The following is a 144,179-nucleotide window of genomic DNA, read 5'->3' as shown; positions in this document are numbered from 1 at the left end:
TAGGTTAGATAAGATAATTGAACGAAAGGGGGATATGGGGACAGGGTGGGCACAGGGGATTAGGACTACTGCTTGTGTGGAAGATAACGTGGATTGTTTGGGCTGAACGGCAATGTAATGTAATTCTATGTAAGATTACAGCAGCAGACTGGGGGAGCAGCGGGTCATTAATTAAATGATTTTAATTTTTAATAATCCATTGGCACTTTGCAACACTGAGGTAATTGTCAGGTATCTGTAATAGATGGCTCGTATGAAATTTAGCAGCACTTTTAAAGCTCGGCTTTTTAAAACTCCTCGACCTGCAATTTCTATCCCATTCCCCCTGCACAGTACTCCTGCATCACACAGGAGTTGTGCTGAGCCAATGCCAGTGGGTATGCAAATAAGATGAACCTGCAATGTACAGAGGGGTTAATCCTGGAGATGACCATTCAGTGGATGTGTTACCTCCAGGGTGCAACTCCAACACACATAGTCCCATGGATTTTCAAGGCCAATTCATAATAGGCTAGAAATTACTGTTAACAGCATTGGCAAGCATACACTTAAATGAGTTCATATGACATTACTCTGTTTGTTATTTTAACTGAGGCATTGACCCCAATATTGCCATGATACTTTATAGCTTATAATTCTATTAAAGCAAAATATCATTTGATATTCCAACAGGTGTCCTGCACTCCAGGCTGGTTGCAACTGTTACTCTTTTCCCATGCCTATTTTCAGAATACAGTGACACTCCACGAAAATATGAAATGCCGTGAAATGCAACTCCTGGCTGGAGAGTCTAGAATTAGGGTCATAGTCCCAGGATAAGGGGTCGGCCATTTAGCACCGAGATGAGGAAAAATGTCTTCACTCAGATGGTTGTGAATCTTTGGAATTCTCTACCCCAGAGGGCTGTGGATGCTCAGTTGTTGAGTATATTCAAAATTGAGATCAAGGGATATGGGGATAAGGCAGGTAAGTGGAGTTGAGGTAGAAGATCAGCCATGATCTTATTGAATGATGGAGCAGGCTCGAGGGGCCGTATGGCCTACTCTTGCTCCTATTTCTTATATTCTTATGTTCTCATAGACCCCGAGGAAAGGCCACAAGCACAGAACAGTGGATATGTGGAATAGACATCACAAAGCAATTAATTTTGGGTCAACAAACTCCTTTAAAACGCATTTCTAAAGAGACGGCACAGGCATGATGCGCCAAATGGCTTCCTTCTTGCTGTAAGATTCTATGATTGTATGAAAAACAGCTGGCTAAACACTGGAATAAACCCTTAAATGGTCACAGGTGATGAAATACTCTATATGGCACAATAGTTCATGTACTGTTAGGAGCAGTGATGATGTGTTACCTATGGGATGCAAGAGATCACAGCTGCAAGTGTGGTTTATAATGGATGGATTAATATTCTGGAATTTTGCTTGGGTACCTTGGAGAGTGGGAGGAAATCTCCTAGAGTTTCATCTGATTGGTCATTTACCTGTGGCTGGTTGCTTTTACCAGAAGATTGAGTTGTTTGGACTGAGTTCATGAAAGGACAAATTGTACATAGACTGGAGAAGCTCGTGTTTTCCTTAGAGCAGAGAAGATTGAGAGGAGATTTGATAGAGGTATTCAAAATCATGAAGGGTCTAGACAGAGTAGATAGAGAGAAACTGTTCCCATTGGTGCAAGAGTCAAGAACCAGAGGACACATATTTAAGGTAATTGGCAAAAGAACCAAAGGCGACATGAGGAAAAACTTTTTTTTACACAGTGAGTGGTTATGATCTGGAATGCACTGCCGAAGGGGATGGTGGAAGCAGATTCAATCGTGGCTTTCAAAAAGGGAATTGGATAAATACTTGAAGGAAAAAAATTGCAAGGCTACGGGAAAAGGGCGGGGAAGTGGGACTAGCTGGATTGCTCTTGCAGCGAGCTGGCATGGGCTCGATGGACCGAATGTCCTCATTCTGTGCTGTAACAATTCTATGATTCTATAGCATATGGAGGGAGCAGGCATTGTGCACAAAATGGACTTTTCTCAATCCGTATTTTGTTATGTACTTTTTGTAATAAGAGGTCCAATATAGGGGGCCAACCTCCCGCACCTGAACAGCGTCATTGACATGTCCAACGCCATATTGGTCCGGACGGGTTAGAGGCGTCCCTGGCGGCCGCCTAAAACAGGTGTCAGATCTTGAATATGCTAATAACCGCCCTAATGCCTGTTTTAGCATCCAAACTTGAAATTAGTTTGCCCTGAACGCAGCAGATGTCAGGCCTGTTGTATTCAGGATCACCTAGTCTACAGGCGGCCTAACCACAGGTCCTTAAAGGTAAGGTAAGCTTTTTAAAAGATAGTTACCTTAATGTGGAGTCAGGAGGAGCCGGCAGTGGCCGGCAGAGGCCCGGCTCTACATTAAAACCGTGGGCCTCTGCCGGCCACTGCTCGCCCTCTTCCCGATTGCTTCCTCCCCTTCCTGGATTCACCTTGGGTCCTCAGCTGACGTCCCAGCCTTGCTAGTGCTGTACTATTGAGGCTATTGAACCAAATTGCTGTGATCTTATCGCTGGCCTATGTTAGGCGCGTGCAGCCTTTGCTGCTCAGGGATCTTGCCCACTTTGGGCGAGATCGAATTTCTAGGCCTGTGTCTTTTTTTCATTTTATTTGAACACGTTTCATAGAATCATTCATGGAATCCGTAGAATCATACAGCACAGAAGGGGGTCATTCGGCCCATCGTGCCTGTGCTGGCTCTTTGAAAGAGCTATCCAATAAGTCCCACTCCCCTGCTCTTTCCCCGTAGCCCTGCAAATTTTTTCCCCTTCAAATGTGTTTGTTTATTAGTTGTAAAAATATTGGAGATGGGAAAAAAAGCTGTTTGACTGGGTGAGGCGGTTGGAGGCAGGAGGTCATGTGGTGAAACCTCCAGGAGTACATCCATCCAGAGCTGGCAACCCTAAAGCCCAGATAAAGCACTAGCAGAAATCTACTGAGGGGTAATTGAAACTACTCTCTGCTACTGTTCTCCCCACCCCACCTCCAGCTAATACTGAATGTAATAAATTAAGCTACCACTGACAAGTTAGTCAAAGCAAAGAAGCAATAAAGGGCAAAGTGCAGACCTGAAGAAAGGGAACGTGACTGTTTATAAAGCTCCAAAGGAGGCTGAGGACTGTAATGTGCTAGTCTGAGTCACAGCTGTGACGCATGGATCCTGGTGGACTCTTGACCCCTCCAGTGTTGTGTGAATATTTACAGCTTTAGAAATACATGCTCTTTCTTTCATTTTAAAATAAGTTTCAGTGGGTTCCTAATGCTGAGTGTCGTAAATATAATTGAAGAAATGTACCAAGTTCATTCCTCAACTCATTGTATTAGTATTAATAAAATAATTATGTTCTTGCTCCGTTTGATTTTGGTGCTGAAATGCTACTGCAGTGCTCAAAGGGTTAAAGAGTCAATTAACCAATGAACCTCAAAATTCCTGAGTGTGTGTTATAATGAACAGCTTCTGCATGACAAGTAAATGCAGAGCCTGCCGGCCTTACTATATATTAATGCGCGTGAGATTTTTTTTTAACTTCACACAGTAATTCTGACGTCCATGGCAATTACACTATATTTGCAGTTTCTATTGCAATATTTTTATTGAATTTTATAATAACAAAGCACGCAGAGATTTCACAAAGGTACCCTTAAAGAGGTCAAATTCACTTTGCTTCAAATGCATTAACGCAGTTCTACTTTCTCTTTCTGATGCTTCACTGGTTCCGCATCAGGTCAGACACACAGGAATAAATTTAATGAGTTAGTGCTCTCAGCGCAGAGCTTCGCATGATGGGAGTGGAATGAAAATCATGTGGGCTGTGAATTGGATGTGTGAAGTTCTGTGCCAGGTGGGATGGAATGGAGACAAAATAGTGAGAATCTTACATTTCTGTCACATGTACCAATGCTATTTACACACTTGGGTAAGTTTTACAATTTAGTGCTCCTGGAGCAGAGCTCTGTGCAATGGGAATGCAATATCGTGAATCAGGTACCCTTACCTCTGCATCCAAGTTCCTGATAAGTACCTGCTTCATGTGTACCAATGCACTGAGAGCAATAAATCGTACAATTTATCCCACTGAGTATATCGGTCAAATATATCAGACTCAAATCAGTGGTAAATTGAATGTACAGATAAGAGGTGAACAGGGTGACCAGGCTCAAGAGGAAACAGGCGATCAATACTAATTTGTTAAGTGCTCATATGGTAATAGCTCACCTCAGAATTTTTAGGCTCATTTCAGATACTGAGAATATTAAAGGGGTGTTAAATAATACAGCTAAATTTAAAGCAAAAAAAAATAAGATATGTAAGAATGGAAGGAATGCATGCTTGGTGAGATAAAACAACTGATAAAAGGATGCCTTGCAATCAAAAAGCCACACTGGACTGGATATTTTCAAGTGCTCATGGAAAATGAAAAGAAATGGCATTAAATAGCTTCATGACAAATTGTTTGACCAACCTCATTTTTTAGGAGGGAGACTGTTTCTATCATTGCATTGTATAAGTAATAACGAAAGGTTTTACCACACTTTGTTATATGAAAATGGTACACTTTAAAAAGGAAACAGAGAACAAATACAAAAATGAATACAAAAAGGAGGCGAAATTGTTGAGAAAGGGAGAGACATAAACTGAAGGAACAAAGTCAAGTCTGCAGAAAACTCCTTAAAATGTTTTATTGCTTGTAGAACAGAAAGAAATTTGTATTTATCTAAAAGTCTGAAATATGCTGTTCAACTAACTGAAAAGCAACTGAACCCCTCTCCCAAAGAAAAACAGACTTAATAAGAGAAATTCCTAATAAGATTAAGATGTTTTAGGAAAATGGACATAATACGATTGAAGCAACCAGGACAAGCTATTGGGAGACACTTCCTCCAGACTGTTCTCAGGGAAGACAGCAAATGTTTTAGACTGAGATATATTGATGGTATTGCTGTTTATGAAAGACAGAATTATCTGTAGGCTAACTAACAAGTTCACTAAAGTAATATGTACTATATTTATGTATGTTATATTGTTGTTAGGGTTTCTAATTATTCAAAATTGAATGATAAAGGGATAGCAAATATATATTTATTGTCATTTTAAACAAGTTAATATTTAATACCTCACTGCTAGGCTGCAAACTCCATTTTACAAACTGATTGTCTTCTCCAGTCTGGCTCCAACTGGTTGCTTAATTGAAACAAGAGTTGAGGGAACATTTTTAAATGCTGATACTCAAACTAATATATCATTGCAACTAAAAGAATGACATCCACATTTGTTAAAAATCAACGGTTAGACAAAATAATTGACCCACATATGTAGTTTTGCTTTGGAATCCATAGTGAATGAACATTGTCAAGCTGCCTGGGTACTTGAATGTTGCAAAAGATCAATGAATTCCAGTCACTGTGTAACTGGAAACAGCTACTACCCAAAACATACAATCGTGTAACTTGAAATATCTATCACCCTTCAGGTAATAGGAAATAGTTATGACTCGAACACACCACCAAGTAACTAGAAACAGTTCCATTCTCCAAACACTGAATCATGCAATTAGAAACAGCCCCATCACTAAAACACAGCAATGTCTAACTGGAAACAGCCCCATCACTAAAACATAGCTTTGAGCAACTAGGAAGAGCTCCATCACCCAAGGACAGAATCACGTTACTTGTAACATCCCCATTATCCAAACAACAGAAGATAACAGGAATCAGATATCACCAAACACAACATCCTGCAATAACCATTGCCTAAGCACAGCACCATGTAACTAAAAAAAGCTCCATTATTCAAATGCAATGCTGTGTAACTATAATCACCTGAACAATGCATCATGCTGGATAGTTCTCTTGACACATTTGCCTCCTTGTATGAAATAGTTGAACTTTTGGGCCAACCCCACTTGGCCAAATCCCGATTGACTTCAATGCAAATAAAAATTGTGAGAGATGTAAAACAGGCTGCCGATCCTCTATCACCCATTTTACACTATCGCACAAAGTCAAAATCATTCTTATACAAACCTTGACTGCAGTTTGTGTGCACGCATGGATCTCTTTTGGGTTTACATGAGTTTCCTGGGTCTGCTCTTTGCATTCCTATTGGTGTAGTTATTGGTGTAAAACTGGAGTAAAATGGGTGTAAGCAGCTGAACTGCCTGGAAATTTCTGTGCAGCCTTTAGAAAGAATTCAGCCTCCACTCTTCAGCAGTGGACTGTGGGGTGAAGGGGGAGCAAACAAATAAGAGGAACAGTGCTTGTGTTCACTTTACTACTAAATAACTTCACTGCATGCCTTAGCAACATTTTAATTATACTTGTACAGAATCATGAACACTCAAGGACCATCTGGACCCAGGGTCTGGCACCAAGCCAGTGAAGAAGAATGCAGAACTTCAATCAAGCCTTCCTGGAATGGACTGAAGGCAGGACAAACAGACTCCAGGGTTTGGTGCCCAGAAATATCACTTGTGCTACCTGGAGGGAGGTGGCACTGGGAGATGGTGAGATCGGTGGCATCTTGCCAATGCCAAGTTACTGATCGAGCATCTACACTGTTGCTCTGGCGTCCCTTTGAAGCACCACATAGACAAAACCTCTTACCCCTTCCTTAATACCAATGCTCACCCATTCTTAGCTTCTACCCTCCTTTCCTGCAGATCCACCAGAGCTGACTTGGTGCTTTGTTGTACAGTCATACATACTTTTGGTGGTGAATTGTTCACTCAGTTAATGATTACTGGTCATGCCAGGGCAAAGAGGGCTGATATATTGTCATGTGGTGGGACAGGTAGTGGGTTGAAGGAATGTCTCTTTATTTGCAAGTGGGGAAGAAGGAGGTCAGTCAGTGGTGTCCAGGGTAGATTGATAAAGGAGACTTCTGAGAGGATCTCTTCTCTGATGAGCTTTGCAACAGTCAGTGAGGACTCCTCTGGATGTCAGACAAGCAGTGTGACAAATGAGAGACAGTGGAGGGATCGAGGGAGGTGGTGGTGAGGTAGAGCTGGGTGTCATCAGCGTACATGTGGAACCTGACGTCGTGTTTTTGGATGATGTCGCTGAGGGGCAGCATGTAGATGGGAAATAGGAGAGGGCCAAGGATAAATGCTTGGGGGACTCCAGAGGTAAAGGTGCGGGAGCAGGAAGAAAAGCCATTGCAGGTGATTCTCTGGCTATGACTGGATAGATAGGAATAGAACCAGGCGAATGCAGTCCCGCCCAGCTGGACAACAAAGGAGAGGCGTTGGAGGAGGATGGTGTGGTCAACCGTGTCAAAGGCTGCGGACATGTTGAGAAGGGTGAGGAAGGATGGTTTACCATGGACACAGGTACATAGGATGTCATTTGTGACTTTGATAAGGGTCGTTTCAGTATTGTGGCATGGATGGAAACCTCATTGGAGGGATTCAGACATGGAGTTGTGGGAAAGATGGGCAAGGATTTGGGAGGCGACAACACGTTCAAGGACTATGGAGAGTAGAGTACTCTTGCTCTAGCTCATAAACTGGCACCCTGCGTAGTGTAGCGGGTCAGGTGGAGGAGTCTGCACTGGGAGATTCACTGAGCTCAAGTGCACAGGAGCAAGGAATAGTACAGCTCAGGGACCAGGTCGACAGAGGATGAACTTGCATCTTAGGCCTCCTGCAGAGGGCACAGGTGATAACCTCCAGGGGCCAGCTTATAGAAGAAGACTGATGGCTGTGCTCAACAAACTACTCAGTGCACTGGACTGCCCGCCCGCAGGCCTGTACGCAATGTCGGGAACATGGAGAATTCCAACTTCAACTTGCATGGGTTATTCCAGAGGGGCAAAGAGACAATGCAGTGAACCATGGAGTGTGTGGTAAGCTCTATGAACACTGCAGCAGTGTTAGAGCTTCTGATGACAACTCTTGACAGCTTCGATGGAAGCTCAGACGGCTGTCTTCTTGGTTCTAGGTTCCAGCATCTCCTTTGGCTTTCAAAGCATGCTGGAGTCTGTGGAAAAGATCTTCCAAAATGTTATCTCACTCCTGGACTCTGTTCTTGCACAGACCAGTTCTGGTGCTGAGGCACAGCCCCATGACAGTGGCATTGACACCATGGGAGAGGAAAATGCTGTTCTCTCTCAGGATGACCCCACACCAGGCTTGCTCCCCCACCAGCCTCGCAACCAGTGCTTGAGTTGGTGCCAGACAGCCATCTGGACCAGACTACCCCGGCCACCGCTGTGATGCTGCAGTCTGCCGACCGTTGGCGCCAAAAGTCACTGGGCGAGCCTAGGAACCAGTGAACCTGGCATTCCCAAAAGGACCCTTCAACAGGTCAAGGGCCATTATTTATGTATTTTAGTTGCCTCAGCGCTCCGTTCAGGCGGCCGCCCGCGACAACTTAAAGTTGCTCAGAGCAATATGGCGATTGCTGAATTTCTGGAGAGGTTTGGGCATGGAATACGGAAATTCATCCCCACTTGAAATTCATTCTTGAAACTGGGCACGATGCAATCCAATTTCTCCCCTGTTAGTTTTATCCACTCTTGAGACCAGTTACTAACTCATTCATGAAAATAAAAATGATGTTATACAGCATTCTGTTTCTTTCTCTCAATTAATGCACACGGGTTTCTGAATATGTGCTGCTGTGGTTCAGAGAATTCTGAACCATTTCTGTCCTTTTGAAGGTGACTATTCAATGGTTTTGTATTTGAGTGAGCTGAACAAACCATACACAGAAATACAGGGAGGAATGAAAAAAAGAGGAAGGAAAGGAGATGGATTTATTCGAGTAAGAATAAATAGTCGAATTATGTGGATTGGATTTGACTGTAAAGTTCCGTAAACACAAAAGAAAAAGCAGATTTAAAATAAAGCTGGAACTGAACGGAAACTGAAAGTAGAAACTAAACTGAACTGAGAGTGCAGTGTGAAAAGGAAAAAGAAAGAGAATGAAACAAAAGTGCAGATAACTGAGTTTCTATGGATGGATAAACCGGATGGGCTGAACAGCCTCCCACATCTAAATTTATCGTTGTGAAAGCTGCAAGTGTAGAAACTAAAGGGGCTGAATTATATTTAGGTTTGCTGTATGTGTAAGACATTTGTTCCGGCCTTCTGCTGCCGATTGTTTTTCCTTAATCGTTCTGTGCTGGTCCCAATAATCACAGTATCATAATATGTTACTACACAGAAGGAGGCCATTCCACCCATCGTGCCCTTGCTGGCTCTCTGAAAGAGCTATCCAATTATTCCCACTCCCCTGCTCTTTTCCCAATAGTAAATATTCCTCAATAGAAGTATTGAGCACAAAATGTAGGCTGCCACTCTAGTACTGAGGGAGTGCTGCACTGTCGGAGGAGCTGTCTTTCGGATGAAATGTTAAACCGAGTGCCCGTCTGTCCTCTCAGGTGGACATAAAAGATCCCATGGCACTGTTCGAAGAAGAGCAAGGGAGCTCTCCCAGTGTCCTGGCCAATGCTTATCCCTCAACCAACATCACTAAAACAGATTATCTGGTTATTATCACTTTGCTATTTGTGGACCTTGCTGTGTGCAAATTGGCTGCCACGTTTCCTACATTACAACAATGACTACACTTAAAAATTACTTCATTGGCTGTTAAGCACTTTGGGACGCCCTGAGGTTGTATAAAGCATTATGTAAATGCAAGTTCTTTCTTTCTTTTGTTTATCTACAATACTGAGCAATGATTCTTTTTTTACAAGTTATAGGGTTAGCTGCCTGAAGTGACCTCAATTAAGACTTTTCAAATGAAATTGTAAACACCCAAGTGTGGATCCTTTTGCATTCAGTGGAAATTGTTCCTGTAAAATGAGTTACAAACATTGAACTCACATCCAGGCCTTAAAGTCTAAATTAGGATGTGGTGGCTAATAAAACCATAGTGACAATTAATTCTTATTGTTATTGCACACTCCCATATGTGATACTTCCTTTTATAATCCAATGGTGAAGGACAATCCATAATCTACTTATATAAGGGAAGTAGCCGTCCATTGGTGATCCTGGTCACCTTTCAGTCCATGGATGGACTTTGACTTGAGAACCTGGAACAGTTTCACGCTTAGTGCTGTTGCTCGCAGGAGGGTATTCAAAAAAAATTGTTCTCGGGATGTAGGTGACACTGACAAGGCTACATTTATTATAGATTCCTAGTTTCCCTGAGATGGTAGTGGTGGACCTTCTCCTTGTACTGAGGTCTTTGTGCTGATAGCGCTCCCATGATAGTGTTAGAAAGAAAATTCCAAGATTCCGACCTCGTGACGATGAAGGAACGGCGACACATGTCCAAGTCCGAATGGTGTGTGATTTGGTGGGGAACTTGTAGGTGATGGTGTTCCCATGACATTGCTGCTCTTGTCCTTCTTAGTGGTAGAGGTTGCAGGACTGGGAAATGCTGTCAAAGTAACCTTGGTGGGTTATTACAGTGCAACCCGTGGATAATACATACTACAGCCACAGTATGCCAATGGTGGAAGGGGTTGATATTGAGTGCGCTGATCAAGCAGGCTGCTCTGTCCTGGATGGTGTTGAGCTTCTTGCGAGTTACTGCAGTTTCACCCAACCAGGTGCATGGTGAGTATTCAATCACACTCCTGCCTTGAGCCTTGTAGATAATGGAGAGGCTCTGAGGGGCTAAGAAGTGAGCTATTCATTGCAGAACACCCAGCCTCTGCCATATTGAGGCACTTTCACACTAGCATCCTTAAGAGCCAACAATCTCAAAGTTAGTGATGTGGCTAAGATTTATTCATCAATTTATGGTCACGATTATGAAGAGATTTGACAAAATTGATCCGGGCAAATTGTTTATTGTGGTGAACGATTTAAATGCTGGGGCACAAGTTAAAAAATTAGGAAGCTCGGAGTAACAGGTAAAGTAAATCAGAGGCCTTGATTTTAACCCTGGGCTGGATTGGGGCATGGGGTGGGAGGAGGAAGGGCGGGACTAGGGCCTCATTTACATATGCGAGAGAATTTGGCAGGAATCACTACCTGGCTAACGGGAGTGGGAATTCAGGAAGCATGAGACCGCCACTGGGGACCCATAGAACAGTCCCTGGTGCAAGGTGGAGGGGGAGGGGAATCCTGAGGCAGAGTAGCCCAAGGTTCCCTTGTGGAGCCTGGAGGGGCACAGGAACTGGCTGCTGCTCCCGGCAGGTATGGCCTGGCGGTGAAGCCAAATGGCAGATCGAGCCCCAATGGGTCATCGGAGCCTGATCTGCATATTTAAAGAGGACCTCGTCAGCTTATGGCGGGTGTCCTTAGCAACTGTAATTTAAAATTGCTGTTGCCCAGATCTGAACGGGAAAGGAGTGGGTAAATCGCCCGCTCCATTTTAACTGCCCCCGATATTAACTGAGTTATAATCGAGGCCAGAACTATTCTATACGATAGGGTAAAGGGTTAATAAACTTGTGCAACAAGTTATTAGCTATTGAAGTAGACTGAAGAAAAGGGTTCATAAGGCAATCAGATGGAGAGAGAGAGAACAAAATTGAAGGTGGGTAGATGGGGTTGATTTAACAAAGAGGGACCATATCGTTGATCCAAATGTTCTTTACCTGTTCCGGAAAAATATTTATGTTCAGCTTGAATTTTTTTAGCATTATTGATTATAAAGTGCAATCTTAATGTTCAAAGGCTTCATAGTGTAATTAATTTCACCGCACTTAGAATCAGGCCTTGTTCAAGTAAGGCAATTCCAAAAGTTAAGTATTTGAAAAATTAATTTCCTGTACATTCTTGGGCAGCAACAAAACTCTCATTCTTGAAATAGAGATGCCAATTTTAACAAAACTAATTTCAATTCTGACACCAGGTACTACAGAAAGCACCAAAGAAACATACACATTACTTAACTGACTGCAGGAAATTAAATAGGATGAATAGCATAGCTAGCTTAATGCTGATTTAATAACTCAGTCGATAAAAAAAAATCATTTTAAAATCCCTGATGAGGTGATTTTTATCTGTGAGGATCCTGTTTCTAATCAGTAGACTTCAAACTTTTGGCCTCACGCACAGCGATGAGGAGTCTGCCTCATGTTTCACTGGCTGTGGCATGGAATGTGCCTCGTTATCAAGTGGCAACCTGATGTCACCAAGAATCTCCAGGAACTTCTGCAGGCTACACATGAGGTAGTTCACATGTATTACCTGATGCCTCCTTTATATTACCCCAGATTTTAACTCCCCCTGCCTGGCGGAAACTGGACGGTGGGGGCAGTTAAAATGAGGGCAGTCACTTACTCCTTCTGATGCCATTGCCTTCCTCCCAGATCCTGATATTAACCTGCTCTTTTGAGCGGGCGAGGGGGACACCCTCAGGAAGGCAGCGGGGTCCTTCCTAAAATATGCAGATTGTGTCCTGATGATGTCATTGGGACCTGCGTTGCAATTTGAGTTGGAGGCCTGAGCGGGGGAGCAGTGAGGGCCTCCCTGCCGGGTCAGACCTGCTGAGAGGGTGGATTGTGGACCAGATGAGGCCCAGCAGGTCATAGAGTCATAGAGTTATACAGCACGGATAGAGGCCCTTCGGCCCATCGTGTCCGCGCCGGCCATCAAGCCCAGTCTAATCTAATCCCATATTCCAGCATTTGGTCCGTAGCCTTGTATGCTATGGCATTTCAAGTGCTCATCCAAATGCTTCTTGAATGTTGTGAGGGTTCCTGCCTCCACAACCCTCTCAGGCAGTGAGTTCCAGACTCCAACCACCCTCTGGGTGAAAAAGTTCTTTCTCAAATCCCCTCTAAACCTCCCGCCTTTTACCTTGAATCTATGCCCCCTTGTTATAGAACCCTCAACGAAGGGAAAAAGCTCCTTAGTATCCATCCTATCTGTGCCCCTCATAATTTTGTACACCTCAAATCATGTCCCCCCTCAGCCTCCTCTGCTCCAAGGAAAACAAACCCAATCTTCCCAGTCTCTCTTCATAGCTGAAGCGCTCCAGCCCTGGTAACATCCTGGTGAATCGCCTCTGCACCCTCTCCAAAGCGATCACATCCTTCCTGTAGTGCGGCGACCAGAACTGCACACAGTACTCCAGCTGTGGCCTAACCAGTGTTTTATACAAGTAATTCAATTTCATTTTAGATTTCACTGTGGGCCAAGAGTGCTCCTCTGGGCCTCACAAGGAAGCTTTGGGCCTCCCATGCCCCGGGTTCCTCCCTATCGCATCTAGAGACCCTTACTTGAATGCCAGGGACCGATCCTGCAAGTCCCCGGTTGCGGCCTCCCGCCGAAGAATTCTCGCTCCCATCGGCCAGGTAGTAGATCTGGCTGAGTTCGGTCAGGTCAGCAAGAACATTCGTGGTAACGAGGCCCGGCCGTTAAGATTGGGGCTCGCGCCCATTGTACCCGCTCACCCCCCCACCCCCTTTAAAACCAGGACCAGTGTTTCTGCTGCCAGCAGCCCCAACTTTGGTAGGAGCGCTATAATAAAAATGGGAGCACTACTGCAGTCGAAGGTCCGAAGAACTATCACAAGAGTTTGTTTTGAAAGGCATTTCTGGAGACAACAGTGCTGCTAGCAGTGAATGGAGACAGGAAGTGCCTCTGGCCATTAGTTTTACCGGTCAGTGAGAACTGAATCTTTCTCCACAGACTAGCAATACAAAAACAACATGGGGCTGAAAATCCACAGCTCTTTTGGTACACACCTGATGTAGGTCTGGCTGGAATGATGCTGAAGGACCAAAAATACGGCCAGGACCCGGATATGTCAAGATCTAGAGTTACCTGACTGTTTCCATGGACTCTTTGCCCACCCTAAACAAGGAACCGGCGCCACATGGGAAAGGGCAGGGGACCACCAGGTTTAGAAATTCTTTGTCCATAGCCTGGCAGAACACACCGAGTGAGAGGAGGCATATCGCCCTGCTGGTCAGCACCTGCGGGGCCCGTGTGGAGGTGGGGGGGACGTCTAGGCTTGGTCATGGCCTGGACCCCGAAGGTTGGAAAAATGTTGGCATTATATTTTAGCCCCGACATTCTCCCTGGAGTGGACACTGTCCCCTGCATCTTGCTGCCTCCTTCCTTGGATAGTCACCCCAGACCTGCCCCTAGTGGCACAGACACCTGCCCAGAATATTAAAATGTGGTGACACTTGGATATATTTTTCTCCAATTTCTAATGTTAGCAAAAAGGTCAGAATGAAAACAAAAGCAGCCTGATAATGGGCAGGCACGGTGGTGGGCGGTCCAGGTGATGGGCGGTCCAGGTGATCTGAATTGTATTAGGCTGGTTTTCCTGGGCAGGAGCTGTTCTGGGGAAAACAGTGAGGACATTCCTGAAGTGCACTGCATTCTGGGAATGACTGGAGTACCTGGATTTGCTGGTGGTCCTCATTTACATAGACAGGGTAGACTTCACGTGCTTGTGGCGGCACACAGTTGAAAGAGACCATCAAAGTCTCAAAGTTTGGACGCACTTTGAATCATAAAAGCCTGAGGCTGACTAAAGGGGCATGGAGAAAGAGGGGTCGACTGCTGCAGGTTCTTACAGGGAGCTAAGTGACTGTTTTGCACAGAAATAGGTGGAGTAAGAGTAGAAAGGCTGAGGTTGTCTCTCTTCCCAGCTGTTGAGGTCAGGGAAACACATCTCTCGTAAAAGAAGAAAGCTTTCTGAACACGCGAGTTCATTGAGATCATTGCTGGATCTGGCCAACAAATGGTGTGGAGGAGTCCAGCAGTTGAATGAATGGGTGCTGAGGGTCAGCATATAGAACCAGCAAACAGCTTTCGATAGAGTGGCAATTTCAGGACCACCTGCAGCACATCCTCGCACCAGAGAGGCTGCAATGACTGCTCCAGTAGCTTTCACCCTGGCCTTGGGCTGCACGATCTCCATGTCATTGAGCATGGTTACTGTTGAGCTTGCTCAAATGAAGCATTGGATGGGAATGGGCTCCCCTGATGTCAGGTCTGTGCACCCAGAGATTGGAGGATGCAGCTGCATTGAGGCTTCAAGTAGGGTCAGGATGGATGTGGTGATAGACGATGATGTTCTCTCTCAGAATAGCAGAACCTCCACACTACTCCTCTGCCCACCACCCTCGACTGTCCAAGGGCCAGAAGCCAAGCTGGACCAGGCTGTCCCTGCAGCTGCAGAGAGTTTACAGCCTGTAGCGGGACCGTCCCAGGATCTGTGCTCGGGGAATTTGAAGGCCACCTCGATCCCAGCACCACATACTGGAGTCACAGCTTAGGCCCCTGCCCAGTTTCTTGTCAGGGGCAGTTCACGTAGAAGAAGTACTAGGATAGGTAGCCATACACTCAGACCATCACCATGAAAAATGTGGGTAAGAGGTAAGAGTAGACAGTAAAATAAGGAGCATACTGTAATAGATCACTGTTTGAATTTAATCACTGTGTATTTATGCCTTTTTTAACTGTTTATTAACAGGGAAAACCAGTGTGGCTTTGACTATGAGCATTCTCTCTGTACTGATTACAAGATGGAGCTATTGTGTGGAAAGATGGAAAGACAATTGCTGCCCTTTGCTAGTGAAACAGTTGATGATGCTCCAGAGAGGGCCAGATAAATATCTTCAGCAACTGTCAGGTGAGCTTTTGGTTGTTTCTCTTCTTCTGCCTCCAATTAGCCGTCTTACCAAAGGTGGAGGGGTTAACGACTGTATCAAACATGGCATCCATCAGCGAGTGAAAAAGGATTACAGCATTCGGCAACTATTTCTAATGCTGAAAAAATAATTCAGAAGGACAAAAATATTTCTCAACAAGAGCAGCCTGTCCCTTTAAGATAGCTGAGATATCCCTTTAAGAAACAGGTGCGGAAAGTGCCGATGTGTTAGTCATAATTTTCCATAGCTCTTTAAACTCAGAATTTATGCCTTTGGATTGGAAAATTGCAAATGTCAGTCCATTATTTAAGAAGGGAGAAACCAGATAACTACAGACCTGTCAGTTTAAATCAATTGTGGGGAAGTTACTGGAATCTATCATCAGAGACAGAGTGACTGAACACTTGGATAAGTATGAGCTGATCAAAGAGAGTCAGCATGGATTTATGAAGGGTAGGTCATGTCAGACTAATCTAGTTGAATTTTATGAGATCACCAGCATGGTAGATAAGATAGTGTCTATATGGACTGCCAGAAGGCATTCGATAAGTTCCACACAAGAGATTATTAGCAAAATTGACAGTGCATGGAATTTGAGGTAACCTTGTGACATGGGTTGGTAATTGATTTGGAGATAGGAGACAGAGAGTAGGGATAAATGGTTCATTCTTTGATTGGCGGGATGTGACGTGCTGTTCCCCAGGGATCTGTACTGGGGCCTCAGTTTTTCACCATATATATTAATGACTTGGATGAAGGAATATATCCAAGTTTGCAGATGACATTATGTTAGGAGGCACAGTAAGTTGTGTGGATACGAGCAGGGGGTTACAAAGGCAGGCTAAGTAAGTGGGCAAAATTATGAGAGATGGAGTTCAATGTGGGGAAGTGTGAGGTCATCCACTTTGGATCTGAGAAGGACAAATCAGAATATTCTGTTAATGGTGAGAGACTAGGAGCAGTGGAGGAGCAAAGGGATTTGGGTGTCCATGTACACAAATCACTAAATGTTAGTGCACAGGTACAAAATAGTAATCAAAAAGGCTAATGGAATGTTGGCCTTTATCTCAAGGGCTTGGAGTACAAATGTGAGGAAGTGATGCTTCAATTGTACAGAGCCTTGATCAGATCCCATCTGGAGTACTGTGTTCAGTTTTGAGCACTGAACCTCAGGAAAGATATATTGGCCTTGGAAGCGCAGATTCACCAGAATGATACCAGGACTTAAAGGGTTAAATTATAAGGCCGGTTGCATAAAACTGGTTTGTATTCCCTTGAGTTTAGAAGGTTGAGGGATGATCTAATCGTGGTGTTTAAAATGATTTAAAAAATTTAATAGAGTAGATACAGAGAAACTATTTCCTCTGGTGGGGAGTCCAGAACAAGAGGGCATAATCTTAAAATCAGAGCCAGGCTAGTTAGGACTGAAATCAGGAAGCACTTTTTTCACACAAAGGGTAGTGGAAATCTGGAATTCTCTCCCCAAAAGGAGCTTTCAAGACTGTGATTGTTTGATTTTTGTTAGGTAAGGGTATCAAAGGATATGGAACTAAGGTGGGTAAACAGAGTTGAGGTATAGATCAGCCATGATCTAATTGAACAGCAGAACAGGCTTGAGGGGCTGAATGGCCTACTCCTGTTCCTAAAGCAGCTAAGCAGTAGATCTGGAAGCTAAATGCCAGGTTTTTTTTGGAGCAGTTTGTCCCTGAACTGTACCCGGCAACAGAGCAAGAAATCTTGAGTGTACAGGTCGCTGACACTCATTTGATTGCAATTTACATTTTTGTGCAGTCGGATGCAGCCACCTGAAAAACTATATAAGAAATTCAGCTACAATGGTATACAGCGTGCAGAACCATCTCTTCAAATGGAATTGCTCCCTCCAGGTGTATTGCTTTTTAAACCCATGTGTCACTTGAGTCGTGCCCATTATTCTCACATTTGTGGACATCTCCCTGCACAGAGAGAAAAAAACCCAAATACAAAGAATAAGAAACGCACAAACCAGTGGAACTGTCTTCCACTGCACCACCTTTCATTTTGCCAGAAAATAGCCGCTGCACATTAAAAGACACAAACTCCATGAATTTCCCTGGGACTCCCCAAATCGGCCGCAGTAACTTCGCCAATGTGAACAGATTTTCTGCTGAAGTTACAGCAGCTGAAGCCCCCTCCCCCAAGGAAATTCCCGGCGATAATAAACTATGGCCACAGGGCACTACGAAACGTTTAAGTAGCCTCCTCAGTGGGGATCAAGTTGCAGATTGAAGATGATTTAAACGATCTGGCTGCTCACGATAATGGGGTGCGGCGCTCACGACTTTGGGTTTCTTCTTCCCACCCACTGGCCCACGAGCTGTACCTGCTTCTCTGGCTAGTGAAGCCTTGGTGAGTTAGCTTCCTGCTGCCCGCTCTGTTGCCATTGTCCCTTATGTGGTTCGTGCTGCTGTGTTCGCCTGCTTGAATCTGGTGGGTCGGCTAGCTGGGAAGCACCATTCTCAGTGCTGCTCTTTCATGGTTGGAGAATTCCTAAATCCTTCAAGGAGGGGAGCAGCACTGACAGCAGACCAAACAGGCAAAACCCAGCAGCATAAAGAATATAACCGGACGTCGGGTTAGGGCCTGCGTTCGGGTTGTAAGATTACAGGTGGGGAGAAGTTGGTCCCCTGAAGTTGGTGCCTGGGACCTATAGCTGGGGTCTCCAAGCTTTTGTTTTCATGGGCTGCAAAGGTGTGGCCTTGGGAGCCCCATATAAAGTTTATTTTCTCATTAATTTGAATACATCTGAAGTTGCTGAAATTAACAGATTTTGATGTTCTGACTGAGGATTTATTCACCAATGAAGCGATCGCACTAAAAGCAGCCCTTTCCAAATCAAAGACTCTTAATTGCCCCCTAAAGTGGCCGAGCAAGCCTCTCAGCCATATTTAGGGATGGGCAATAAATGCTGGCCTTGCCAGCGATGCCCACATCCTGAGAATGAATGAAACATTTTTTTTTAACAAATCTCCAATCTATGAAATTCAAACAGAACAAACCAGTGAATAAACAATATAAATATAAATAAAACTGAGTTGCCTAGGTTTCAAGGGATGGGTTTGCCAGAGCTCAGGTTCGTAGATTGGGCTCCCTGATCGATGGTACAACATTTAATACATTGTTCTCTTGACACTTCCTCTGAACTCAAATTAGTAATATTCATATTTTATATTTTTCATCTGGTAAAAACTTACTTTTAAAGCGTAGTTTGATAATGGCGCATGGTTACAGTTCCAGGGAAGTTGCACACAATCCGTCTGTTCTGTTTCACATAGCCTGTAATGTCCCAGTCTTGACATTGTACTCCCCCATACACTAATATACAGACAGACACTGTGTCTGATAGTTCAAATGCACACTTCCCGCACAGATGCAGAAACACTGAAATTTAAACTCAAGACATGCTGCGTTGACCTGAGCGGATTAATTGAGCTGCTGAAGCTGTTGGCTTCATTCATCTTGTTCTTTGCAAGAGGCATTGAGTTCCTTAAGGACTTGCGGTAGGGTCTCTGATTTTTTTTGCCAGTGCTAATGGAAGCACACCTGGAACCTATTAATGGACAATCTGATCACACACAAATCTCTCTCTCTCTCTCCCCCCCTTTAGATATAATATCAAGTGGATTGCTAGTTCTGCCTGTAAATTTTAAACATGCTGATTTTCTTGGAAAATAAATTAATTCCAGTAGATTTGAGTGCATTGGTCACAGCTCATGGCAAATCAGTAAAACATTACCCTCCAGGAATAGAGGGTAAAGAAAGAAAAACTTGCATTTACAGAGCACATTTTATGGCTTCAGAACATCCCAAAGCATTTTACAGCCAATAAATTACCTTTGAAGTGTGTTCACTATTGTTTTGTAGGCAAACACAGCAGCCAATTTGCACACAGCAATAAGAGCAACAATCAGTTAATCTGTTTTTGATTCAGGGATAAATATTGGCTGGGAGAACTCCCATGCTCTTCTCAAATAGTACCTCAGGATATTTTGGCCCCGATATTTACTTGGAGTCGAGAAGAGAGCGGGAGGGTGGGGGGAACACGAACCCAGAAGTGAAGTTAGCGGGTGGGATTCTGTGATCGCAACTTGATTGAACGATTACACTTTTTCTTCCGGGTTTTGAGTCTCGAAGTTGCCCAGTGGACATACTGCACGCCCGCATGATGCGATCTCAAGTCCATTATTTAAAGGGCCAATGCAAAAATGGAATTTGGAAGAGCCAGGAGGAGATTAACCATGGATTCAATGATGCTTCCCTTGAAGTACTGCAGGGTGCAGTGAAAAGTAGGAAGGACATAATTTACCCCAGCAATGGGAGGAAGAAACCTGGTTCTGTTACCAAGGAGGTGTGGCTGGAGGTGGCTGAGGAAGTGAGCAGCAAGCGCACTGTGGCCAGTTCTTGGATGCAGTGCAGGAAGCAATTTAATAACCTAAACAAGTCAGGAAACGTGAGTACAGTTGCTGATTCACCTGCATTCTGTGGTGTACAACAACCCTCCCTCTCACTCCGTCTTGCCAAGTATACTCCATCACATCACTCCACACACCAAATCACTCAGCAGCACCCATCCTTCACTTTCTATGCACCTCCTCACCTCTCCGTGTATTCATCCACCGCTGCCACTCATCTCAATCATTATGCAATGTGATGCATCCGTCTGATAGTCACCCTCACCGAATGCACTGCATCCATTGGATGAATACGAGACCTTCAGTCACTCACAGGTCTGTTCTTTTGCCTCTTGTAGGAAAAGAGAGCGCAAAACGCAAAGGAGAGGGAGGACCTGAAGATGGCTCTCTATAAATAGTGCAGCTCACTGATGCAGAGGAAGGCGCGATGCAGATAAGTGGCACATCTGTCAATCGGAGATGGAGAGACTGGGAACTCGCAGATGTCTGGTGACAGAATTTAAAACATCTTTCACACACATGCAGACTTAATTTCATTGATGTCTGAACCATGAGAAGCCTGAGTATGATGATTGGCAAGATTGTAACTTTGCCAGGAATAATTCATAATCGCTTTCTTGTTTCCCAGAGCCTTCACGCATACAACGAGATTCTGCGGAGATGCATGACAACGATTCCTCAGAGGACCACATTCCTTCTGAGAGTGCACCGTCACAGGACGTACTGCCAAGCACCAATGCAAATACTCGCACTTCAGTGGGTCCTGTGAGACAGTTAGTTGGGTTTTCACCTGGTGATTCACAATTCACAATTGAGCACGAGCAGACACTGGTGGCAGAGGCAGCTGTGGAGAGTCCGCGTCGGAGGGTGCACTCCTCTCCAAGCTCTGCTCAGCTGGACCAGATGTTGAACCTCAGGGACCATCATTGAGAACGAGAATGATTGAGGTACATCTGCAACTTTGCGAGGTACTGGCAGATGTGCCACACACACTCTCCACAATAGTGGAGAGGATGGAGGAGTCCAACACTAATGGATTGGTGTTGCAGGTAATTGCGAGAATGTCTGCCATGGAGAGAGTGGCCGCCTCCGTGGAGCTTCAAGCATGGCTCCCAAACAAGTCTGTTCAGGCCATGACCACAGCTGTGCAGGAGATGTCTGTCACCTTAAACAGGATGACAGATACCTTATCCGTGGCCTTACAACGCGTCACTGATCTGCACCAGGCTGTTGTCCAGCAGGGTGGTAGGAGTGATGAGGCGCTGGCCCAGGAGACGGATGATGGGAAAAGGGAAGTGCGAGCTCCACTCAAAGCACTCCCACGTCTCACGTGTTGCCGCCTCCCCTCAACCGGTACCCGACATGCTGCCTCATCTCTCGATGGCCGAGTCTGCCCCTGCACAGGTGCAGGTGGAGCAGTCTTTGGCAGGGCCCTCATGGGCTCCGAAACCCAGAGGTCCAAGGCCAAAAGCATCTCAGCAATCAGGGCAGTGATCTGAGCAGCCTGCCTCTACCTCTGCTGAAGCCATAGAGGATGCACCACATGGAAGTGGTTGGAAGCATAAGAGAAAGCAACTGTAATTCACCAAGGGTATGCACATGGGCGTTTGAAGAAATGTCATGTTATATCGTCACATAAAATTTATTGATTAGCACCATTTGCACGTTTTGCCCATTATTGCTTCCCGAGTGCCAACTTGCCCTTTCATTTGCTTCATGATGAATGACAATACGTAACGGGACTCATTGGGCAGATGTGCAATGGGTCTATGTGTGATTGAAGGACTGGGACTGTTTTGTGCAAAGGCAGAGGGTGGAGGGAGGGGGTTGGTGGTGGTGGGAGCGGGCCAGAGTATTTCAATTGTTCTTTTTCCCACTTTGACTAAGTGAACCTTTGAGATATGAGGGCATCCTGGGCAGCAATGTACACGGCTGGTCTGGCGATGGGTGCCCCATCTTCATATTGCTCGTCGTCCTCCTCCTCCTCCTCTAGTTCAATGTTCTCGTCATCAGAAGGTGATTGTTGAGTGCCTTGGTCGTCCTCCACCTCTAATCCTCTCTGCTGTGCAATGTTGTACAGGACGCAGCACACCACTATGATTCTCGAAACCCTCACTGGTGAGTACCGATGGGCACCTCCAGATCTATCAAGGAACCTGAAGCACATCTTAACATGCCGATGGCTTGCTCGATGACACGCCTGGTGGTCATGTGGCTCTGTTTGTAGAGCTCTTGCGCCTCATTGGTGGGGTTCCTCACAGGTGTCATGAGCCAAGTTTAAAGGGGGTAACTTTTGTCCTTGTCCTTGTCCTTTTCTCCCTGTCTCCAATGAGCCAGTCCTTAAGTCTGTCTCCTGGTAGGAAGAGGTCTGGAATGTTGGACTGCCACAGTATAAAGGCATCATGACAGATGCCAGGGAATCTGGCACACACCTGCACAAACCTCTTCTTGTGGTTGCACCCCAGCTGTACATTGATGGAGTGAAATCCCTTGCTGTAGATAAAATCTCCCGGTTCATGTGGTGGTCCTTGGATTGCCACTTGTGTGCAATCGATGGCACCCTGCCCTTGTGGAAAGCCAGCCAGAGAGGTGAAACCCACTGCCCGCTCATTCTGGCTATTGTCGTCACCGGGGAAGTTCACATAAGTGGACACCCTGGCAAACAACCCATTCATTTCCTGCCTTCTACATTTATGTGCAGCCGACTGAGAGACCCTGGAAATGTCTCCGGTGGTGCACTGGAAGGAGCCAGAGACAAAGAAATTGAGGGTAGTGGTGACTTTTACAATGACAGGCAATGTGTGGCCACCAGGTCCAGCTGAGAGCAGCTCTTCTTGAAGGAGACTGAAGATGTCTGCGAACATCTGCTGGCTCAATCTGAGCCTAATTAGGGACTGCTCTTCAGAGAGGTCAAGGAAGCTGAGCCTCTGTCTGTATATCGTTCACGTGGATAGTGCCTCCTGCAAACATAGCCCCTCTGTTGCTCTCCACTCTGCTCTTCTCCACTCTGCTCTGCTCTTCTCCAGATCTGTGTTGTGCACCTCCAGATCCCAACACAGCACGACGTCGCTGCCGTGGATGGTCATTGTCTTCCTCCTCCGTCCTATCGAAAACATCCATGGCTTCCCCCAACCTCTACCATTACCAACAAGCCAGGGGATCAACCCTGGTTCAATGAGGAGTGTAGAAGAGCATGCCAGGAGCAGCACCAGGCGTACCTAAAAATGAGGTGCCATCCTGGTGAAGCTACAACTCAGGACTACGTGCATGTTAAATAGCGGAAGCCACATGCTATAGACAGAGCTAAGCGATTCTACAGCCAATGGATCAGATCAAAGCTCTGCAGTCCTGTCACATCCAGTCGTGAATGGTGGTGAACACAAACATCTATTGGGAGGAGGCTCCGTAAACATCCCCATCCTTAATGATGGCAGAGTCCAGCACATGAGTGAAAAGGACAAGACTGAAGCATTTACAACCATCTTCAGCCAGAAGTGCCGAGTGGATGATCCATCTCGGCCTCCTCCCGATATCCCCACCATCACAGAAGCCAGTCTTCAGCCAATTCGATTCACTCCACGTGATATCAAGAAATGGCTGAGTGCACTGGATACAGCAAAGGCTACGGGCCCTGACAACATCCCGGCTGTAGTGCTGAAGACTTGTGCTCCAGGACTAGCTGCGCCTCTAGCCAAGCTGTTCCAGTACAGCTACAACACTGGCATCTACCAGACAATGTGGAAAATTGCCCTGGTATGTCCTGTCCACAAAAAGCAGGACAAATCCAATCTGGCCAATTACCGCCCCACCGTCGTCGACAGTGCTATCAAGTGGCACTTACTCATCAATAACCTGCTCACCGATGCTCAGTTTGGGTTCCGCCAGGACCACTCGGCTCCAGACCTCATTACAGCCTTGGTCCAAAAATGGAAAAAAAGAGCTGAATTCCAGAGATGAGGTGAGAGTGACTGCCCTTGACATCAAAGCAGCATTTGACCAAGTGTGGCACCAGGCAGCGCTAGTAAAATTGAAGTCAATGGGAATCAGGGGGAAAACTCTCCAGTGGCTGGAGTCATACCTAGCACAAAGGAAGATGGTAATGGTTGTTGGAGGCCAATCATCTCAGCCCCAGGACATTGCTGCAAGAGTTCCTCAGGGCAGTGTCCTTGGCCCAACTATCTTCAGCTGCTTCATCACTGACCTTCCTTCCATCATAAGGTCAGAAATGTGATGATTGCACAGTGTTCAGTTCCATTCGCAACCTCTCAGATAATGAAGCAGTCCATGCCTGCATGCAGCAAGACCTGGACAGCATCCACCCTTGGGCTCATAAGTGGCAAGTAACATTCGCGCCAGACAAGTGCCAGGCAATGACCATCTCCAACAAGAGAGAGTCTAACCACCTCCCCTTGACATTCAACGGCATTACCATCGCCGAATCCCCCACCATCAACATCCTGGGGGGTCACCATTGACCAGAAACTTAACTGGACCAGCCCGCTTGATTGGCACCCCATCCACCACCCTAAACATTCACTCCCTTCACCACCGGCGCACAGTGGCTGCAGTGTGTACCATCCACAGGATGCACTGCAGCAACTCGCCAAGGCTTCTTCGACAGCACCTCCCAAACTTGAGACCTCTACTACCTAGAAGGACAAGGACAGCAGGCACATGGGAACAACACCACCTGCACCTTCCCCTCCAAGTCACCAGTACAGGTTTCAGCACTGTGGGAGAACTTTCACTACACGGACTGCAGCGGTTCAAGAAGGGGGCTCACCACCACCTTCTCAAGGGCAATTAGGGATGGGCAATAAATGCTGGCCTCGCCAGCGACGCCCACATCCCATGAACAAATAAAAATAAAATCTGGATCTTGTTAGTTTGAAAGCCTCTAAGGTTCTGAAAAAGCCGAATGAACTCAAAAACTCTCTGCCAAACGTTTGCCAGAGGCAACTGAGACACCGGCTGTAATCACTGAACTTTTATTCACATTGGGCAATCACAACTTTAAAGACCCCCATGAACTGCAGATCAATCTCACCTCTGTTTCACTGGCGCGTTTCACGAGCCCCGGGAAACCTGTACTGGTGACGTTAAATTCGAAGGTCCCTTCGATTCAATTTAAAATCATCTGATTAACATCTCAAAATCAGGTAAATTGCTCCGATAAGTACCCGCCCACCTGCACTAATTATTGACCCACTTCCAGCGAGTAGGTTACTCGCACGCAGCCAAATGCGACTCCGTTAAACCGTTAAGTGGGCGTATTGGAGCTGGGTTGTGGTCGCGTTGAAAAATTATATTATTTTAACTTTCCACCTGCCCCCAACCCGCCTGTTCTTGGGGGTTAAAACTCCCCCCTTTGCCTGCTCGCAAGGTCGTAAAGTCTCAGTTTCATTTGTCATTTGAAAGACGGCACCTCCAATAATACAGCTCTCCCTCAGTACTAGGAAGTGTCAGCCTAGGTTATTTACTCAAGTCCTGGAGTGGAGCTTGAAACTACAACCTTCCGACTCAGAGGCAAGTGTGCTACCAGTTAGGCAAGGCTAATACAGTATTGTTAAGCTGAGGGTAGTTGCTGGAGCTGAGAGATGTAGTGGAAAGTAGTGCCATTTCCTGCAGCTGTTGGCTTGATGCTATGGAAATATGATAACAGCTGCAATATATCTGGAGAATGGACACCTGGCAGTGAACGAGGTTGGAACTGAATTAAGGGATTCACATGATATCAGAAATGGAAGAAGCAAAGCTCCAGGAGTTTATAGCAGTCATTTTAACCACAAGATTAGATTGTACTCTGGAAATAACACTGCTGACATATATATGGAGTGCTGTGTGGCAAGTGGATTAGTACTCTGTTACTATACTTCTGGGATCTGAGTTCACATCCAGTCCAGAGTGATTCAATGAAAGGTCCATCAGCATCTGTAAAGACAAAAGACAGCTTAAAATTTTGGCTCTAGCAGAACATCTGCACCAGAAATATGAATCTGTCTTTTCTATTTACAGATGCTGATGGACCAGATGTGTATTTCCAATGTTTACAAATTTATTTTTTTATTGATGCAGTAAGATGCAAAACTGCATAATTCAGCATAATTTGGCATTAAATTGGAAGTCTTCATCAGAGAGGCCATTACATGGCCACATTGGAACATGGAAAAATCAAACTGGTGCATTAGGAGGCACCCTTCTGAGTTTGGGCTTAAGGTAGATTTTAGGGGCAGATTTGAGCAAGCTTTTCTCTGTGTGTTTGTGCTGTAACGGAGTGTTAAAATGTTTCATTCCTCAGCGCCGATATCTCACACACTGATCAATGCGAAAAATGCACCTGATATTAAAGAACATTTATAGGCTGAGCAACTCCTGAAGGTTCAGTTGGCATTACACTTCATGATGTGGTACTGAGCCATTCGGAGCAGGACTGCCCCGGGTTCAATCCCTGGACTGTGCTGAGTTAGCTGAACTCAGCCAGCAGAGCAGCAGTAGCACTACAATTGGTTTAAGTCCTCCTGGACTAAGGAAGGGAAAAATAAATCAACCATCGCTATCCAGTGGTTCCCTCCTGGGAAGTATGTATGTGGATTTTGGGTCAGGACAGGATGTGATGTCTGGGTGTGATGTCTCCCACATTAAATTGCTTGCTGACACTAAGCGGCTCACACAGAATGAAAGGGCATTTGGGAGAGATAGCGGAAGGCTGCCAGTACCTGAGTTGCTTTACTCCAATATGGACCAGTGCCTTCAGGAAATGAAAAGGGAGAAAATTGAACAATAAAACGCAGAATTTAATTTATTTGTGGGCTTTTGATTCAGCTTTTTTCCCCCTCATTGATGGCTTATGTTCTGAACAGGTTCAGTGGCCTCACACCTGGGAGTGCTGAGCACGTCTTGCATAAGGTTTCCTTGAGGGAATGAGATACGGAAAACAGCCTGCAGGTCTTGGTGATGAAGAGAAGGGCCAACATCAACAACAGAACTGAGGATAGTGAGGATCCTTAAGACTCAATAAGCCAGTTACCTTATGCTTGTTACTGGAAATCAAGTTTAGATAGTGTCTTAACAGTGAATATAACCAGGACAATTTACAAACCAGTATAAGGAACATAGGAACATGAACATAGGGACAGGAGTGGGCCATTCAGCCCCTCGAGCCTGTTCCGCCATTCAATTAGATCATGGCTGATCTGTATCTTAACTCTATTTACCCGCCTTGGTTCCATAACCTTTAACACCCTTGCCTAACAAAAATCTGTCAATCTCAGTTTTGAAATTTTCAATTGACCCCCAATTGGGAAAGAGAGTTCCAGATTTCCACTACCCTTTGTGTGAAGAAGAGTTTCCTGACACCACCCTGAATGACTTCACGAGAGTTTGCTAGGTCTGCCTATTTTAATAATTATTCAGGGTTCTGTATGTGTATTGGGTCATGCGCTGGGATGGGATATCGAATGCAGCAGCAAATTTAAAGAGCCGCTGCTGCGTCTTAAAGTGGCAGTGACAATTCCAGCAATGAAGTTTGCAACATGAAAAGCCTTGGGGTTGAATATCCTCACCCATTCAGGCGTAACTTTGGCTGGAGTCTACCAAAACGTTCCGACACTAGGCAGGGCCCCAGATTTGCCAAGTCCCAGCCTTGCACTCCAGTTGCTAGATAGCATTATAGGGCTTGGAGTTTCTGCCTTCCCCAAACAAGGCCATCGTCATAAGGGCTGTGAGGGGCCAGGAGTAGAAATTTCTTATGTCGAGAGTTCCCATGGCCGCATCCCTCAAAAGGACCCGACATATTCTTGGCGATGGTAGGCCTGGTGAAAACAGATGTATCGGCTGCCTCCTTGGTGGAAATGGGGCCCATCTTGGCGGGGGTGGGGGGAGGTACTAGGCCTGAAATGCAGGAGGACCTCAGAGTTAAAAAATAATATTTTCACACGGCAGGGGTGGGGAGGTGGGTGGAGCTAAAGGATGTTTCTGTGGTGGGGTCCTGGCACCAACTGTGCCAGGCTACTCTTCAGTCAGACTTTCTGGTCTCTTCAGCAGGTATGGAGGGTAATCGCGACCAAATGTGTCCCTAGCCTACCAAAGGCATGTAAATCATGTGACCTTCTCCCTGTCCCCACAAACTTTGACATGGTCCAGGGCGGGTACATCTTGACTCTTACCTGTTACGCTTGCAAGAGAAAGTCGTCCACAACAGAAGCGGGAGGTGAGCAATCAGTGGAGGTCCCCCCAGTATTACAACCCTAATTTGCTTTCAGCAAAGGACCCTGCAAGTGGCTGGCCCAGAATCAGTGGAGCAAAATGTGTTTGTGTTTCTTATTTGGATGTGGGTGACACTGGCAAGGCTGCATTTATTGCCCATCCCGAGTTGCCTTTGGAATGTGGTGAGCTTTCTCCTTGCAGCGCTGCAGTCCATGTGGTGATGGTGCTTCCCAGATAGTGTTAAGTAGTGAATTCTTGGATATTGATCCAGTGACAATGAAGGAACGGTGAAATATGTCCAAGTCAGGATAGTGTGTGACTTGGAGGGGAACTTGGAAGGCGATGGGGTTCCCACGACGTTGCTGTTCTTGTCTTTGGTAGAGGTTGCGGGGTGGGGGAGGTGCTGTTGAATTAACCTTGGTGAGTTGCTGCAGTGCATCCTGTAGATTGTACATACTGCAGCCACAGTGGGCCAATAATGGAAGGGGTGGATGTTGAGTGCAATGGCAAGGGGGGCAAAGACAGGCAAACTGCTCTGTCCTGGATGGCGCCAAGCTCTTGGATGTTGTGGTGAGTATCCATCTCATTCCTGACTTAAACCTTGTAGCATTGTTCACATAAATGATAAATTCCTAGTTATTAATGTCCAAAATCAAAATGCACATGAGGACACATTTCAAAATTCTTAACACAAAGCAGGAAAACAAAAACTTTGCAGAAAAAGCATAACATAAAATTTTACCTAAAATGGTTCATCCCAAGTCTGACATGAATGGTTAAGTGAAAAAGTCAGCAGGTTTTATACTGGAGTAAGGAATCTGAAGCTAATAAAAGAACTTAAATCGCACCTTGTGCTTTAATTAGCTTTTTTGGTCCCATTCCCACATAAAATCTGCTGAATTATTCCTATAACCTCACATTAATGTCTTACGATGTTGACAAAAGGTTGTTAACAATTGTTAAACTGCTAGGATTTACTATCCAGTATATATTGTCACATTCTCTTTTCATAAGGCAAACTCTCAAAGACAACATTATAAAGAGGACCTGATGTGCTAACAGCCAACAAGATTACATGCAATTTATTTACATTTTTATATCCCATTTAATAAAGCACTGAATTGCACAGAGAGTGCTCAAGAAAAACAAGCCACACAGTCTCCTGTAATCTATTTACATCTGGAGTTAAACCAATGGATAGTTGCTGCAAGAATATTATAAACTTTGTAATATTCATTGAGCAGCACTAATGATAGAATGTTGCGTCAGGAACATTGGGATGGCCGAGCGGATGCGTTGGGGGCGGGGGGGCTCGTAAAATCGGGGAATCCCGGAGCAGGTCCGGAGCCCGGCTCCAACCTGCCCACTTCTGGGTTCCCCAGTGATGCGTTTGGGTGCGCCCGCAGCTCCCGCATGTGGGTCTCCCACCGGCAATTAAAGCCGGCGGGATGACAATTTAAATACTTACTTACCTAGTTGATGTACTTGACAGACCTCATTGACTGGAGATTTTGGCAGGGGTGCAATTTTCATGGATCCTCAGCGTGTTTCCCGTGCTGTGGGAAACACTCCCTGTTGGAGCAGACATGTTTCAGTCAGCAGCCAGTGGGAGATGCAAAGGATTTTTTGATAGTTGGGCGAATACCTCATTTATTGCAGCAGGGCACTCTGTCACTTCAGACAAAGCTTTGGCTGCAATACCTATGTCTTTCCACTCAAAATTATTAATTTATACCCCAAACTCTGCTGCGCAAACACATTTACCTACTTTGCGGACCCCCTCAATCTCACACCATCAGGATGGGAGGTGCCATATCTGCATTCATCACTTCATCCGAGGACGAGCAACATCACCAGCCTCGCCAGGCATGCCGTCCACCTCCGCCACGTGGAGCTCCACAACACAGTGCTGCGCCACAGGCACCTGCACAAAATAGTCATGCAACTACACATACACCCACTGTAGGGTGATCCAATGAGTGGCATCAAGTGTGGGCGTTCATGGAGAACCTCATGAAAGGGACTTATTGCAGAAGCCAGTCAAGAATGGCCAAGACGTGGCAGTAGTGGTGACAATATAATATTTAATGTGAGTTGAACCAAAATCAAATATAAATAAAAGACATGACAAACCGTCAAACACCCTTGGGCATCCCCTTTGTGCTCACAAAACCTTTGCCTTACGCTTCCTACTACTCATACGTGATGCATCCCCTGTGGCTGCAGCAGAGGTAGTGGCAGGTTGGGTGATGGTGACTGTGAAAGAGATGCTTCAGAGGGTGAGTATGAGACGGAGCCATGAGATTGTATGAGGATTGGGTTGAGTGGTAGTGGTGGGATGAGTACTGGCGAGGTGAGTAAGTGCAGGTAAATTGAGGATGAGGTTTGAGTAGGTGTGAGGAGTGATGTGATAGAGTCGTGTTGGCAGTGCAGAAGGAGTTGTGGGGTGGGGGCAGTGATGTGGAAGACGGAGTGTAGGAGAATGAGTAAGTGTACTCACTTTGGCTGACCTACTGAGGTCATTGAAGCGCTTCCTGCACTGTATCAAGGTGCGGGATATGTTGCTGCTGCTGGTGACCTCCTCTGCCACCTCGAGCCAGGCCTTCTTGGTGGCAGAGGCAGGCCACTTCCTCCCGTCCGCTGGGTAGAAGATCTCCCTCCTCCTCCTCATCCCATCCAGTAAGACCTGGAGTGAGGCATCACTAAACCTGGGAGCAGCCTTTTCCCTGGGCTGCTCCATGCTCTAATTTTGGCTGTTTGCTGCAGGGGCAGCATTGGAGGACTGCCCCTTTAAATAGGGTTCCTCCAGCTGACAGCCTGTGATGCGGGTGCGCAGTCTGCCCGCTGCGCAGGTTTCCAACGGGAAATCCGGAAGCCAAGGTAAGTGGCTTCAATTTACTCACGATCACGTGGGGAACCCACCGATTTTACTGGGCAGGTTACCCACGCGCCCAGTCGCCCCCCCCCCCCCCCGCTGGCAACCTGCCTCCCTGTTAATATCGGGGCCTGTGTGTCTGGGATTTGGAAAAGTGGAGCAGCAACATATGAGAGTGAGTAATCCTATAATCACAAATAAGGCTTTCCCACAAACCTAATACAGTTCTCAGAAATTATTTCTTTGGCCCTGAAATTATGTTATTTTTTGTTCGTTCATGGGATGTGGGCGTCGCTGGCAAGGCCAGCATTTATTGCACATCCCTAATTGCCCTTGAGAAAGTGGTGGTGAGCCGCCTTCTTGAACCGCTGCAATCCGTGTGGTGAAGATTCTCCCACAGTGCTGTTAGGAAGGGAGTTCCAGGATTTTGACCCAGCGACGATGAAGGAACGGCGATATATTTCCAAGTCGGGATGGTGTGTGACTTGGAGGGGAACATGCTGGTGGTGTTGTTCCCATGTGCCTGCTGCCCTTGTCCTTGTCCTTCTAGGTGGTTGAGGTCACGGGTTTGGGAGATGCTGTCGAAGAAGCCTTGGCGAGTTGCTGCAGTGCATCATTATGTTGTGGAAACTAGTATAAGAAGGTTTAATGTATTCATCTTAATTTCCTCTTCCTAAAATTTTAGCGAGACAATAATCCAATCTCTGCTAAAATACCAGACAGAAGAAATTATAGAATCATAGAATGGTTACAGCACAGAAGGAGGCAATTCAGCCCGTCGAGCCCGTGCCAGCTCTTTGTAAGAGCAACACAGTGAGTCCCATTCCCCTGTTCTTTCCCCATAGCCCTGCAAATTGTCTCAAAAATTGAAACAAATCTATATGCAAGCATCCAATAGCATAATTTCAGTTTATAAATAAGCTCCATTTATACTATCTTATATATTTCTTTCTGGTAAATCAATCTATATATGATAAAGATGCCTGTAGTTGAAATGTCTGTTGTGTCTGTCAGATTTCTTCTTCATTGGTTAAGTATCTTTTTTTCCTTAATAACTATCTTTTCCGCTTCCGATTGATGAATAACAAAAATAACCAATCATATTCTACAAGACCTTTCTCCCCCAAGCTTTTCTGCCCATTAACATTGCAGCAAGAAAAAAATCTTCAAGATGGAAGTCACCATGACAGTTCCTCATCCTACTTAGTCTATGCCATTAAAAATAAGTTTCATCACGTGCCTGCCCCAGTGGGTCAGCAAAGCCCTTGGGAGACAACTGGAAGACCTTGCCGAGAAGTAAAGTGATGCCATCAGCTCAGTACAAATTACATACAGGACGTTGTGCTCCATTCCCCAAACTACAGTTCATAACGCTGCTGGAAATTTACTTTTGAACAAGAACCATTTTTGGTTGCCGATTTTTCAGCGAAGTCAGTTAATCAGAATTGTTGTCTAACCCTAAGAAAATGTTAGCCACGGTTACTGTTGCAGAGTTGTCAACATCATGGAATGAAATATATGATCAGAGGGACATGGATTGCAAACCAGTTTAGAGCTGTGTCTATCCCTTAAAGTGGTGTACATTAAACCAGGCTGCATTTTTAAATCTAAATGAATGATTGCCATTTATTAATGTATCAAGGGCCATTTGACAGATCTGTTGCTGTTTGTTAGCTCTCCATTGATCTGTACTGTAAAGCTGCTACTCAGAGATTGTCTGTGAGAAGCTGCATTGTATATGTAGTGCTTTACTATATGTGATTCAATATGATCCCTTTATTGCATGACTACAATACTAATGACCTCAATACAAAAGACCTTATACAAAACCACAAAGCTACAAGTTTTCATGTTATTTTCCCCTCCACATAACCACAGTAAAATAATACTTGATATGAGTTGTAACATATATAACCACAGCATTATTACACTTGATGTAAAACCACAGTATTGCTCGAGTTAACACAAGCTGTAAAACACAGTCTAGCACTGCAGTTCTGAGTAGGACAGCTCATTTCAAATCTAATGCTATTATGTCTGTTTACGGATAGTTTATATTAAACGATCAGTACTGTGATTATGCATAAAGCAGATCATATCAATGGCCCATGGCATTGCCTGTTGTGAATACATTATGAATTTGAATATATGTAAGTCGTTCTGCCCATACCCACAATGCAACTAGACTTGACATAAAGGCAATACCACTGAACTTGACAATGATCCCTACAGTCAGATACTTTAAAAAAAACTTTCTGATTCCTTAAAGGGCTCACCTCAGTCATTATTATTGCATTTTCAATGAACGTATATATTTATTATGTTCTTTCTTGCCTTTCCACCTTTAATTTCTGTTTAAATAAACTCCAGTTGAAGGAAAGACGTTATAGTGCAATTACTAAACTGTTGTTTGTTGCGATAAAATTTATATATGTGGGCAATTTTAACCTAACTCGCCTGGCGGGAAACCCACGGGATCGGATGGAACGCTAGTTTTACACCCCGCCCAATATCTTTGTTGACTTCAATGGAGAGTAAATTTGGGCAGGGTGTAAAATCAGGCGGGGTGTAAAACCAATGTTGCATCTGATCCAGGTCAGTTTCCCGACGGGTGGGTTAATATGTTTTCAAAACCCTAAAACTCACCTTCGCTTTTAATATACTCCATTCTAGTCTCCTTTTACAATCAATCACCTTGCTGGGTTATCCAATTCAAAATCTCCTCATCCCAGTTCAGCACTGGAAATAGCCCAGATATCATTTTTTTAAAGTCTCATAACTACTTAATTGTGTTTCAACTTCTGATTGCCTACGCCATTGATTCAAAATGTATAGGGAGAGAAAGCTTTGTTTCTGTTGACACATGGTCAACCCTCACAGTAATGTTATTCACTTTGGTTTTCCCAGTAGAGAAAGGAAAAGAAAATGAGACGATGAAGCAAAAAGGAAAACAAAAGAGATAAGGTGTGTAGGAAAGATAAGAGAAAAAAATTAAAAAGAGGGGGGAGTAAAATGAATCAAATTGCCCAACAGAGGGGGGTTTGAATCTCATGTAAGCAAAATTGTAAGTAAAATTGGTAAGCTAGAGGTACAAAGTGCTTTGGGTGGGTTTGATATAATCGCATTATCAGAGACGTGTCTGAGGCTAGAGCAGATTCCTCATTCCTGATTACAAAGTATTTAGGAGGGATAGAGTAGGGAGGATGGATGGCAGATCGAAGATTCCATTACAGTACTAGAACACAGGGATGATATAGGAGATGGTACAAAAGCTTGAATCTATTTGATTAGAGCTATGGAATAAGAAGGGAACTGTTATTCTATTGGAAGCGTTGAACAGTGGGAAATAAATAAAGGAAGCGATGTGGACAAATTTGAGAAAGATGTAGGAACAACAGGGGCCATAACAATGGATGACTTTAATTATCTAAAGATAGACTGGAGTAAGAGTGATGTAAGTGGGAAGGGGGCAGGGTTCTACAGTACAGCTAGGACTTCTTTCTGGATCAGTATGTTTTTAGTCCAACAAGGAAAGAAGCAGTACTGGACCTAGTTCTACGAAATAAAGGAATGGTAGTGCAAGGGAGGGGAACATTTAGGAAATAGTGACCATAACATAATTAGGATGTGGAGATGCCGGTGATGGACTGGGGTGTACAAATGTAAGGAATCTTACAACACCAGGTTATAGTCCAACAGTTTTATTTGAAAATCACAAGCTTTCAGAGATTACCTTCTTCGTCAGGTGATGAAGGAGAAAGCCTCCAAAAGCTTGTGATTTTCAAATAAAACTGTTGGACTATAACCTGGTGTTGTAAGATTCCTTACATTTATAACATAATTAGGTTTGATATAGAAATTGAAAAGGAGAGGAAATGGTCAAAGATAAAAAGGTACTTAACTAGAAAAAATAAACCAATTTCAATGAGATAACAAGGCAACCAGCCCAAATAAACTGATGAAAATGCACCAATGTAAATACTGCCAGATGTGGTACCAGCTGCCCTATATAATACCACAGTACTGCTAGATGTGGTACCACAGTATATAGCTCAGCTGGTGCTACATTTAGCAGTACTGTGATGGTATATAGACCTGGTACCAACTGCCCTATATATCACCACAATACTGTTAGACTTGGATTTGTAGTACTATCTATCCTATGCACAACTATAGTGACACTAGACTTGGTACCAGTTTTCTTACAGAAAACCACAGTAGTACTACTAGAATTGGTACCAGTTTCCCTATAAACAAGCACAATATCACATGTACTTGGTACCAGCTGTCATTACCATAATATCTGACTGATATGACCAGTCCTATCCATAAATAGAACACCACTAGAGTATAATTGAGCAATATATGCAGTAGTTAAAATAGCACTAAATTTTGATGTAGGCTGCCCTTTTGTAACCACAGTACTGTGAGATATGACACGTGTCCAGGGTTTGATCTGATATAACTTGTGTTGCAATGTAGCTTTAGGACTTAACTCCTTTTGCAGCCTTCTATTCATAATTCATAATCCAGAACTAGCCAGTGAGACTCACTACTAGTACAAACAGCAACCAGCAGAAAACTGACTAAGAGTAAATATCATCCAAATGGGGTTGATTTTTCATAAACTGTGGGGTGTATTTTCCTTAATGTGTAATATTTAAAACAAACTCTTTAACAAAACTGTCATTGTGAAATGAAAATGAAAGTAATGAGAAAAAAAAATCTTTAGCTTTACACACAGAGGAACATACGCTTATGTTTATACAGGTGTCTTTTAACTATTTAGTTATAGCAAACTGGGAAAGAGTCAAAGCTTCAAAATAAATCACTAAATAATGATTTTCTTAATCCAGTCTCTGGAAAATATTTTTGTCTCAGTGCACTGCTGGGAAACTAAAAAGGATTTATCACATCTACAGTGGCCACACATTGAAAAAAAATCAACTTTTTCGGAATTTTAGAGGCACTGTTATGGGTAACGTGTGATTGTGTATTTAAAGGTACAGGCAGGAAAAGTGACATAGTCCCAGTAATAGATCCAAAAGCATCCTCTCTATTGTGGACGGTTCCTTGATTTTCCGCCCATCTAATAAGCCTGCGTAATTTAACCAAATAGTTTGCATCAAATGCTATTGTGGATGCTGAACACGCTTTTTTAAAAAATAAATTTTAAATGCCAGCCCTCAGCATGGGCTGCAATGCAGCTGTGTTCAAAGGGTTTGATACCATTTATTTTCCAAACATATGCTGCTAATAAATGCCACATCTTGGCTTTTGAATAATTTTCTAATTCGACCCCTAAAAAATTCCTATACGAAAAGAAACGCTTTTAATTTTAGTGAGTTGCTGTGTAGGTTGCACCTAAACATGAAATGGATTCACAGCAGAATGAGGACTCTCTACCTTGCAAAATGTGGCAATAGGTTGCAGGACCTAACTAGAGTTCCATGATCTATGATGACTTTTGAAACCCAAACTTGGCCTCACCAAGCTAGTACTCTTTGAATTATTTTGTCTTATCTCCGACTATTTTGAACCTTAGCAGTGTTCTATATTTCACCTAGATTTCCTAATTTTAAAAAATTGATTATATAGATTGACATAGAATTAACAGCAAAAAAACAGGCCATTTGGCCCCAGGTCAATGCCTGTGTTTATGCTCCACACGAGTCTCCTCCTACCTTACTTCATTTAACCCTAAGAACATATCCTTCCATTCTGTGCTCCATTGTGTCCTTAACTAGCTTCCCCTTAAATGCATCTATGCCTCAACCACTCCATGTGGTAACGAGTTCCACATTCTCACCACTGTCGGAGTAAAGAAGTTTCTCCTGAATTTCTTATTGGATTTATTAGTGACTATCTTATAATTATGGCTCTTAGTTCTGGTCTCCCCCACAATTAGCTTCTTTATGTCTACCCTATCAACTCCCCTTCATAATTTTAAAGACCCCTATCAGTCTTCTCTTTTCTAGAGAAAAGAGCTCCAGCCTGTTCAGTCTTTCCTGATAGTTGTACCCTCTCAATTCTGGTATCGTCCTCGTAAATCTTTTTTTTAACACTTTCTCCAGTGCTTCTATATGCTTATTGTAATATGGAAACCAGAACTGTGCACAGTACCCTAAGTGTGGTGTAACCAAGGTTCTATATAAGTTTAACATAGCTTCTCTGCTTTTGATTTCTATTCCACTAGAAATGAACGTCAGTGCTTCATTTGCACTTTTTATGGCTTTGTTAACCCATTTAGACTTTTTTGTTCCAAGGAGTAGATGGCCTCCTTATTCCACCTACCAAAATGCACTACCTCACACCTACCTATATTGAAATTCATTTGCCATTTACACACCCATTCTGCAAGTTTATTAATGTCTTCTTGTATTTTGTCGAGTTTTCCTCAGTATTAACTACCCCCAATTTGGTGTCACCCACAATTTTTTATATTGTACTACCGATTCCCAAGTCCATTTATGTAAATGGTGAACAATTATGGTCCTAGCACCGTTCCCTGTGGAACACCACTTCCCACCTTCCACCAGTCTGAGTAACTACCTTTAACCCCTACTCTCTGTTTTCTGATTTGTGGCCAGTTCGCTATGCATTTTGCTTTTTGTCCCCTGACTCCACATGCTCTGACCTTAGTCATGAGTCTACTATGCAGTACCTTATCAAAGGCCTTTTGAAAGTCCATGTATATGACATCCACTGCATCACCCTTGTCGACTCTTTCTGTTACTTCTACAAAGAATTCAATAAGGTTGGTCAAGCATGACCTTCCCTTTCGAAATCCGTGCTGACTATTCTTTATTATATTTTAGGTTTCTAGATCTTTTCCTATTACGTCTTTGAGTAAAGATTCCAATATCTTTACTACCACTGATATTAAGTTAACTGGTCTGCAGTTCCTTGATACTTCAGTAGTAATTCATGCCTTTATCAGAATGCATATACTGAACACATAGTTTAATTTAACAATAACAAGATTACTAATTTAACCATCTCTTACCAATTTGTGTCATTTTTCTGTCACAATTGCTGAAGTAACAAAAGCAGATTAAAGTGGAGCCTCTTTGAGTATTGCCAACACAACAATCAGCACTCTGCATTGCAGAGGAAGAGTACTTCCTGTGAGTTGGACCAGATGCAGCAACAGCTGGAGCTTGTATCACACCCAATTAAGTAAGAATTGAAGTTAATGATAAAGATTTCTATTGCTAGTTAAGGAAAACCCTTTCCCTTTACTGACATCTTTAAAATTATATTGAAAATATCTTGCTTGAATAAGGTGCTTTAGAATTCTACTTTTAGATACTGTGAATTAATGCTAAGGAATTTGAATGAAATGAAAATTTATCATCGTAAATCAAGCATCAGCGTCTAAATTCATGAATAGAATTAAACTGTTATTTTAGTACAAATTGTCATTGCTTACAGTGAAAAGCACAGAAAAAACAATTTTCCATTGTTTAGAAGGAGCAGGAAATGTGTCATCAGATGTCTGAACCCACTGCCTCAAGTCATAAAATACTTTTAAAGTGTTTAGTCTCATTTTACGGGTGGACTGATTTGTTCGAAGCTGAATAGTTGATTAGTGATTTTTTTTTATATATAGGTAAATTACTGTTTTGCATTCAGGACTTTTCTTTCTTTGTTAGAGGTGCTTTATAAATGCAAGTTATTGTTGTTGTGTAAAGAAAGCCACTACTGAAAACATATCCTTTTAATTTTTAATAAATTGTTATGCTCAACAAGGGGATTGATATTAGTACAGAACACTTTGGCATCGCCCCTTCAAGGTCAGCTGTAAAGTGAAGCATCTTCTAGTATGTCCCAACAGTATGCTTTAACCTCAACCTCAGGAGAACAGTCCGGCTGCACAAGTGTATATTTTTTTAAAAACCCAATATGTCCTTTACTCACATCTGTTGGAAAATATGTAATTGTGTAACAGAGACTGATTTCAGTAATCGCTGGCTTGTGTATTAATGCTGTGACCTTGCACAGTGCTCCAGGATCCTGGCAATCACAGAGCCAGTACTCAGGGGGTGAACAGCTCAGGTACAATTTAAATTGTAAAAGGTTTCCACTGTTTTTATATCACAGAACCTGTAATTTTTAAACTCTGTGTGGAATATTGGCAAAAAAAAAGCTCTCTATATTTGGAAAAGTACAGAAAATAGGAGTGAATTATTACATTATTGTGTTTGTGTTTAGTACCAGAATGAACTGAATAAATAAATTGCCTAATCCATTTGTTATGTAAGGAACATATGCAATGCAGCAAAAGAGCTTTGCATCTTACCTGTAAACAGGCTTCAAATATCCTTCTATCGTGTAGAATTAGAGGCATTTCAGAATAGAAGACCATTTGGTCCGTTGTGATTATGAAAGAGTTAGCTCTACATCACGATGATATACTCGAATCCCATTTCCTTTCTCTATTCCTATACCTTTTAACGTTTTTCTTCATCAAGTGTTCATCTCATTCCCGTTCAAAATGTAAGGATTGACGCAGCTTAAGCAACCACTTGCAATAATATATTCTAATGAAAAATTCTTTTAACCTTAGCTTTTAGCACAAATCCTAAATGTCTGTCCCCATGTTAACAATTCACTGAGCAGTCAAAATAATCCTTTCCCTATTTACTTTCTCAAGTCCTTTCAAAATTCTGTGTATGATCCCCCTTAACCTTCTCTGCTCCAATGAATACAGGCCTATAACTATATCCTCTCATCCCTGGTTCCTAATGAATCTACATTGTATATTTCTCATGGCTCCAAATGTGGTCTGATTTGTATTTTTGTACATCAAAAAATATGCAGCATCACAACTAACTTTAACATTTCTAAAATAAACCATCATTAATATGTTATTATATTTAAGTATTTATGATGGGAATATTCAAAGGCAGTGACACAGCCCAGACTTTGTGTCTGGGGTGCTACATGTGGAATAAGTGATCATTCCTGTCAAACTGTTTTTGTTTTTCTTTGAAGGAGAATTTTACCTTATTGAAAAAATAACATTTCACTTTTTGGCACATAAGTAAAATAGCTATTATTTTTATTGCCAACTTTCTGTGGGAAGTTATATAACATATAATCGTGGAACATAATCCTACTCCATTGATGTTATTCTTCCCATCATACGTTGCAAGAAGGCGAAGCTGGATTTCTCCATAACAGAGTGACAGCACATGGGCAATGGATTGTACTTCTGAATAAATGGATGACATTTGCTTTAAACGGATAGAGTCCCAGGTTAACATTGGATTTGAGCAGTATGTTTTTAAATAAACAAATAAAAGAAGTTGTTTGCTATTAGAATTTAGGTATTGCAATGACGTTTTTAATGGAGTGAACAAAGCTGTTTTTCATGAAAACGACAGTTATTTGTTTGGAAGACGCTCGAAGGAATAGCAAAGGTATTTAATGAGTGCTGGTAAAGGAAGTTACATGGTTAATGAGAGCAAGTGAAATCTGGACAATATGTACAATATCTTAGGTAGAGTACATACAAATTGATTGGTTGACATTTTTCAATGTACATTTGATAGTGTAGATATTTACATTTTTAGAGTTTGCGACATTTTAAGATTTTCAGTAACTTTCTGACAAGTGAGAGAAAGAGCAATACCAAAGACATCCATAATAAAGCAAGTATTCAGCAGACATTAAAAAAGTTAAAACAAGACAGATGGAGAATATAAAAAAGAGAGAACAGGGGAAGTGATGACAAGGTGCAGACAATTAAAACATTCAAAATGTTAGTTTTAGTTTAAACTTGTGTTTTATGGGTATATTTTAGTTCTCAATGGGAAAGGTTATAGTAATAAAGCTACTCCTATTTTTTCAGTAGCTCTATTGCTGTAATATTAATGTTTGTTTCAGTGTCACATGTGAGCTGAAAACAAACAAAACCAGTCAAGGAGATCAGAATTTCCCTGGAACTGCCAGCAGTATAAGGGTTAATATTGGAATTTAAGGAGAACCATTTGCAACATAACTCAAACAGAGGATTATGGGAAATAAACCTGGATGAGGAAAAGGGAATTAAGCAGTATCAAATATTTAAGAAATATCTAATATTTAAGACTTTATTTATTTAAAAGTGAAGTAGTTCATTGCAATGAGGTCCTTATAGAATAAGGAGTGATTAAGTTGTAGGTAACTTGCAAGTGCCCAATTTTCCTGAGTATGGTGCCCCAGGAGCAACTGCACAGGAGATGCAGCGAACCAGAAATATGGACGGAGATGCTTAACACAGGGTCTCTGATCCCATTAGACTGTCCACGAACATCCTGTCCCTATCTGAGAAAGCCCCGACACCTGAAGGAGAATCAGGGATTCAAATCAATAATTTTTGTCATATTTGTAACATCAGAATGACCTGTGACCCAATTTCCTGTCCCAGACCTGGTCGCAAGTCTTGTGCTGGCTGTGTTAGAAAATGTTATGAGCAACAGGAACTTCAGATTCTTCAACTTCATTGCTTTGTTGCCATTATAGGCCTTAAAGGGATAGTGTTCCCAAAGGTTTTGGCTGCATCAACAAACAACAACTTGCATTTATATAGCACCTTTAATATAGGGAACATCCCAAAGTATGTTTGCAGAGGTGTAATCATACGAAAATGGTTACTGAGCCAAAGAAAGAGCTATTAACAGGAGAGACTGAATGCTTGGTCAAAAAGGTGGCTTTTAACGAGGACCTTAAAGGAGGGGAGGGAAGTGGAGAGGCGGTAACCATTTAGGGAGGTAATTCTAGAGCTTAGGGCCTAGATTACAGAAGGCTCTGCCGCCAATGGTGGGGCAAAGGGAGGGGGGTTGGAGAAGAGATCAGAGAAATGCAGAGTTGGCAGAGAATTGGAGAAAGATATAGAGATAGGGAAGGGCAAGGCCATGGAAGGATTTAAACACAAGATTGAAAATTTTACATTGGAGATGTTGGGAGACCAGGACAGAGGTGATGGTTGAGAACAACCTGGTGTGAGATATTATAGAATGCTTTCCCCAAGAGGCTTGGTTGCACTATTGGGAGCAGAAGTACAGAAGAGGACACTTCTCTTCAGGTCTCACTGGGCTTCCTCTCTGCTATCGGAGAGGCATAGTACAGCTCTGACATTCCACCAGCAGTTTGGGGTGTCTGCCACTGATCAGCTTTTGCAGGTGTGGCCAGCATGCTTCAGCCATGCAGATAACTATACCCCCATTTTTGAAATGGGGTCTTCGACCTGGGGCTAGGGCAGGCGAGCGTCCTGCTCTGCCAACACAAAATGTGGCGGAATGGGCACCCAAGGATTTCAGACCCTAAGAAAACCATCTTAAATACATGTAAAATGCTTTACTCCTACTAACCCAGTCTCCCATATTCTTGTTCTTCCTCACTCCCTTATATTTTAATTATTTTCTTTAAAAAACTACTTAGTTTCTTCTATTCTTACAATCCATTTTGGAAATGAGGGACAATCCCCCAAAATGGCCAGTATTTTTCAGCCAGTAGAGATTCAATAGTCCAAAGATTGATTTAGTCACATTATTATTGTTATCAGTTCAACCTTTGAAACACATCGTGGTTGAATAATGTAGGTTACAATATTAGAATGAGAATTAGAGCCTTTAATGGACCATAAATGGCATTTCTTGCTCCTCTTACTTGTTGTCCTTATGTTCATGATTGTTTCTGATAAAAGTTAAAAGTCTATCCATGAAAAACAGCAATTCTGATTATTACAGCTCCCACTAATAATGTAACCTAAAGGAGGTCAAAATCACAATGTTTGTCCATTCAGTGAATAAACCATCTGCCAACTCACCCCTTCAGAAGAATCCAAATCTATCCCCTCTGCAGAGGGAAAGGAATTCCACAATTATGTGACATTGCCCTCTGACACCTTTCTCAGCTTTGTCAGATGAAGCTGCCAGATCCTATGAGTCATTACACCGGTTTCACCCTAATGTTGGTATGTCTATTGCTAACTTCAAGTCCATCACTCTCTGCCTGCTCCACAGGCTCTTGACAAGATCCATGGGCAGTGGTGACACCAGAAACATTTTTGGCATTATTTACCTCAGCGTTTTTCTTTCATGCCGTCTTAGAGTGGCAGGTGAGAGGGGACAGATTAAAGAGTTTGATGTTAGAGGAGGAGTGGGAAAGTATTTGTGGTTTGACTTTTGTCGACATCCAGTGTAAATTGAGAATAATGAGTACTGAGAGTGAGATACAAATCTATAGCTAATCATATGGTGAGGCTAAAGGCTGAATGGTTCAGAGTTGTCATCCTGATTCAGACTAGATAACAGTATTGAATTTGTTGCCACATTCAGTTTTTAAATACAATTTATACTCTTTAATTTGCAATAATTTCAAACGTCCACTTACAATGCCAGTTACTGTCAGCATATTCCATGTCTTTGATGCCTAATGGTTTTCACAGAAGCAAATTAGTCTGTAATTGTGGCAACGGCCAAAGGGCAGTAACAAGGTTCATTCCACACAGCCGTTTACCAGGATATGGCATATCAGGATAGGTTATAATAATACAGGAGAGAATAGGAAAAGTTTTTATTTCACTATACAAGTGCTTGGAAAAATTGATATAACACGTTTCAGATAGGATATACGATTGATGAATCACATCAGTCAAACCGCAATAAAACAGGTGAGTTTATTTCAGTGCGGTTAATATGAGTATGGATGGTAAACCTGCTTCCAAGAAGACATCTGTGTCAATAAATCACAAATAATTCAAACAATACTGTGGAAAAAAAAAGAAAGGTTTATTGAAGGGGTCCATCTGGCAAAAGAATAAACAGCTCGCTCCATCCCAACTTCCTCGGCCGCAGCAGACTGCTTTCAATTGCCAGCCATCCATCAAGGATTTAGACTATGGCTCATCCTAGTCCAACAGTGCTGAGTGGCTATGAGGAAAGCCACCTCGTGTTTCATCTTCCAAAGGCTAAGGTCACTATTTCTGCAGCAGTAATCCAACAGAATAAAGACTGTAGTCACTCCTGCTGTCCTCGCTTAGGTTCTCATGCAAACTTTGTTTATTTTTCTTGTCTTCTGTCAGGCTTGTGAGAGAGAAACAGAAATTCTTTGGAATTCTTAGTCTTTGTTCCCTTTAGAAACTGAAAAAGAGTATTTACAGCAAACTATCACTGTATATATATTTTTAAAATGAACATTTAATGAGCATTTAGCTCATCAGACATAAGTATGGAAAATATAGTATACCTAACTATATTAATTCTTACTTTCTCTACTCTTATTATTAAGGTAGACCTGGCTAGTATAAATCATTAGGCGTCACTGCCACTTATCTTGATATAAAATAGTAACCTATTTAGATATATGGCACTGTGTTGCAGGTTGTACCATTATTGCTGATCAGAAATGTCACTCCAAACTTCCTCATGATGTTTACAGCTTTGCTAATAGGACTTTCATGCAAATCTGCCCCTTGAATTTTACCTCTTCTCCTTTCTTTAATTTGTTCAAGCCTACTTATTTTCCATGTTTCGGCTTCCAGTTCTGATGAAGGGTCTACATCTGAAGTGTTAACCTTTTCTCTTTTCTCTTTTGAAATGACGATGGTTCCCGGTATATATTTCTAGCATTTTCAGATGTCCAGTTTTATCTTTTTATCTCTCCTTGTTACAGAGCTATACATCACTGAATCTGATAACAGTACTTACACCCTTACTGTCTAATAACAGCTGAATTCTGAGTCTAAAGGAAAAAAAGAGAGATTTTTCAATCCTATTCCAATTTATTATGTGGACTCTCATACAAGTTGCTAAGCAAACCCTTGTCAGATTGGGGAGGGCTGGGAAGTTTATAGCTTTGATATCACGCCAAAAATTAATCTTGAATTGCCTTCAATTCAACGCTGACGTTTTTAGGTTGGTAAATTGATCACTACAAGTATGGTCGTCTGCTCTGAAAAACTATTTGTTACATTTTCCCGGTTGATTTGAACACTTTTCCACCATTTTGAAATGCCGGTATTCTGTTTCTTCCAATCTTACCTTTTTGTTAAACCATTACATCGGTAATGCTTCTTGTACTTGTAGAGAAAAAGCAGGCTATTTCCCCTTGTATTGGTAATGGATGTCCTCTACTGTTTGGCTCTCCGGCGGTTCTGAAAAGGGTTGAGATTTTGGATAAAGAATTACTTAAAAATAATGACAGTGAAGAGGTTTTCAAATACATAAGGACACCAAGTGACGGGCACCTTGTGAAATGGAATGTTGGGTTAGAGGAGATCGTTTCTGAAGCACTGATTTGGTTTGTCATACAATCATATAGAAAATTTAAATTTTCGAAGAAGAGTTGAGCATGGGGATCACTTTACACTTCAATGATACTGACACAGAAATCATAATTCCTAAATAACTCTGGGCCTGCCTTCAGGAATTGGAAGTACAATTTCAAAATTTACAGGCGACACCAAATTGGTGGGTATAGCTATTACTGAGGAGGACTGTGACAAAATACAGGAAGACACTAATAAACTTGCAGAATGGGCACATAATTGGCAAATGAATTTCATTATAGATAAGTGTGAGGTGGTACATTTTGGTAGGGAGAATAAGGAGGCTACATACTGCTTGGAAAATAAGAATAAGGAGCAGAGGGATCTGGGGGTACAGATATACAAAACACTAAAAGTAGTGAGACAGGTTATTAAGGCTATTAAAAAAAAGCAAATAAAGCACTGAGGTTCATTTCTAGAGGGATAGAATTGAAAAGCAGGGAAGTTATGTTAAACTTGTATGGAGCCTTGGTTAGACCATACTTGGAGTACTATGAACAGTTCTGGTCTCCATATTATAAATAGGATATAGAGACACAGGAGAAGATGCAAAAAAGATTTACTCGGATGATACCAGAACTGAGAGGTTATACCTATCAGGAAAGATTGAACAGGCTGGGGCTCTATTCTCTCGAAAAGAAAAGATTGAGGGGTGACCTGATAGAGGGCTTTACGATTATGAAAGGGTTTGATAGGGTAGATGTAGAGAAAATGTTTTGAACTGCAGGGAAGACCAGAACTAGGGGCCAGAAATATAAGATAGTCACTAATAAATCCAATAGGGAATTCAGGAGAAACTTCTTTACCCAAAGAGTGGTTAGAATGTGGAACTCACTACCAGAGGAGTAGGTAAGGCAACTAGAATAGACGCATTTAAGGGGAAGCTAGATAAACACTTGAGGGAGAAAGGAATAGGAGGATATGCTGATGGGGTTGGATGAAGTAGGGAGGGAGGAGGCTCATGTGGAGCATAAATACCAGCATGGACCTGTTGGGCCGAATGGCCTGTTTCTGTGCTGTATATTGTATGTAAAATAAAAAATGACCCTGCCTTGTCAAACTATCCTGTTTATATTCTGGGCTGGTACATCAGATGGTAAGTAGGAAAATTGCCTTTTTTATTGAAGAACCCAGATAAAGGACAAAAGCACAGGGCATCACGAAGGTTCAAAAGATTGCAAGAGAAGATGAGGTGAATCATCAAGTAATGGTTAGGTGCCTTGCTAAGCTTGGGTTTGAACATTGTAGGAAGATGGAAAAACTGAGATAAAGGGTGCTTAAGAGCTTATATGACAGTCCCCTGTTGTTAACCCATTTAAAGTTCCATTTTCTGCTGGTTTGTGTTAGATTGATACTTTAGCTAATCTGATAGATTTCCATGTATTACCTTTATCTCACTTTCCTTTTCAAATTAAAAGCTTCTTTATTATTGAAGCACCATCTGGGAAACTGACAATGGAATCTATACAGGGAATCGATTAATCCTTTGTTGGCACCCTCTAGGGGGCCATAAGCGGGTAATTAAAGAGCTGGTTTTAACAATTTACATCAGCGGGATATATTTCTTATCAGACTGAGAAGCTCTGCCATTAAGGTTAACTGAGAGTAATGTTAGTGCACACAATCCCTGTAGAAATGGTAAATCTATCATCAGCAATGAGAGGCGGTGGCAGAGGTGGGGACAACTGGTGTACAAAATTTACTTTGCTCGCTATGTCCATGAAGAAACTGGCCCCGAAAATTCGTGGGCCAATGATCCCGACACTTCATGCCAGGTTCGTGGCTTCTGGGGCCTCTGCTGCTAACCCTGGAGAACTTTCCAGGTTCAGGGGAGGTTCCCCCATTTATCTGCAAATGGCAAGTGCCCACACCACTAGGAGTGCATCAAGAGTGCCTGCCATGTTTGAGGCCCTGGATAGTCTGGCAGAGGATACCCTGCCCCATCCCCTGGGTGCCCCCGCGCCCTCTTTTGTGAGTACTGGTACCTCATGAGCCACAATATAAAAGCAGCTTTTTTTTTGCTTTAAAATATGCCCAAAATAAATCTTGCATCCAAATCTTCGGGAGGGGGTTGTGGGGGGGAATGTCAGCTCCAATTACTTTATCTATCGATGACAGGAAGAAACAGCAAGTGTGGCCAAAGGGAGAAATAGCGGTGAGGGCGGTAGCAACTTTTGACGATGCGAGTGCGAGCACAAAAGAGTTGCAGTGCAGTCTTCCCTGCTGGCTTATAAACAACCACGGGAAGCGGGAAAGGGAAGGATACATTATGCAGAGGCAAAGGTGGGGACTTGTAGGGCGTTAGAGAAAGAATGAGAGATGTGAAGGGGAGTCTTTCGTGGCTCTTCTGCTGAAGTTACAGCAGACTTCGGTTTAAATATCTCATCTGAAAGACAGCACCTCTGACAATGCAGTACTGCCTCACTATTGAGTTTTACCCTAGTTTATGTACTCAAGTTCTGGAATAGGGCTTGAATCCACAGACTTCTGACTCGTAGGCAAGAATGCTACCTCTGGGCCAAGGTGACAATAGACCTGCTGATAGACTTCTTTGGGCCAATTTTACCTCATATTATAACCTAATCCAAATCCCTTACTTAAGGTAGGTTTATAGCTTTAATCCTTGGGTCACTTAACAACATTATATGGACATATAGATAAAGGGAAAGAGGTGCTCACTATTGAGATGTGCCCAATATAAGGCTTCCATTGCGCTACTCTATTATTGAAATGTATCAGGACTCTGTGAAAATGTGCAGTTTGGACTGAAGACATGGAAAACTCTGCATCTTTACTGTGCCAGATCAAAGCTGCAACAGAGCCAGACAACTGGTGGCACTTATTTTAGATTAAAAGCCACAGCACTTATAATTCAAACTGGTGCCAAAACGGGTGCGTGTGCACATGCACACATGCACAAACACACGCACATACACACGCACATATACACAAACACATGCACACACACACACATATACACAAACACACGCACACACACACACACGCGCACATACACACATACACAAACACACGCACACACACACATATACACACACATACATATACACAAACACATGCATACACATATACACACACGCACATATACACACGCACACACACACACACACACGCACACACACACATGTAATTTCAGATGCTTTTCTCCTTCTTATTTGGAAAGGCATTCTAAATACAAGCTTTAGAAATAGCAGAGAACCTAACAAATATTTTTCCACATGAATATATAAAACTACTTTTCAGATACAATATATTGCAATGTGGAAATAAGGAGCATATTTATAAGGAAATATATTTAGCCTTGGAATTATGTCGTAAAAGAAATATCATTAGCTGAAATTTTGAAGATATTTGAGGTGATTGAAAACAGCACTGTTTTCTTTTGTAGATCCTAATTGCCATCTTTAGTGTGGTAAAAAGGCATTTTTATCCTGGAACTGATATACTGAAAGACAAGTCCTGAGATGTGAACACCTGATGACTGTTGGTGCTCAGTAACCATTTGTTGCCATAGGATAATTTCAGGAGCAGGAAGTGTAAAGGAGATCCAATACACGGCTCTATGGCAATTGAAGGAATTCATGTTTTCCGCCAAGATGTCAATCTTAGTTGTGATGAAGGAAAGGGAGAAAATATTAGCAAAAGAATCATCTCTAAGCTGTTTTCATGTGCTTGGCAGGATCCGGTCCATAGTGAGACTGACAATGCCGGTCATCAGCCATTTTCTCAGTTGCTGCAGCCAGTATGTAACTCAGGCAGGCCTGAAGGATAAGGGAGAACATAGAAAAAGAAAGAATTTGCATTGAGACAATGTCTTATGAAGTCCCAAAGCAATGCACATTCATTTCATTACTTTTTACTTTAAGTGCAGTGATATTGTTAAAGTGGGTAAAAATAGCAGCCAATTTGTCCACAAGTAATAAATAAGATGAATGACTAGTTAATCTGTTCTTGGTTAAAGAAGGAATGTGGGCCAGGATATTAGGAGAACTCCCTGCCCTTCTTTGAATACTGCCAAGGGATCTTTTACATCCATCTGAATAGGCAGATAGCACTTTGGCTTAACATCTCATCCAAAAAAGACAGCACCTTCAACAATGCAGCACACCCTTAGTGCTGCACTGAAATGTCAGCCTAGATTACATGCTCAAGTCCTGGAGTGCACTAGGAAGGCAGAAAGGGGATTATTACCCCTGCATAGCATATGAGGCCTAGTAGGGTCCATTCATTAAAATGAAAAATGGAAAATTGCAAATGCTGGAAAGCTGAAATAGAAACAGGCAATGCTGGAAATACACAGTAGATCAGTCAGCAGATTACGACGGCATGGGTGTGTACCTTTCATCAGAATCTGTTTGAATGAAGGATACATCATAGCCCGTCTTTTCTCTTTACATACACTGATCGATCTGCTGTGTATATGCAGCATTGTCTCTTTTAATTCCGTTCGTGTAAGGTCACGAGTGAAAGAACACTTGCAGGTGAAGGTGTGGGTGTAAATGCCCCATGGCACCTCCTGTAAATTAATGGTAAGCTCTTGAAGCATTTCAACACAGTTAGGGGAAGAAAGGGATAGGGGAAGAGGGATGAGTACATGGAATTGGGGCTATAGCATGTGTGAGGCTAAACACCAGCTGGACTGGTTGGGCTGAACGGCTTGTTTCCATATTTAATTTCCAAGTAATTTTATGTGGTTATAAATGGAAAATATGTTCAGTACAGTGCAGTCTTGAAATGTATGGCTGACTCCTCTTACCTTGTCTGAGCTGGTAATGTCATTAAATTTCTTGTGGCACTGAGTTGCAATATGTATGGAGTCATGGAGGTGGCATTTACTGCCATAGCCACTCCCTTCTACTGTGCACTTCCTTTGGCTGGCCTTCCCCTCCCTGTCCCAAAAACGGCCTCTTTACTCAGCTTTATTTGGGCCTGCAGAACTTCCACTGAAGCCTCTGAAAACTGGAAGGTTCTTCAACAGACCTCTGAAACAATGTATACAATATTTAGAGCAGAGAACAGGAGAACTGTCTTTACACAGAGATGTGAGTCTACGGAATTCACTTTCAGGGTGAGTGGTTCAGGCAGAAACTCCATCAACATTCAAGATTACATTGAATAGGTTTTTGAAGTGGATAAAGGGATATGGGAACAGGGTGGGTAAATGGGATTAGAACTATTTTCTCGCATGGAAGGTAAACACTGACCCGGACTGACTGGGCCAAATGACCTGTTTCTGTGTTGTAACTTCCATGTATTTTCTATGTATAATTTGCAATTCTTCTTTCCAAAAAGAAACTTTCCTTGATGACACCTGGTCCTTTAAGCTGCTGTAAGCATCTAAATCTTGCACCGGCAAGCCGTTCCCCACCCCACCCCAACCAAACCAAACGCAAGCTCCCAATCAGATGCAATAATACCACCAGGAGTCTCAATTAAGTTGATCCTAGAAATTTAGATGGTCTCAGCAATGGGTCATGCAGGAGGATGAAAACCCAGCGAGATACATACTTCTTGCTGGAGAAGAACATTCAGGCTGATGTGTGTCACTTTACAGTTAAAGAATTTACTGAGGCATTTATATTTATCTCTATTCAATTATTGTGGTTGCTTAGGACCTTAATGGATTAAGTCCTTTTTCATCACTGTTGGCTGCCTTGTGCCTTGTTGGTGGAAAGGCTCAGTTGGAAGCATTGATGCAAAACAGCACCAAATAAAAAGTAATTTATAAAATGGGGCAATCTGTTTCAGACTAGAATGAAGACATATTAAGCAAACTCTTTTTTTCCAGTGTTTCTCTGTGGAGTTAGATATGAAAACTGACCCAAAATGGTGCTACTCAAGTTTAGTATAGATTATCCAATAAAGTTTTTTTAAATAAAGAACCCAAGGGAGCTAAAGATGAAAGGGTTAAATGAAGTTCACTGACATATAAATGAGAACAGCTAGGTTGGAATTGGATCAGACACTATAACTGTCAACACGTGTACTTGTAATTATATAATGAAAAAGCTCAAAAGGTGCAGTTCTAAGTAGTATAATATCTCTGTGAATTCCATTATATATTGAAAACAGCTGCGGTTAGTACGTTTTGAATTATAGATAGTGGAGAGCCATTGAGTTTTGTGTAACTTTCCAATAGTTAATTATGCAGGAAATATGGCATTATTCTGAGCAGCCAAACTGACACGAACAGCAATTAAATGCCAACTGCAATTTTAATAAATTACTGGAGCAGTTTACACTGCAGAAAACGATGGAGCATTTCAACAACAACATTCATCCATGTAATACTTCTTCAGGAGAAGAATGTCTAAGAGTGTTTCACAGAGGAGAAGGTGGGCATTGAGTATGAAAAAAAAGACCTGGGTGGGGGAGGGAGATAGCAGCAGGTAAGAGTGAAGTGATAAGTTTTTAGCAGGCAGTAAGGAAAAGAGTTCTAAAGGACATGGAGGTAATGCTGGCGGATTGACCTCCACGGTGGAGAGGGGGAGCTGAAGGACAAACGGCAGTCTGGAATCAGAGCAACAGAGGGTTCAGGCTGGAACACATGGCTGTCAGAGATTTTCTAATGAAGGTGGGGGAGATCTTGGAGGGATTAGAAAACGAAGACAAAAATATTGAAGTCGATTCTCTGGGTAAAGGGAGCCGGTGGAGCTGGGAGAGGACTGGTCCTATGGGTGAGAAAGACTTTCTGTAGGATAGAACTCAGGCTGTAGAGTTCAGATTTGGGTGAAATTTGTGAAAGATGGAGGTGGGGAGGCAGAAGGCGAGATAATTTGAGGAACCGATCCTAGATGAAGGTTTCAGCAGCGGAGGAGCTGAGGTAAGGATGTAAATGAGTTATGTTCCAGAAGCAGAAGAGCTCAGGGGGTGAAATGGGACCTCACTTCGCCCATTTTTCGGGTGCAAAACGGGTCCACAACATGACAACTTCTAAGCTAGATCGCACGTGACCAAAACGCACCGGAAGTGTATCCGTTACCATATTGGTGTGGGCAACCCAGGCGCCTGCCTAGATTAAGCGTGGAGCCAATTAAAATATTACAATGAGGGTCCTTGCACTGATTTAGGACCCATTTGGGAAATTGATTTGTGCCAATTCGTCAATTCTTAAGCCCACCTAGTAGATCATGGCGAGAACAGTCGGGATGCAGCCTTCACAAACATATTTAAAGACATCTTCACCTCCATTAATGTAAGTCTTCAGGTTAGTTATTTCAGGTTGCTTGGGTTCTTGTTGGGCCAGTTTTGGCTGTAATAAGCAGTGCTTTAAAATGTCTTTAATCTCGTTTTCGGAGGTGCAGCAGCTGTATTACCATTACAATTCTGCACAGATGCTGCTGTCACGGGTGTTCTGCTGGGTTTGCCATTGGGGCTGGAGGATGAGGAGCAGCAGCACCAGCAATGGTGAGTTCACAGGCCTGCAGTTGCTGCAAGAAGAGGGAGAAGGAGGGGAGGGCAAAGCAGGCCCTATGCTACACCTGTCTTCAGGAACCGACCTCAACCTCACTAAGGAGCAGTGCATCAGGCACCTCCACTTCACAAGGGAAGGCGTCACAGAGCTGTCACCTATTGCAGCACCAACTGGAGCCCCACACTGGGTCATGGACAGCACTGCCTCTGGAACGTGAGGTAGAAAGCTCAGCTGAGGTTTAAAGAGAACAAGAAGATTGTGTGCCCTACTAAGCCTAAGCAAGCAGCCAAGCAGAGTGATGGAGTCGGTGTCAGAAGCACATAGGTGCTAGCAAGAGCCAAATGGGGTGACCTCAGGCATTAAGCTGTGGGAAGCTTAGAATCATCCAGGATTTAATGTCAGTTAGGCAGTCGGATAGTCCATCAACAGTCCTCAAGAGTTGGTGGTGGAGAAGCGGAGTTGGGTGTTATTTGGATTACATGAGGATGATGTTACTGAGGAAGTAGCAAGTACATGGTGGATAGGAAGGAACTAAAGATGGGGACAAGGAACACACCAGAGATGACACAGGAGAAGAATTGATTGTGGAGATATAGTGACTCCACTGAAATGAGTAAAGTGATATACAGAGGTAGGAAGTGGAGAAGAAATGGTGTATGAGAATGGAGTGGTCAGTTATGCTGAAGGTGGCATAGATGGATGGCAATGATACATTCAAAGATTTTTGGAGGGAAAGGGCAGGTAGCTGGTGGAGATAGAGGGGTTGAAGGTGCTCTTTCTGAATGGAGATGACGTTTTTAAAAAAGTTTGGCAATCCTGCCTCTACAATCAACAGCAAAATATCATGTACACTTATTAATAAAATCACAGAGATGAGAATTGAGTTTTTTAGGAATCAGTTTGGGGATTTGGGTTCAGAGGTCCCAATATCTGATGGCTGGGCTTTTCTGCTTCTATGTTCACCAGCTCATGATTTTCTACCCATTAAAGTGACTACTATTATTAATTTCCAATCCGTCAGCTCAGCAGTGACAATGGGCCCGAATGAATTCACTCCACTGTTGTCAGTTCTGAACTAGTCTGGCTGCATCAGTCATCTGTATCCCTTTCTGTGACAAATCACTCTTGATATTGTCTATCCAGCACTTCCCTGGTCTTCCTCGGCTTCTTGTTCCATGTACCTCTGTATGCAGGATCATGAAAGGTAATTTAGCTGTTTCCATTCTTGAAACGTGACCAAACCATCGCATTTGTCTTTCTTGGATCTTCTGTATAAGCGTTGTTTCTTGTCCAAGTCATGATCTTATTATATCATTCTGGATTATTTTCATCCTGAATATTCCCAGTCTTCCTCTCAACCAACTCATCTCTGCTGTTAGTATCTTTTGCTCATCAACTTTTCTCACTTTCCAACACTCAGATCCAGATTATGATATGGGGATAACCATCGCTTCATAAACTCTTACCTTAATTTTCACCAAAATATCTTTAGCCTTCCATATCCTGCCTAATCTTCCAAAAGTGGCAGGAACAAGTCTTCTTCATAATTCCCAGTGAATGGGTCAAAAATCACAGACTGCCAAGATCAGAAGCAGATATTTCCAAAGGTAAAGATCCATTCTTGCTCATTGCTGCCCAGACTGTCAGGAATTGTGGATTTGCCTCTTTATAAAAGTCACGAGTGAAAGCAGATCAGTTTCACTTTCAGAGATTAGAACCAGATAGTGTCCAAAACAATCATTTTCGTCAGCACTGCTCAGAAGTTGCCTCCTTCCCCCTCCAAACAACACTAGGCTGCCAGGAAAAATGGATGAACACTTGTTATTAGACATGAGAGGTAGCTGAATTAGACTTGAATGATTGCCATTCTGCCCCACTAGTCTGCAGTTGACTGATAATGCGATCATTATTAGCCTTCTCCCACCACCATTAGACTGTCTGGGAAAAAAAGATGAATATTTGCCTCTGGAACACCTGGTGAACATTGTTTATAAGATATATAAGGTGGGTTAATTGTTATGCGTTGTTCATGTTACGGCATTGTAGAGGTTAATATGGATCCTCAACCAAGAGCCTGGCATTGTTGTTTGGTTGCTTTCTTTGTTCTACTGTTGGTAGTTATTATTAGGATGACAAGTTGTGCAACTCGGTGGTGATTTTAATCTAACCCGCTTGGCGGAAATGGGATAGGTGGCTGTTAACTTAGCAAAAATTGCTTACCACCCCATTCCCGCCGTAAACCCGCCAGGCACCATTTGAACTCGGGAGCTGACTGATGGCAAAAAGCCCCGTCGGAAACAGGGAGGCGCCTCATTAATAATGTAATCAGGACTTCATTGCAATCCACCCGCTGAGTAAAACCTCACAGGATTGGCTTCATTAATTGGTTGACATGACTGGAAGCACTATTTAAAGGGGCACTTAGCTGCACGCACTCAGATCGTAGGGAACAATGTGCAATTGTACATAGTGCATTTCCACAGTGGATTTCTGAGCTCAGAGATAGCTTGTTTCTGTTTTTTTTAACCTTACTCACCTTGATTAACTCTCACAGCTTATTTTTTGCTTCTTTGCTTTGGGTGGAGGAACAGTTGGAGGAAGAGGAGCAACAGCAGCAACCTCAACAACCAGATAAAGCAGCAGCTGGGCCTCTTGGAACACAACAGGGGAGAAGGGCTACTCATAGAGGGCCATCCCCAGCCCATAGGGTCTACAGGCCAAAAGACACTTTCCTTGATGTATCAGGATGCTGCGCTTCACCAGGCCGGCTGTTACTGATCTATGCAACCTGTTCATGCAGGACCTGCTGGATCGGGGGTGGGGGGAGGGCGTGGGGGAGTGGAGGGGGGGCCCACGCTTTGTCAGTGGCTGTCAAAGTCACCACCGCCCTGAACATTTTCACCTGAGGGTCCTTCCAGGATGCCACAGGGGACATCACATGCATCTCCTGTCTGCTGCGCACAGCAGCATCAAGCAGATCACCAATGCCCTCTTTTCCACAGCCAACTGATTTGTAGCAGTTGCTGGCTTCCCTCATGTCCAGGGCATAATGGATTGCACTCATGTAGCTATCAAGGCAGCAGATGGTGAGCCAGGAGCTTAGTGAACAGACAGGTCTTCCATTCTACCGTTGTACAACTGGTGTGTGATCATCGCAGAAGGAGAATGCAGGTCTGTGCCAGTTTCGCTGGCAGCTGTCACAATGCCTTCTTCCTGCAATACTCATCCATCACCCCACTTTTCCACCCATCCAGAAACATCAGAGGAAGCCTGCTAGGGGATAAGGGATACTCTCCCCTCCCCACCCCCTCCTCCTCCTACACACATGGCTGATGACACGCCTCTGCAATCCCACCACGCGTGATCAGCTCAGATATAATCACAGCCATGGCAACATCAGGAACATCCTAGGGCATACCATTCGCATATTGAAGCAAAAGGTCAGGTACCTTGATTGCTCTGGGGGCTCCCTACTATTTGGCCCAGACAAAGTGGGCCGTATCATTGTAGTTTGCTGCACTCTGCACAAACTGGCAATGCAAAGAGGAATGCAGTCGGAGGAAGCAGAACAACACGAAGAAGCATCATCTGATAAGGAAGAATTGGATGAAGTCAAGGGAGAGCCAGAAGAAGGAGAGTCAGCACCGCACATTGCAGCTAGAGAGACCAGTGGGGTAATTTTAACTCCCAAGGACGGGTGGGTTGGGGGCGGGCGGGAAGGTAAAAATTGTAAAAATGTAAAACACGGCCCCAACTCGCCTCCAACCTGCCCACTTCTGGATTTAATAGAGGTGGATCGGAGGGTGGGCAACCAATCCACTCTCAGGAGGCGGGTCAGCCACTGAAATCTTTTAAGGAAGCTGCGTTCCTCCATTTTAATAGCTTTTTTACTTTTAGTTCCTGGGGACCGGGATTCTCGGGCCTCGTGATTCTCGCCACGTAAGAGAAGGTGAGAAGGCCCAGATCAACAGGTGCCTTTAGTGCACGGCTTGTGGGCCAGGAGGAGAAGGAATGTTTCCTCCAGGCGCAACAAGCTTATCTACTGCGATCTGACACACGCGATCGGCTGACCCTCCTCCTCCCCCCATGTCCGACACCCCGATTGTCTCCGAACCTCTCCGAAGTCTCTGACCCCCGAGGTCTCCGACTCCTCCCCCCCGATGACCGACCCCCCCCCCCCCCCACCTCCAATGACTGACCCCCCCCCCCCTCCCCAATGCCCAGCCCCTACCCCCTCAATGTCCGTCTTACCTGGCATCCACTCCCCAGTTACATTCCCGTCTGACAGGCAGCCAGCCTGTCGATCTGGTTGGCTGTCACGCGGGAAACCTGCTGAAAAACATTTAAAAGACATCCTGACATTAAAACTGGCAGGACGTCCGGGAAACCTGTACTTCCGGGTTTCCCGTCCGGAAATTCTCCCCCCTTCTCTCTCCACAGCTCCGAGTAAAAATCCAGGCCCAGGGATCAGTTAATAGAACAGTACATTTAGTGACCTACTCATTCTCCTTTCTGAAAAGTTATAGAAAGCCCCTCTGTATTAATAGTCCTCGTTAATCCATACACCACTCCCTTCGTCCTGCATTAGAACATTGAAACCATTCAGCCACCCTCTATATCAATGATGCTCTGACAATGCAGACTAAGAAGCTCCACGAAAGACGCTGCAGAACAAAGTGCCAAATGTGATAAAGGTGATTACTTTAATGCCAACCACAATAATTTCCTTCAATTCACTTAATACCCAAGTGATCAACCCATAGTGCCCCTCTTATAAGAAGGTTTCCTAACTCTACTACTTCTTGAGGTGATCCCCCTAGTGGCTTCAGCAAAGCTGGTGGAAGGCTGCTGTTGCTCATATGGGGACCCTTGAAATGCTCGTGGCCAACGACTTCTGGAAGCCCGAGCCTCTGAGTGCCCAGCTGCAGATTGGCTTTCTGGCACCGTACTGGGTATTGCTTGAATGGGTGGTGAAGGAGCAGATGTGCTGTCATCTTGAGAGAGGGCAACTCGGGCTGCTCCTGCTGTGCCACTGCCACTCCCATGGGACTGGGACTTATCACTTCCACAAATCTGTCGGAGAGCACAGTGCAGAAGGGGAGTGAATCCTTGGAAGCTCCTATCCATGAGGTCCACCAATCTCTCCGAGTTTGATACCTGTCTCTCCAAGGTGGAGCCCAGAGTTGACATGGCAGATGTTTGATCTTCCACCAAAGCTGCAAAGGCTGTGGACATTGAGTCTTGTTGTGAAAGACCGGCTGCAGCATCACTAGAGGTGGCCACACTCTCCAAGGTAGCGTGCAGAGTGCTAATGCCCTGGGAGATGACACCACACAGGCTGGAAGCGGACTCCTCCATACTTTCAGCAGTGGTGCTTAAACTCCTTGGCAGGTCTTTCAAAACCTGATATAACTGTTTGTGTGAAGAAGGTGGTTTTCTTTTTACAGATGGGCACCTGAAATCCTTCTCAGCAGAAGTCACCTGTCTCCCGATCTGCCCTTGCCACCATGACCTGCTCCTGTGCACTGGTGCTAGGTGCACCATCAGGTGCAGACCTCTCTAACTCACTCTTTAAGCCAGACAGGTTGCTGGTGCTTGGGAAGGCTGGAGCACGTGACCATGCCTCCTCTGAAGGGTTCTCCTCCAAGATTTCTCCTTTGGAGACTAAGGCTGTTCAGAAGGACCTAGAGGAAAGAGAAAAGAGATAGTAGTTAGGATGGTAGGATGGTTCTGAGAGGCTAGCCAGTTGCAGAATACATGCAATCATGTAATCAAGCTGGTTGAATATATGTTTTTCTGTACTTCATGAAGGTGTACAAGTAATAGTCAGAGACCCTGTTCAGGTAAGCTTCCAACCTCAAAATCCCTGATGTGCACAGCTCTTGCAGGGCCACTGATTTCAAGAGCTTGCTGCTCCAGCTCTGATATGACCAAGAGGTTTGCTGTTCCTCTCCTGATCTTATCCAGTTTCTTTCTACTCCTGTAGAGAGAGAGGACTAGAGGTAGTGAGTGGCTCCTACAAAGAAGAGCAGGCATGTATGGAGATCTGCTTGCATCGCACCTGCAAGTAGGATGGGAAGATATTGAATGGAAAGCAGATGGCTGGAGTGTGAAGTGAAGAAGAAACCACGAGAGAAATGTTGGGAAATAATGGAAGGAAAATCAGGTGAGTTCTGTTACTGTTATGCGATCCTTCCTGCCAGAATTCCCTCTCTGGATTCCACAGTTGAGATTGATAGATTTTTGTTAGGCAAGAGTATTAAGAGTTATGGAACCAAGGCGGGTAGATGGAGTTAAGATACAGATCAGCCATGATCTAACTGCATGGCGGAACAGGCTCGAGGGGCTGAATGGCCTACTTTTCTGTTCCTATGTTTCACCCAGGTGATGGTTAACGCACAGACAGTAAAGACAAAAATCTACCCCCAGGTATTTACAAAACTTTCTCTCTAAACAACGATAACTTATTTATCTCCAGCACTTCACACCCTGTGGAACAGCATGGTTATTTGTTATTTTTTTTCAAATTTTTTAACAGTTTTACGAATCTTCAGCATTGGCTTTTCCTGGAGATTATTTCCCCTCTGCGATCGGATCGGTCTGCATGCCACTTTTTAAAATCTAATTGCTCTGTTGAGTAACACTGACCAACCAGATTGCAAATCAAATGACAACTGGAGGTGTTCAATCTGTTTAATAATATTTACCGATTTAAAAAGAAAATGAAACAGATTAATTTTATCCTTTTTGGGCACACAAATTCAGTTATGTCACAGTTGAAATGTTTTGATCTCCCTCTTCATCATCCATCATAAATAAGGCCACTTCAGTCTTCTGTTTATCTACATCAGCCTCCTCCTCATGCGGCAGCTATGTTTTTGTTGACTTTTTGTTTTGATTTCTTCTGCTGGTTCTGTCCCGATTTTCTCACATTTTCCGTAAGGAAACAATTACAATCCGATCTGATTGCATCTCAATGTTATTCAGTCTCCCTGTGTTTCCATTTCTATTTTTGTTTTAAATTTTGAGTTCTTTTCTCTTCACCGAATACTATGTCCATAGTCTTCATGATTTCATTTTCTTCAATTTCCTCTTTACTTCTGTTGTTTCTTTTAGACCTGACACCCATTTATCCTTCATTTCTTTTTTGCTTTTTTTGGCTCCCATTCTCCCAGAGTCTCAAATTTAAAATTCTCACCCGCATGTTTAAATCCCTCTATGGCCTCATCTTTCCCCATCACTGTAACCTCTTCCAGTGCTGCAAATGCCTCCCACAAACTCTCCCTTCCTCTGACATTGTGCATCCCCCTCTCTTCACCTCACTATTGGAGACTGGGCCTTCAGCTGTCTAGGCCCCACACTCTGGAATTCCCTCCCTAAATCCCTCTGCCTCTCTGCCTCCCTCTCCTTCTTCAAGACCCTCTTTAAAATCCATCTCTTTGACCTAGCTTTTGGTCACTTCTCCTAATATCTCTTCATTTGAAGCACTTTGGACAATTTTTTACATTAAAGGTGCTATATAAATGCAAGTTGTTGTATTGTTAATCTGCCGTTTCTATTTTCAGATGCTGATGGAGCTGCTGCTTGTTGCCAGCATTTGCAGTTCAAAAAAAAGTCATCTTAAAGTTTATTGTCTCTTTCAGAATAGTCACAATATACCATTTGGGTTATTTGTACCAATGTGCTCCTACGATTACATAAGAAATAGGAGCAGGAGTAGGCCATATGACCCCTTGAGCCTGCTCCGATTACAATTTGTATCAGCTTAATGAAAAGAAATGCTGTAAACTGAGAAGCGTCCTTGTTTTCATTTCCATTTTATTAATTTTCCTTCATTTTCATGTAAAGATCCAAAAGAGTCATAACTGAAGGTTCAGGCTGCCAAGTGGAATTATTCTCCAGCAGATCATAATTGAAAGGACTACAGAGGGCAGATTAACATGCAGAATGCAGTCATTGACAGCAATACGCCAAAACCCTAGTAGTCACCTCCAGCATTGTGGTCATTTTTACATGAAGCACTGTGTTCCCTACAGTTTTCAGAATTAATCTTCAGTCCCTTTGGCTTCTAGGGAGTCCCACACTTGATCCAAGGAAATGAATATCACCCAATACTTGTGAGCATTCAATTTCCTTTGTTATTTGGATTTGAATTTAAAGAAATCAAAGGTTCAGCAATTCTTAAATCCAAATCTGCTCTCAATCATGAATTTCCTTAGATTGCTAGGGACGTTAGATATATTGCCCCTACATTGCCAGGGAAATACAATGCATTCTCGTTGCCACCAGGGATCAGGTGTGGATACTCACTTCCCTGGATTGATCAACCCAAAAATGATGCCACAGAAAATGCGAACACCCTCAGCTCCACACTGAAGGAAGCCAACGTCCATTACCTCCCTCGTCAAACCAAATAGGAATATAGAAACAGGAGTAGGCCACTCAGCCCCTTGAGCCTGTTCCGCCATTGAGTTAGAACATGGCTGATCTATACCTCAATTCCATTTACACGCATTGATCCATATCCCTTGATACCTTTACCCAAGAAAAATCTATTGATCTCAGTCTTGAAAATTTCAATTGACCCAGCATCCACAGTCTTTTGGAGAGAGCGTTCCAGATTCTGACTACCCTTTGTGTGAAAAAATACTTCCAGAGTTCACTCTTAAATGGCCCAGCTCTAATAAGATTATGGCCTTTTGTTCTGGATTCCAAGCCTAAAAACTAAACAGTTAAAAAGAGCAGGAAACTAGTTTAAAGTAGATAAATGAATTAGTTTAATAAAAACAAAAAATGAACCATGTCAACTTTACATAAAAAGTTTGATTAATTAAATGTATAAAACAAGGTTAGATAGGGACGGCAGGGCAGGTGGTGTGTCGTAACTGCAGCGTGTGGGAGTTGGTGGAGACCAGCGAGATCCCGAGCCACCACATCTGCTGTGAGCAACTCAAGGAACTTTGGCTCAGAGTTGTTGAGCTGGAGTCCGATCTGCAGACATAGTGATGCATCAGGGAGGGGGCGAGTTATCTGGGCGCTTTGATCCGGGGGAAGTCACACCCCTAAGGTTAGGTAATGGTTTAGGTTGGTCAGTGGTCAGGGACAGGAGGATGTGACTGCGACTCTGGCAGGCACGGGGATCCAGGATGCAGTGATAGGGGAGCCTCAGCGTTTGTCCTTGTCCAACAGGTATGAGGTACTTGTTAGTGCATGGATGAGAACAAAGACTGCAAGGAGGATGGGCAGTTTGACCATGGCACCGAGGTACAGGAGGCCATTCAAGTGTGGGGAGTCAAAAGGAATGTGGTAGTAGTAGGGGATAGTATAGTCAGGGGATAGATATTGTTCTCTGCAGCCATGACCGCGAGTTCCGAAGGCTGTGTTGCCTGCCTGGTGCTAGGGTTAAGGATATCTCCTCGCGGTTGGAGAAAAACTTGGAGCATGAGGGGGAGTATCCAGTTGTTAAGGTCCACGTAGGAACCAATGACATAGGTAGAGCTATGTATGAGGTTCTGCTGAGGCAGTTTGAGGAGCTAGGATCCAAACTAATAAGCAGAACCTCAAAGATAATAATCTCTGGATTACTACCTGAGCCACGCGCAAATTGGCATTGGGTCAAACAGATCAGAGAGTTAAATGCGTGGCTCAAAGAGTGGTGTGGGAGACAGGAGTTTTGATTCATGGGGTACTGGCACCAGTACTGGGAAAAGAGGAAGCTGTTCCATTGGGACGGGCTCCACTTAAACCAGGCTGGGACCAGTGTCCTGATGAATTGAATAATTAGGATGGTAGATAGAGCTTTAAACTAAAAAAGGGGGGGTGGAAAGAGGATTCAGGTAAGGGTAAATCTATATATCTAATGAGAAAAGTCAGGGCCGTGGAACAGTGTAACGATTTGGGTAAAGATAAGCAGAGTGTGTCAGGAAGAGATGGAGAGTTTAATGGTAATAGTGCATCAGTGAATAAGGTCAGATCAGGGAAAAGTTGAAATTAAAGATGCTTTATCTGAATGCACAAAGACAGACAAAATGGAAAAGTGGAAAAGGACTGGAGTGGGGTAGCCCTGATAATAAAGGATGACATGAAGACAGTGGTGAGACAGGATCTTGGCTCGGAAGATCAGGAAATAAGAAATAACAAAGAGCAGAAAACACTGGTGGGAATAGTTTATAGACCCTCTAACAATAGTTATACTGTTGGACAGAGTATTAATCAAGAAATAAGGGGCCTATAACAAAGGTAATGCAATAATCGTGGGGGACGTTAATTTTCAAATAGAATGGGCAAATCAAATTGGCAAAAATAGTTTGGAGGATGAGTCCATGGAATGCATTCAAGACAGTTTCCTAAAACAATATGTCATGGAACCAACCAGGGAACAGGCTATTTTAGATCTTGTCTTGTGTAATGAGACAGGGTCACTTAGTAATCTCATAGAAAGGGATCATCTGGGGAAGAGTGATCATAATATGATAGAATTTCACATTGAGTTCAAGATTGACGTACTTAAGCCCAAAACTAGAGTCTTAAACTTAAACAAAGTCAATTACATAGGTATGAGGGGTGAGTTGGCTAAGCTTGATTGGGAAATTAGATTAGAAGATATGACGGTAGATAAGCAATGGCGAATATTTAAAGAAATATTTCATAATTCTCAATGAATATACATTCCATTGAGAAATAAAATCCCCATGAGAAAAGTGATCCAACTGTGGCTAATTAAATAAGTTAAGGATAGTATTAGATTAAAATAAGAGGCTTGGAATGTTGCCAAGAAGAGTAGTAAGCCTGAGGATTGGGAAAGTTTTAGAAACCAACAAAGGATAACCAAAAAATTGATAAAGAGGAAGAAAATAGAATATAAGAGTAAACTAGCAAGAAATATAAAAAGATTGTAAGAGCTTCTACAAGTATGTAAAAAGAAAGAGAGTAGTGAAAGTAAATGTGGATCCCTTAGAGGCTGAGAAAGGAGAAATTATAATGAGGAATCAGGAAATGGCAGAAATGTTAAACAAATATTTTGTATCTGTCTTCACAGTAGAAGGCACAAAAAACATACCAGAAATAATGGGGAACCAAGGGTCTAATGAAAGTGAGTAACTTAAAGTAATTAATATTAGCAAAGAAAATGTACTGGAGAAATTAAAGGGACTAAAAGCCAATAAATCCCCTGGACCTGATGGGCTACATTCTAGGGTGCTAAAGGAGGTGGCTGCAGAGATAGTGGATGCATTGGTTGTGATCTTACAAAATTCCCTAGATTCTAAAATGATCCCAGTGGATTGCAAGGTAGCAAATGTAACCCCGCTATTCAAGAAAGGAGGGAGAGAGAAAACAGGGAACTACAGGCCAGTTAGCCTGATATCAGTCGTCAGTAAAATGCTGGAATTCATTATTAAGGACGTGGTAACAGGGCACTTGGAAAATCGTAATATGATTAGGCAGAGTCAACATGGTTTTATAAAAGGGAAATTGTGTTTGACAAATCTATTAGAGTTTTTTGAGGATGTAACTAGCAGGGTATAAAGGGGAACCAGTGGATATAGTATATTTGGATTTTCAAAAGGCATTCGATATGGTGCCACATAAAAGGTTATGATGTGGAGATGCCGGTGATGGACTGGGGTTGACAATTGTAAACAATTTTACAACACCAAGTTATAGTCCAGCAATTTTATTTTAAATTCACAAGCTTTCGGAGGCTTCCTCTTTCGTCAGGTGAACGATGTGAAAATTCACATTGTTCACCTGACGAAGGAGGAAGCCTCCGAAAGCTTGTGAATTTAAAATAAAATTGCTGGACTATAACTTGGTGTTGTAAAATTGTTTACATAAAAGGTTGTTACACAAGATAAGAGCTCATGGGGTTGGGGGTAATATATTAGCATGGATAGAGGATTGGTTAACGGACTGAAAACAGAGTAGGATTAAACGGGTCATTTTCAGGCTGACAGGCTGTTATTTGTGGAGTGCCACAAAGATCAGTGCTTGGGCCTCAGCTATTTACAATCTATATTAATGATTTAGATGAAGGGACCGATTGTAATTTTTTTTTTATTCGTTCATGGGATGTGGGCGTCGCTGGCGAGGCCGGCATTTATCGCCCATCCCTAATTGCCCTTGAGAAGGTGGTGGTGAGCTGTCTTCTTGAACCGCTGCAGTCCGTGTGGTGAAAGTTCTCCCACAGTGCTGTTAGGAAGGGAGTTCCAGGATTTTGACCCAGCGACGATGAAGGAACGGCAATATATAATACCAAGTAAAGTATCCAAGTTTGCTGACGATACAAAGCTAGGTGGGAAAGTAAGCTGTGAAGAGGACAAAAAAAAAGTCTGCAAAGGGTTAAAGACAGGTTAAGTGAATGGTCAAGAAGGTGTCAGATGGAGTATAATGTGGGGAAATGTGAGGTTATTCACTTTGGGAGGCAGAATAGAAAAACAGAATATTTTTTAAATGGTGAGAAACTATTAAATGTTGTTCAGAGGGATTTGGGTGTCCTTGTACACAAAACACAGAAAATTAGCATGCAGGTATAGGAAGCAATTAGGAAGGCAAATGGTATGTTGGCCTTTATTGCAAGGGGGGGTGGAGTACAAGAGTAAGGATGTCTTGCTACAATTGTACAGGGCCTTAGTGAGACCATACCTGGAGTACTGTGTACAGTTTTGGTCTTTTTACCTAAGAAAGCATATATGTGCCTTAGAGGCAGTGCAACAAAGGTTCACTAGATTGATTCCTGGGATGAGAGGGTTGTCCTGTGAGGAGAGATTGTGTAGAATGGGTCTTTACTCTCTGGAGTTTAAAAGAATGAGAGGTGATCTCAATGAAACATATAAGATTCTGAGACGGCTTGACAGGGTAGATGCTGAATGGCTGGAGACCCTAGAACTAGGGGGCATAGTCTCAGGATAAGGGGTCGCCCATTTAGGACTGAGATGAGGAGTACCCCCCAAGGGTTGTGAATCTTTGGAATTCTGTACCCCAGAGGGCTGTGGATGCTCAGTCATTGAATATATTCAAGGCTGAGATCAATAGATTTTTGGATTCTAAGGGAATCAAGGGATATGGGGATCGGGCAGGAAAGTGGAGTTGAGTTCAAAGATCAGCCATGATCTTACTGAATGTCTGTGCAGGCTCGAGGGGCCGTATGGCCTACTCCTGCTCCTATTTCTTATATTCTTATGTTCTCATCAGATGAAATAGTTTATCTGTATCCACCTTATCAAATTCCTTTATAATTTTAAACACCACAATTAGATCATCCCTCAACCTTCTAAACTCAAGGGAATGCAAACCAAGTTTATGCAACCTGTCCTCATAATTTAACCCTGTAAGCCCTGATATCAATCTGGTGAATCTACGCTGTACCCCCTCCAAGGAAATATTTTTGCTGAGGTTCGGTGCCCAAAACTGAACACAGTACTCCAGATGGGGTCTGATCAAGGCTCTGTACAAATGAAGCATCATCTCCTCACTTTTGTATTCCAGCCCCCTTAAGATAATGGCCAACATTCCATTAGCCTTTTTGATTGCTTTTTGTACCCGTGCACTCGCTTTTAGTAATTTGTGTACATGGACACTCAAATCTCTTTGCTCCTCCACAGCTCCTAGTCTCTCACCATTAAGAAAATATTGTGATTTGTCTTCCTCGGGTCCAAAGTGGTTGACTGCCAACGTTCCCACATTGAAGTAAATCTGTCATAGTTTTGCTCACTCTCTTAGTCTGTCTATGTCCCTTTGTAACTTCCTACTCCCATCTACACAACTTATGTGCTGCCTAATTTTGTGTTATCTGTAAACTTGGATATACAACACTCTATTCTTTCAAATAAATGAAAATAAAAATCAGGAGAGATGTAAAATGGGTTGGGGATTTGCTATCATCCATTTTACACCATCGCACGAAGTCAAGTTCTACCCCAAAGAGTTTTGATAAGTAAATAGAGAAAATCAATTCCCACTGGTCACTGAATCAGTATGTAGAAGATATAAATTTAAGATTATCACAAGAACAAAGAAAGAGTTAGGAGGATTCCTTTTTACACAGAGGGTTATTAGGACATGGAATGCCCTACCAGAAACAATGAAGGAAGGAGAATTCATAATAGCTTTTAAAAAGGAAATGATAATTATTTTAAAAAGAAAATTTCTAAAGGTATGGGAAAGGGCAGGAAATCGGGACTAAGTGGATAATTCTTTGAGAGAGATGGCACAGGTGTGATGGGCTGAATGGCCTCCTTCTGTGCTGTAAAATTCCATGATAAATCAATGCCTTAACAAATAATATGGAACAATAATAAAGAAAAGGTTTTTATTTCCTTTGTGCACTATTTGTATTGCATTGGTGAACACACTTACATCAAATTCTTTTTTATTATGTGTTCATGGGGATGTGGGCATCACAGCATTTATTGCCCATCCCTAATTGCCTTTGAGAAGGTGGTGGTGAGCCTCCTTCTTGAACCGCTGCAGTCCGTGTGTTAAACGGACTTGACTGTGCCATTCTACAATTCTTGAGCCCATTCACTTTAACCCAAACTATTAACCAGTGATCTTTGTAACACAAAGTATGGTTCCCTCAACCTGATAATGGAACACGTAATTTTTCTTTTCCTAGTCCAGTCTACTTTAGATATTCCATTTTAGCCATTAGTACTGTGCGATTTTAATATAGTCCCCACCACTTAAACCGCTCACGTTTAAATCCAGCAATCATTTAAATCGACAACCATTTCCCATTTCCATTATAGTCAATTACAAAATTGCCGCTTAAAACATGTTGAGCATGCCGGGTATTTCGGACAGAACGGGTGTTCACTCAATACTTCGCAGCTTGTTAAGGTTGTATACTAGTGTTGGGTTATAGCCTGCATTACTCAGCACTGACTGCAATAACAAAGTACACAGCAGCTCGTTAAGGTCCAAAGTACAAAGTATTCCAACAGATAGTTGCTACAGTATGACGACCACCCCACCACCTAACCTTAAAACTGGACTTCAATTCTCATCATTAATTTTCAGCTTTCTGACTACACCCAACGAAGGGATATTCTAAAATATCCAAAATCATTACGTACTCTACAAAGGAATAACTGATAAAATGATTTTTTTTATACGCAGTTGTTGACATTTTAACATTAAACCTATTTAACTGATATTTCAGTTTTTTTCTTCTGAACATCATGAGTGTTGCAGATGGAAGGGATAAACCGTCCAACACATATAGTGGGCAAATTGTGTTAGTACCAACAAACCCACTATAAGCGATGAGGACTGTATCTACAAAATCCTAAATTTGGGAAACTCACATGGGTCCAAACCATGTCATTTTTCAAAAACAGGGAGACTCTTATTAAGCTATCATCCACAGCATCTTGACCTAGGTGGATCATGATCCCAGTTCAAGGAGACACCACATGACAGGAATATCCTGTCAAACAGTGTAAACAACAGATCAGTCAATTGGCCAAACTTCCAGAAGGACTTCTAAAACACAATAGAAAGGATTTAATAATATTAATATTCCAATATTGGCCCTGATCCATTACACCATGGCTAGGAATTTAGACAGGTCCATAAAATGTGAGGGAGGTGACCAATCTCCTCTGCAGTCCTTCCAGCCTTCTTTAGAACATAAGAACATAAGAAATAGGAGCAGGAGTAGGCCAATCGGCCCCTCGAGCCTGCTCCGCCATTCAATAAGATCATGGCTGATCTGATCCTAACCTCAAATCTAAATTCATGTCCAATTTCCTGCCCGCTCCCCATAACCCCTAATTCCCTTTACTTCTAGGAAACTGTCTATTTCTGTTTTAAATTTATTTAATGATGTAGGGGAAATAAATAGTGATGTCTTGAGGAGTGTACATATTACAGAGAGGGAGGTGCTGAAAGTCTTAACGCGCATCAAGGTAGATAAATCTCCGGGACCTGATGAAATGTATCCCAGGACGTTATGGGAGGTTAGGGAGGAAATTGCGGGTCCCCTAGCAGAGATATTTGAATCATCGACAGCTACAGGTGAGGTGCCTGAAGATTGGAGGGTAGCAAATGTTGTGCCTTTGTTTAAGAAGGCGGCAGGGAAAAGCCTGGGAACTACAGACCGGTGAGCCTGACATCTGTAGTGGGTAAGTTGTTAGAGGGTATTCTGAGAGACAGGATCTACAGGCATTTGGAGAGGCAGGGACTAATTAGGAACAGTCAGCATGGTTGTGTGAGAGGAAAATCATGTCTCACGAATTTGATTGAGTTTTTTGAAGGGGTAACCAAGAAGATAGATGAGGGCTGTGCAGTAGACGTGGTCTACATGGACTTTGGCAAAGCCTTTGACAAGGTACCGCATGGTAGGTTGTTACATAAGGTTAAATCTCACGGGATCCAAGGTGAGGTAGCCAATTGGATACAAAATTGGATTGACGACAGAAGACAGAGGGTGGTTGTAGAGGGTTGTGTTTCAAACTGGAGGCCTGTGACCAGCAGTGTGCCTCAGGGATTGGTGCTGGGTCCACTGTTATTTGTTATTTATATTAATGATTTGGATGAGAATTTAGGAGGCATGGTTAGTAAGTTTGCAGATGACACCAAGATTGGTGGCATTGTGGACAGTGAAGAAGGTTATCTAGGATTGCAACGGGATCTTGATAAATTGGGCCAGTGGGCCGATGAATGGCAGATGGAGTTTAATTTAGATAAATGTGAGGTGATGCATTTTGGTAGATCAAATCGGGCCAGGACCTACTCCGTTAATGGTAGGGCGTTGGGGAGAGTTATAGAACAAAGAGATCTAGGAGTACAGGTTCATAGCTCCTTGAAAGTGGAGTCACAGGTGGATAGGGTGGTGAAGAAGGCATTCAGCATGCTTGGTTTCATTGGTCAGAACAATGAATACAGGAGTTGGGATGTCTTGTTCAAGTTGTACAAGACATTAGTTAGGCCACACTTGGAATACTGTGTACAGTTCTGGTCACCCTATTATAGAAAGGATATTATTAAACTAAAAAGAGTGCAGAAAAGATTTACTAGGATGCTACCGGCACTTGATGGTTTGACTTATAGGGAGAGGTTGGATAGACTGAGACTTTTTTCCCTGGAGAGTAGGAGGTTTAGGGGTGATCTTATAGAAGTCTATAAAATAATGAGGGGCATAGATAAGGTAGATAGTCAAAATCTTTTCCCAAAGGTAGGGGAGTCTATAACGAGGGGGCATAGATTTAAGGTGAGAGGGGAGAGATACTAAAGGGTCCAGAGGGGCAATTTTTTCACTCAAAGGGTGGTGAGTGTCTGGAACAAGCTGCCAGAGGCAGTAATGGAGGCGGTTACAATTTTGTCTTTTAAAAAGCATTTGGACAGTTACATGGGTAAGATGGGTATAGAGGAATATGGGCCAAGTGCAGGCAATTGGGACCAGCTTAGTGGTATAAACTGGGTGACATGGACATGTTGGGCCGAAGGGCCTGTTTCCATGTTGTAAACTTCTATGATTCTATGATTCTATTCTATGATGTAGCTTCCACAGCTTCCTGGGGCAGCAAATTCCACAGACCTACTACCCTTTGAGTGAAGAAGTTTCTCCTCATCTTAGTTTTGAAAGAGCAGCCCCTTATTCTAAGATTATGCCCCCTAGTTCTAGTTTCACCCATCCTTGGGAACATCCTTACCGCATCCACCCGATCAAGCCCCTTCACAATCTTATATGTTTCAATAAGATCGCCTCTCATTCTTCTGAACTCCAATGAGTAGAGTCCCAATCTACTCAACCTCTCCTCATATGTCCGCCCCCTCATCCCCGGGATTAACCGAGTGAACCTTCTTTGAACTGCCTCAAGAGCAAGTATGTCTTTTCTTAAGTATGGAGACCAAAACTGTATGCAGTATTCCAGGTGCGGTCTCACCAATACCTTATATAACTGCAGCAATACCTCCCTGTTTTTATATTCTATCCCCCTAGCAATAAAAGCCAACATTACGTTGGCCTTCTTGATCACCTGCTGCACCTGCATACTAACGTTTTGATTTTCTTGCACTAGGACCCCCAGATCCCTTTGTACTGCTGTACTTTCCAGTTTCTCGCCATTAAGATAATAACTTGCTCTCTGATTTTTCCTGCCAAAGTGCATAACCTCACATTTTCCAATATTGTATTGCATCTGCCAAATCTCTGCCCACTCACCCAGCCTGTCTATATCCCCCTGTAGGTTTTTTATGTCCTCCTCACTCTCCACTTTCCCTCCCATCTTTGTATCATCTGCAAACTTTGATATGTTACACTCGGTCCCCTCCTCCAAATTGTTAATATGGATTGTAAAGAGTTGGGGACCCAGCACCGACCCCTGCGGAACACCACTGGCTACTGGTTGCCAGTCCGAGAATGAACCATTTAGTTATTGCAATGGTTCCAATGGTGTGTAGTATACCCAATACAGCATCTTGATGACTTCCTGAGTCTGTCACTAATCACCATATGTAAGGAGCCAAGCAAAATTTGTTGTAGCTAAATCCATGTGTGAGAGGCTTGATTGAACGCTGACACATAATCTTCTCTATTGAATCATTTGGCTTCATGCACATTGATTACTACTAAACTGGAAAGGTCCACTAATGCATACTCATCATTAAGCTAGCTATGATTAGTTGATTTATTAGCTACACATAGATAATTTTGAAAAATATAATAATAAACTTTTTCTGGCACTTTAACTTCAACTATAAGTGCCAGTTTCTATAATTTACAGAAAGATTTGATGGGCTAAGTTTTCTTTCCGCTTTCCAATTGTCATTTTATTACAGCCACAATGACATTAATCTGGCCAAAATTATGTGTTCCTAAATAAAGCTAATTTGGGTCAATTTAGCTGGAAGATTTGGTTCACCCCGAGTAATCTTCTGTGTATGACTAAAGTGCCTTGATGTTTATATTCGTGCTGCTGTCTTCTTTATGTACAATCAACAAGATTTTCCAGCTGTATGACATTTCATCAATAAGGAATGCCAATGACACAGTTCAATAAGAATTATTCTAAATATCCAGTGAAAAGTAAATAAAAATAAATGGCCAATTGGATTCCACATCTGGCGAATGTCAGCAATGTATTGAGTGCTTTCCAGCACACATAATCTGTTTTGAAAGAATAAAGAAGAGTTGTAAGGTGGGAGTTCAGTCATATTAGATCTTTCAATATCGGACTAGCTTTCAATAAATATCAAATAACATTCAAACATTTATTAACTTATTCACTGCGCACAGTTATTGAATTTATTTACGAGTCTTCACTGTTCATAAATATACTCTCACTTCAAATTAGTATAGAAGTTATTAGGGATGTCATTTTCAAAGAAATGTAATAAATCCTAATTTTAGTGCAATGTTATAGAGATGATGCATTGTAACAGCTGGGAGCTGAGCCCTTTTTCTCGCGCGACCTTGTATTGTCTTTCTAATTTTTTGTTTTACATTTTCAGTACTCCTGCATCTTGATCAGGCTTGTTCTGAACAATTCTGTTTTTTCTAATGTATTTCCCTTTTGGTTGAACCTCTCCTGTGTGTGTGAACATTTGGACACAATGGACCGATGTAAGGAACTGCTCTGTCCAGGGTGATGTCGAGATTCTTGAGTGTTGTTGCAATTGCACCCATCCAGGCAAGTGGTGATAGACTAGAACTAAGGGGCATAGTCGCAGGATAAGGGGTCAGCCATTTAAGACTGAGATGAGGAGGCATTTCTTCACTCAGAGGGTTGTGAATCTTTGGAATTCTCTACCCCAGAGGGCTGTGGATGCTCAGTTGTTGAGTATATTCAAGGCTGAGATGGAAAGATTTTTGGACTCTAGGGGAATCAAGGGATATGGGGATCGGGTGGGAAAGTGGAGTTGAGGTCAAAGATCAGCCATGATCTTATTGAATGGCGGAGCAGGCTTGAGGGGCAGTATGGCCAACTTCTACTCCTATTTGTTATGTTTCTTATGTTCTTATGTGATTATTCGATCACATTCCTGACTTGAACCTTGTAAATGGTGGAGAGTATTTGAGGGGTCAGCAGGTGATCCACTTTTAATAGAGCACTCAGCCTCTGCCCCGCTCCTGTATTGTTATTGACATAGCTGGTTCAGTTAAGCTTCTGGACAACAGTGACTTCCACAAGATGTTGATGGTGGGTGACTCGACGATGGCAGTGGCAGCGAAGATCGTGGAGGGTGGGGCGTGCTTGGGCTTTTTCTTGTTGGAGCAACAGAAGCCCCGTGGAGATTCATCCCCATTGTATTGGAAATGTTATTCCAAAATCATGCTTCAAAGAAATCTCGGGGGTGAATTTCTGCGAGGGGAGGGTCCAATCGCTCGTCCACTGTAAATTTGGTAGAAGATTTGCGGAAACCCTGGAAAAATGGTATAATTTAAGTTACGTTGGGCGAGTGTGAGAATCCTCGCGGAAATTTCCCCCCCTCCCCTCAACCCATCCCCAAATTTAGTTCAGTGCATTTTTTTTTTTGGAGGGGGGGGGGTTTGCTGGATTTGTAACAAGATAAAGTTGGAGTAAATCATTTTCCAGCTAATGCACAATTTGTCCTTTTGTAAACCATTCTGAATGTGCACGGCAGTGACTGCAGGCTAATCTGTGGAAAGGACGTCAAAGTCAGTTGTGAAAATGGGGTCTAGGGGGTTTCACGTCTGCCATCGGTTTCATCAGTGTGGTTTTCACAGCAGGCTGTTCCACTTATACAACTCCTGGAACCATGCCTCCAAAATCTGCAGAATGTGCGCTGGAATTTCCATGGCCCAGTCAGCATTCACTTGAAAGTGTTTTCCATCTTAAAAAAAAAACTTTTGAAAGAAACCTTTTGAAGTGGCCGGAAACCATGGCACTTGGTAGCTCTTCCTAAGCCTGCGTAACACTATTCGTCTTAACTCAGACAGGCAGTCAGCTGGAAAGCCGCAGGGTGGGGGAAGAGAATGAGGTGAAATCGAGGGATGAGTATTCCAAGTTTCCTTTTGCTTTGGATGAATCTAAACTGGTGATGAAAAAGGACTATTTTAGTTGAAAATGTTTGAAATGTGCCTCGAGATTCTTTCCAACTCAAGTTTAGCTTTTTTTAAAAAAAAAGATGGAAAACACTTTGAGCGATGACATCTGGAAAGCGAAAAGTTTATCTGCTTTTATGTTCTGTGGCTCCATATATTTCTCTTATTCGAGAGAAATTAATTGGCCCAGATTTTGCAGGAGCAAGGCTTTTCACGGCATGCCCCGTTAGTTAGACTTTTCCCTTCACCCTTCAGCTCGAAAATTTTTTGCGCTGCAAATTGCTGGACGTGCGAGCTGATAATGGGCCGGTGAGGTCAAAGAGACATCTGGGACCTTGGTGAACGATGGGAAAAACAGTCTATCTCCTTAACCATTATATTTGCCATGGGGTCCCGGGGAAGCTGTACTCAAGCAGACACGTGACCTCTTTTGATCGCTGTTTCCTGTTTATTTTGCCCGGTGCAGCCATTCCCAATGGAGGCCTGTTGGAAGTAGGAGGCTCACAATTCACTTTGCTAAAAGCAAGAGATACCAGCTCTGTGGGATTAGTAGCCTAAAGGAGGGACTTGGTAGCCTTAAGAGAAGGGGCAGTGGGACTAGTCTTAGGAAAAGAGCAGTGGGATTAGCAGCTGCAAGACTCCAGTAGCCTTAGGAGAAGGGCAGTGGGGCTGGTAGAGTCAGGAGAGAGATCGGTGGGCATAGAATGCTCAGGAAAGCAGACAGAATGGACAGTAGGGATACATTTTCGTCTTCACTGCATCTGGCAGAGCAGATCGCCTGCCCATTGGAAAACCCGCTTAACTTTCATTCCTACCTCCCCAACACCATGGAGGGTAGTTACCAGTTGGTCTTGAGACAACAGATAATCACAGTTTGAGCCCTCATCAGAGAGGTATCAGGAGCTCCTCCAGGGAGGGAAGAGAAGGGAGTACTTTAACTTTCACAGGAATACTTAGGTATTTTAGAGTTTGGGCCTAAAATTGCAGGCTTCAGAAAGGATCCCATCCATCATGTTTACGTCGTAGAAGTTACAGCTATTTGTGGTCTTAAAATAAAAAAAAGCTTTAGGGATGCAAGTAAAAATATTTTATAATTAGCCACAAAAATTTTTAATCATTGAACTCTACTCCTAAGAATTAAAATCCCTCCAAAATTGGGGTTACTTACTTTAGCTAATACTTGGGTATTTTTAATGGAGATATTTCAAAACCTGTACATTAAAGATGAAAATGTGAAATGCATATCTTCCTTGGCATTTAAAAATGTCATATTTCCTTTGGGTTAATGTCATTTTGGGTCTCCTTCCCTCCAAGTGCCCCATTGAAATATGTTACGTACCCAGCAGTCCCCAGGGTAGGGGAGCTCCTGATTGGCTCCCAGGCTTTTCCGAAGTCATGACTCTCATTTAGATGAATGGCTTCTCCTTATTGGTGACATCACTGAACCAAGCTGCAGTGAAGGAAACTCGAAATGGCCGTACTGCAATAAGTTGGGAAATTTAAAGATATTTTTACGAACTTACATTTTTTTTTTGTTTAGACATTAGGAGGGTACATTAAAAATCACTTTCCCTTAAGTTTCTTTCCCCCTTATGGCAATCATTCAATCAATTTTAAACCAGGTCTGCACTTTGCACAAATAAATCCTGTTTAATATCTCAAAATGAACTCAGAGGTTAACACCTTTGGGTTAATGCCTCCACTAACGGAGCAGGCAAAGGAACCACATGAACTTATTAACAGCTCTGTCACTAATATGCAATGGTGCAATTTCAACTCCCACAAATGCTAAAAGTTAAATCCAAGCTTTTTTTCCACCCAGCCAGATCGGCACATCTGTATTATTTGCTGCACTGGAACTAATTCAAAGCTTGCACATCAGGAGGCAGTATATTGTAATCAATAAATTCAGCAAAGATAAACAAATAAAAAAGTACAGACACATGGCGATATATAGGGCGCTGCATTTCTCACATGCTCAAGTCAATATTAAAGACAGAATCTGAGCCCAGACTTTAAACAACCAGACTAATGTAGAGGAAATTAAAATCAGCAGCTGGTGCACCACACAGCTCATTTAAAAGAGAACAAATTTTCACCTTTAATTCCCCCTTCCCAGAGGTATCTATTCATAGAATTAGGGGCATAATTTTTCATTGATTTCAATCACAAGGATTTCAATAGAAATTAAAAATCTGGCAGGTTCTATAATGAGTGGGTAATCCACTCACTATACCAGTTTCCTGCCCAAACGATGAAGGTGAAAGCTCCCCTCAATAACTGTCCTATTGCATAGCACTCCGATGGGCACAAGAAGAACAGCACATCAAATCAAAACACTATTACTAAAAAGTTAGGTTATTTAATTTATACCAAAATAAAACACCTGGGGTGAAATTGAGTCATATTGACCATGAGGATTCACATTCAATCCTTGGGGTGGTGGTAGGGATCCTACAATTGAGCTCATGGAGGGGAAAAGTCAACCAGAATTCCCGCTCGAAGGAACTGTCCAGTAAACTGCTGGAATATACACATATATAGATAGTGGGGACAATAAGATCAGTCTTGATGTGATGCCCACCATGAGGAAATAGCTTGTTGATACTGACATGAACCCCAGTCCATCACCGGCATCTCCACATCATGACATGAAAGGACCTAGTTGGGTGAGGTACTGGAGAGCTCTTTCACCAGTGCCTGTTTTCATTAGTGTATTTTTTCTTCTTGCCATTCTTCTTCCCCTCCCTCTCCTGAAGGTGTTGACTCCTTTCTGCCCTTGGGTACATACACATCACTAGTGGATTAGTGACCTACAGCTTCTCCAGCTGAAATCAATTCACTCAATACAATGTGGGAATCAGATCTGGGATCTGCCTGGTCTCCATGCTTCAGCTACACAATGCATACATTCGCAGAGCCATTGGGGGAGCCTCATTAATATATTTACATGGAAGTTGAGTTGGGTTATGCTAGTTCAAATGTAGAAATGATTTCCTCCACAAAATGTTCACCTCTTCCTAAGTGTTCATTCAAAATAATGCAGCAATGCAAGGGAATGTAAGTAGGCTATTAAATGTACTGCAATATTATTGGAGAATTCATCTGTATCGTTTTACCTTGCTCCAAATTGCATCAGAATGGTTTTAACACACATATTTAATTGGAAATTCTATCAAGTATGAAAAAGAGCAACACTAATCAAATTGTTTTAATTTTGTTGGGGGGACCCATTGTGACTTATAGCACTGGTGAAGTGACAGAATATAAAGAGTTATTTCAAGTTAGTTCAAAACACTGCTAACTAATTGGTTAGTTGGTGTTTTTAGTTGATTAGTGGTAAGTATTTACTACTGTGTTAAACTGCCATCAGAACTTTTTATTTTAACACTGCTAAAAATGTTCTTAATGCCTAGACTACCATATTCCACTTGGCAGTAATAGGGCACCAACACTTCAAATGTCTGCCTCATAAAATTTTACTATATCAGTTTGACATGTAAGCACTTTGATTTCTGTTAGCTGCAAGACATTTACTGAGTATAGATTTACCAATCTGGACAGTTAGTTTCTGCTGGGTCTTTGTAAGCATTTTACTACACTGCTAAGATCTATGGGGCTATAAATTCGCCCACGTAGTGCCCGTTTTTTAAAATGCTACGCGGCATCCTAAGGTCCCAAAATGGTGTTTGGAATGTGCGTGCACGCTTCTAGCGTGATGTGCGCCGGACGCCAACTTAGTAAGGTGTTTGCACATGCGCAGATAACGAATGCCGGTACCATGTAAAGTAAGGAGAATATGCGTTAGCTCAGTTTGCAATGTAATTTAAAGGGATAGACACCGTTTTGGCACTCAGCGCTCCAGCCAACGCACGGTCTTAACCAAGAACAGCTGAACATGTCATAGATGGCCTGGAGGACCCCCCCATCAGAGCTATTTAAAGGGGCCATGCATGATTTACAGGTTAGTTACTGGATTATTGCATCAGGCTGCTGATGCATTTATACCTGATTTTTGGAGGTCTCCTATACTTGAATATTAGGACTAGGGGATATAGCCTAAAAATTAGATCAAGGACTTGTAGGAGTAAAGTTAGGAAACGCTCTACACGCAAAGGTGGGACAAGTTTGGAACACTCTTCTGCAAACGGCAGTTGATGCTAGCTCAATTGTTAATTTTAAATCTGAGATTGATAGATTTTTGTTAACCAAAGGTATTAAGGGATATGGGGCTAAGGCGGGTATATGGAGTTAGGTCACAGATCAACCATGATCTTATTGAATGGCAGAACAGGCTCGAGGGGCTAAATGCCGCTGCCACTTGCTGCCTCCTGTTATGCGCCACCTTCTTCTGCAAGAAAGTGGGACGTGTATTGGTGAGTGTCCTGTAGGATGTTTGGGTGATGTGGCTGTCAGTGTGTGTGACCTGTGAGTTGTGGATATGCGGCTTGCAACAGTGGTAATGTGTGAGGGTGAGAGGAAGCATCTGATTGGAACAGCTGAGTACTGATGGAAAGAGTATGTTGGTAGGTGGGTGATGGGGGTGTAGTGTGTGGAGCAGTGGATGTGGTTAGTGGTGCAGTTGGTAGGACAACTTGACAGTTGACCTCACTCACCTCAACCGCTCGTGTCAAAGCATTGAACCTCTTCCTGCACTGCATTCATATTGATGATTGTAAACAATTTTACAACACCAAGTTATAGTCCAACAATTTTATTTTAAAATCCACAAGCTTTCGGAGGCTTCCTCCTTCCTCAGGTACATTCACCTGAGGAAGGAGGAAGCCTCCGAAAGCTTGTGGATTTTAAAATAAAATTGTTGGACTATAACTTGGTGTTGTAAAATTGTTTACAATTGTCAACCCCAGTCCATCACCGGCATCTCCACTTCATATTGATGGTGCTATGAGCCTGGCATTGATTTCGTCCCCTACTGCCTCCCACTGCCTCTTGAGCATATGTTTGGAGGGCCTCTTAACCTCTTGAGGATATAGGATGCCCCTCCTTCTGTCCACCTCTTGCACCAAGGCCTCTGGTGCATCATCAGAGAACCTTGGTGCATGCCCTCTCGCAGGCCCGGTACAAACTCAGATCGACAGATTGGTGAGATCTGGTGTACGGATTGGAGGATGTGAGATTTAGTAGTGCGCAACCTTTATTCAATGTTTTAACAGTTTGTAAACATAGGCACGGGACCTGCATCTATGTTTTACGTGTGTGATGTCTGATCTCCGTTCAGACTCCGTGCGGACTCGTATCTTATTTTTTGCAAATAAGAGGTGCGGGCTGCCTTTAAGAGTTGCAGGCTGCCTTTAAGAAGTGCGAGCCACTCACGTGCTATCGGGCCCCCCTGCTGGTGAGAAGTCACTGAACAATGCAGCTAGGCCTGGCTGCTTGCGCTGGGATCAGGTAAATGAGCAGGCAGCACGAATTTCACATACTACTTGTATCAGAATGACCGAGCGCGAGTTAATCGTGCATCGCGACCCCCGCATCTGGACTCGGGGGTTATCGAATTTAACCCCCACTGACTTTCATGTAAAGTTGATTTATCTTCCAACTATAAACAGTAAAATTTTTTTTAAAAAATGATTGAAAGTACTGCTTAAGAAAATGTTTTAAGGCCTTTGACTGGATTTGGTTTGTGTCTGAAAGTGGTATGATGTTATTTTTGGATGGATGAGGCTTTAAAACACTTTACTTATGCTCATATGAAGAAACAATATAATTAAATAAAAATGCCATGAAGCAGGTCTATTGTGTCTCATCATAAAACAATAGCATTCCTTCTGGCTAGAAAGAGGGAAAAAATCTTAAAGATATTAAGTGACCTGCATCAGGGGACTTGTCACTCAATGTGATAAGCTAGGTACAAAGAATTTATTAACATCAGTTTTGAACAATTAAAAATCAAATTACTGAATAGTGCACAATTAAACCAGCAAATATTCAGCAATATGAACAGCTAATTGATTCTCTTGTATCAAGCAGCGTGTGCTTTGTGTCCCAAAGAACTACAACTCAAAGTCTCTCTCCGCAAACTCCCGCCCCCACCCCAAGAGACCTAAATGACAGGTCCTGACAAACACTTAACCATCTGTGCATTCAAAGCAACTTTCAGGACATTAAAACCAACACAAAACACCTGCTTGACATTATAAACTAGTCTATGTTAAATAACTGGCATTTGTTACTTAATAAAATTTATTAGAAAGAGTGTCAGAAATGACAGGAAATCATATTTTTCTTCAACGACATTGCTGTCTGCACAGTATTATAAAGCTTCTGTGGGGCGCCAAGGTTTTGTAACATGGAGATCCATGATCAAAGATGTCAAGCATTTAAGTGTCCAATGGTAGCCAGAGTGGAAGTGATTTTAATGTAAAATACCAAAGAAGTTCATTCAAATATGTTGAATTTTAATATTTGTTTAACAGAGTTTAATCGGTTAAAATAATTGAAATAGCTTTTTAGATAATGTGTTGAAGGCAGGAATTTGTCTATTTTTTGCCTGTAATTGTACATACATAATGCTAATGTTACATTTCTCTGAGTTTCATTTTCATTGCATCATTTCCAGTCTTCAGTGTACCAGCTCTTGGGGTAATTACAAAAGTACAGGGGAGGTCACAGCAGCACGGACTGCTGGGTGAGGAATGCAGGACACAATGGTAGCCATTGTGCACCATGACGACATACAATGGTGTCCGTTACTTGAATGGCAAGGTCTCAGTTTCCTCATAACATCCATCTGCATATAACCAATCCGGCCATTATGGTAAGGCATAATGTTGGGAACAAGCAGGCTTTCAAAGTACTTGACCCATCAATGAGAATACTGACAGCCGTTATACTACAGTTTGCATTGATGCAAAGATAGTTCAGCTTCACATTGATACAAACTGTGGAGAGTCATTTGGGTGTGAAGTCACCTGCAACACACTTAGGCAAGAGGTGTGAGAGCACACTGCTTTGGCTTCACACCTTCTATGGTATAACTGCGGCCTGATGGAAAGCACTGTTGAGTCATTTGAAGCAGTCAACTTCTTAAAACTTTTAATTTTTAATCTTTTCAATATTAGCAGAAAACGGAGACAAAATGGCTCTCTGCCAGAGTTAAAAAGTATTCAGAGGCCAGCGTGCACAAAGCTCCAGTTCCCTAGAGCAGGCAATATAGTTCAGGTCAGCCAGCCCCACGTCATTCTCAGCAGGTAGTGATCTGAGATGGGCCTCTGTACAATACCCTTAGATACAGATTGAGTGAAGCATTGAAACAAGTTTAATTGGCAAAACCAGGCTTTCGAGTGCACTAAGCAGAATGTACGATACAGCATCTTTGTGAAAATACTGTGAAGAATATATTCAAAAATTAATTATTTAGCTGGTGAGCAACATATGTGCTGAACTTATTTTTCATAAAACAGTGCACTAAGTGTATATGTCCTGCACTTTTATGAAAGTTAAAATGCAGCTAATGAGATTTTTTTCTATGAATTCATGCTAATTTAATTTAGATCAACACTTTTGTAAAATTGGAAGTCAATGGAAATAGGAAGGATCAGACAGGGGGCAAATGCAAGGCAGTCTAAGGTGAGTTTGGAGTCCATGTGCGTAAATGCACATAACGTGATAAACAAGTTGGTGAGCTGCAAGCACAAGTCACCACGTGGGACTATGATATAGTGGCAATAACAGAGACGTAGCTCAAAGAAGGGGAGGATTGGGAACTTAATATTTCTGGCTACAAGGTATTCAGGAAAGATATGGAAGGAAAGAAAGGAGGGGTTGTGGCAGTATTGAACAAAGAAACAATTTGGCATTGGAAAGGGATTATGTAGTTGAGAGGTCAAAGACAGAATCTATTTGGTTAGAATTAAGGAACAATTGAGGAGCTATTACGCTACTGGGTGTATAATATAGGCCATCCAATAGCGGGAAGGAGATAGAGGAGCAAATTTGTAGGCAAATTACAGAAAGATGCAAGAACTATAGTGATAATGGGAGACTTCAATTATCCCAATGTAGATGCAAGTGGAGCATGTTTCAGTGGGGGAGCATTTGGGGAACAGTGATCATAATAAAATCATGTTTATAATAGTCATGGAAAGAGACAAGGAACAATCAAACCTAAAAATACTTAACTGGAGGAGGGCTAATTTCAGTGAGTTAAGAAGGGACCTTGCCCAGGTGGATTGGAATCAGAAATTGTTAGTTAAAACAGTAATTGAGCAATGGGAGGCCTTCAAGGAAGAGTTGGTTCGGGTACAGAGTAGACACATTCCCACGAGGAGGAAAGGAAGGATGTCCAAAGCTAGAGCTCCCTGGATGACTAAAGATATTGAGATTAAAATGAAACAGAAAAAGGAGGCTTATGATAAATGTAAGATTCATAATATAGTAGAGAACCAGGCTGAATACAAAAAGTACAAAGGAGATCTAAAAAAGGAAATAAGAGGGGCAAAGAGAGAGTATGAGTATAGATTAGCGGCTAACATTAAAGGGAATCCTAAAGTCTTTTATAAACATATAAATAGTAAAAGGGTAGTCAAAGGAAGGGTGGGACCGATTAGGGACAAAAAAGATGATCTTATGGAGGCAGAAGGTATGGCTCAGGTTCTAAATGAATACTTTGCATTGGTCTTCACTAGAGAAGAGGATGCTGCCAATGTAGCAGTAAAGGAGGAGGTAGTAGCGACATTAGATACGATAAAAATAGATAAAGAGGAGTTACTTAAAACGTTGGCATTAATCCAAGTAGAAAAGTCACCTGGTCCAGATGGGATGCATCCTAGGTTACTGAGGGAAGGTTGGAAATTGCGGAGGCTCTGGCCACAATCTCCCAATCCTCCTTAGATATGAGGATGGTGCCGGAGGACTGGAGGATTGCAAATGTTACACCCCTGTTCAAAAAAAGGGAAGAGGGATAAACCCGGCAATTACAGGCTAGTCAGCCTAACGTTGGTGGTGGGGAAACTTTTAGAGACAATAATCCAGGACAAAATTAATTGGAAAAGTATGGGCTAATAAATGAAAGTCAGCACGGATTTGTTAACGGAAAATCATGTTTGGCTAACTTGATTGAGTTCTTTGATGAAGTAACAGAGAGGGTTGATGAGGGTAGTGTGGTTGATATTGTCTATATGGACTTTCAAAAGGCATTTAATAAAGTACCACATAATAGACTTGTTAGCAAAATTAAAGCCCATGGGATTAAAGGAACAGTGACAGTGTGGACACAAAATTGGTTAAGGGACAGAAAGCAACGAGTAGTGGTGAACGGATGTTTTCCAGACTGGAGGGAAGTACGCAGTGGTGTTCCCCAGGGGTCAGTATTAGGACCACTGCTCTTTTTGATATATATTAATGACCTGGACTTGGGTATAGAGGGTATAATTTCAAAGTTTGCAGATGACATGAAACTCAGAAATGTAGTAAACAATATGGAGGCTAGTAACAGATTTCAGGAGGACATGGACAGACAGGTGAAATGGGCAGACACATGGCAGATGAAATTTAATGTAGAGAAGTGTGAAGTGATACATTTTGGTAGGAAGAATAAAAAGAGGCAATATAAACTAAATGGTACAATTTTAAAGGGGGTGCAGGAACAGAGAGATCTGGGGGTCTATGTACACAAATCTTTGAAGGTGGCAAGACAGGTTGAGAAGACCGTTAAAAAAGCGTTTGGGATCTTTGGCTTTATTAATAGATGCATGGAGTGCAAAAGCAAGGAAGTTATGCTAAACCTTTATAAAATACTGGTTAGGCCTCAGCTGGACTATTGTGTTCAATTCTGAGCACCACACTTTAGGAAGGATGTCAAGGCCGTAGAAAGGGTGCAGAAAAGATTTACTACTCTGATACTAGAGATGAGGGACTTCAGTTATGTGGTGAGACAGGAGAAGCTGGGTTCTCCTTAGAGCAGAGAAGGTTAAGAGGATATTTGATAGAGGTGTTCAAAATCATGAACAGTTTTGATAGAGTAAATAAGGAAAAACTGTTTCCATTGGCAGAAAGGTCGGTAACCAGAGGACACAGTTTTGAGGTCATTCGCAAAAGAACCAGAGGCAACATGGTGAAATACTTTTTTATGCAATGAGTTGTAACAAACTTTATTGCACTGCCTGAACAGGTGGTGGTAACAGATTCAATAGTAACTTTCATAAAGGAATTGGATAAATACTTGAAAGGAAAAAATTTACAGGGCTATGGGGAACGAGCAGGGGAATGGGACTACTTGAATAGCACTTTCAAAAAGCCGGCACAGGCATGATGGGTCGAATGGCCTCCTTCTGTGCTGTACCATACTATGATATGATACCACATTTATTACTTTTTTTTAATTAAAGCTTATGATTAATTGGTCCTGTGTGCCCCTTGGACTGTGTGTTTATGTTGCTATTGGAAGAGGCTAGGCTGTTTTCAACAGTTTCATGTGCAGCAATGAAAGGCAAGTTAGACGGTTTGCTGCATTTCAAAATATGCATCTGAGCCCTACTATCACAACATGTATGTAACTTTTAAAGGGCTCGTCAGCAAACAATTCTGGGTCGCAAGCCAGAATTCCTTATATGAGAAGAACAGTCTGTCCACAGGTCTGGTGCACGTCCTATCTATTCATAAACATCACTATTGTGAAAACGATAGTAGACGTTGCCACAATTTACACATTGCCTACTGAATTGTTCACTGTTTTGTACATAGGGATCCATAGCATAAAGTGTATTTAAAATGGAATTCTATGTTATTCAAATATGCCAAATTTCAGTAGTTTACTCAAGGAAAATCCGCTAACAAGCATAAACCTGATCCAGTTGTAAACGTCACAAACAAACTCCAGGAAGGGATCACTTCTTCACCCTTCATGCGTTCCATTCTGGGTAGGATGATATAATTGTGGCCAACTTGTGTTCTGCAACTTTCTGAAGAAATATGGCCAATGACAATTTTTAGGAGGCAATTCACCAAAACATTTAATGTCAAAACCGCAGAGTGCAATGAAACCCTGGCGATATTATCATATCTAGAATTGGACCCAAATGTTACACACTGACTAATTCCCTACATCGGAGCAACTCTTGTATTAGAAGCCCGTTCGAGGATTTTGATTGTGAGTAAGCAATTGGAATTTACCATTTTGAAACTAGGACACAGATCTGCTTTAACTATTGTATATTGTGTATCGTTGATTGTGAAAATCAAGCGTTGCAAATATGGCAGCATTATTCAGCTTAGTCACGTGCATGCTGAATCACTGCATACATCAACAGAAGGTATGGGAGTCCATTTTGGGAATTTATATGTGGAAGTCAATTTGCCCAACTCGTTGTCTACAAGTTTCCATTCCTCAAAACTAATGCATGGAAAATCACATGGGCTACAAATTAGGGCCATTGGTCTCCACACAAGAAATTCCCAAGAAGGCTGATTCTGTGATTCTGTGGGTGCTCCGAGCACAGACCAGTGCTCACAGTGGGCGCTAGGCAGTAAATCACAGGCCTGTAGCGGCTGAATTTCTGTCCATTTGTGGATGGAAATCAGGAACTTTAGACCTGTGATTTCCCGACCAGTGCTCCCTGCGAACACATCCCGCCCCAAGTCCAGATAACTGTAGAAAAGGATTTGATTCTGATAATTCTAGCAGAACTCAAGGTGGATGGATCACTGGGCCCTGATAACATGATCATGTGGTGCATTTGGATTTTCAGAAGGCATTTGATAAGGTGCCTCACAAGAGACTTGTTACAAAAAAATCAGATGTATGGTCTAAGAGAGGAAGTATAGCAGCATGGATAGAAAGTTAGTTGTGGTTGGTAGACAGGAAAAAAGATGTTGCTTGGAATGGAGGCAACCTGGCATCCGCCTGAAACAGGGAAAACCGGGCACAGTGTAAAATGGACTGCTGATTCACTACAAGCACGCTTTGCGCTACTGACGTAGACCAATATCACCCCCCCGTTTCCTGGAAAATGTGAGTACAAGTAGATAAAGCCATAAAAAGGCCAACAGCATTTTGGGTTTTACACATAGGGAGAGAGAATGCAAGAGCAAAGAGAAATGGTAAATTTGAACAAGACACAGGCCACAGTATTCTGTGTATTTCTGGGTGCCTCATAAATAGAAAAGACATTAAAGCCATAGAGAGAATACAGTGTAGATTCATCAGGATGATATCAGGGATAACAAACTATAGATATGAAGAAAGACTGGGTACATCCACACCAATTGGATTGTTTTGAAAGCAATGAACTAAATGTTCCCTTTTTCAACCACTATAGTCTCTGTAACAAAGAACACAGGACTCTGAAGTGCATTAAACAAGAGATACACAACTGGTAAGAAAGTTTTGACTCTGCATTTAAAGAATCATATTTAAAAAGATTAACATTACATTTAGCCATGAAAGAAAAAAAAAGCATTGCTTCCAAACAAAGTATTGTGAAGCGGAAAAAAGTAACAATACAACAAAATAATGTACAAAGTCAAAAGTTCATCAATTTTCCACTGGAGCAGAGAAGACTAAGAGGAGATTTAATTGAGGTTTTTTAAAGTTATGAAGGGTTTTGATAAACTGAATAGGGGAAGATTATTTCCTTTGGTTAAGGAGTCATTTTAAAAATGTCACTATGAGAGTGAAGAGAGAGGCCTGGGAGAAATTTCTTTATGCAAGGGACTGTTTGAGCATGGGAAGATTTGCTACAGGGACTGGTTGTATCCTTCAAAGAGAAAAGTGAATAAATATTTGAAGCAGAGGATGATACAGGGGTATAGGAGAAAGCAGGTCTGTGGGATTAGATTTGAATTGTTCGAGCAAAGATTGGCACAGACAGGTTGAGTTGGATAATTACTGATAAAAAAGAAACCTTGTGGTTACCAGAACACATCTCATTTCAGGGCTCTGCTTGGGAAACACCATTTACTGCCCCATTGTGCTGGTAAAGATCATTATGACATCTTCATCAAGTAGAGAATTAGCTGGACCTCCAGTTATCAGCTCAAGGAAGCTTATTACCAAGCTATCCCATAAGGGCAGGAAAGAGATCTCTTGTTCATCTAAATGACTATGGGGGAAAAGTTGGATAAGGGCCATTTTTGAGCGCGAGTGGCGTGATGCGCTATTATCCCGTGCCCAATGACCCCTGCGCAGGCAAGACACGAGTTTCGGCCGGCCCGAGTACTAACCTGCAATCAGCATTCCATTCCGGGCCTTGCATGTGGAATCAATGCAAATCGCACTTTCCACAAGCAGGGGGAACCCAATCTCTTAAAAGGAGAATGTTTCTTAGAAATCTCTTAAAAGTAGCTGGTACCTGTTGTTTGCTGAAAATAACAGTCTACTGTCTGCACGGAGTCTGAACAGAGATCAGACATCACACACGTAAAAAACACATGCAGGTCCCATCCCTATGTTTACAAACTGATGAGTTATGTTAAAACATTGAATAAAGGTTGCACTCTACTAAATCCCACATCCTCCAATCTGCACGCCAGACCCCACCAATCTGCCGATCTGAGTTGGTACCAGGCCTGCGAGAGTGTGAGCACAAAGTTTCTCTGCTGATGCACTAGAGACCTTGGTGCAAGAGGCGGACAGAAGAAAGGACATCCTATATCTGCGGTGGGTGGGGAGGGAGCTGGTAGCAAGAGGCCCTCCAGACATGTATCCAAAAGGCAGTGGGAGGCAGCGGGGGATGAAGTCAATGCCAGGCACACAGCATCACGAACATGGATGCAGTGCAGGAAGAAGTTCAATGCTTTGACATGAGTGGTCAAGGTGAGTGAGGTCAACTGTCAACTACACCAAGCACTACACCCCCCATTACCCACATACCAACAAACTCTTTCCATCAGTACTCAACTCTTCCAACCAGATGCTTCCTCTCACCTTCACACATTACCACTGTTTCAAGCCACCCACCCACAACTCACAGGCCACACACACTGGCAGTTATTCACCCATGACAGGCACATCACCCAGGCACACAAACCGCTTTCTTGTAGGAGAAGGTGGCGCATATCAAGAGGCAGCAAGTGGCAGTGGCATTTAGCCCCTCGAGCCTGTACCACCATTCAATGAGATCATGGTGGACCTGTGACCTAACTCCATATATCCACCTTAGCCCCAAATCCCTGAATACTCTTGGTTCACAGAAATCTATCAATCTCAGATTTAACATTCACAATTGAGCTAGCATCAACTGCTGTCTGCAGAAGAGCGTTCTAAACGTCTCCCACCCTTTGCGTGTAGAAGCATTTCCTGACTTCACTCCTACACGTCCTGGCTCTAAGAGGCCGATTTTTGGACGGCTGAGCGGGTGCGCTGGGGGCGGGGTGGGGGCTCGTAAAATGGGGGAATCCAGGAGCGGGTTCCGGAGCCTGGCTCCAACCCACCCACTTCCAGGTTCCCCAATGATGCGTTCGGGTGCGCGCGCAGCTCCCGCATACGGGACTCCCACCGGCTTATGACAATTCACATACTTATTTAGGTAGTTGAGGTACTTGTCCGACCTCATTGACAGGAGATTTTGGCAGGGGTGCAATTTTCAAGTATCCTCAGCGTGTTTCCCGTGCTGTGGGAAACACTCCCTGTTGTAGCAGACGTGTTTCAGCCAGCAGCCAGTGGGCGACGCAAAAGATTATTCGACAGGTGGGGGGAAAACGTCATTTATTGCAGCAGGGCATTCTTGTCATTTCAGACAAAGTTTTGGCTGTAACACCTTTGTCTTTCCACTCAAAATTATTAATTTATACCATAAACTTTGCTGTGCAAACACATTTACCTACTTTGCGGACCCCCTCAAACTCACACCGTCAGGATGGGGGGGGCGCCATAGCTGCATTCATCACTTCATCCGAGGCTGAGCAACATCACCAGCCTTGCCAGGCACGGCATCCACCTCCGCCACGTGGAGCTCCACAACACAGTGCTGCGTCACACTCACCTGCACAACAGCACGGAGGGCAAAAAGAGAGCGCGGCGTCGCAGGAGGCACTACCCTCGCCACAGGGTCTACAGACCGAGGATCAGCTTCCTGGACCTCTCTGAGGAGCAGTGCATACGGAGGCTCAGAGTCAGTCACCAGGTAGTCATGGACATCTGCAGCCTCCTTCATGCCAAGCTGCTCCCGGCTGGCCCGAGCAGCATCTTCTTACCTGTCACTGTCAAAGTCACCACTGCCCTTAACTTCTTCGCCTCCGGATCGTTCCAGGGTGGCACCGGGGACATCGCCGGGGTCTCTCAGTCGTCTGCACATGAATGCATAAGGCAGGTCACCAACGGCTTGTTTTGCAGGGCCTCGCACTATGTCAACTTCCCCATGGATGACCTCAGCCAGATGGAGAGGGCAGTGGGATTCCACGCTGTGGCTGGCTTCCCACGGGTGCAGGGTGTAATCGATTGCACCCATATAGCAATACGAGCACCTCCACACGAGCCAGGACTGTTCATCAACAGGAAGGGCTATCACTCTATCAACACTCAGCTCATCTGTGACCACCGCAAGAGATTCCTTCACGTGTGCGTCAGATACCCTGGCAGCTGCCATGATTCCTTCATCCTCCGGGAGTCCAACATCCCGCCCCTCTTCCACGCACCCAACATCCGCAAGGGTTGCCTCCTCGGGGGCGAGGGATACCCCCTGCGCACGTGGCTCATGACACCTCTGAGGAACCCCACCACCGAGCCACAGCGTCGATATAACAACAGCCACATCGCTACCAGGTCTACAATTGAGCAAGCTATAGGGCTGCTCAAGATGTGCTTCAGGTGCCTTGATCATTCTGGGGGAGCGCTTCAATATGCACCAGACAGAGTGGGACGCTTTATAGTCGTCTGTTGTGCCCTGCACAACATGGCACAACAGAGAAGGGTGCCGCTGGAGGAGGCCCCATCCACATCTGCCACCCATATTGAGGAGGAGGAGGAGGACGAGGCCGAGGAGGAGGAGGAGGACGAGGCCGAGGAGGAGGAGGACGAGGAGGAGGAGCAACCCATGGGCGGAACAACGGCTCACCTGGCTGCTCGTGAGGCCAGTGAGTCACTGATATGTGAACGGTTCTCCTAACATCAGACAGTGTGAAGAGTCCAGTCCTCACACCACCTGGATAGAGCAGCGCCCACACCAGACCCCTCTCCCGCCCCCTGCACAAAATAGTTGTGCAACTACACACTGTAGAGTGACCCAATGGGTGGCATCAAGTGTGGGTGTTCATGGTGAACCTCATGAAAGGGCCTTATTGCACAAGCCAGTCAAGACGTGGCAGTAGTGGTGACAATAATAAGATTTATTATGAGTGGAAAAAAAATCAAATATAAATAAAAAACATGACAAAGCGTCAAACACCATTGTGCATCCCCTTTGTGTTCACAAAACCTTTGCCTTACCCTTCCTACTACTCCTACGTGGTGCTTCCCCTGTGGCTGCAGCAGAGGTAGTGGCAGGTTGCTCTTGTTCATGCCCTGACCGATGAGATGCTTTGGGCCAACGCCCTCTGGGTTTTGGAACCCGTGAGGACCCCTCCAAAGACTACTCCACCTGCACCTGTGCAGGGGCAGACTCGACCACCTGGAGCGGAGGCAGCATTGTGGGTATTGGTTGAGAGGGGGGCAACGGGTGAGACATGGGATCGCTTTGAGAGGCGTCCCCACTTCCATGTCCCCTTTCGCCATCATCCCTCTCCTGGGCCAGGCCCACATCACTCCAACCGCCCTGCTGGACGACAGTTTGGAGGACATGTGTGAAGCCTTGTAAGACCAGTGCTAGCGTATCTGCCTGCCTGTTTAAGGCGGCAGAAAGTTGCTCACCCTGAGTCCGAACGGCCGTTGTCAGGGCCTCAATGGACTCATTGTTGAGCCGTGCTTGAAGCTCGATGGGGGCTAGCCTTCCCTCCATTGCAGACATTCCCACACTTACCCGCGACACTATCTCAGAGATGCCCTCACGTCCCTGTGACAGTATCTCAGAGATTCCCTCCTGTATCTGTGCCGCCATTCCACTCATGCAGGAGTTGGATTCCTCCATCCTCTGCGTGATTGTGGAGAGTGCGCGTGGCACCTGTTCCAGCACCTCGCAAATGTGCTGCTGCCCCTCGATCATTCTCCTTTTAAAGGATGACCCCCAGAGTTCAGCATCTGTGTCCAGCGGAGCAGAGCCTGGAGAGGAGTGCTCCCACCAAGACGGACTCTCCACAGCTGCCCCTGCCACCAGTGTCTGCTCGTGCTCACATGTGTGTGATGACTCATCATGTGCGACCCCAACTAAGTGACGATGGGGACCCACCAAGGTGTGTGTATCTGCGCTGGTGAATGGCTCACTAAGATGTGACGGTGCCCCCTCAAAGGCCGGCAGGTCCTCTGAGGAATCGCCCTCCCCCATCACGGCAGTCGCTGAAGGCCCTGTAAGAGAACAGAAGGCAATATTAAGCATGATGACAGATGTTGAGGTGCTGAAGATGGAAAGGCATGTTAACATCAATTGATATTGTGAGTGCTGAATGTTAACGTTCTTTCACCAGCCGTTTGTCGCGTGCCAGTCTCGGCGTCCCCCATGGATAGCCACTCGAGGGTACGGCTCAATTCGAGAGCCTCCTGCTCCACGTCTGTGAGGACGACCTGATGTTGCGGCCCCCCTCCGGTCTTCGCCCTCTCCCGTGCATTCTGGGCTCTCTTCTCCTATAAGGGGAGAAAGTAGAGAGGCGTGAGTGAGGGATGGTGACGTGGCCAACCGCTGAATGCATTAGTTTGGATGAGGCTGACGGTGAGTATGAGACAGTGCTTTGACATTGTAGGAGGATTGGGTTGAGTGGTAGTGGTGGGATGAGTACTGGGGAGGTGAGTAGGTGCAGATAAGTTGAGGATGAAGTTTGAGTGAGCGTGAGGAGTGATGTGATAGAGTCGTGTTGGCAGTGCAGAAGGAGTTGTGGGGTGGGGGTGGTGAAGATGGAGTGTAGGAGAATGAGTAAGTGTACTCACTTTGGCTGATCTAGTTAGGTCATTGAAGCGCTTCCTGCACTGTATCCAGCTGCGGGAGACGCTGCTGCTGACCTCCTCTGCCACCTCGAGCCAGGCCTTCTTGGTGGCAGAGGCAGACCACTTCCTCCCGTCCGCCGGGTAGAAGATCTCCCTCCTCCTCCTCACCTCATCCAGTAACACCTGGAGAGAGGCATCAATAAACCTGGGAGCAGCCTTTCCCCTGGTCTGCTCCATGCTGCTCTTTTGGTTGTATGCTGCAGGAGCAGCATTGGAGGATTGCCCCTTTAAATAGGGCTCCTCCAGCTGACAGCCTGTGATGCGGGTGCGCAGTCCGCCCGCTGCGCAGGTTTCCAATGGGAAACCTGGAAGCCAAGGTAAGTGGCTTCAATTTACCCGCGATCGCTTAGGGAACGCACCGATTTTACTGGGCAGGTTACCCACGCGCCCAGTCACCCCCCCCCCCCCGCCCCCCGCTGCCAACCCGCCTTCCTGGTAATATCGGGGCCTAAATGTTAGGCTATGTCCCCGCATCCTAGTATTCAAGTCCAGGAGACCTCCAGAAACAGTTACAAATGTCTCGGCAGCCAGAAGCAATAATCCAGTAACTAACCTGTAAATCCTGCATGGTCCCTTTAAATAGCGCTGGCGGGAGGTACTCCAGGCAGTCTAAGACACGTTCAGATGGTCGGGGTTAAGACTGTGCATTGAGTTTAGCGTTAGACACCATTTTGGGACCCATCACTTTAAATCAGCGTTGCACACTGATTGAAGCCATTTTCTCCCTACTTTACATGATTCCCACATTCGTTATCTGTGCCTGCGCTAACTCCTATACCAAGATTGCGTAGGATGCCAATTTAGCGCCCAGCGTATCATAATGTTCCATGTTATTTAAAGTTTGTTGAAAATGAAGTCCTGTGTTTCTTTAAAGCTTATAAAAAGTCCCTGGCATTCTGCCTAGTGGTGAATTTGATAATCACATGATTTCCTTAGACACATAATTACAGTCGAAAGGTTCAGATCAGTTATAAAATGCATGTAGAGAAAGCTTTAAGGTAAATGAGGCACATCTCCATAAAATGAAGAGACAAACTGACATTATAAGAGAAACAATCGCCCCCTCCCACAGAACTGCATTCACAGAAGTAAAATTGATGAACTTTTGACTTTGTACAATATTTTGTTGTATTGTTACTTTTTTCCCCTTCACAATACTTTGTTTGGAAGCAATGCTTTTTTTTTTCCTTTCATGGCTAAATCTTTTTAAATATGATTCTTTAAATGCAGAGTCAAAATTTTCTTACCAGTTGTGTATCTCTTGTTTACTGCACTTCAGAGTCCTGTGTTCTTTGTTATAGAGACTATAGTGGTTGAAAACGGGAACATTTAGTTCATTGCCTTCAAAACAATCCAATTGGTGTGTACTGTGCCATGGGGAAGTCTTTCACTAAGTGTCAGTGACAAATGAACAACTGCCTCATCTCAGGAGTTTGCAGCTACCTGTCCTTCATCGTAACTTTTACTCTGCACCACAAGCACACTACTATATATACCCAATGTAACCCGAGTGATTTTATAAACCAATGGGGGCAGAAATTGGACCTCGTTGCACCTGTTTTACCTAAAACGGGTGCAACGAGGGCCAATTTCGGGAGCAAATATTGCGCCCAAAGGACACCTGAAAACCATCTGGCCCGATATTGGGTCGGACCATTTTTCAGGCGTCCCTGTCTGCCACCTAAAACAAAGTTTGGCCCCTTGCCTAATGCCCGTTTTAGACCTCCTCCATCAAATTGGACAATTCAAAGCAGAGCAGGAGTCAGACTGGCCTACTCAGAAATCTTCAGCTGTAACCTAAGCAATGGCTGCCACCAAAAGATTATTTTTTTTTTAAAAGTAGGATTGCTCCCCTGACTCCACGGTGCTCATGATCAGCCCCCCCTCCCTTTGCCGTGTCATCCTCTGGCACTTTCCTTCGGGCCGCTGGCAAGGGGCCCAAAATTCATTTGATTAAGATGGGCAAGCTGCTTTTGGAGATGTGACAGGCACTGGCAGCTCGCCTGAATAAAGTTAGCGGCCTGAGACCCAATATTGGGCTGGACTCTTGCCTCCACATTGGGGCACACGTTTTGTGCGTGATGCCCATTCCATCCCACGATATACAATAACACTGCTGCCTGACAAAAGGACTACCATAATTTCATGGATAATTATTATATTGGGTAGGATCCAACAGATAATTACAGATCCTCTCACGTCATCTTGTGAACATCTTGAAATTTAATCAATGCTTTAAGATATTCAACATGGACTCAAAGTTTAAATGAGTATTTGGGTGTGACTTATAATATTTATCTGGTATTTTGGTTTGAGGTTTTGGCACTGGAGTCGTGAGTCAGGGTTTTAGACTGTGGCCTCTGCTTTGTGTCAACAAGAAAATGACACTCAGCACACACGCCAAACACCAAAACACTGTGATGCCTTCGGGCTCATGTGTACCAGGCTGCAAATCATCAGACAGATGTCTACTCTGAAACCTCCCAAGCAAGCCAGATTATATACAAGAATGAAGCGATCATGGCTGCAGCTAAAGGAATTAGCACTCATGTAATCGGGCTTTATTTGGTGCAGCTCTCTGTGCTAAGCAAAACATACCTTCAACTGCCAAAAATGTTTAGATACAGCTGGATAATGTAAAGAACAAGATTAAGCAATTTATTCAGCCATAATTTGCTGTAGCAGGGCATCTAACGGCGTCTGCTTAGACTTGCCCTTGCACGTTTAGGTCTTTAAATTTTTTGCGTGGCAAGTTGCTGAAAGTGCGAGCTGATAATGGGGCAGTGAGGGAAACAATGCATCAGGAACCTGAGTGAACAGGGTAAGCAACTGGGTGTCTCATTAACCACTCAGATTGAAGGATTGTGAAATTAACAGCGCAAGAACTGAGAAGGAAGTGTAAATTAGAGTGGGTGAATTCAATGTCAAATCAGGTACAGAAAGAGAAATAAAGAGAGGGAAAGAAAGATTGGATTAAGAAAGAGAGAAAAAAGACACAGAAAGGAAAAGCCATTAGCCTCGTTGTAATTTATCACACTTGCATTCATTATTTGAGCTCACACAGCATAGCCCATGAATGTAGTACTAAATGATTAACGGTGTTGGAATCGTTGACTTAGTATAGAAACGGGGACTTTGAGAAATAGATTACATCAGTAAGATTAAGGCTGCATATAAACTAGAATTGTAGTGTCGATGTAAAGATGTTTTAAAGCGGGACCAACCTGATTCTGAAGTGAAGATAATGATATTCTTGCCTCTTCTTCTCTGTGGAGTCAGGTTGAGTCCTCAATCCAGATTTATGGTCTAACTTTAGCTTTGGTGCAAAGTGAAATCACCTCAGACTGATACAATGGTTGAAAGCATAAATGCCGTCTAAATATTGCAAAGTATTCATTTTTTAATTAAATCATAGGACCATGCCTTGGACTATTTATCCTATTTGCCCAAGCTTTGGATCACCTCTCCTAACTTTTTGCCCAAGCTTTGGATCCCCTCTCCTAACTCTCTCAACGTGGCTTGACGTCCATTCCTTTATACAAATTATTAATTTCCTCTTCCCCACCCCTGCTGTGCGTGCTACATTATTATTTGCCCTATTTTACCATTTTAATTTAATTAGTTATTTTACTTTAAACTCAGTTTGCATAATCAACCCTCCTGAAAAACACTAGTCACTGTTTTAAGGGGGAGTGGAGGTGGCGGGGACACTTGATTATTTCCCCATGGGGTGAATCTTGCCTGGCTCCACATTATAACCAGCCTACACAAAATAGGACCTTGTTATCCTGCTTCTAATGTATCAGGAATTTCCCAGTGTGCAACTCCCTTACAATGACTTCATAAATCTCATTCCTTGTTTCTCTAGGATAAGTAACGTCCATTCCAAGGAATTTATTTGCTTTGAGTCCTTTCTAGGACCTCTAGCTCATTTATGCTGCAGTTGTTAATTCTACTTGGATTATCATTATTTTTCACTGCACTGCCTGAAAGGGTAGTGGAAGTAGATTCAATAATAACTTTCAAAAGGGAATGATAAATACTTGAGAGGGAAAAATTTGCGGAACTATGGGGAAAGAGCAGGGGAGTGGGACTAATTGGATAGCTCTTTCAAATATGGGCCAAATGACTGTTGTGTATCATTCTATGATTCTCTGCAGGACATGTTGTTCAGTGGCAGTCTCAAGAGCAGATAAGTCTTTCTGGAAGGAAGTGGAACACAGTATGATAGGATCTGCAATAGTAGCCTTCACTGTAAACTGAGAAGCAGGAGGCTGTTTCCTCCATTGCTGTTCACAGAATAACTCACTCCTGCTTTGCAGGTGGCCAGGTGAAATTACAAAGGCCACAGCAGCCTCCCCTTTGCCATCCATCACCAATGATTCTCCACACCCACAATCAGTGATTCACCCTGTATACTCTCTTCAAACTATCATCCTCCAAAATCTGTGTCATTGGTTTGTTGTCTTGACAACTGTTGTGGGTGACTGTGTTGTGGAGCCTGACGTTTAGTCCAGAGGGACCAGTGAGACTTCTCTCCTTCCACTAAAGGAAAAAGAACGATTAATACATTGGCTTTTACAAGCATTTACAAGTCATTTAACATGACTCAGACAATCATTGACGCAACTAATGTATCTGATTCACATATAACAAATTCTGAATTTTAGGGTTGACACAAACTTCTGCATCATGCAGCACGGATATGAAATTGGCTAAGTGACATGAAACAGAGAGCAGTGGTGAACAGTTGTTTATCGGACTGGAGGGAGGTATACAGTGGTGTTCCCCAGGGGTTGATACTAGGACCACTGCTTTTCTTGATATATATTAATGACTTGGACTTGGGTGTACAGAGCACAATTTCAAAAGTTGCAGATGGCACAAAACCTGGAAATGTAGTAAACAGTGAGGAGGATTGTGACAGAGGACATAGACAGGCTGGTGGAATGGGCGGACACATGGCAGATGAAAGTTAATGCAGAGAAGTGCGAAATGATACATTTTGGTAGGAAGAATGAGAGGCAATATAAACTAAATGGTACCATTCTAAAAGGGGTGCAGGAGCAGAGAGACCTGGGGGTATATGTGCACAAATCTTTGAAGGTGGCAGGACAGGTTGAGAAAGCGGTTAAAAAAAACATATGGGATCCTGGGCTTTATAAATAGAGGCATAGAATACAAAAGCAAGGAAGTTATGTTGAACCTTTATAAAACACTGGTACGGCGACAGCTGGAGCATTGTGTCCAATTTTGGGCACCGCACTTTAGGAAGGATGTGAAGGCCATAGAGAGGGAGCAGAAAAAATTTACTAGAATGATTCCAGGGATGAGGGACTTCAGTTACATGGATAGATAGACTGGAGAAGCTGGGATTGTTCTCTTAGAGCAGAGAAGGTTAAGAGGAGATTTGATAGAAGTGTTCAAAATCATGAAGGATTTAAATAAAGTAAATAAAGAGAAACTGTTTCCATTGGCAGAAGGGTCGAGAACCAGAGGACATAGATTTAAGGTGATTGGCAAAAGAGCCAAAGGTGACATGAGGAAAAACTTTTTTACGCAGTGAGTGGTTATGATCTGGAATGCACTGCCTGAAAGGGTGGTGGAAGCAGATTCAATCGTGGCTTTCAAAAAGGAATTGGATAAATACTTGAAGGGAAAACATTTGCAGGGCTTCAGGGAAAGAGCGGGTCAATGGGACTAAGAACATAAGAACATAAGAAATAGGAGCAGGAGTAGGCCATATGGCCTCTCAGGCCTGCTCCACCATTCAATAAGATTACAGCTGATCTTTGATCTCAAATCCAATTTCCTGCCCGATCCTCATATCCCTTGACTCCCTTAGAGTCCAAAATCTATCGGTCTCAGTCTTGAATATATTCAAAGCCTGAGCATCCACAGCCCTTTGGGGTAGAGAATTCCAAGGATTCATGACCCTCTGAGTGAAGAAATTCCTCCTCATCTCAGTCCTAAATGTCTGACTCCTTCTCCTGCGATTATGTCCCCTAGTTCTAACTCTCCAGCCAGGGGAAACATCCTCTCAGCATCTGCCTTGTCAAGCCCTCTCAGAATCTTATATGTTTCAATGAGATCACCTCTCATTCTTCTAAACTCCAGAGGGTCTTGGCCCATTCTACTCAATCTTTCCTCATAGGACAACCCTTTCATCCCAGGAATCAATCTAGTGAACCTTCGTTGCACCACCTCCAAGGCAAATATATCCTTCCTTAGGTAAGGAGGCCAAAACTGTACGCAGTACTCCAGGTGTGGTCTCACCAAAGCCCTGTACAATTGCAGCAAGACTTCCTTACTCTTGCACTCCAACCCCTTGTAGTAAAGGCCAACATACCATTTGCCTTCCTAATTGCTTGCTGCATCTGCATGTTAACTTTCTGTGTTTCGTGTACAAGCACACCCAAATCCATCTGAACACCTTTAGTCGTTGGTGTTCAGATGGATTTGGGTGTGCTTGTACACGAAACTTTTCTATTTTTCCTACCACAGTGAATAACCTCACATTTTCCCACATTGTACTCCATCTGCCACCTTCTTGCCCACTCACTTAACCTGTTGATATCCCTTTGCAGACTCTTTGTGTCCTCCTCACAGCTTAGTTTCCCACCTAGCTTTCTATCGTCAGCAAACTTGGATACATTACACTCAGTCCCGTCATCTAAGTCATTAATATAGATTGTAAATAGTTGAGGTCCAAGCACCGATCCTTGCGGTACCCCACTAGTTATAACCTGCCAGCCCGAAAATGACCCATTTATTCCTACTCTCTGTCCATTAACTAATCCTCAATCCATGCTAATATATTACCTCCAATCCCATGAGCCCTATTCTTGTGTAACAACCTCTTATGTGGCATCTTATCGAATGCCTTTTGAAAATCCAAATATACTACATTCACTAGCTCCCTCTTATCTACCCTGTTAGTTACACCTTCAAAGAACTCTAATAGATTTGTCAAATGCGATTTCCCCTTCATAAAACCATGTTGACTCTGCGTAATCATATTATGATTTTCTAAGTGCCCTGTTACTACGTCCTTAATAATAGATTCTAGCATTTTCCCTACTACTGATGTCAGGCTAACTGGCCTATAATTCACTGTTTTCTCTCTTCCTCCTTTCTTGAATAGCGGGGTTACATTTACTACCTTACATTCCACAGGGGCTGTTCCAGAATCTAGGGAATTCTGGAAGATCAAAACCGATGCAGCCACTATCTCTGCAGCCACCATTTTTAGCATCCTAGGATGTAACCCATCAGGTCCAGGGGATTTGTAGGCTTTTAGTCTCTACCTGGGCTAATTGGATTGCTCTTACAAAGAGCCAGCATGGGCTTGAAAGGTCGAATGGCCTTCTTCTGTGCTGCAACCATTCTATGTCTCTATGATTCTGTGATCATTTCAATCCATGACTGCTATGATAGCATCCTTGTAAAGGGTGATGGGGTTTGCTCATGAGCCTCATCAGTTCACATATTGCAGCTTTGTTGAATTTCTCCAAATGGAAAAATACACATTACATTAGATGATGGGGGCGATTATGGCTGGTAGGCCTGCACTCCTGCTTCATCCATCTCCATATGAATTTTGAATCTTACCTTTCCGGTGATGGCCACTTCCTAGGCCACGCCAGGAAAACTTGAGTGAAGCAGGAAGCCCAATTTCTCAGAAAAGTCCTACAACGGGTGTTAGGCCCCTCATTAGCATATGCTGCCGCAGGTGCAGATCTTGGTGGCAGTAGAAAATATTCAAACGAGAACTTAAGGCCGAAGTGGTGAAGGGTTCCACGTGAACAACAGTTGAACACAGGTCAGTCGGTTTAATACCTGTTTTAGGCGGCTGCCTGGGACGCCTGAAAATCATCCGAGGCCAATATGGCGGTGGACGTTTTTCAGGTGTCCTTGGGGTGCATTTTTGCACCCGTTTTCTGGATGGAAAACTGGGGCAAAAATTGTCAATTTCTGCCCCAACATTTCACAGGGGTAAATTTTCATCTTCAATACTCCCAAGGCAGAACTTTGCATGTCGGGAGCACATATCAAGAACTCGGGCACCTGCCGGAATTCCCGATTGGCATTCTTGGTGCACAAAGCTCTGCACCAAGAGCATTGAAAGTGAAAATCTACCCACAGCGACTAGTGAAGGTTGCACGGTATAGTAAATTACACAAGACAGTTCTGTCGCTGCAGATAGTGAATTAGAGATAGTTATTTACTGAAACATGTTTCTCAACTAAGTTTCAACGGGGATTTCTCCTTATGAAATATGCTGGTTGCCTGTTTTTGTACATCACTTTAGTCCTCGTCGTTTGTTCTCCATATCAATGAAGACAGCCAGAATGTTATCTCATTTTTTGCAGTGAGTTCTTTGGTGACTGATAAGGTCAGTTTAACATTACTGTTTAGTAACTCTGAGATCTCTGCGCTCTTCCAATTCTTCCCTCTTGCTCATCCCCGATTTTAATCATTCCACCATTGACGTCCGTGCCTTCAGTTGCCCAGGCCCTGAGCTCTGGAATTCCCTCCTTAAACCTCTCTGCCTCTCTACCTCTCTCTCCTCCTTTAAGACACTCCTTAAAACCTACCTCCTTGACCAAGCCTGTCCTAATATCTCTTTATGTGGCTCGGTGTCAAATTTTGACTGATAACGCTCCTGTGAAGCGGCTTGGGACGTTTTAGTACATTAAAGGCGCTATATAAATGTAGGTTACTGCTGTGAAACTTGGCAGTAAAACATGGCTAATATCTGCTATTTCTTTGTTTTAGCATTTACATCAATGTGTAATAACTTTACATTGGTATGCTATACCATTTAAATCAGTCTCATTTTTCTAAGTAAAGTGACTGCCGTCTATGTATACTCGTGTAAGATAATCCACAATCTTTTTCTGTACTTTAGTAGATTTCTTCCCAGATCTTTCCATCTTCTTCCAATGTTTTCCTACGTACGCAGGTGCTCAATGCCGCCACAGCTGCTGATGCTTGTGACCCGTGGCTGGGGGAGACTCTGTTTGATAACCGGATGTCCTTTGGACCTGTTAATGGTTTTGTTTTTCCCTGGCGCTATCCATTACAATCTGCAGGGGAATTATTGCTAAATCCGGGCTCTCTGCACCTTGTTGGAACTGCAGCTCCTCGAGATTATTTGCTCCACAGCTGTAGTGAGTCCCTGTAGGCTATTTCTGACCCTGACTTTCCAAATGTGGTTGTCACTGAGTGATGATACAGATTTACAGCAGCTGTGATTACACTGCTTGCTGGGTTGTGGGTTAGTGCTTAACCCATAAAAAGTCAAAATTAGCCCATAAAATAATGTGGATCTGCCTGTGGGCTAAAATATACAGGAGTTAGATCTAACTTTTATTTAATGCGTTCTCAGAGGACTGAAAGCAAATTTGATTCTGTAACATTACACATTCTCAAAATCAAGGATGCAATATTTATTTAACCTTTGTGGATAAGGTTTTAAATTCATTTTAATGTGCGAATCAAGACCATGTTAGCATAGAAAAAAGACAACCTGGATTCACTTATATTTCCTTCTAACTGTGTCAGGCACATTAAATGCCCTGCTTAATAAAATATTGCCATTACATTACTCAGATTCTATAATTACATTTTTACAAAAGTCATGTAAATTATCTGTAGTGTATTGTGCTATTATTGGACAGTATTTCAATTATTTTAAAACAATTAGTATTAGCTGTGCTGATACTTTGAAATCCTCCTTTGTATAACTAACACACAGTTCTGTTATGTCAGCTCATCGCTCCATTTTATTTTCAATTCTGCATTAGTTTCTCACGGTTGACCTTCAACAAGGCCATATAAGTTCTTAAGAAGCACTTTTAACTAATTTTCATAAACCCATTTTACCATGGGGTAAAGACTCTTTGGGATGGTTGCGGGCATTTTCTCAGGTATAAGATGGTCGCAAAGCGTACTAATTTAGCAGTGGGACAGCCTGAGCCCATATGCACAATCATTGGTCCCACTGTTAATTCCTACGGCCCATTTCTTAGGCAGCCCAGGCAGACACCTAAAACAAGCGTTGACATTGTTAAGGAGGGTCCCAACACCTGTTGAACAGCCTTTTACAAAATTAGCTATTGATGAGCGGGGCAGACATCGGGCCTGAAACTGTTTCTTCACACCGGGTGAGGTGCCTGTGGAGGTGTGACCAGTGCCGACACCTCTACCCAAGTATGCAGATAAGGCCCAAGGACCATCTTCTATCAATCCTTGACCCTCTTGGTTCGGGCACACTTTGCTCAAAAAAGGTCCCAGATTAATTTCTACACCATTATCTATTTAAAAAAAACAGAATAAGGTCCACCAATGCTTTCTATTAGTAATACATATGTTTATTCATATCTATTTTTTCATAAAAGCAAACACAGAGGAAAATATGATCCTTAATACATCTTAAATGGGCAGTAAGATAATTACAGCTCTACCATGCTGCTGACTACATTTTGCATTTATAAATACAAATAATGTGATGTGGTGTTTACTGTTTTGCTATTAGACTCCAATGTTTACAGAATATTGCAGAGCCTAATCCAGTAGTGGGCATTGTAGCCATCTGCTGCTGGATAGTGGAGGATAGAAAATTGATGTAATTGAATACCAAGGTACACTTATGGCAGATGCTAAAGGGATCAAAATTTATCACCTGGCTTTCCAAAATCCAGAATATCTTTCAACTTTACATTGTAGGAATAGTGCCCTGTAAAATTGCTGAAGGGTTGCCTTTGAGATTTGTAAGGGAAATAATAGGTGTCACTTACCCCCATCGATCCTGCTTCCTTCCCAGTGTATCCCCATTATTAACCTGCTCTTTTGAGCAGACGAGCAGGACACCCGCAGGGAGGAAGAGGGGTCCTGTTTTAAATAAGCAGATTGGGTTTGATGATGTCATCAGGACCTGAGCTACAATTTCAACCAGAGGCCTGAAAGGGGGAAAAGGGAATGGATGAGGGCAGGACCGTGGCCGTGAGCCTGTTCCCCCGTCAGGCAAAACTTGCTAGGAGTCGGGTCCTGGACCAAAAGAGGCCCAGCAGTTAAGTTTAACATTTATTTTCCAGATTTTCTTGTGGGTTAGGAGGGGCAGGAGTGCTCCTTGTGTCTTCCTTGAAGCAGGCTAGCCCCTATCCTAATCGCAGTCGCTGTTCACAGCCTCTTCCCCCCATCCCCCTCCCCCCTCCCTACCATGGCTCCGTTCACAGCCTCCCCTTTCTCAATCTAGGCATCTCCCCGCACCCCCACCACCGAACCCCATAGTCCCCGGCTTCGGCCTCCTGCTGATTGCCTGCCGATCAGGAGATTGACCAACTACGCTGCTCATGAGGATGAGGTCGTGTAAGCTCTGAGCATTGTCAATCACATGCGTAAACTCGAGCTATTTGAATGACTGGCTATTCAAAGCTTTTAACTTGTCACCTGTCTAAGCAATTAATCTTAAAGTAATCTCACTAATTTATAACCTCAGGGTCTGATCGCTGCTATAGTTAATGCTCAACATCCATATGTGCTGATTTACAGAGATACACCGAATTGCCTGTATAGTCTTTGCTACTTGTTTTGTTAAGTAATTCTGTCTATTAATAATTTGCTGCTCAACTACTAGGTAAGTCTGATTACATTTATGCATGTCTATTATGTGTTCATGTATCCAACTTTAGCTTTAAATTGTGATTTGTGACTGATTACCAGTGCTTAGTGTATGACTTGTGGTCTGGCTCCTTCCTTGATGATTTGTCAAGAATGAGTTAATTCACTCACAGCAGCTTTAGTGTACCCGAATCGTGGGTTAGCAAATTAAATTCATTTTGATTGGAGCTGGGTTAAATATAAGAGACTTTGGCAAGCTGAGTCAGGCATCGTTCATCCCCCAAACCTATGATGGGAGGTAAAAACCCAGGCGGTTCCTTAGGTAGGAGTTAAAGGAGGGTGTTAAAGATTCATTGGGTTCCTCGGCATATATTTGTCAGGATTCCAAAACCCAGCTTTCTTGCATCGTCTCACTTTATTTATCCTTGATTGGTTTCATTCCTTGGCATGACATTTCCATGGGCTCAGATGATAATCTCTGGAATTATCACCTTCAGAGTATCCAATCATTTCTATCCACACTTCTCCTTATGACCCTCAATCCTGCTCTTAACTAGATATTCATTCAGCCCTTTTTTGAAAGCCATTAGTATTAAAGTGTCAGCCCTGGCTCAGCGGTACCCCTCTTGCCTCTGAAACAGAAGTTAATGGGTTCAAGCCCCACTCCAGGATTTGAGCCCATAATCTCGGCTGACACTTCACTGTAATACTGATGGTGCTAACTTTTATCCCTCAATCAATGCAACTGAAAACTGTAAACAATTTTACAACACCAAGTTATAGTCCAGCAATTTTATTTTAAATTCACAAGCTTGAAAGCAGATTTACCGGTCTTTTATCTCATTGCTGATGGTAGGTCATTGCTCTGTGCAAATTGACTACAGTGTGTGCTTACAAAACAACAGTGACCACACTTTAAAACTAATTAATTGGCTGTAAAGCACTTTGGGACATCCTGAGGCTGTGGAAGGTGCTATATAATGCAAGTTTTTTGTTTCTTTCAAACCAATGCCTTGTTGAAGTCGTACATTGTCACAATGTTGCCCATCCTTACAAAGACAATTTTTTTAACCAGATACTTTGCACAGGCCCAAAGGCTTCCTGGACATGATGTAACAACAAAGTGCAGCTGGAGGTGAGTGTAAAAGCTCAGGTGATTTGCTTTCCAACTATAAATAATGTCTATTTAGATCCAGCATTGACTGACTCTGCTAATCCCCTGAAAATACAAGGCATTGTAGACAGTCAATTATTTAGTCTGCGCCCAGCCTTTTACAAAAATGTCAGTGGAAAGTTTGAGTATCGGGTTAGACCAATTAGAATGGCATAGAGTAGGAAGCTGCTACCTCAGAATGATAATCCAGTCGGAAAATGGGGAATATTGAATAACCAAACAAATAGGGAAATGTATCCACATACTAAGTCATATTTTGGGGTTTTGCCAAAGAAAGATCTTGGTATGATTTATATTAAAATGTTACTTTTAAGTTAACTTTTGCTCTCAGGGGTTGAATTTGCTAAATAGGAGTGCTGGAGGATGTGAATTTGAGACAGATTTGAGACAGTCTGTGGAATGGGGTTTCTTGCATACCACTTCAGCTCTAGACAGTAGAGGATGTCAGACATTCCTGTGACCCAGCAGGCAGTAAGCCCTCGGCCAAGGTCCCCAGATTCTGAGTACCTCCACAGCTGTGCAGGTACTCATAGAGCATATCAGAAGCTGAAAGGAAATCCTCTTCTCTCCGTTAGGTGACAGGTGCCCTGCCTGTAATGGAGAGAGGTGGTAGAGTAAGTCAATGCCAGCAACATTTGTCCAAGATCCTGACTGCAGTGCAGGAAGAAATTTAATGATCTCACCAAAATTGCCAAGGTAAGACTCCCCTTCAAGGGCAGAATTTTCACTTCAAGCCGAGAAGGGAGCACGGGTGGAGGGATCATTTTCGGGTGCGAAACCCGGAAGGTAAGTTGATGGGTGCGATCGCGACCTTAAGAGGCCAATAAATTTTATTTCAGGGTTTCGCGCCCAACAGCCAGTCTGATTGACAGGCTGGCTGGCCGTAGGGCAGGAAGACATGTGGCAGCAGGCCGCAGGCAGGGATTGGAGGGAGGGATCATGGGCCGGGGAGGGTTGGGATAAAGATTGGATGAGCTGGGGAGGAGATCGAATGGGCCGGGATTTGGAATTCGAAATTGCTGGAGGTTGGGTAAAGAGTCGGAGGTAGGTGGGGGTCCACCATGGCGTGGGGGTCCACCGTGCTGGGGTTCCCCCATCGGGGTGGGGGGGCAGCCGATCGCGGGGTTCCTGTCGGCCAGGTGAGCTTGTTCGGCCTGGATGAAGCATTCCTGCTCCTCCAGGCCCACCAGCAGTGCAATAAAGGCTCTTACCTCATGGATGCGACCCTTCCTACCTGCTTTCACCTGACGTGAATCGGAAGTGATGGGAAACTCGAACAGGTAAGATTAAATTCATTTTAATTTTCCAATACACAAAATATTTAGTACCTCAAGTATTTCAATGATATATAGTGTACTTTTTCAGTATTGGCCTGCCGGCTTTAAGTGGGGGCAGGACTCCCTGGTGTCTGCTGTCCACACACAGACAAACCTGCCTGGGTTAAACCCAAAAGTGGTCAAATTGGAACCGGTCCCGCTCCAAAAAGGTGTTACTTTAACCTCCTGCGCCCAACCCACCCGTTCTTGGGGGTTAAAATTTACCCCCACATCTCTTACGTACACAGCCCTACACTATCCTATTTTAGCCCCTGCGCTATCAATCCTTAAGAAGGCATATGGAATGCTTTTCTTTATTAGCTGAGGCATAGAATATAAAAGCAGGGATGTTATGCTGGAACTGTATAAAATATCAGTTAGGCCACAGCTTGAGTACTGCGCACAGTTCTGGTCACCACATTACAGGAAGGATGTAATTGCACTAGAGAGGGTGCAGAGGAGATTTACGAGGATATTGCCAGGATTGGAGAATTTTAGCTATGATTACAGATTGGATAGGCTGGGGTTGTTTTCCTTGGAACAGAGGAGGCTGAGGGGTGATTTGATTGAGGTGTACAAAATGATGAGGAGCCAAGATAGAGTGGATAGGAAGGACCTATTTCCCTTAGCAGAGGGGTCAATAACCAGGGGGCATAGATTTAAAGTGATTGTTAGAAAGATTAGAGGGGAAATGAGGGAAAATATTTTTACCCAGAGGGTGGTGGTCTGGAACTCACTGCCTGAGAGGGTGGTAGAGGCAGAAACCCTCAACTCATTTAAAAAATACCTGGATGTGCACCTGAAGAGCAGTGACCTGCAGGGCTACGGACCAAATACGGGAAAGTGGGATTAGGTTGGGTGGCTCGTTTCTCAGCTGGCGTGGACACGATGGGCCGAATGGCCTCCTTCTGTGCCGTAAACTTTCTATGATTCAACTTCACTACACCACCTTCTGCTTGCACTCAGAGACTCAACACCTACTACTGCCCTCATAGCTACTTCTCCCTCTTGGCCACACTTGCTGCTTGTTCCTCTCATCGTGATCACTATGCTAAGCTGCCTGAGACATCTTCAAAACCCGTCAACAGGGCACACACTAACCCATTTCCACTCTGCTTGCAGGAGAAGCTGGCACACAACAGAAGGTAGAGCACAAGAACAGAAGGAGGTCCCTCTACACTGCAAACTCTGAGACCAGTGGAGGAGGTAGGCATCAACTTCACTGGCAGAGAGTGGACATGCAGCATTGGAGAAGACCAGGTTTAACACCATTCATAGCAGGGTGTTTGGGCCTCTTCCATTCCTCTTTTCTGTCTGCTTATCTCTCTCACTCACACATTCATCATGGCAATCTGGTGATGCATTGCGCTGCCATTCATCTGCGACTGCTTACTCTTGCCATTGCATGCTAACCCTTGCCCCTTTGCCCTTTTTCTAAGTCCTTCGGATGACTTGCGCCTTGCAGCCGCACAGATTGACGGGGTGACCCCTCCTGAAGATGCACCGTCACTCACACTCACCATTCCAAGCACCAGCATAGGAGTCAGCACCAACTTGTGCAGGGTTCTGGCCAATGGCATCGACTCTGCCGTCAACCATAAAATCGTGTGGTCACCTCAATGGATTCTGCAGCTGGGCACTCCTTGCAGGAGTGTGTGGCATCAGTAGTAGCATCTCTTATACTGATGCCGTGTCGGCTCTGGGCTTCATCACCTCCTCTGCTTTGGACCGGCTTGGATACCGAATGGATAGAGGTTTCAGTCATATCATGGATGTCCTACAGTCTGCTCTCCGGCAGATCAGTGGGAATGCCAAGCCACATCTGCTTCTACATCTGGACTCTTGTGATCCCCTGAACCAATGCCCGCCCCGGTGACAGAAAGCCAGCTGGGCCAGACCGCCTTAGCAGCTGTCGAGTTGCTGCAGTCTGCAGGCTGGCCCTCTCGGGCTTAAGCTCCTAGAGGTTGCCGACCACGAGCATCTCGAGCACTTGACTGAGTTATGACAAGAGGTTGGGAGAACCCCTTGTGGAATTTCAAAGCAGCGGACTGGAAATGATTTTGTTTCTTTTTTTGTAGCAGTGACTCAGAAATTTGCATGTGACACCTGAAGTGTGATGGATGCATTTCAGAATTCCTTACTTAGATTGATGCAGATTATTTTATTTTTCGTTACAAAATTCAATTTAAAAATACTCATCTTTGTCACAGCGATTTAAGCACTTGCATTAAAGGTTTTTAGTTCTGTTTTTTTAAAAAAAACTTTTGTTAACTGGCAGGTCTATGAATCTGCCATGCTTATAATATTTAGAATAACCTGATTTAAAGTATTTTTAATAAAAAAGACTTCTGTCAGCTTTTCAGTCTAATGGACAGAGCTCCCAGTGTAACCTAAAAATGCACCTTTGATTTTAAAAAAAGCACTTGTCGTGATCTTTCTAAAGGAATGCAGTTTTCTTCACTAGAAACATTTCTTCTATGGCACTTGGTGCCCAAGCAAACATTCCAATGCCTTATAAACATTTCAAAAGTGATGCTTTAATTCCCGTATCCACATAATGCATTCCAGTGTGTGAGTGAGCAAATCTGCACCAAATCAATGCATTTTTCATATCATACCCATGTGTTTACATCCAGTGCCCAGTTATTTTGAGTAATTATTAGCATAATTCAGGAGATATGTTTCTCCAGCTATTCACATAATGTGTACAATTGCTCTTAATATAACACGCTGATTGAACATTGCTGGTCCTGATTTATCCCTGATTTGGAGAGTGGAACTTGATACAAGCATGTTAATCGCTTTTACAATTGCATCAGTAACGGGATGTCAAACTCTACTTCTTTCTGTCTTTCTCGCCACTGCCATGTGCTTCCTCCATTGCAGAGAAGCAGGTCTCTGTTATTGGCACTTTTATAGTGATACTTGCAAGTGGCCTCATTGAGTGGCTGTCCAGTTTGTTTTTCTTCCACGCAGCATCTATCCATGGCAGCTAAGTTGAGATCAGAACATTACCACTTCATAAAGTCATGGGATGAGGGGAGGAATAACAGTTTGGGGGGGATTGCATATTAATGTAAGAGTAATATTGCCCATTTTAAAACAGAAATGTGTGCCTTTTGGCCTAAGCCAAGGATGGGAGGGAACAAAGACACAGTCGATTGGATGCACAAAGCAGTGACCATGTCCATTTTGACCAGCGTCTTCTTGCATACCCATAGTTTTACACGAGTACGGATGAGACGACAACAACAACAACTTGCATTTATATAGTGCCTTTATAGCGCTTTTCGTGTAGAAAAACATCCCAAGGCACTTCACAGAAGTGTAGGCAAAGAAGGAGAGATTAAGAAAGGTGACTTAAAATTTGGTCAAAGAGGTGGGTTTTAAGAAAGGTCTAAAAGGAAGAGAGGGAGGTGGAGAGGTGGAGGAGTTTAGGGAGGGGATTCCAAAGATAAGGACTGGACAGCTGAAGGCATGATTATCAATGATGCGGGGAAGGGAAGGGGGGAATGCACAAGAGGCTAGAGTCAGAGGAATGGACAGTAAGGGGCAGGGCTGTAGAGCTGGAAGATGTCCCAGAAATAGAGTGGGGCAAGGCTCCAGAGAGATGGAAACATAAAGATGAGAATTTTATATTTGCCATTGGGAGATCGGGAGTCAATATAGGTCAGTGAGAATGGGTATGATGTTTGAGAGGGATTTAGTGCAGGATTGGAAAAAGGCAGCAGAGTTTTGGATAAGATGAAGTTTACAGAGGATGGAGAATGGGAGACTGAACAGGAGAGCATTGGAATAGTTGATTCTGGAGGTGACAGTGGTGGATGAGCTATGGGAATGATGGAGACAGGTGATGTTTCTGAGTTACAAAGAGGCAGTCTTTGTAATGGAGAGGCTATGAGGTCAGAAGCCCAGTTCAGGAATGAACAGGCCACTGAGGTTGCAAATAGTCTGTCTCAGCCTGAGAAATTGGCTAGGGAAGGGATGGACTTAGTAGCAAGAGTACAAAGTTTGTGGTGGAAGCCAAAGACAAGGGCTTTGGTCTTCCCAATGTTTAACTTACAGCTCATCCAAGACCGGATGCTGGAGAAGCAGTCTGATAAGACAGAAGCAGTGGAGCGGTAGAGAGAGGTGGCGGGGCTGTAGAGCTAGCTGTTATCATCGTACATGTGGACGCAGACCCCATGTCTGCGAATGATGTCGCCAAGCAGCAGCATTTGGATAAGGAAAAGGAGAGACCAAGGATTGATCCTTGGGGGACTCGTAAAGCCATGGTGCGGGGATGGGAAGAGGTGCCATAGCCAGAGACGCTCTGGCTATAGTCTGCTAGGCAAGAGTGGAACCAAGCGAGAGCTGGACAATAGAGAGACATTGGAGGAGGATGGAGTGGTCGACTGTGTTAAATGCTGCAGAGAGATCAAGGAGGACAAGGAGGGATAATGCACCACACTTGCAGAGAGTATCACTTGTGACTTTGGTTTGGGTTGTTTTGGTGCTGTAGTAGGGACGCAAACCAGCTTGGAGGGATTCAAACAGAGAGCTGTGGGCACAGATCTTGGAGGAGCTTAGAGAATCGTGGAGAAGAAAGGGAGGTTGGAGATGGGATGGTAGCTAGCAAAGGCAAGAGGTGTTGAGGTTGGGTTTTTTGAGGAAGGAGGAATTTATGGCATTTTTGAAAGGGAGAGGGACAATGCATGAAGAGAGGGAACTATCTTTATTACTGGCTAAAATGGACGCCAGGAAGGGAAGTTGGGTGAACAGGAGATTATAAGGAATGGGATCAAGGGACAAGAGGTAGGCCTCGTGGATGAAATGGGCAGGGGGTGAGATGGGGGGGGGGGAGGGGAAATTAGAAAGGGACAAGGTTTCAGGGTTAGGGTGGGGATGGGGCTAGGGGAAGAGCTTGGGCTTAGTCGGCAAGGGCAAGGGGTGGAGCAGCAGAGGAAGCTGCATGGACAGTCTCTATCTTGGAGATAATGAAATTCATGTGCTCCTTGTATTTAAGCAGGTGGTTGGTAGTGGAGAAAATGAACCTAGGGTTACCTTTGCTCCCTAAGATCATCCCAGAATATTGGACAGTTTTGGCAGAGGAGTGAGGGCCACTAGAGCTTCACGTGGTCCAGCCAGATCTGGAAATGGATGGCTAAGCCAGTTGTGTGCCAGGAGCACTCAAGTTTGTGCTCTTTGGACTTTAGAGATTGAAGATTGGGACCATACCAGGCGGCATGATAAGATGGGAGACGCTGAATGTTTTGCTGAGAACAAGCGCATCAAAGATGGAGGTGGGGTAATGGTTGAGCAAATCAACAGCTGCAAAGGTATTATGGCAAATGGAGGGCCAAAGACTAGTATGGAGTTCAAGAGTGTGGTTATAAGCGACTTGGGAGAAAGTTTTATCCACAGGCAGGTGCAGAAGGGAATGCAGTTGAAGGGTGTAAGGGGATGTACGTGATGAGTGTTACAAGGAAGCAATTGAAAATAGCTTTGTCAATGATTGAGATCATGGGCATAGAGAGGCCAATGAAGATGGTGAGATCGAGGAAATGAACATGAGGTTTAGCGAGGACAGCAAAGCAGAGTGTTCAGAAGAGACAGCAAGGGCAGCTGATTTGGAGATGAGATGCGACTAGATAAAGGGGGTGAAATTTGACTTCGACAGTAGCACAAAACGGGCAGTAGTGAATTGGCAGCCCGTTACATACCCCGCCCGTCACATACCCCACCCGATTTACAGCCCACCCATTACATACCCCGCCCGATTTACAGCCCACCCATTACATACCCCGCCCGTCACATACCCCGCCCGTCACATACCCCGCCCGTCACATACCCCGCCCGTTACATTGACTTTAGTGGAAAAGAAAATTGGGTTGGTGTAAAACGGGCTGCCAATTTGCTATCACTGTTCTGTGATACTGCCAAAATCGAGTTTCACCCCAAAAGTCCTTAGGTAATGGGGTAATTTTAACCAAATTGTCCATTGGAAAACTAACAGGATCGGGTTCAATGCTTGTTTTACACCCCACCCGATTTTACTCTCCACTGAAGTCAACACAGAACATAAGAAATAGGAGCAGAAGTAGGCCATATGGCCCCTCGAGCCTGCTCTGCCATTCAATAAGATCATGGCTGATCTTTGGCCTCAACTCCACTTTCCCGCCTGATCCCCATATCCCTTGATTCCCTGAGAGTCCAAAAATCTGTCTATCTCAGCCTTGAACGTATTCAACAACTCAGCATCCATAGCCCTCTGTGGTAGAGAATTCCAAAGATTCACAACCAACTGAGTGAAGAAATTCCTCCTCATCTCAGTCTTAAATGGCTGACCCCATATCCTGAGACTATGCCCCCTAGTTCTGGACTCGCCAGCCAGAGGGAACAACCTCTCAGCATCCACCCTGTCAAGCCCCCTCAGAATTTTATATGTTTCAATGAGATCATCTCTCATTATTCTAAACTCCAGAGACTTTAGGCTCATTCTATTCAATCTCTCCTCATAGGACAACCCTCTCATCCCAGGAATCAACCTAGTGAATTTTCGTTGCACCCCCTCCAAGGCAAGTATATCCTTCCTTAGATAAGGAGACCAAAATTGTACACAGTACTCCAGGTGAGGTCTCACCAAAGCCCTGTACAACTGTAGTAAGACTTCCTTACTCTTGTACTCCACCCCCCCGCCCCCGCAATAAAGGCCAACATACCATTTGCCTTCCTAATTGCTTGCTGTACCTGCATGCTAACTTTCTGTGTTTCTTGTACAAGGACTCTCTGAACACCAACATTTAATAGTTTCTCACTATTTAAAAAATATTCTGCTTTTCTATTCATCCTACCAAAGTGAATAACCTCACATTTCCCCACATTATACTCCATCTGCCACCTTCTTGCCTACTCACTCAATCTGTCTATATCCGTTTTGCAGACTCTTTTTGTCCTCCTCACAGCTTACTTTCCCACCTAGCTTTGTATCATCAGCAAACTTGGATACATTACACTCGATCCCATCATCTAAGTCATTAATATAGATTGTAAATAGCTGAGGCCCAAGCACCGATCCTTGCGGCACCCCACTAGTTACAGCCTGCCAACCTGAAAATGAACCGTTATCCCTGCTCTCTGTTTTCTGTCCGTTAACCAATCCTCTATTCATGCTAATATATTACCCCCAACCCCATGAGCCCTTATCTTGAGTAGCAACCTTTTATACGACACCTTATCGAATGCCCTTTGGAAATCCAAATATACATCTGCTGGTTCCACTTTATCTACCCTGATAGTTACATCCTCAAAGAACTCTAATAAATTTGCTAAACACGATATCCCTTTTATAAAACCATGTTGATTCTTCCTAATTATATTATGATTTTCTAAATGCCCTGTTACAACTTCCTTAATAATGGATTCCAGCATTTTCCTGACTACTGATATCAGGCTAACTGGCCTGTAGTTCCCTGTTTTCTCTCTCCCTCCTTTCTTGAATAGCAGGGTAACGTTTGCTACTTTCCAATCCGCTGGGAATGGTCTAGAATCTAGGGAATTTTGGAAGATCAAAACCAATTCATCCATTGTCTCTGCAGCCACCTCTTTTAGAATCCTCAGATGTTGCCCATCAGGTCCAGGGGATTTGTCGGTTTTAGTCCTATTAGTTTGTCCAGTACTTTTTCTCTATTGATATTAATTGTTTTAAGTTCCTCACTCTCATTTGCCCCTTGGTTTCCCACTATTTTTGGTATGCTTTTTTGTGTCTTCTACTGTGAAGACAGATACAAAATATTTGTTTAACGTCTCTGCCATTTTCTGATTTCCCATTATAATTTCTCCTGTCTCAGCTCCTAAGGGAACAATGTTTACTTTTGCTACCCTTTTCCTTTTTACATACTTCTAGAAGCTCTTACAATTAGTTTTTATATTTCTTGCTAGTTTACTCTCATATTCTATTTTCTCCCTCTTTATCAATTTTTTGGTCATTTGCTGGTTTCTAAAACTCTCCCAATCCTCAGGCTTACTATTATTCTTTGCAACATTATAGGCCTCTTCTTTTAATCTAATGCTATCCTTAACTTCTTTAGTTAGCCACGGATGGGTCGCTTTTCCCATGGAGTTTTTATTTCTCAATGGAATGTATATTCGTTGAGAATTCTGAAATATTTCCTTAAATGTCTGCCACTGCTTTTCTACCGTCATATCTTTTAATCTAATTTCCCAATTAACCTTAGCCAACTCGCCCCTCATACCTATATAATTGGCTTTGTTTAAGTTTAAAGGTTTAGTTTCGGACTTAAGTATGTCACTCTCAAACTCAATGTAAAATTCTATCATATTATGATCACTCTTACCCAGAGGATCCTTTACTATGAAATTACTAATTAACCCTGTCTCATTACACAATATAAGATCTAAAATAGCCTGTTCCCTGGTTGGCAGAGTAATATTGCGGGGGGTGTAAAACTGGCTTTCCACCCGATCCCATTGGGTTTCCTGCCTGGCGAGTTAGATTAAAATTAGCCCCATTATGTATTCAGGCTAATCCTTAATTTGTGTCAGTGTCGGGTGGGTGGGAGAGGAGTCACTTAGCAACTGTATAACCGTACAACTACTGTTAATAATGTTACACTGAGAAGAAATTCAGATCCATTGTTAATGGTTGTCTTCAATAAAAAAATAAATGCCGTGTGAAGCATAGTACTCACCATAACATGCTTTTCACATGGCTCCCAAAAACACTGGTTAGGCCTCAGCTGGAGTATTGTGTTCAATTCTGGGCACCGCACTTTAGGAAGGATGTCAAGGCCTTAGAGAGAGTGCAAAAGAGGTTTACTAGAATGGTACAGGGATGAGGGACTTCAGTTATGTGGAGAGACTAAGGAGAACAATCCCAGCTTCTCCAGAACAGAGAAAGTTAAGAGGTGATTTAATGTGGGTGTTCAAAATCCTGAACTGTTTTGACAGAGTAAATAAGGATAAATTGTTTCCAGTGGCAGAAGTGTCGGCAACCAGAGGACACAGTTTTAAGGTGATCGGCAAAAGAGACAGAGGTGACATGAGGAAACATTTTTTTACTCAGCAAGTTGTAATGATCTGGAATGCACTGCCTGAAAGGGTGGAAGCAGATTTACTCGTAACTTTCAAAAGGGAATTGGATAAATACTTGAAGGGAAAAAATTACTGGGCTATGGGGAAGAGCTGGGGGATGGGTCTAATAGGATAGCTCTTTCAAAGAACCGGCACAGGCACGATGGGCCAAATGGCCTCCTCCCGTGCTGTACCTATTATGATACTGCGAATAGCATTAGAAATGATGTACTGTACTTTATTTTTTTCTAATAAAGAGTTCACACTCGCAGTACCCAAACTATACATTTTAATATCTGTACATTAATATACCATTCTACTGTGTTAATAGTTCTCCATGAAGTAATAATTTACTCTGAGGAAAAATAGATTATTGACTAAAACCATTTTATGCAAGGAAAATATTGCTAGAAGCCTGAAATGTGTTGACCTGTGTCATGTGTATTATTTGATTGCATGTTAAAATCTGCATTCTAATGTAATCAGGACAATTTTGGCCTGAGTCTTTTTTCCCATCACTGAGACACATGCAACTGTACATAGAAGTAATGAAATAGCCTCCCCGCTGCTTAAAGAATTGAAGCTTGGTGCACAGATTGCAAGCCAGAGATATAGTTAATAAATCAGTATAAAAGATTTGGAACGTTTAAGCCATTAAAAGAAACAACAGTTAGCAAATTTAGTGCCTTGATGGTAAGCAGCAATTCATCTCACATGTGTTAACAAGTGTTGCCTTCGCTGGAGAATAAATGACACAGATTCTTATTTTACCCTCTTGCCTGAGTGGAGATCCTGGAACAAGGTGATATGTTCTTTGTGCTAATACTTGAAAGTATTTGAGCACTAGCTGAAAGTTGATCTGGCCTGCTTTGTAGAAACTCAGCATCTGTACTGGCAAGGAAATTGTTGAGTTTTGAGGATTGGGTAAAGGCCAGCATAAACATTATGAAGGATGTATGTGGACAGGGGGAGGAGTTGTTTCAGTTGCTTTGCAATCAATTTTTTTTTTACAACTTACGGAAACACTGAAGGATTTCTTTGCAAAGGCACACAGCCGTCTGATTCTAAAGAACTGGAAAGTTTTCTAAGTAAATAAACCACCGTTTGTAACTAAAGTTTCAATGGTATTCAGTAAAATAGGAAATGGAGAAGGGGGTCAGAGGAAACAATTTATGCAGTTGAGTGGACCAAAATGTGGCTGAATGCCTATTTAGCATCAATGAGAATGCAATTACATCAATATTATTATACCTCAAGTAGGTCAGCAATTATTAGTTGCCTGAAAAAGGTTAAATGCTGTAGGTGTCATTCATAGAATCCATAGAAATTCTTAGAATCATACAGCACTGAAGGAGTCCATTTGGCCCATCATGCCTGTGCTGACTTTTTGAAAGAGCTTTCCAATTATGCCCACACTTTCCCCATAGCCCTGCAAATTTTTCCTTTTCAAAAATATATCCTATTCCCTTTTGAAAGTTACTATTGAATTTGCTTCCACTGGCCTTTCAAGCATTGCATTGCAGATCATTACAACTCGCTGCATAAAAAAAATTTTCCTCATCTCCCCCTCGTTCTTTTGCCAATTACCTTAAATCTGTGTCCTCTGGTTAACAACCCGCTTGCCAGTGGAAACAGTTTCTCCTTATTTACTCTATCAAAACCCCTCATCATTTTGAACACCTCTGTTAAATCTCCCCTTAACTTTCTCTGCTTTAATTAGAACAACTCCAGCTTCCCTAGTCTCTCCACATAATTGAAGTCCCTCATCCCTGGTATCATTCTGGTAAATCTCCTTGCCATGTCAACAATGGAGATTTGATACATGTGCAGTACTTTGCAATTACCTCACGATTTCTCCCTTTGGTAGATATAATATCACAGGGCAGTAGGATAGGAGTAAATATGGATCCGAAAATATGTTTTCTGGGCCACATGCCCAGTTTTATGCACCAGCATGTACCTGCAGAAAGATGCATTGTTGTTGTTACAGGTGAAGAGGCTCATTTTATTAGTATATGGATCTGTTACAGCCACCTGCTTCTCGTTGAAAAATTGAGAAAATGTATTATTAGAAAATATTAATTAGAATGACTAGCTTTTAAAAGCTAGCAGAGAATAGAACTATTTGGAAAACCTGGACAGATTGAAAAAGTCATTGGTGTCTAAGAGAATGAGAGAGACTGCAGTTCACCTCTCACCTTGCAGCCCCTACACATGTGTATGGACAACTGTGAAAGAAAAAGAAAGGATATGAAATTCCCATTTTGTAAGAAACTATAGGGGAATCCTTTCTGGACAGAGCTGAGAAATGCCATTATTTACTTATTTTTGATTAGATTTTCTGGAAGGAGTGGAGGATTATCAGATGTTACTTCACTTGAAGTTAGGAATGCACGAGGAGAATTCTGCTCTCAACTGAGTAATTTTTAAAATCTAGTATTCCAGCACATGGAACACCAATAACATTTAATTATTAAAACGAACACATGCCCACTTTGCCTACATAACAGTCACTCACGTCAAAAAGTAATTTATTGCGTGAAGCACCCTGAGATGATTTGACAGTGCGATAAAGCACTATTTAAATGCATTTATTCCAAGCCTCAAACACTTTTTCCCCTCTTGCTGGACTGATCCTTTGGAATCCTTAAAATCATGCTTATGTCTGTAAATAGACGTTTTGATGACTTGATGACTTGATGACTTGCTGCCTTGATCCCAACCACCCCTGCCAATATCTCACGTTTCTCTTTTATTTCGGCTCTCACTGCAATACCTTTATTTTTAGTTTATGTAACAGTTTGGCATTCCCGTCTATTGGCATCATGTTGCCTCTGACTGCTGGGAATTTTTACTTGTGTTTTTGGAGTTTTGAACTTGATAGCAATAGCTGCAACTTATAAAGAAAGGAAAAAGTTACAAAAAACTGGTCAACATTACTATAATGTTACTATAAAAGTAGAACTTCCAATTGGTGAAATTCACGTGATCACTTAACCCACTCCTATTACGTTCCTGTGTGCATTACGTTTAAGCAGGCAATAATTCGTTTATTTTAAGTGGTTAGTGAATTTTGCTGATTATACGTTCTATCCTATAGTGTGACTTTCATCTCATGGTGTTTGACTGTTATGAGCCTGCACTTATGTTTGTCCTTGTTGCAATACTGCTATTCTGCTGTACGCAGTGTGCTGTTGAATTCTCTATTTGTTTTGTTTCCTCCTATGTTATAGCTATTGCTATCTGTTCAAAACTCCAAAAGTAAATAGTTAATTAAGGACACAGACTTTATTTATAGCTGAAGTCAGCGTGCATGTAATGCCATGATGCAGCATTCTAGCACTCAAATTTTAGCACTGTGGGAGAACCTTCACCACACGGACTGCAGCGGTTCAAGAAGGCGGCTCACCATCACCTTCTCAAGGGCAATTAGGGATGGGCAATAAATGCTGGCCTTGCCAGCGACACCCACATCCCATGAACAAATAAAAAATAATGTGTTGCACTAGGATAATCGTGCATGCTTATAATCCTTCACATGCTGAGTTTCTGATCTATGCTCCGTCATCAAACTGAAGTCCCGAGCGAAGGCTAGATGCTTTACCATTGAAAAATATATGGAGGCTACCGTTGTCCAAATCTCAGTAGTTGATTAGAAAAAAGCAATGACAGAAGCCAGGGAAAGGTTCACCTGCCTGCCCACCATTTTAACCTTTGAACTGGGAGTATGCTGTATGGCATAATGGAGTGGGGGCTAAAAATGTGGAGGACAGATAAACTAAAATAATTTCCAAAAATGCCATCTGCATTTTGTAACAAAAGCCTTAGCTCAAAGCGTCATATATTTAGTATTGGCAATTCCTGAAGTCTGTGCTTTCAGTGCCACAGAGGGCTATATTAGTCTTCTGTTTTTGTTGTTCCTGCAAGCATATTGATGGGAGCATAGTGTGCATAGCTGCCTTCATACAAAAACCAGGAGTAAAGGGAACGGAATTTTTACAATGTGTGCAGGATTCCTTTCTTACCCAGTATACAAAGGGCCCAAGAAGAGAGGAAACACTGCTGGATCTAGTACTGGGAAATGAACCAAAACAGATAAGAGAAGTAAGCATAGGGGAACATCTAGGCACTAGCGATCACAACATAATAAGGTTCAAGATAAAGATTGAGAAGGACATAAGTAAGGCAAAGACCAAAGGAATAAATTGGAAAAAAGCTGATTTTCGTGGGATGAGAATGGAACTAGGGAAAATAAACTGGAAAAAATTACTGATAAACAAAGAAATACAACAGCAGTGGGAAACATTTAAAATGGTGATCAATAGAGTCCAGGAGAAATATGTCCCATTAAAAAGCAAGAACAAACTAGTCAGTCATGATACACCATGGATGAATAAAGAAAAAAGGGCAAAATTGAAACTAAAGAAAAAGGGATACACTAAGTACATAGACAACAAAGGAAAGGATAACAAAAGGGAATACAAAGAGGTTAGGAAAGAAGTTAAAAATATCAATTAGGAAGGCAAAGAGAAACTACAAAATTAAATTATCAAGGAGCAGATAATAGTAAATAACAAAAGAAAAATCAGGATAGGGATAGGGCCATTAAGGGATACATATGATAAACTCACAGGTAACGATAGCGAAATGGCAGAAATATTAAATAATTACTTTGCCTTAGTATTTACCAGGGAGACTAACACAGTGGGCATGACATTAGATGAAGAGATCAAATGAGTTATAAAGATATTTAAGATAGAAAGGGGTGAGATAATTGATAAACTAATCAAACTTAGAGAGGATAAAATCCCTGGTGCGGATGGATTGCATCCGCACATATTAAAAGAGGTTAAGGAAGAGATAACAGAGTGACTATTACATATATATATAAATTAATTAGAAAAGGGAATAGTGCCAGAGAACTGGTGGACAGCTAATGTGATTCCTCTATTTAAAAAGGGACATAGAACCAGTCCAGGAAACTATAGATCAATTAGCTTAACGTCGGTGATAGGAAAGATAATGAATGCTTACTCAAAGATGAAAAACATCTAGAAACCGAAAATATAATAAAAATAGTCAGCATGGATTTCAAAAGGGCAAGTCATACATGACCAACCTTATCGGATTCTTTGAAGAAGTAACAGAAAGGGTAGACAAGGGTAATGTAGTAGATGTAATATATTTGGATCTTCAAAAGGCCTTTGAAAAGGTACCACATAGTAGGTTCATGACTAAGGTCAAAGCATGTGGAGTCAGGGGACAAGTAGCAGAATGGATAGCAAGCTGGCTACAAAACAGAAAACAGAGAGTAGGGGTTAAAGATAGTTACTCAGACTAGCAAAAGGTGGGAAGTGGTGTTCCACAAGGATCGGTGCTGGGACCATTGTTGTTCACTATTTACATAAACGATTTGGACTCGGGAATCGGAAGCACAATTTCAAAATTTGCAGGCGACACCAAATTGGTGGGCATAGTAAATACCGAGGAGGACTGTGACAAAATACAGGAAAGAATTAATAAACTTCCAGAATGGGCGTGTAATTGGCAAATGAATTTCAATATAGATAAGTGTGAAGTATTACATTTTGGTAGGAAGAATAAGGGGGCCCACATTCTGCTTGGATAATAACAGTCTAAATGGGGTAGAGGAGCAGAGGGACCTCAGGGTACAGATACACAACTCACTAAAAGTAGCGACGAAGGTTAATAAGGCCATAAAAAATTCAAACCAACCACAGGGGTTCATTTCTAGAGGGATAGAATTGAAAAGCAGGGAAGTTATGTTAAATTTATACTTGGAGTACTGTGAACAGTTGTGGTCTCCACATTATAAAAAGGATATAGAGACACTGGAGAAGCAAAAAAGATTTACTAGGATGATACCAGAACTAAGAGGTTATACCTATCAGGAGAAACTGAACAGGTTACGGCTCTTTTCTCTAGAAAAGAGAAGACTGAGAGGTGACTTGATAGAGGTCTTTAAGATTATGGAAGGGTTTGATAGGGTAGAAATAGAGAAGATGTTTCGACTTGTGGGGGAGACCAGAACTAAGGGCTATAAATATAAGATAGTCACTAATAAATCCAATAGGCAAATCAGGAGAAACTTCTTTACCCAGAGAGTGGTTTGAATGTGTAACACATTATCACAAGGAGTAGTTGAGGCGAAGAGCATAGATGCATTTAAGGGGAAGCTAGATAAACACATAAGGGAGAAAGGAATAGAACAATATATTGATGGGGTTAGATGAAGAAGGGTGGAAGGATGCTTGTGTAGAGCATAAACCTTTTGGGCGAATGGCTTGTTTCTGCGTTGTACCTTCTATGTAACCAGTAACTCTCTGTGTGTATGCCACACAGCATGATGTTAGCATCTCCATGATAGTGTGGTTAATAATGTTAACTTGGCTCAGTTGGTAACACTGTTGCCTCTGAGTTAGAAGGTAATGGGGTCAAGTCCCCCTATGGATTTAAGCAATTAATCGAGCCTGACACTTCACTGCAGTACTGGGGAGTGCTGTCGATTTGAGGTATTGTTTGAATGAGATATTAAACTGAGTCCCCGTCTGCCTGCTTAGGCGGATGTAAAAGATGCCATTACCCCATTCAAAGAAGAGCAGGGAGCTATCCCTGTGTCCTGGCCAATATTTTTTACTTCAACCAGCACCACCAAAAGCAGATTACTTGGTCATACATTCACTTACTGTTTATGGGATCTTGCTGTGTATAAATTGACTGCTGCATTTGTCCACAAAGCGTCATGACTGGAATTTTTAAAATAATTTATTGGTTACAAAGCACTTTGGAATGTTCCAAAAGTGTAAAAATGCACTATATAAATTCAAGTCTACTCTCTTTTATTTTGCAGTCCGGCCACCAGCCATTTTTTGGATTGCACATCAGAGGAATGGGCACAACAAACAGACAAAAGGTAAGTGTCCATTCCCCTTTATGTTGGCCATTTTGTATGTTGGATACCTGATGGAGCCAAGGGTCTTATTTATACAATTCTTGTGGATCACAGGTTAAAGTATTAAAACGAATCTTGAATCTCCGTCATGGCAGTCTGTGATCATATTTGCACTTTTCACTTTCATAAGTGTTTAATTTATGATGTAGAGGGTAAAATAGCATCGCAAAGCTGGGAAAATGGATGGCCACTGCTCTCAGAGCTGCTACTAATGCTGCAGTACTATTTTCATAAACGGGGAGAGAAAGCGTCAAAGGGTGCAGGCGACAACATTGTGTCAGTGTCTGCTGCAGGAATAAAAAAATGAATTAACATATGTTGAAGAGCGTGTACCGAAGGGCATAATCAGGGCCATTATCTATAAAAATACTTTCAGCAAACTTTCAACAAGGCTTCTTCGACAGCACCTCCCAAACCCGCGACCTCTACCACCTAGAAGGACAAGAGCAGCAGGCACATGGGAACAACACCACCTGCACGTTCCCCTCCAAGTCACACACCATCCCGACTTGGAAATATATCGTCGTTCCTTCATCGTCGCTGGGTCAAAATCCTGGAACTCCCTTCCTAACGGCAGTATGGGAGAACCGTCACCACATGGACTACAGCGGTTCAAGAAGGTGGCTCACCACCACCTTCTCAAGGGCAATTAGGGATGGGCAATAAATGCTGGCCTTGCCAGCGATGCCCACATCCCATGAACGAATAAAAAAAATAAGGAAATAAGTTTAGAAAAATGTATGAAACATAAATTTCTTTACATTATAAAGCATGGCACTCTCTAATTTTGAATAACTTACCACTTTTTGTTGATTTGTTCCTCCTTCAGGATTCAGTTAACTATTATGGGCAGTTGGAGTGTTTTAGGTAGGAATTCTAATTCCTGGATGGGAAAGCGATGTAGCGAGCAGCCAGCTGGGGCCTGATTAACGTGCCATTGGCCCACTTCCCGCCTAAAACAGGAGTGAAATGGCGGAAAGTCGGGCAGCCCAGAGGTTGCCCGTTGGGCCCAAGGTAAATGCGTGGACGGAGGTTCTGGGGCGGTCAGCGGTTCGCGAAAGAGGGAGAATCCGGGGCAGGGGAGACCTACACTTTCCTTGTGTGCACTCCTCTCCTCCAGGCCTACAAAGGAAAGTTTTAAACTTACCTGGAAAGGGCTCTTCGATCTCCAGACCTGGTTCTTGCTGCGGGCATCGTGCTGTCTTCTTGGTTAAGATGGCTTCGGGGTCCTACTGACATAATAGGGACCTGATTTGCATAGATTAATGAAGCTTCCACATGACACAAGCGGGCAACTGACATGTCAGGCATGTTAAAATCAGAACGGAACGGGAATGGATTTCGCCAACTCCATTTTAACGGCTTGCCCACCTGTTTTCGGTCAGGCCGGGGAGAGTTAAAATTGCCACCTTAGTTCCCAGAATGGTAAATTGCTGTTAAGTGAATCCAGCAGTTAAGTGAATGACAGTTAGTTTTTAAAAAAAACACATTCCACTTAACCAGAGCATTTGTAAAACAGCTGGTGTAAATATTTTATAAGACTGGTGGTCTTTATTTATGTTAATAGGGCAATAAAACTCCAACTTGTAAATAGTTTACACTTAATGACCAAAGATTTCCCAGGTGGGTTAGATTTTCCTCCCATTAACTAATGAAATCTAGTGCATTCCGAGTACTAATTCATCACTTCACTTACACAGTGAAAGCATGGGCTTTATGGAAAGGTAAATCAGTCGGGTGTATAATGGGCGGCCGATCTGATGCCGCCAGTTTTACGCCTCCATCGAAGTTGACAATTCCGGCTGATTTTTCAAAGTGAATATTTCCATTCACTGAGAGCAGTCAGCGATTGCATCGGGGAAAAAAGGGCGTCGAACTGACTTCAGCCGGACTTGGTTGACAATCCAAGGTCCAGCCTAATTTCCCTGTGGTGGGGGCTTATATAAACTGATCACTGTAGAGATCCCTATGCAGGTAGTTGTAATGACAGATCCGCTATAGTACAAGGTACCTCGCGACCTGTTACGTCAATAGTGACATTCAGTTCTCAGTCATATTGAAAACCCAATTAAAAATAACATCTCTGTCAGTCACGAATCTTAACAAAACTGACTTTGCTCACTTATAGTGAAGAAGTTCTCATGTCCCAATGGATAGAATCACAAGGGCTGCATTCTCTTCTACTTGGTGGGTTAGCAGCGGGGCATGACTTCCACTCGCCCATGTGACACCGCCACTAACCTGCTCAAGTTTCCTGGGCGCTCCTTACTGGGATTGGATGGCAGCAGCAAAGCCACTGTTAATTGCTTTTGCGCCACTGGGAGGGTGGGGAGTTCAATGGTTGCTGCATTTTCTAAAATGCTGCAGCTGGTTAAAAGGACACACAGTTGTTCCGGCGAGGGGAAGCTGAACAATGTAGCAACGAGTTTTTGAAGGCGATGCGCTGGAAGTGTCTCAGCAGCGGGAAGGTCTCCCACATTTCCTGATGCTTTGGTGGACACTGTTTTTGCAGAAATAAGGTCCAGATGAGAGGGACTCCTAGAGATTGAGGGGTCGTCCAGACTTTATGAAGGGAGGAGGCAGAGGCAGAGGGTGCAACTTTCACCATCCCACAGATTGCAACACAGTGCAGGGAGAGGTTTAAAGACCTCCCAAGGTCGGCCAAGGTAAGTGAAGGCACAGGGGATAGAAATTTGTCGGGGCCTGACCCAAGAAGCCCGAAATAGATCTTCAGGCCTGATCAATGTACTCGTAGTGAGCAGCAAGCGTTGGTTGCAGCCCCACAGGCAGCTCGCCCGATGGAAGATATCAATTTCAAGCCACCTGTCTCACCGGCTGTAAGTCCCGGGATGGGGGCTGGAGCAATGACTTCCCAGTGGATGCTTGCAACTTGGATAATGACATACGAGTATCAAGGCAGTGGTCATTTTCACTACTACAAATAATGCTGTTCCCCTGGTGGAAGTGGGCTTCAGGTCTTCAGCCAATAGTTGACATAATTGACAGACAGTGAAATGTAAGTAAGACTTTCTAGGTCTGCAAACTCTCTGTATTGGGTATTGACATGTAGGAAATGAACATCTTCTGTGATGCCTCACTATAAGAGTCTTCAATCTAGCCTCTTCCATATCCTTCTCCTCCGGTTCAGAGTACAGGGATTCTCATTGGGAAATCAATTGCCCGGGTTTAAAAATTTACTTTCTCAAGTACTCGTAAAAACTGTCAAGACAAGTCTGGAGCGAAGTTCCAGAGCAAGAACCAATTCAAATATCTCTGGGTAGGCAAAGTTTCAGGCAGGAAATCCTCAATGACCTCCTCCATGTGGTATCTGCTGTGCTTATACAGTAGTCGTGTTCTCAGGGGTCAGGCTTGGGGGCAGTAATTGGGTGGAGACCTAGTCTTTGCCCACCTACCCCCATTTACCTGCCATGAGGCAGGATCCAGTTGGGTGGCCATGCTGTTTGGCACATCTTAAGGAGGAGAGTCTTGGTGCAACTTTTATGATGCGGTAATGCAGTGATAGACTATACCTCCCCATTTCACTGATTTTAGCACCCCAATGCCCCCTGAAAACAGGCAATAAAAAGAACAAATATCCAGCCCCAATACTCATAATGAAATTATAGCTCACATAATTAAATCTGGGCAATAATATTTCATTGTTTAATCTCATAAGCAAAGCAGCAGTGGATAGCACCTTACTATACTTTCAAACTGTGTTTTTGTGCACTGAATAAATCTTGTAACTATACTTTTTAAAAGCAAAGTTATTTTTTGTAAGTGATTTAAAATGAAATAAAACAAGAGTGGCAGGACTTCAGCTCTAAGATGCCTTTGCTTCATTGTGTTTGTACAATTCTGTCTCCTTGGTCTGTCTAATAATTTTTGTTCAGCACTGCGCGTACAATTTAATCCGACAGCTCCCAGTTCAGAGAAATTCATCTTGAACAAACACACTTTAATTATAAAAGCATACTTTATCCACCAAACATTTCAAGTCCTTTATTGGCCATTGTTTTTTTTATATAAAAACTAATGTGTTGAAATTTAACACCCATTAAGGTGAGGGATGCCAGCACTGGAAAGTTAAGTGTATTGCTATTTTGTATATCCAGTGTAAACATTAAATATTCCCTAATTAGGTATGACACAGGCTTCAACAACATACCTTAGCCCTAAACTTCAGAGCAGCAGTTCATTCTGCACCAGTTTTTTTTGTTCTGTTTTTCTTTCTAATTTTCTCCTCTCCCCTCTGTTGCTGAATGCGTTGACTCCTTGTTGGCTTCATTTGTGGCAATCACTCTTCAGTACTTTGTACAAGTAGCCAGTCTTTATGATTAAGCCTTGGCAATGGTTATGGCAGCTAGCAAAGTCAAGCTTGATCATGTCCTTATCCTACGTCCACACATGTGCATTTCCAACAAGAACACCATGCATTATATAGTAACCTTAATTTAGAAAAATGTCCCCAGGTGCTTTACAAAGGCATGAGGAAAACGGACAGCAAGCCAAAGAAGGAGATTTTGGGAGAAGCGAACAATGACTTGGTCAAAGAGGTAGCTTTTATGGGGGGTCTTAAAGAAAGAGAGGAATGTGTAGAGGCATAAGGGCTTAGGGAGGGAATTCCATGGAGTGGGATATAGGCAGTTTAAGCCAATGGTTGGGTTGAAAGAAAGGAAGACGCACAAGAGGCTGGAGACAGACAGAGTTCAGAGGTTATTTTGGATCTGGAACAACAATTTTAAATTTGAGTCTTTGGGGGGACTGGGAGCTAATGTCGGTCAGCGAGGATGGGTGTGACGTGCGAGTGAGTGGGATAGAATATAAGCAATGAGAATTTTGGATGAGTTGAAATTTCACTGCTTATATTCTATCCCACTGAGGGTGGAGGATGGGAGACTGTTAAGGAGTAGTGAAGTTCGGAGGTGACAAAGGCATGTATGAGGGTTTCAGCAGCAGATGGGCCGAGATAGGGGCAGAGACAGGCTCTATTACAGAGGTAGAAAAGAGCAGTCATTGTGATGGAAAGGATATGGGATCAGAAGCTCAGCTAGAATCGAACAGGATGATGAGATTGTGGACTGTCTGGCTCAGGCTCTGGTTGCAATATCAGTCACTGGATAGTGATCAGGCAGAAACCCCAGCTAAGTTTCCCTATCCTAAGCCAGGCCAATTGATGTCTACTGATGTGCCAGCTGAGATCAGCCAACCCAGGGCAGGCCAGAGATAGAAATTGGGACCTTCATGATTTGTATGGCTCTGTTACTTACTGAATGAACTTGCTGGGCTATAGGTCAAAGAGGCAGTTTTTAAGGAGGCTCTTAAAAAGGAGAGGAAAGAGGAGTATGTTTGATATTTTCTAATTCCCACATTTGCCATCCTGTGGTCTTTCTTAGTGAGATTGACAATTAGTGCCAAATTAGAGGCAGTTTTCTGTCAATATTATCAATATTGGGGCATACAATTTGTATTCCTGAGGCATTGCCTTGCACTAGAAACAATAAACACAGTTAACAGCAGCAAGCTCCATCCATCATATGGGATGCATGGAACAGCCCAACTGGCTACTGGCTGGGGGATTGTAAACATTTTCTTTAGTTTCCTCTACTTGGAGAGTGAGAGGCAGCTATGGATGATGCTGAGAGGATGTTTCCCCTGGCTGGAGAGTATAGAACTAGGGCTCATAGTCTCAGGATAAGGGGTCGGACATTTAGGACTGAGATATCTTCACTCAGAGGGTCGTGGAATTTGGAATTCTCTGCCCCAGAGGGCTGAGGATGCTCAGTCATTGAATATATTCAAGATTGAGATCGATAGATTTTTGGACTCCAAAGGAATTAAAATGAAATTGTGTTTGACAAACCTATTAGGAGTTTTTTGAGCAGAACCAGTGGATGTGGTATATTTGGATTTTTAAAAGGCATTCGATAAGGTGCCACATAAAAGGTTGTTGCACAAGATAAGGGTTCATGGGGTTGGAGGTAACAGATTAGCATGGATAGAGGATTGGTCAGTGTACAGAAAAAAGAGAGTGGGGATAAATGGGTATTTTCAGGCTGGCAGGTTGTAACTAGTCGGCGCCACAAGGATCAATGCTTGGGCCTCAACTATTTACAATCTACATTAATGACTTAGATGAAGGGACCGAGTGTAATGTATCCAAGTTTGCTGACGATACAAAACTAGGTGGGAAAATAAGCTGTGAGGATGACACAAAGGGCTCAAATTTGAAATGGTGGTGGGTTGCAGCAGGGGGGGGCGGGTTGAAGGTGCGCGTGGCAAACCCGCATAAACAAAACTTACCGTTTCCGAGGCGATCGCCTTGTGATTGAAGATGATTAATGTGCTCTTCGGGTCTTGCGGCTGATTGACAGGCGCTGGAACGGAAGATCGGGGGGGAGGGGGGGGTGGGAGAGTGGAAGATCAGGTGAAGAGGGGAAGATCGGGGCGGAAAGTGGAAGACTGGGGTGGAGAGGGGGATATCGGGGGGGTAGAGGGGAAGATCGGGGGGGAAAGTGGAAGACTGGGGGGGAAAGTGGAAGACTGGGGTGGAGAGGGGGATATCGGGGGGGGGGGGGGTAGAGGGGAAGATCGGGGGGGAAAGTGGAAGACTGGGGGGGAAAGTGGAAGACCGCGGTGAAGAGGGGAAGATTGGGGGGGAAAGTGGAAGACTGGGGTGGAGAGGGGGATATCGGGGGGGGGGTAGAGGAGAAGATCGGGGGGGAAAGTGGAAGACTGGGGGGGAAAGTGGAAGACCGCGGTGAAGAGGGGAAGATTGGGGGGGAAAGTGGAAGACTGGGGTGGAGAGGGGGATATCGGGGGGGGGGTAGAGGAGAAGATCGGGGGGGAAAGTGGAAGACTGGGGTGGAGAGGGGGGGGTAGAGGGGAAGATCAGGGGGGAAAGTGGAAGACTGGGGGGGGAGAGGGAAAGATCGGGGAGGGGAGAGGGAAAGATCGGGGAGGGGAGAGGGAAAGATCGGGGGGAGAGAGGGAAAGATCGGGGTGAAGAGGGGGAGATCGGGGTGAAGGGGGCGATCAGGGGGACATCAAGGGGTGAAGAGGGGGACATCGGGGGGGTGAAGAGGGGGAGATCGGGGGGACACGGTGGGGTGAAGAGGGGGAGATCAGAGAGGGAGACATCAGACATCGGAGCAGGGTGAAAGGTAGGTTGATTTTGTGTTTTAACGTCGTGCAATGGTTTTTGATGTACTTTATTTCGTTTCTTATTCCCTGATCTGCCCCTTCACGCCTGGTTTCACCAGGCATGAATCAGAAGTGGTGGGCAAGCCGCCCAGTTAAGTTAAAAATCGTTCCACGGACGTAATCTGTCACAAGTAAAGTGCCTTAAGTACCTCAATGAGGTACATTTGGCTGTTTAATTATCATCCCGCTGGTTTTAATTGCCGGCGGGACTTCGAGATTCCAGACGCCCTCGCGCACACAGGTGCGTCCTTGGGGAACTCGGAAGTCGTCGGGATTTCCCCGATTTTCAGAGCCCCCCCACCCAGAATGCACCCGCAATTTCCCTCTAAAATTAAGCCCAAAGAAACTGCAAAGGGATATAGACAAGGTTAAGTGAGTGGGCAAGAAGGCGGCAGGTGGAGTATAATGTGGGGAAATGTGAGGTTGTTCACTTTGGTAGGAAGAATAGAAAAACAGAATTTTTTTAAATGGTGAGAAGCTATTAAATGTTGGTGTTCAGAGAGACTTGGGTGTCCTCGTAAAAGAAACACAAACAGTTACATGCAGGTACAGCAAGCAATTAGGAAAGCAAATGGAATATTGGCCTTTATTGCAACGGGGTTGGAGTACAAAAGTTAGAAAGTTTTATTACAATTATACAGGGCTTTAGTGAGACCTCACCTGGAGTACTGTATACAGTTTTGGTCTCCTTATCTAAGGAAGGATATACTTGCCTTAGAGGCAGTGCAACGAAGGTTCACTAAATTAATTCCTGGGATGAGAGGGTTGTCCTATGAGGTGAGGTTGAGAAGAATGGGCCTATACTCTCTGGAGTTTAGAAGGATGAGAGGTGACCTAATTGAAACATATAAGATTCTGAGGGGGCTTGACAGGGTAGATACTGAGAGATTGTTTCCCCTGGCTGGACAGTCTAGAACTAGGGTGTATAGTCGCAGGATAAGGGGTCAGCCATTTAAGACTGAGATAAGGAGGAATTTCTTCACTCAGAGGGTTGTGAATCTTTGGAATTCTCTACCCCAGAGGGCTGTGGGTGCTGAGTCGTTGAATATATTCAAGGCTGAGATAGACAGATTTCTGGACTCTGGGGGAATCAAAGAATATGGGGATCAGGCGGGAAAGTGGAGTTGAGGTTGAAGATCAGCCATGATCTTATTGAATGGCAGAGCAGGCTCGAGGGTCCATGTGGCCTACTCTTGCTCTTATTTCTTATGTTCTTATATCAAGGGATATGGGGATCAGGCGGGAAAGTGGAGTTGAGGCCAAAGATCAGCCATGATCTGATTGAATGGCGGAGCAGGCTCTAGGGACCATATGGCCTATTCCTGCTTCTATTTCTTATGGTTCTTACAGGGCTATACAGCATTCATAGCAGTAATTAATGAAATCTATTGAACTGTACTGAGATAACTCAACGAGCGATCTCATTGTTTTCTCTCAGTGAGAAAAAGTAAGAGAAATGATAGAAGTTACTGGCACAGCCAACGCACACGGGTGACCCTTGGTCTCAGGTGGAAGGATCTCTTACAAGCAACTCCCACCAAATGCAAAATAATTGGCAGACCTGCCACCAGGAAGTGGGTTGGGAACACTCAAATCTATTCACTTACAACCTTTACAGTGAACAGAGGGAGGAGACTTTCAATCCCTCAGTCCAGGGTGGATTTGAACCCAGGTAAAAGGTTCAAATGCTAACTCACTACATGAGTAACTCACCATCAGTGTGACATTTCTATTTCACACCTTAGTCATATTCATCTTCAGTTGTCTGAGTGAACTTAGTAACTTGCCATCTAGTGCTGAAATGTGGGCAGTTTTGTATTGTGGACTTCTGTTGTGTTAGAATTGTCCAAACTCATTCAACTTAAGACCCATACAACAATCAAAGACTCATTCCGTAGATCTGTGCTGCATTCAGATCCCAATAATATTGTCTCTTGATTGTGTCATTCATAAAGTGAAATTGCTTCTATTTTCCATTGTGTTCCAGTTCACAAGTAATAGTATCAACTCCATATATTGCCCGTGGAGTAGAATGAATGCTCCCATGTAACAATCATTGCCTGTTGGTCTGGAACATCCATTTCAGGTGGATCCAGGACAAAATGCAAAGTTTGGTGTAAATGGATTATCGGAGGTGAAAGGACAAGATTTAACTCAGTCTCTCATATATTCGATGGTTGTGACAGTGGATGAGAAGATAATCAATCAGCAATCTTAGTTCAGTACTGCCAAGCTTTTAAGAAATATGTTTGTTTTTCACAGCCTTTTGATTGTCAAAAAATGATTACATTAAAAGATAATGGGCTGGAAATTGCTTTAAAAAGAACGGTGAGCTCAACAGCGCTCACCATTGTTAGTGGCCAAATGAAAGAGCAAATTCTGGCATTCACACATGCGCAGTGAAACGCAGAAATCCAGAACTTGCTCTTCCTGGTTCGATGGCGATCTGACAGGTTCACCCTAAAGGGATATCGCTGGCTGCAATCAACAGAATTATAGAATCAATGGACCAGCACTGACTTGCTCTTCTGCCCAGCTGGAAAGTAACTAATATCGCCACAAAACAGGTACACTTAAATATACCAGGTCTAAACTAAGTTTTAATAGTGTGGTAAGTCTTAATGATTACCAAAGAACAAAAAATTTACTTTTAAAAACGTGGAGTCTCATTACTCCTATTTTAATCGTTTTTGGTCATTAAAATTTTTTTTAAATTTAAAAACTTTTTTTTAACTTTTTCCTTCTGTCTCTTTTATTTAATTTGATTATTTCTTACCCTCTCTTTTTTTGCGGTCTGTAACTGTTCTTACAAATGATTTTATTGTTGCAGTTTTCACTTCCTGGTTTTTACATGGCAGTTTGTTTTGACTCTTTGCGGCTTTTCAAGGATGCTGCAACCTGATTGGTCGAGAGGAGAAATCGATCCTCTCGCTTCTCCCATGGGTTGGCTGGAGCTAACGCTGGGCTCTTCTCAGCTTCCTATTAGAGGAAGTGCCTGCAGTAAAGACCGTGGTAAGTTAGTGGGTTAGTATAAATCTATGGCAAGCACCATTCGTTCATCGCTCAGAGCAATTTATGGGCCATTATTAAACTCCAGCGTGATATGATCAGAAGGTATCTGGAATTACCGTTCTTTTTCTGACTGTTGTCCTATTGCTGCTCCAATCAAACACCCTATGGTGGCAGTAGTACTCATGTAGATTGCTGTATATACTGAAACAGTTGGATAAAATTTATTTAAGTACATATAAAAATGCATCAGAAAAGGGAATAATGCCAGAGGACTGGTGGACAGCTAATGTGATTCCTATATTTAAAAAGGGAGATAGAAGAAGTCCAGTGAACTATAGACCAATTAGCTTAACGTCAGTGGTAGGAAAGATAATGGAATCCTTACTCAAAGATGTAATAGACCACATCTGGAGTTTTGTGTGCAGTTTTGGTCTCCTTATTTGAGGAAGGATGTCCTTGCCATGGAGGGAGTGCAATGAAGGTTTACCAGACTGATTCCTGGGATGGCAGGACTGACGTATGAGGAGAGATTGGGTCGACTTGGCCTATATCTAGAAACTGAAAATATAATAAAGAATAGTCAGCACAAATTTCAGAAGGGAAAGTCATGCTTGGCTAACCTTATTGAATTCTTTGAAGAAGTAACAGAAAGAGTAGACAAGGGTAATGTAGTAGATGTAATATATTTGGATTTTCAAAAGGCCTTCGATAAGGTACCACACAGTAGATTCATGACTAAGGTCAGAGCATGTGAAGTCAGAGGACAAGTAGCAGGATGGATAGCAAGCTGCTATAAAACAGAACACAGAGAGTAGAGGTTAAAGGTAGTTACTCAGACTTGCAAAAGGTGGGAAGTGGTGTTCCACAAGGATTGATGCTGTGACCACTGTTGTTCACCATTTACATAAACAATTTGGACTCGGAAATCAGAAGTACAATTTCAAAATTTGCGGACGACACCAAATTGGGGGGTATAGTTAATACTGAGGAGGACTGTGACAAAATACAGTAAGACATTAATAAAGTTACAGAATGGTGTGTAATTGGCAAATAGAAACATAGAAAACAAGAGCAAGAGTAGGCCTTTTAGCCCTTCGGGCCTGCTCCGCCATTCAAAATGATCATGGCTGATCGTCTAACTCAGTACCCTGTTCCGGCTTTTTCCCCATATCCCTTGATCCCTTTAGCATTAAGAAATATATCTGTCTCCTTCTTGAATACATCTAATCACTTGGCCTCCACTGCCTCCTGTGGTAGAGAATTCCACATGTTCACCACCCTCTGAGTGAAGAAATTTCTCCTCATCTCGGTTCTAAATGGCATATCCTGTATCCTGAGACTGTGACCCCTGGTTCTGGACTCCCCAGCCATCAGGAACATCCTCCCTGCATCTAGTCTGTCTAGTCCTGTTAGAATTTTATATGTTTCAATGAGATCACCTCTCATTCTTCTAAACTCTAGTGAATATAGGCCAAGTCGACCCAATCTCTCCTCATACGTCAGTCCTGCCATCCCAGGAATCAGTCTGGTAAACCTTCATTGCACTCCCTCCATGGCAAGGACATCCTTCCTCAGATAAGGAGAGCAAAACTGCACACAATACTCCAGATGTGGTCTCACCGAGGCCCTGTATAACTGCAGTAAGACATCCCTGCTCCTGTACTCATATCCTCTTGCAATGAAGGCCAACATATCATTCGCCTTCCTAACTGCTTGCTGTACCTGAATGCTCGCTTTCAGCGGCTGGTGTACAAGGACACCCAGGTCTCGTTGCACCTCCCCTTTTCCCAATCTATCACCATTCAGATAATCTGCCTTTCTGTTTTTACAACCAAAGTGGATAACCTCACATTTATCCACGTTATACTGCATCTGCCATGTTCTTGCCCACTCACCAACTTGTCTAAATCACATTGGAGCCTCTTTGCATCCTCCTCACAGCTCACATTCCACCCCAGCTTTGTGTTGTCTGCAAACTTGGAAATGTTACATATAGTTCCCTCATCCAAATCATTGATATATATTGTGAATAGCTGGGGCCCAAGCACTGATCCCTGCAGTACCCCACTAGTCACTGCCTGCCACCCGGAAAAAGACACGTTTATTCCTACTCTCTGTTTCCTGTCTGTCAACCAATTCTCAATCCATGCCAGTATATTCCCCCCAACCCCATGATCTTATCAAAAGCCTTCTGAAAATCCAAATACACCACATCCACTGGTTCTCCCCTATCAATTCTTCTAGTTACGTCCTCAAAAAACTCCAGTAGATTTGTTAAGCATGATTTCCCTTTCATAAACCCCCATGCTGACTTTGTCCAATCCCGTTAATGCCCTCCAAGTGTTCTGTTATCACATCTTTTATAATAGACTCTAGCATTTTCCCCACTACTGATGTTAGGCTAACTGGTCTGTAATTCCCTGTTTTTTCTCTCCCTCCTTTTTTAAATAGTGGGGTTACATTTGCCACCCTCCAATCTGTAGGAACTGTTTCAGCATCTATAGAATTTTGGAAGATGATGTCCAATGCATCCACTATTTCCAGGGCCACTTCCTTTAGTACTCTGGGATGTAGATTATTAGGCCCTGGGGATTTGTCAGCCTTTAGCCCCATTAATTTCACTAGCACTATTTTTTACTAATACTGATTTCCTTCAGTTCCTCCCTCTCACTAGACCCTTGGTTCCCTAACATTTCTGGCAGGTTATTTGTGTCCTCCATTGTGAAGACAGATCCAAAGTATGTGTTTAATTGTTCTGCCATTTCTTTGTTCCTCATTATAATTTCCCCTATTTCTGACTGTAAGGGACCTACATTTGTCTTCACTAATCTTTTTCTCTTGACATATTTATAGAAGCTTTTACAGTCAGTTTTTATGTTCCCTGCTAGTTTACTCTCATACTCTATTTTTCCCCTCTTAATCAATCTTTGTCCTCCTTTGCTGAATTCTGAACTGCTCCCAATCCTCAGGCTTGCTGCTTTTTCTGGCAATTTTATATGTCTCCTCTTTGCATCTAATACTATCCCTAATTTCTTTTGTAAGCCACGGTTGAGCCACCTTTCCTGTTTTATTTTTGCGCCAGACAGGAATGAATAATTGTTGTAATTCCTGCACACGTTCTTTAAATATTAGCCATTGCCTATCCACCGTCATCCCTTTTAGTAAAGTTCCCCAATCTATCATAGCCAACTCGCACCTCATACTTTCATAATTTCCTTTATTTAGATTCAGGACCCTAGTTTCGGATTCGACTACTTCACTCTCCATCTTAATGAGGAATTCTATCATGTTATGGTCGCTCTTCCCTAAGGGACCCCGCACAACAAGGTTGTTAATTAATCCTTTTTAATTGCACATTACCCAGTCTAGGATCGCCTGTTCTCTAGTTGGTTCCTCAACGTATTGGTCTAGAAAACCATCATGTACACACTCCAGGAATTCCTCCCCCACAGTATTATTGCTAATTTGGTTTGACCAATCTATATGTATATTAAAGTCACCCATGATTATAGTTGTACCCTTCTTGCGTCTCTAATTTCCTGTTTAATGCCCTCCCCTACATCTCCACTACTGTTTGGGGGCCTATAGACAACCCCCACCAACGTTTTCTGCCCCTTGGTGTTTCTTAGCTCCACCCATACAGATTCCACATCGTGATTTTCCGAGCCAATATCCTTCCTCACTATTGCATTGATTTCATCCTTTACTAACAATGCTACCCCACCTCCTTTCCCTTTTTGCCTGACCTTCCTAAATATTGAATACCCCAGGATGTTCAGTTCCCATCCTTGGTCACCCTGCAGCCATGTCTCCGTAATCGCAACAATATCATAACCATTAATATCTATCTGCGCTGTTAATTCACCTACCTTATTGTGAATGCTCCGCTCATTTAGACACAATGCCTTTAGACTTGTCTTTTTAAGATTGCTAGTCATCTTAGTTTTATTTTGCACAATGGCCTTATTTGTTTTTTGACCTTGTTTTCTCTGCCTTCCACTATTGCTTCTTCCCTTTCTGTCTTTTGTTTCTATCCTTGTTTCCCCCTCCTCTGTCTTACTGCTCAGGTTCCCATCCCCCTGCCATTCTAGTTTAAACCTTCCCCAACAGCACTAGCAAACACTCCCGCGAGGATATCAGTCCCGGTCCTACTCGGGTGTACCCCGTCCCGCTTGTATAGGTCCCAACTTCCCCAGAACCGGTCCCAATGTCCCAGGCATCTAAATCCCTCCCTCCTACACCATCTGGTCTATTCTCCTGTTCCTATACTCACTAGCATGTGGCACTGGTAGTAATCCTGAGATCACTACATTTGAGGTCCTGCTTTTTAATTTATCTCCTAACTCCTTAAATTCACCTTGCAGGACCTCATCCCTTTTTTTACCTATGTCGTTGGTACCGTTATGGGCCACGACTACTGGCTGTTCACCCTCCCCCTCCAGAATGCCCTGCAGCCGCTCCGTGACATCCTTGACCCTAGCACCAGGGAGGCAACATACCATCCTGGAGTCACGTTTGCGGCTGCAGAAAATTGGCGTTTCTGCGGCCGCAAACGTGACTCCAGGATGGTCTGTTCCCTTACAATCGAATCCCCTATCACTATAGCCCTGCCACTCTTCTTCATCCCCTCCTGTGCAGCAGAGTCACCTGTGGTGCCACGAACTTGGCTCTTGCTGCTTTCCCCTGATAAGACATCTCCCCCAACAGCATCCAAAGCGGTATATCTGTTTGAGAGGGAGATGGCCCCAGGGGCCTCCTGCTCTACCTGCCTAGTCCTTTTACTCTGCCTGGTGGTCACCCATTTCCTTTCTGCCTGCGTAATCTTTACCTGTGGTGTGACCACCTCACTGAACGTGCTAGCCACTTTAATCTCAGCATCGTGGATGCTCCACAGTGAATCCACCCGCAGCTCCAGCTCCATAATGCGGTTAGCCAGTAGCTGCAGCTGGACACACTTCCTGCACACATGGTCACCAGGGACACTGGTAGTGTCCATGACTTCCCACATAGTGCAGGAGAAGCATGTCATGGGTGCGAGCTCCGCTGCCATGACTTGCCTTAGTTTTACCCTGCGTTCACCTCTCAGACTCTCTTCCTGCTCTCTAGACTCTCCTTTTACACAGCGCTCACCTCTCGGACTCTCCTTTTACACTGCACTCACCTCTTGGACTATCCTCGCGCTCTCGGACTCTCCTTTTACACTGCGCTCACTGCTCGGATTCTCCTCCCGCTCTCGGACTCTCCTTTTACACTGCGTTCACCTCTCAGACTCTCCTCTCACTCTTGGACTCTCCTTTTACAACCGCTCACCACTCGGACTCTCCTCCAACTCTCAGACGCTCCTTTTACACCGCGCTCACCTCTCGGACTCTCCTCCCGCACTCGGACTCTCCTTTTAGACTGTGCTCACCTCTCGGACTCTCCTTTTACACTGCGCTCACCTCTCGGACTCTCCTTTTACACTGCGCTCACCTCTCGGACTCTCCTCCCGCTCTCGGACTCTCCTCATGCTCTCGGACTCTCCTTTTACACTGCGCTCACCTCTCGGACTCTCCTCTCGCTCTTGGACTCTCCTTTTACACTGTGCTCACCTCTTGGACTCTCCTCTCACTCTTGGACTCTCCTTTTACACTGCGCTCACCTCTCGGACTCATGAATTTCAGTATAGAGAATTGTGAGGTGGTACATTATGGCAAGAAGAATAATAAGGCCGCATACTCCATGGAAAATAAGAGTCTAAATGGGGTAGAGGAGCAGAGGCATCTCGGGCTACAGATACACAAATCACAAAAAGTAGCGATGCTGTTTAATAAGGCAATAAAAATGGCAAACAAAGTACTGAGGTTCATTTCTAGAGGGATAGAACTGAAAAGCAGGGAAGCTATGTTAAACTTATACTTGGAGTACTGTGAACAGTTCTGGTCTCCATAACATATGAAGAATATAGAAGCACTGGAGAAGGTTCCAGAAAGATTTACTAGGATGATACCAGAACTAAGAGGTTATACCTATCAGGAAAGATTGAACAAGTTAGGGCTCTTTTCTCTAGAAAAGAGAAGATGGAGGGGTGACCTGGTGGAGGTCTGTAAGATTATGAATGGCTTTGATAGAGTAGACGTAGAGAAGATGTTTCCACTTGTGGGGAGACCAGAACTAGGAGCCATAAATATAAGATAGTCACTAATAAATCTACTAGGTAATTCAGGAGAAACTTCTTTATCCAGAGAGTGGTTAGAATGTGGAACTCACTACCACAAGGGGTAGTTGAGGTGACTAGTATAGATACATTTAAAGGGAAGCTGGATATACACATGAGCGAGGAAGGAATAGAAGGATATGTTGATGGGGTTAAATGAAGAAGGGTGGGAGGAGGCTTACATGGAGCATAAACACCGGCCTGGACCAGTTGGGCCGAATGGCCTGTTTCTGTACATTGTATGTGAGTACAGATACTACCTGCTAATTTGCCAACATGTTTGTGTTACTATGGATAAATAAAGATCATATTTCACAATGATGTAATAGAAGGACTTGCTAGATGTGCCTAATGGCCTCTGCCATCTGTGCTGATCTTTATGGACCATAAATTCATAGTTTATTGGAGTCGTCATGAAGACATTCCTACTTCATTTGTGAAATGAGCTGTATATTTCACAATGGGATTCTCCATCATGTCCACTCTTGTGTTTTGGCTTTGTAGTCCATATTGAATTCCACAGCAGATTCATGGTTTCCATGCTCATGTTTCTTCATTCGTTCCCTGTCTGTCTATCTGTATGTGTGCCTTGGCTGAACAATTTCATTATTCACTGACTCCCAGAATCCAGTTAATGCACAGAGCAAATATAAATGTTCTTTGACCGGAAATTCCAGACTCCAAACAGCTTATATTCAATACACTGGAAACTTCTCCAGTATCTAGCTTCCAGCACTGATTCATTTTAATCATTTTGTCTGTACATGTTTTAGAATAGAAAGTAGATGTTTTCCTTTTCCTAAAAGCGGTTATTTACTAATTTATGCTTTATTATTTATGAGATGTCATAAAAGCAACTGTTCATTAATACAGGGGAGTAATGTTCTGTGTGCTGAAGGCTGTCAAAGTAATTTTGTGATAGGGACATAAAAGTGCAAAAATGTTTAGAACTCCTAGATTATTAGCACTATTCTGCTGTCTGCCATTGTATTGGGACCTCCAGTCCATAGTAGCTTATAACAAGTCTCCATTCTCATCTTTCCTCATCTGTTCATTATTTGTGCTTGTAGTACTGGGTGTGGCAATGAATATTCATTAGCTTCTAGGATCCAGTCAGTGTAGAGTGTGTGCAGTAAGGAATCAAACACAATGATGTGGTGAAATCAGGCTACTTTATATTAGGCAGGCTTCATTTGTGTCACTAGCTATCTTGCATTCAATGGGAGTTTCATATGATCTCACGCCCTTCCACCTGCAGTTTATGATATTCACTATGAATGAACTGGCTAGCAATAGACAAGGCTATCCAATATTTAGAGTATAATGAAAACATCCTCTGAGAACCTTAGATTATGTAGGTTTTAATAGACAGCCTTCCCTACAGCTGTGAATAGCTCAGTCTCCATAGATGACTCTTGCTTCCTGTCATGCTCCAGTAAGTGATAGAAAGGAAAAACACTTAAAAATCCAGGTGAGTTGTGGAGAGAGAAACGGAAAATAAGAAAAAGAGGACAGGCGAGAGGAGGGAAGAAAAATATATCAAATCCACTTGTCCCATGGCCCATGTAAGAGACATGTTTTTTGTTTCTGACATGACTGATGGACACCTCAGGTGTCACTGCTGCAAATCTTTAGGATTTTCCTGTAACAGCAGAGCATTGAAACAAATGTCCAAGAGGAAGTCTGAATTACTTTTCACTGGAGAGAAACAGATGCACTGCAAACGGTCCCTTGTCTGAGCGAAATCCAATAAGAGATTGATCAACAGGCACAATGGAACAAAGCAGGAGGAAAAATAATGAAAATAAATTAATTAAAATGTCTGTCACATAAGCTAGGGCTCCAAAGAAGCTGCTAGAGAAGGTGCAGACTGACCTGCGAAGCCTGGCCCTGGCTTCTCTCTTTTAATGGAAGCCTCTTCGCACTGAAGTGAAAAAGTGGCAGGGAACAGAATGATTTAAAGCAGGGAATTCAATAGCTAGTGGACATGCTTGTAATAGGAAGACGATGGTACAAGAGGGCCGCGAGTTGATTGGTCTCAAAATCGGTAGTAATATTTTGTGAATGATTTCGAAAAAGGTTTACGACATGAATTATTCACACAGAAAAAAACCCTAAAATGCTAATTCCCAGAAAGTGACACCAGTATTAAGAGCAATCTGCTCCTTTGAAAGAAGAAAAAAAAAAGTCCTGAGTACTTTAGTTCACGTACAAGCCAGAATTACAGTGCTGCAAGGCTACTGTTGTTTTAAATGCATATTGCATCTTGAAGCAGGGTAACTAAAACAGTACGTAGATGTGTTCTTGCCCGCTATTCACGGTGAAATAATCTGAAGGTTTTTCTCCGAAATTGAACCATCCTGTAATTTATTGCAGATAAGTCCACTGTTCTTTACTTTGTTTCTGGCATACATTGGTGCCAGCAATTTTCATTTTACCTTAAACTGGGAGCAGTCTTCAGCAGCCATTTGTCTAGTTGGATGCTACATGTTTTCAGTCTGGCTGGAGCATCCTATATCAGTAATAAACATTTAAGATCCGGCTGCTTTTGTTGGTCAGAAGCAACAGCAGCCAATACAGGCCAACAAAATGATAATAAATGATGTTTAATCTATTTCTCTTTGCGGGATCTTGTACCTGTACTCTTCTTTCTTCCCCACGCTGGAATTTGGTTGGCTTCCTGCATAGGGTGTCTAAACCAGGAAGGCAAACTTGGATCTGACCAGAATCAAGAAGGGCCAAAGGATGAAGGAAGCAAAAGGCAACAGCCTTGATTTTACACTGTGCGATACCAGCATTTAATGCTTGAGGTATTCATATGAAATAACTTCATCTGTTATTTTAGTGGAGGCTGTAGGCCCAATATTCATTTCCTATGCACCTGGGCAATGCTCAGTTCTCAGGCGCAAAAGGGAATGGAGAACTGCGATGCTGGATCTGCGGCCTCTTTACATGGCCTAGGATTTCCTGGGCATTCATTGGGGTAGGACTGGAGTGCTTGTGCCCAGTGTCGGCATGATCTTGGGACATCCATGGAAATGAGGTTGAAAGGGTTTAAGGGTGTTGCCTCAATTCCCTCCTGGTACATTGGGTACCCATTTGAAGAGGCAGTCGAAGAAATTGCCAGTACCCTTCGTGCATGGCTGTCCTCAAGCTGGAGGATCTGAGAGTGACAGGTAATGAAACCTTTTATTTTCATGTATCCATTGGATCCTCAGGGCTGGAGGCCTTTTGGCTGCTGTTATAGGACTGTAGCCAGAAGGCCCTGCAGCTTGTGGCCATTTCCAGCTGGATTTCTGCCCCCGATCCTGGGAGCAGGCTCCTGCCAAGGGGCAGGTCTGTGCCTGGGGAGCGTCAGGCCTATGCCTGAACTAGGTAGAAAACATAAGGAAGCCAATTAAAAAGCTAAATTTAGAATAAGCTGATTTGAAGAGTATGAGAGAATGCATGGGGAATTGTAAAGCGGGAAGAGATACTGGAAGGAAAAGATGTGGAAGGAAAGTGGAATAGTTTCAGAGGGATATTTTTTAAGTGGCAAAAAGAATTTATTGCTGAAATAAGTCAGGGGCAGAATAGAAGAGAAAGACGAGTTTGGCTTACTAACAAAGTTGCAAAAGGCAATAGGGAGAAAGAGAAAGCTGACAACATCTTTAAGTGTTCAGGAAAGTAACAGGATAGGGAGATCTATAAAGTTAGGCTGAGGAATATCAAGAAACTGATAAGGGCCGCAAAGAGGGATCATGAGGAAAACATAGCTGGAAACATAAAGCAGAACAGTCAACCATTCCTTAAGTATATCAAGAATAAACAAAGGATGCAAAGTGGAGTCCAAAGATAGAGAAATTGTGAAGTGTAATTGTTGTTTTTCAACAGTGTTTATCGAAGGAATAAAGGTGGGGGGTGGGGAAGAAATGCCAGAATTGGGGGTACAGTTGAAAGGTGAATGTAGAATTTTAAAATTGCAAGAGGGGACATATTGGAGAGGCTATTGAATTTCAAGGTAGATAAAGCTTCTGGCTCTGATAACTTTCATTCCAGAGTTCTGAAGGAATTGGCTCAAACAAATGTGACTCCCATTCAGAAAAGGGGGAGAGGGATGAACCATCAAATTATAGACCTGTGAGCCTTACTTCCACTGTGGGAAAGTGAAAGTATTTTGAGGAATATATAAGAGAGCATTTTGAGGGGCATGAACCAGTATGAGACAGTCAGCATGGTTTTAGGAATGGGAGGTCAAGCATGACTAATTTATTGGATTTCTTTGAGGAGATAACAGGTCTAGTAAACAGGGAAAAGAGAGACACAGTGGATGTTATCTATCTAGATTACAGGAAAGCATTTGACATTGACCCACATAAAAAGCTACTACAAAATTTGGTAGGGTGGTAAATAGCGAGGAGGATAGCCTCAGTCTGCAGGACGATATAGATGGGTTGGTCAGATGGGCGGAACAGTGGCAAATGGAATTTAACCCGGAAAAGTGCGAGGTGATGCACTTTGGAGGGACTAACAAGGCAAGGGAATACACAATGAATGGGAGGACCCTAGGCAAGACAGAGGGTCAGAGGGATCTTGGTGTGCAAGTTCACAGATCCCTGAAGGCGGCGGAACAGGTAGATAAGGTGGTAAAGAAGGCATATGGGATACTTGCCTTTATTAGCCGAGGCATAGAATATAAGAGCAAGGAGGTTATGATGGAGCTGTATAAAACACTGGTTAGGCCACAGCTGGAGTACTGTGTGCAGTTCTGGTCGCCGCACTACAGGAAGGATGTGATCGCTTTGGAGAGGGTGCAGAGGAGATTCACCAGGATGTTACCAGGGCTGGAGCGCTTCAGCTATGAAGAGAGACTGGGAAGATTGGGTTTGTTTTCCTTGGAGCAGAGGAGGCTGAGGGGGGACATGATTGAGGTGTACAAAATTATGAGGGGCACAGATAGGATGGATACTAAGGAGCTTTTTCCCTTCGTTGAGGGTACTATAACAAGGGGACATAGATTCAAGGTAAAAGGCGGGAGGTTTAGAGGGGATTTGAGAAAGAACTTTTTCACCCAGAGGGTGGTTGGAGTCTGGAACTCACTGCCTGAAAGGGTTGTGGAGGCAGGAACCCTCACAACATTCAAGAAGCATTTGGATGAGCACTTGAAATGCCATAGCATACAAGGCTACGGACCAAATGCTGGAATATGGGATTAGAGTAGACAGGGCTGATGGCCGGCGCGGACACGATGGGCCGAAGGGCCTCTATCCGTGCTGTATAACTCTATGACTCTATGACTACATAAGATCCAAGGCCATAGGATAGATGGGAATGTATTAAAATGGATTAGCAAACAGTCCTAGGCCTAACCATCTTCAGCTGCTTCATCAATGACCTTCCCTCCATCATAAGGTCAGAAATGGGGATGTTCGCTGATGATTGCACAGTGTTCAGTTCCATTCGCAACCCCTCAGATAATGAAGCAGTCCGAGCCCGCATGCAGCAAGACTTGGACAACATCCAGGCTTGGGCTCATAAGTGACAAGTAACATTAGTGCCAGAAAAGTGCCAGGCAATGACCATCTCCAACAAGAGAGAGTCTAACCACCTCCCCTTGACATTCAACGGCATTATCATCGTCAAATCCCCCACCATCAACATCCTGGGGGTCACCATTGACCAGAA

At 43.2% G+C, this 144,179-nt stretch overlaps 3 long non-coding RNA genes across 4 annotated transcripts; 2 read left to right on the top strand and 1 right to left on the bottom strand.

Annotated features, from left to right (window-relative positions):
* The first annotated feature begins 39,107 nt into the window (after nt 1–39,107).
* LOC137321481 (uncharacterized) lies at nt 39,108–60,671 on the top strand. The gene is made up of 3 exons (XR_010962831.1): nt 39,108–39,215; nt 58,893–59,072; nt 60,472–60,671. It is a non-coding gene; the product is annotated as an uncharacterized lncRNA (long non-coding RNA).
* On the bottom strand, nt 43,511–116,036 carry LOC137321482 (uncharacterized). 2 transcript variants are annotated; one of them, XR_010962832.1, is made up of 4 exons: nt 115,903–116,036; nt 114,750–114,850; nt 45,188–45,300; nt 43,511–44,287 (listed from the first exon to the last, which is right to left on the bottom strand). It is a non-coding gene; the product is annotated as an uncharacterized lncRNA (long non-coding RNA). The 2 variants fall into 2 exon arrangements; XR_010962833.1 differs by lacking the exons at nt 43,511–44,287; nt 45,188–45,300 and adding an exon at nt 108,308–109,051.
* On the top strand, nt 100,196–124,665 carry LOC137321973 (uncharacterized). The gene is made up of 4 exons (XR_010962935.1): nt 100,196–100,339; nt 104,645–104,704; nt 122,003–122,065; nt 124,617–124,665. It is a non-coding gene; the product is annotated as an uncharacterized lncRNA (long non-coding RNA).
* Nucleotides 124,666–144,179: the final 19,514 nt, after the last annotated feature.

Source organism: Heptranchias perlo, chromosome 5 (genome assembly GCF_035084215.1).
Source record: "Heptranchias perlo isolate sHepPer1 chromosome 5, sHepPer1.hap1, whole genome shotgun sequence".
In the NCBI taxonomy this organism is placed as follows: domain Eukaryota; kingdom Metazoa; phylum Chordata; class Chondrichthyes; order Hexanchiformes; family Hexanchidae; genus Heptranchias; species Heptranchias perlo.
This window is presented reverse-complemented; position numbering and strand designations above follow the sequence as displayed.